We start from the raw sequence: 124,490 nt of genomic DNA on the forward strand, positions 1-124,490 counted from the left end.
TGCCAGCAAGTGGTGACGAAGGCACTGTTATGAATCAGTAAAGCTATGTGGTGAACTTACATGACTGCAAACATATTTCAAATTGTGCTGGAAGTGAATTTGCTCCTGTACAGAACAACGGAAGATGTACAATTACTTTCACACACAAAAAACAAGGAAATATCATATAAACTCTTAACCGGATGGTAGTGTTGTTGGTTATGTTGCTGGGCTAGCAATTTTTTTTCTCTCAAAAAAAAAGAATGATTTGGGGACATGAGTTCAAATCCCAGCAGAGCAGCTGGGGAAACTGAATTCAGTTTCATTAAAATAAATCTGGAATTAAAAAGATTGTAGCATTAATGGGAACCATGAAACCACCAGACTGTCATAAAAATCCATATGGTTCAGTAATGCCCTTTAGGGAAGGGAAATCTGCTGTCCTTACTCGGGCTTGGGCCTATGTGTGACTCCAGGCCCAAACACAGGAATGTGGTTGACTCTAAACTGCCCTTTGAAATGGTCCAGCAAGCCATTCAGTTGCATTTGAGGTGGCAGCTCAACATTGTGTTGCCTACATCCTTTGAATGAGTAACAAAAACCCAATTAAATAAGTTCTTGATTCTGATCCCAAGACCCATTAAAATAAACAAATTTCTCGTGAATATTTTGACTACATCGTAACTGTTTTGTTAACTGTGTAACAGGAATTGCACGTTAAGCAAAGTTTCTAGGCTAGTCTCATGACATGGTGGCACTAGAACAGATTTATTATTTATAATTCTCCTTATTTTTTCTTATAACTCTTCCCCACATGGTTTTCCAGGTCTCGTTAATGTTGTTCTGTGATTAAGCGTTAAGACAGTAGGTGAACAACTCTGCCTTAACTTAAGACACCTCAGATTCACTGATGTGCAGCTGTATAGTATCAGGAACCAACTGTGTGAAGAAGTAGGTTTAAACCAAAGTCCTATCCCGACATGGTACAACGTCAGCACACTTACCCACTACATGTCTGGAAAGTCTTGCATTCACCAGTTCATTAAAACCTTAAATGAAAACTCATTAAATGCACTGAGGTAGCAGAATGCCATTTGCCAAATAATTCAATTTATTTTTCCATTAGAGAATAACTTAGTTCCAAAAATTCATTTCCCAGTTGTGAAATAATTGCCCCTTCGAGCTGTGGCCATTAATAAAAACTAGAATTATCTGTCGGTGGAAAACCATCCTTGCCTTAAAACTGGGACATGATTTTTAATGCTATACTGGTGCCATTCAATATATTATCTGGGTAGGGTAGTGTTATGATTCCAGCTGAGGTTACCACTAGACAAACCTGATCCCAGGATGGAACTCAGCTTGATAGATCCTAAACTTTTACTTTGTTTAGATATGTGGAGAGTGACTGTTGAACAGAGTCACAGAAGTCAGCTGATGAACTTTTAACAAAAGAATAAAACATTTATTAAACAAGAAAAGGTGAACTATATTACAATACTTCTTCACCCACAACTATACCTTTACAGATATACACACATTCGTAAGGATAACACAAGTTACAAAAACTATCTTATACTCTAATGTTCACAGTAAGTACACAGTCCACGTAAACCAATAGGTGACCTGTGGTCAGATACACTGCATTCTGAAACTGAGTGACAGATGCCACCCCAGGCAGATGCTATGCATCTCCCCCAGATGCTTGTTACACCATGCGCCAACCAGTCTCACTGAACTCCATCTTTCGCACGAGGGTTTCCAATCTCCACTCACCAAGAACTCGCTCCGGAATCTTCTCCCAAACTGATACTTTCTCTCTGATGCCTTCCGCAAAGGTCCACCTCCAGGGTTTTGACCTCTCCTTCCGATGTTCCTCTTCCCTGGGTCACCACATGCATTCAAGCTTTCTTCCACACACACTCTCTCACTGGGTCAGCTGTCAACAGTTCACCATTGCTTCACATGCCCATGGCAAAGAGTTACAGACCTTCAATTGTCCCTTCGGACCTTTTGACTTCTCACAAGCCTTTATATTACTAACTCTGCTCCTTGCAACTTGAAGTTTTAAGCTTGGAGCCTTTCTCTGCCCCTCACTCTTAACTTCACTTAACAGGACCTTTTCCAGGTTCCTGTCCTTCCTTTGACCTTAGGGTCTTCTTGGGACTTTCTCCTGTTCCACTCCCCTGGATTTGGGGACTTTCTATTTTAGCTTGGGGCTGGCTATCTGAGCTTTCTAGGCTGTTTCTGCCTGGCAGCTGTCTTCAAAACTGAACTCAAAAACCGCTGTGTGTGTGTGTGTGTGTGTGTGTGTCTGGGTGGAGTGGGGTGCCTATCTGGACCCCTGATGCTAGTACATCATCTTGACTGGTAACTGTGAAAACACACTACATTATCTTTATGAAGCAAGGTGGAAATTTATTTTTTAATATGGATCTTGCTCGTAAGATTACTCTTTTACTGAAAAGGCTGTGAACATAAGAAATAGGAGGAATAGACTGTACGGCTCGTTAAACCACCTCCTCTATTCAATACAATCAATACACTTTCCTGTCTGCTCCCCATATCCCTTGATTTCTTGAAAGGTCAAAAATCTGTGCTCCTGGACCAGTGGTTTTCAATTCCTGGTGTCCATACGCAGCTAGACCAGGACAATATTTAGGCTTGGACTGGTAAGTGGCAAGTAACATTCACGGCACACAAGTGCTGGGCAATGACCATCTCCAACAAGAGAGAGTCTAACCATCTCCCCTTGGCATTCAATGGCATTACCATCGCTGAATCCCACACTATCAGCATCCTGAAACTGAACTGAACTAGCCATATAAATACTGTGGCTACAAGAGCAGGTCAGAGGCCGGGAATTCTGTGGAGAGTAACTCACCTCCTGACTCCCCAGTGCCTGTCCATTATCTACAAGGCACAAGTCAGAAGTGTGATGGAATACTCCCCACTTGCCTGGATGAGTGCAGCTCCAACAACACTCAAGCAGCTCGACACCATCCAGGACAAAGCAGCCACTTGATTGGCACCCCAGCCATCACCTTCAACATTCACTCATGCCACCACCAATGCACAGTAGCAGCAGTGTACAAGATGCACTGCAGCAACTTATCAAGGCTCCTTCAACAGCACCTTCCAAACCTGCAACCTCTAGAACCTAGAAGAACAATGGCAGCAGACACATGTGAACACCACCTGCTGCAAGTTCCCCTCCAAGCCACACACCATCCTGACTTGGAATGGCAATATAGTTCCTGGGTTAAAATCCTGGAACTTGCTTCCGAACAGCTTTGAGAGTTACCGACAACACGTGGACTGCATCAGTTCAAGGCAATGGCTCACCACCGTCTTCTCAAGGGCAATTAGGGGTGGGCAATAAATGCTGGCTTAGCCAGTGGCACCTGTGTCCCATGAAAGTATAATTGACACTCTCAAAACCCCATTTCCTTACTTCCAAAAGACAGTTAGGTGACTCAGGAACAATTGCTCTCATGATCATTCAGCAGCAGAAATAACAACTGGTATGTCAGAGACAGGAATCTACCTTGCAGATATCTAGTGTCCCCCCCCACCATGAACCTCTAGAGCTCAGAGCCCAGTATGAAAATTGCTGCTCTCAATGTAATGACTATCTAACAACGCAAAAAGCAGTTGCCCGATTCCCTCGCACATTCTGAAGAGAACAATCAATGTGTTTTTAATCAACCCCCTTGCACATGCCAATGATTCATAGAGTTGCATTGTGAGTCTGTCACATTTATGATTTGGGACTTTTCTGAATTTTCACATTTGGTTCTCAGTCTTCGGTTATGCAATGTCTCATGTAGCATAAATACCTTGAAAAGTTAATGCCTTCCCGAAACTTGCACCCTAATGTTGTGTTGAAATAAAATGAGTTTCAATTTATGGTTTCAACAAATAGCTTTGAGCAAAATACTTTCAGAGACTACTAAGCTATGTTGAGGCACTGTAAGAAATTGGGGTCTTGAATAAACATATCTTCTGGTGCATAATATAGAGCTTTTATAGGATTTTCTAGCCACATTGATTCTCTCTCTGGAAACAGGATTTCTAAACACTTTGACCTCTCAAAAGTCTTAATTCAGACTGCCATGCTGACATTCCTAAGCTGTTAGGATGGCATCTTGTGCACCCCCTTTATATATGCATTTGTTTAGAAAGGACCAGGATATGACCCTCAACATGATCTAAAAACTAACCTTGAGCAGGATGACAAACAGGGGAGGTTCTGACGTATTGAGTACCTGTCCTGTATCCATTGGTCAGAATAGTTTGAATAAGTAATTGACACTTGGTAAGCTACCAGCATCCCCCCAAAAAGGGTACATATAGGTATTATACTGGTGGTAGGGAGTTGCTGAGGTGCTGGTGAGGTGGCAATGCTCATTGGGCAACTGCCTTCTTCAGATGGAAGATGGACCAGATGAGGAGGAGGATCGAGAGAAGAGTTCCCTAACACTTCGACTACAATGCTGTTACCACAAGCTGTTATGGGTCATATACCTTTTTTGTCTAATTAGTTAATGTATCATATCTAAACTTTTGCCTCTTAATCAACTTAATAAACCATCTTAAAATTACTTATGACTAGTTGACTGTCTATTTAGGTATCTGTGACCACGAATCCAAAAATCTTACAGCACGAAAGCTTTTGAACCTTAAGTCTTAGACATTCCACGTGCAACTGAAATTAAAGATCGTAACCAATTTAGACTGGAAGGGGTTACATGATAGTTGCAGGATTTGTTAGAACTGCAAAATGGGAAATGCAACTTGAATAATAATCTGGAAAATTAAAGAATAAGTATTCGTTAAAAATATTTAGTGGTTCTCCTGTGGCATTGCTTAGTGTATTAGGGGATACGGTAAACATTTGTACATGCTCTGACAATGAAAAGGATAATGGAAAAAACTTTAAAAGTTGATTTTAATTTCATTGCAAAGATCAGCCGCGATCATATCGAATGGAAGAGTAGGCTTGACGAGCTGTATGGTCTATTCCTCCAATTTCTTTTGTCCACATCATTTTCAGTAAAAAGGAAATGGTAAAACAGGGGTTTGATTGTTCTACAAATACATTTAAAGGGTGATGCTTGTTGTTCTCAAGACTTTTCCTAATTACCTGAAGGTCTCCCCATCCAGCGGTTTCTCTCAGTAATTTGGGGGATACATGAGTGTATAACAAGAGTGCTACTGATATTGCAAGAAATATTATTCTAGTACTATTATTTTTAAATCAGCTTACTCTTTAAAACAACATAATCTGATTTTGAAAATAAATACATGCAGAGATCAATTACAGGGAAATTGCTGTTACCAATGATCTCTACCAGATTATCAGTTGTCTGCACATCTCTAGTTCCTCTCTTTGGGAAGAGGGGAGAACATATTAAAAAAAATCTGGAAAAAAAATAAGTGGTTCTTTCTTTTTAAAAAAAGTTCACATGCTTATTCATTATCGATCAGTTGTTTTTTTTATTCATTCACAGGATGTGGGCTTCATTGGCTGGGCCAGCATTTATTGCCCATCCCTAGTGCCCTTGAGAAGGTGGTGGTGAGCTGCCTTCTTGAACCACTGCAGTCCGTGTGGTGTAGGTACACCCACAGTGCTGTTAGGGAGGGAGTTCCAGGATCTAGGCCCAGCGACAGTGAAGGAACGGCGATATATTTCCAAGTCAGGATGGTGAGTGACTTGGAGGGGAACTTCCAGGTGGTGGTGTTCCCATGCATCTGCTGCCCTTGTCCTTCTAGATGGTAGTGACTGTGGGTTTGGAAGGTGCTGTCGAAGGAGCCTCGGTTAAATACTGCAGTGCATCTTATAGATGTACACACTGCTGCCACTGTGTATCGGTGGTGGAGAGAGTGAATGTTTGTGGATGTGGTGCCAATCAAGTGGACTGCTCTGTCCTGGATGGTGTCAAGCTTCTTGAATGTTGTGAGAGCTGCACTCATCCAGCCAAGTGGGGAGTGTTCCATCACACTCCTGACTTGTGCCTTGTAGATGTTGGACAGGCTTTGCGGAGTCAGGAGGTGAGTTACTCATCACAGGATTCCTAGCCTCTGCCCTGCTCTTGTAGCCACAGTATTTATATGGCTATAAAACAAAAAACTACTGCGGATGCTGGAAATCCAAAACAAAAACAGAATTACCTGGAAAAACAGAGAAGTTGGGGGGTGGGGTGGTTGTAGGGACAAGCAAGCAGTGATAGGAGCAGATAATCAAAAGATGTCACAGACAAAGGAACAAAGAGGTGTTAAAGGTGGTGATATTATCTAAGAAAATGTGCTAATTAAGAATGGATGGCAGGACACTCAAGGTACAGCTCTAGTGGGGATGGGGTGGAAAGACTGACGACAGGGTATTACAGTTATAGATTTAAAAATAATGGAAATAGGTGGGAAAAGAAAAATCAATATAAATTATTGGAAAAAACAAAAGGGAGGGGGAAGAAACGGGAAGGGGGTGGGGATGGGGGAGGGAGTTTAAGATCTAAAGTTGTTGAATTCAATATTCAGCCCGGAAGGCTGTAAAGTGCCTAGTCGGAAGATGAGGTGCTGTTCCTCCAGTTTGCGTTGGGCTTCACTGGAACAATGCAGCAAGCCAAGGACAGACATGTGGGCAAGAGAGCAGGGTGGCGTGTTAAAATGGCAAGCGACAGGGAGGTTTGGGTCTTTCTTGCGGGCAGACTGCAGGTGTTCTGCAAAGCGGTCGCCCAGTTTGCGTTTGGTCTCTCCAATGTAGAGGAGACCGCATTGGGAGCAACGAATGCAGTAGACTAAGTTAGGGGAAATGCAAGTGAAATGCTGTTTATATGGCTAGTCCAGTTAAGTTTCTGGTCAATGGTAACCCCCAGGATGTCGATAGTGGGCGATTCAGTGATGGTAATGCCATTGAATGTCAAGGGGTAACGGTTAGATTCTCTCTTGTTGGAGATGGTCATTGCCTGGCACTTGTGTAGTCCGAATGTTACTGGCCACTTGTCAGTCCAAGCCTGGATATTGTCCAGGTCTTGCTGCATTTGGACATGGATTGCTTCAGTATCTGAGGAGTCACAAATGATGCTAAACATTGTGCAATCATCAGCAAACATCCCCACTTCTGACCTTATGATGGAAGGAAGGTCATTGATGAAGCAGCTGAAGATGGCGGGGCCAAGGACACTACCCTGAGGAACTCCTGCAGTGATGGCCTGGAACTGAGATGCCTGACCTCCAACAACCACAAACATCTTTCTTTGTGCTAGGTATGACTCCAGCCAGCGAGTGTTTTCCCCTTATTCTCATTGACCCCAGTTTTGTTCAGACTCCTTGATGCCAAACTCGGGTCTAACAAGGCCCTGATGTCAAAGGAAATCACTCTCACCTCACCTCGGGAGTTCAGCTCTTTTGTCCATGTTTGAACCAAGGCTGTAATGAGGTCAGGAGCTGAGTGGCCCTGGCGGAGCCCAAACTGCGCGTCAGTGAGCAGGTTATTGCTAAGCAAGTGCCGCTTGATAGCACTGTTGATGACCCCTTCCATTGTTTTACTGATGATCAAGAGTAGACTTTTGGGGCAGTAATTGGCCGGGTTGGATTTGTCCTGCTTTTTGTGTACAGGGCATACCTGAGCAATTTTCCACATAGCTTGGTAGATGCTAGTGTTGTAGCTGTACTGGAGCAGCTTGGCTAGGGGCACAGCAAGTTTTGGAGCACAAGTCTTCAGGACTATTGCCGGAATATTGTCAGGGCCCATATCCTTTGTACTATCCAGTGCCTTCAGCTGTTTCTTGACATCATGTGGAGTGTATCGAATTAGCTGAAGACTGGCAACTGTGATGCTGGGGACCTCTGGAGGAGGCCGAGATGGTTCATCCACTCGCCACTTCTGGCGGAAGATTGTAGCAAATGCTTCAGCTTTATCTTTTGCACTGATGTGCTGGGCTCCCCCACCATCAAGGATGGGGATATTTGTGGAGTCTCCTCCTCCAGTGCATTGTTTAATTGTCCATCACCATTCACGACTGGATGTGGCAGGACTGCAGAGCTTAGACCTGATCCATTGGTTATGGGATCGCTTAGCCCTGTCTATCACTTGCTGCTTATGCTGTTTGGCACGCAAGTAGTTCTGTGTTAAAGCTTTGCCAAGGTGAGACCTCATTTTTAGCTATGCCTGGTGCTGCTTCTGGCATGCTCTCCTGCACTCTTCATTGAAGCAGGGTTGATCCCCTGGCTTTATGGTAATGGTAGAGTGGGGGATATGCCAGGCCATGAGGTTACAGATTGTGCTAGAGTACAATTCTGCTGCTGCTGATGGTCCACAGTGCCTCATGGATGCCCAGTCTGGAGTTGCTAGATCTGTTCAAAATCTATCCCATTTAGCACAGTAGAAGTGAGTGCCACACAATACGATGCAGGGTATCCTCAATGTGAAGTTGGGACTTCATCTCCACAAGGACTGTGAGATGGTCACTCCTACCGATACTGTCATGGACAGATGCATCTGTGGCAGGCAGGCTGGTGAGGATGAGGTCAAATATGTTTTTCCCTGTTGTTGGTTCCCTCACCATTTGCCACAGACCCAGTCTAGCAGCTATGTCCTTTAGGGCTCGGCCAGCTCTCAGTGGTGCTGCCAGGCCATTCTTGGGTGATGGACATTGAAATCCCCCACCCAGAGTACAATCTGCACCCTTACCACCTTCAGTGCTTCCTCCAAATGGTGCACACCATGGAGGAGTACTGATTCATCAGCTGAGGGAGGGCAGTATGTGGTTACTCAGCAAGAGGTTTCCTTGCCGATATTTGACCTGATGCCATGAGACTCCATGGGGTCTGGAGTCAATGTTGAGGACTCCCAGAGCAACTCCCTCCTGACTGTATACCAGTGCCACCACCTTTGCTGGGCCGATCCAGTTGATGGGACAGGACATACCCAGGGTTGATGGTGGTGTTTGGGACATTATCTTTAAGGTATGATTCTGAGAGGATGGCTATGTCAGTCTGTTGCTTGACTAGTCTGAGAGACAGCTCTCCCAATTTTGGCACTAGTCCCCAACTGTAAGGGGGGTCGACAGGACTGAGTTTGCTGTTGCCGTTTCTGATGCCTAGGTTGATGCCGGGTGGTCCATCCAGTTTCATTCTGGATGTGATTCATTCCAGTTGCGATGTTTTGCTATTTTATGAATTATACTTGAAGCAGATACAAATGTGACACTGACTTTGTGGGTGTGACACTTTTAGGTTTAACAGGCCAGGCATAGTTATATGGATACATCTTTTGACATTTGTGTTGGAGTTCAATCATATTTCCTGTGAATGCACAAGCACAGTGCAAGTTAAGTGCCAGGCAATGGTATTCAAGGAACCATTATAAAGTTTCCATTCCACACCAGACATTGTTACGACACAGTGTTAATTAGCACCGAATTATGGACAGCTTTGCATTGTGAACTTACGCCCACTGGGAATTGGGTCAAGCCTATCCAAACAATCTTGACAGCTGCTAGAAACCTTACTTTTATTCATTCAAGGGATGTGGGCTTTGCTGGTTAGGCCAGAGTTTATTGCCCATCTCTAATTGCCCTTAAGATGGGCCATAAATGTTGGCCTAGCCAGCGAAGACTGCATCCTTTGAATGAATAAAAAAAATGTTTTCTAGCAGCTGTCAAGGTCATTTAGATAGGCTCGGCCCAATACCCATGGGGATTGTCAGCCCAGCAATCGCAGTTGATTTTGAGCAAGGATGTAGCGGTGAAAGAAGAGTGTTCTTAAATATCCACTGAATGGAAGAATCCTATTGCAATGTTTAAGCTTATTCATTTTTCTAGATCTGGACATTTCTGATATTACTCAGCATAACATCTATAATCGTTACACCAAGCTAAAAGGTACTAGAGAGAGATTATATTGAAACAGTTAAAAAAAAACTCGTAATTCAACATAAATTTTATCAGCACCACTCCAAATTTTCATTTCTCTCAGTGTGTAATACAAGAAGGAGCTTTAAACGAGCCCTATAGCTGTCCAATTGCAAATAAATGTTTGCACCAAAGAAGCAGCAGGTTTCAGCTTTTTCAAATTTCACTTGCTCACACAGCATGGTCAGTCTGTAATGTGTGTCTGCAGTAATATCTCCGACATGGTATATTAATATTTTACTGTCCAATTTTGCTTGCCTGTTGGAACTTCACAGTGTGGTCCAGAGTGTTTCCCAACAAAATCGAGTCTTAACTTTACTTGAGGCACTGGGCAATTGCAGTAGATTTATTTTTATGTAGAAGGCTCCAATTTAATTTTACCCAATTAAAATCTCTAATTCCAGCTATTGCAGTCAACATCACTTGGGTACAGTAAAATTGAAAGTATATAGAATTTATGAAACAAATACTGAAAAATTACAATCGTCAGCAAACCATGGGCACTTGGGGAAAAAACAGGAGCTAACTGTAACCTTTCATTAGCAAGTAACAGGAGATATTTGCTTACTCAAACACAAAAGTACAATTACTCAAAGGGCAATTTTAATGAAATATTGGTCCTGTTTCAGGAAAATGCTCCATTTGAGCACTTTGAGTGTTGATGATCCATATCTGTTCATTTGCCTAAATTCTCACCTACTTTGTAACAGGAAATTTGATTCATTCCTGATTGCTACAAGCCACAACCACACACACAAAAAGAGAATGCAAGATCAAATAGGGAAAGGTACATGCAGAGCTACATACACTGTTTTATATCCAGATGGTGTGAGCATGATGATATTAACAGTGTTGTATAGAATGCCAAAGGTTTTGTGCAACAAGAATCGAATTATGTTCGTATTTCAATTTTACATTTATTCTTACAGTAACACAACATTTAGCTTTAAAAAGACCATAATTTGGTTATCAACACATTTAAACCCTATTGCATGAAGACAGAAAATGCTGGAAACAATCAGCAGGTGAGGCAGCATCTATGGTGAAAGAAACAATGGATTTGTATCATTGCATATACCTAATGGGGATGGTTATTTAATTTTCAAATTGCTCTCTGCTAAGTTTGGCTGCGGCAAGCGAGGATGAGGAAAAGGATCTTGTTTAAAATCTACCTGGGGCTTCTCCAATGATTCAGCGAATTTATGCATCGAGCTGTACGGACAGGAAGGTTCTGGTTTTGACTTTGGCTCAGCTTTAACCCAAGTTCCCTGACTCAGAGGTCTGAGCACCTAATCTAATCTGACATTTCAGTGTACTACTGAGGGAGTGCTGCACTGTCAGAGGCTTCGTGCCTCTTATTTAACCAGCAATTTAAGTTTATTTCGGCTCTCAGTAAACCCGCTGGCTAAGGGAAATGAGAACTGCTGGATCAAGGAATCAAGTGCCTTTCCACTTATCCTGGTGGAACCCATTTACCTATTTCGCACACATCCTTAACCTTTCTGATTTCATCTAAAAGGCCTCCAATCTCCCCCTAATTTTTCCAATCTCTCCACTCAACCCTTCTGATTCCCCCCCCCCCCCACCCCCTCCCCCACCACTGAATACCCCAACCCCTCCCTCCCTCCGCCATGCTCTGCTTCCCAACTCCAGCCTGGTGCCAAAGGCATACCCACCCGACAGCTAGTCAGCCTCCAGTCCTAATTGGGTCCTGCCATCAGATTTGCCGGGTCTCGGGGATTCACGTTTTCAGAGTTCTGCAACCTCAAAGCAACTGCTCTGCTCCCAAATTCATATCCATTCCAGTATTTTACAGAAATACCATGAATCAATATTAATACATCTGTTTTAATGCAAAACCTGAGCACTGATAGATGCCAAAAAACAGTGAAGAAAGTAATAGGTGCTATTATTTTGCACAGGCAAATTAAGCATTCCTATTAAGAGTGCAAAAACTAATTTCAATGTATCAGAAATCCTGGGAAAACCTTATTTGTGATGGATAATACAACTGTAAATTATACTCCAAAGCCACTGGCTACCATTTAAAATTAGTAGCCATACTAAGATAGAATGACATTTGTTTTTCCTGTATCTCATGTTATTTGTTCATTTCCATAACCATCTCATACTCTACTTCATGTAATTCTCGTGTTCATTTGTAGCGTGAAATCCCCTCCTCTCCAAAAGGAGACCTTGAGAAAATTGGCTGGGGGAAAATTTGAGTGACCTACAGTGATGTCACTCTAGGTTCCAGTTCCAATTTGAAATGCCTTTTCTGTAGATTAGTCGATGGTAGCATCTTCACTCTCAGTTACTGTGGGCTCAAGGTGGTCATCAGGTTTCTTCTTTCCTTTTCCTGTGGTGAGCGCTCTCTTCTCTTTTTGCTCTGCATTATTGCAAGCAAGGTCATTACATTTCTCTGTGATGAAGTTTAGCTGGAAATGCAAGATATCAATCATTTAAACACTGAGTAATAATGAATAATAAAAAAAAAGACGACCAACTAAATAACTTAAAGCTGAATTGATTTAAAGAGCTGCACAAGTGTCTGGTTAAGAATAGAAGCGAAAGTTCATCAGTGATAGTGGCTTAAACACAGCTGTTCAAGAAAGCAGCTCACCACCACCACCACAAAGGCAATTAGCGATGGGCAACAAATGCTGGCCTAGCCAGCGCCACCAACATCCTGTGAAAGAATAAATTAGAAAGAAACAAGGTGCGTTACTCTACTATTCAGAAAGATATCCCAGCTATTTGATCCCTGTGCTGAATTAAGCCAATCTCAGTAATAGCTTGGGACGTTTCATTTGGTTTTGATCCCCGCTCGAGGAAAAAGCTGATGGTTCTATTCCTCATTCCTGCTAGCAAATACATGTCAGATTCATGGGGATGTCAGATCAGGACATTACCTGGTTGAACTGGGGCTCTTTTCACAGTTGAATAGCACGCTGACACCTCCTATGTTTACACAAAGAGTAATTAGTTGGGTGAGCTAATGGGGAGCTGCCAGCCAGAATCAATTCCTTTAAAAAAGAGGCACCAGTCAGAAAAGTAGCAGGTGGCAAAATAAATGAAGGTGAAGTCTGATTGAAACTGGTCTGTTTGTTTCTGCACTCTGCCACTTGGCTATGAATTACACAGAAAAAATTGGGTGTGAATCATGGTCGCACTATATATAAGTATCCGTTCAACATTGATGATACAACATTCTATGTAACACTAAGATTGCTGTTCTGTTGAGGGCCACTGAAATAGCACATTAACCAGAGGTGCCTCATGTAAATTGCAATGTTAAATGAGTTAACTAAATCACCATTGCGTGTATCACATTTCATCCTCTTGGAATTTTTAACTCAAGAAATTAAACAAACTGGATGAGTCCATGAGAGTACAACTTTTTCAAGATCTGTTACGAAAGGTTTTGATTGTCTGAATGCTCTTCCCTCATTTAATGAGCATTCCATTAAGAATACTGCTAAGTTTCAGAGTATTTTAAAATCGGGAAGGCAAAACTGGAACGCAATTATAATATTATGACCAATGTAAAAAAAAAGTGCAACCTCACCAGTGCTTTGCTCCTCCTTGCCAGCAGTTTCACATCATCTGTGTTGACAGTGGTCCGTTTACCATGTCTGCAGAAAGATATTAAAAGTGAACTATCACAAACTTTAAGAAATAAAACAAGTACTAAAATGCATTTAAACTTCAGGAAAAATTTGATGTTCAAAAAATTTGGAAGCAGGAAAGTCAGCTTGAGTCATCGGCCATGCTGCACATCACACCTTGAGCACAGGTTCCAGTGCAGTGCTGATTGCTGTGTTGTTGACAGTTCTCTCTTGCAGAAGAGATGTTACATTGAGGATCTGTGTTGTTCCAGTGGTTCAAATGAACATGGCGTTATACAAAGCTGACCAAGAAGCTCTCACTCCGTTGAGCAGCATTCCTGTGGTAGTAGCGGCAATAAGGCACTAGTGAAACTCCCATGGCACTTTACAAGATCAAAATGAAGCTACAGGTCAGTTTTATTTAAAACAAAGTTAATGAATTCCTTGATGATGAATTCACTATATATGGATGCTCTGCAACAAGTCTCAGGCAATTTAATTAAATCCACAGAAAAAGGAGACACATTTGTTTCCATTCTCTCAAACACTTGTGCATTATTTTTGGAATTTAAAATAAGACAACCAGAACCCAAGTTTTGGCCATAGGTGTCACAAATAGACATAACCCACGAGCAAGCCATACCCATAGATAGCGTTTTAAAAATAAAAAGATTAAATGCAATTTTGCTCAAAAAAAATTCTAGTGTGCCTCACCCTCTGCTAGATCAGTTGCACATGAAGTTAAGAAAACTCACTTTGACTTCAACTGGTTCAGGGTATTTTGTCACTTTGCCCAGGTCTTTTAAAATCTGTGTCTTACTGTTGCTTTAACAAAACTGTAACTGGGAGTTAGATTAATTAGGGGCTTTAAAAGTTATTATAGTAGTCATTGGTAGACATATGTATGTGCTTAAAATCATTTCTCTTATTAATAAATGTTTAATCTAGTTTTGTAAAAACCCTATAAGGCTCGGTTGTCTTATTACTACTGAATTCAAAGCCCGCATTTCAAAACATACAAATTGAAAAATAGCTGTGGCAGTTTTCTCAAGTTTCCCTCTGGGATTTGAACAACTCAGCATCTACCATCAGCTGTGCCATAACATCACCTGTAACTTCACATAGAATAAGCTAAAATGTTAAACAATGGAAACTTGAGGGGTTTGAAGATGTTTTAAACGTAGCTGAAACTTATTCCAAACTACTATAACTTCCACAATTGGGCAGCACTTGCTAAACAATCCTGACTATGCCAATAATTACACTAACAATCAGTTTAGAATTTTCAGTCAGTCTGTGTGACTCACTAAAACGTGCTAGAAGTTTACATATATTCATACACAGAGCCCTGACCTTTGCAGACAAAAGAAGCATGTCCACACATTGCACCATTTTCAACTGAACAAAAGCTTTTGGCTGGGGGTGGGGGGGTAGCCATTCCCTGATTCATTCCCCATGGCAATGCCTTGACCAATCCGAGTTGACCTGCCTGGTTTGAATTTAAACAAAAGCTTGGCAGTTAAAACTGTTCCCTGCTACATTCTCGATGGCGACACTTCTATCAGAGTCCACTTGCACCTGCTTCTCATGCGGTAAAAATTGTTGTTCCCTTTACAATTGCATCTGCTCCGATGAATGCAAGGTGAAAGGCTTCGGCAGCATGTCTCTTTTCTCTTTGAGTTCTGTACTATCAAATGACGATTTGTGTACACAACCAAACTCAGGATATCAACTACATAGTTTGACACAAAGATAAGAACAGGTAAGCGATCAAATTTCTCCGAGAATGCATTAGGCACAAGGTTGTGCCCGTGCACATTTCCAAGAGTACTGATAAGACTAAAGTGAGACACAGGTCTCATGATCGAGAGCGCGTTTATGCAAGATGAGATTGAACAGATTGGTAGTACAGTTACTAATTTACGCCGTGCCCTACACTGTGTGTGGTTGGAGGTGCACAAATTCATTTATTGATTTGGCCCGTTTGTGCCACTATATTACCTCAGTAGATGACCGCACCATAAACAATACCTGCCTGAAACAAGTCTGCACTGTAAACTCACTTATGTGGAAGTAGTTTGGCAGCACAATGAGTGATGCCACCAAACGTGTAGCAAATTTCTCTGGCCATGTACTCCCTGACAGAGAGGAGTTTGTTCCTGCACATGGCTTTAATTTTGGTGTGCCTTTGTCCCACATCAAATGGGAAAAGGTATTTGCTGAGTTTGAACTCCTCCACTCCCAGCTATCCCCACCACAAACCAGCATCCATTGAAGATACTGAATCCTTGAAAGCACACCTAGCTGATCTAGCGCACGCTTATTGCAGGGTTCTGATTGTATCAACAAAGTGCACACCATTCTTAACGATAAGTCCAATTTCGCATCCATTGGACCTGCTGCTAAGCCTGACCAGACCGCCCTTCTTGAAAGCAAATTACAAAAACTCTTGTTGGATTGGTGGAAGAATAATGAGCTGCCAGGCGGTATACATGGTTGGAATCGTCCTCACATCTCACCACGATGTGTGGGCTGTCAAAAGCACACGGCCCTATCTTACTTATGACTGGTTCTGCGCAACATGAATTGGCCAAATGGTTCGGCGAGATGCTACAACCAGCTCTGACCAAGTTTTCCACATATATGGTGAAAGATTCAATCGCCTTTGCAAAAAACATAGGATTCGCATATCAATTGCAATGCCGTGTCCATGTGTTTGTTTGACATTGCTTGCCTATTCACCAAAGTATCGCTCTAGGAAGCCATAGACATTTGCACTGCGTCACTATATCATGGCGATCTCAACGCACTGAGCTTATGAACGCAGCAACTTGTGCTGTTGAGATCAGTTTCAACAATAACACATATGGCCAAAGAGATGGTGCTACCATTGGATTGCCTCTAGGCCCAGCTCACGCAAACGTTTTTGTCGGTTTCCACGAGAAATGCTTTTTTATTGAAATGAGGCTCAACCTCCTACCCCTTGCATGTTTCTGATATGTGGATGATATAAATCTGCAGCTTCATGTAGGAATTTCCTTACACACCTAATGGGCTCCATCCTGCGCTCAAATTCACCTTGGAAATGGAACAGTCAAATGAGCTCCCTCTCCTCGACATGCTAGCTGAGAAATCTGCCAATGGGTTCTCTACTACTGTCTATCATAAGCCTATCTTCACTGGTCAATATACACGTTAGGGTTCCTACACTTCAATGTGCTATAAAATTGGCCTTATCGACTTCTTAAATAGGGCCCAAGCCATTTACTCACTGTGCAAGCTTGATGCTGAAATAAGGTGTATCAAAGCCATCCTGCAAGATATTGACTACCCTGATCTGGTCATTGCTCACTGTTTATCATGCAGACTCATGAATGGGCCTAAGGCAGCCACTTTCAGTCCTGAAAAGTGCCCAGTTTACCTCAGATTAGCTTGGAAGGGTAAGAGGTCTCAAAAATTTGAGCAATAGGCGAAGCTAGCTGTTGCACACTGTTATTGTGCAGTAGCAACATGAGTGGTATTCTCCACTAGCAGGAAGCTGCCTATCACACAAATGAGTAATGTGGTTATCGAACTTCAGCGCTACTGTGATGTCAGGTAGTTAGGTCGTATGTCCCAATGACTGGCAGATCGTACCCAACAGCACGTCTCTTCAGCTGTTCACAGCAGGCAAAGTACTGACTGTACCCAACCAACCTGTGGTTGCAAAACTCAAAAAGTGTCCAATATTAGATGTGGTTCTGCAATTGGACAGCACTTGCTTAACAATCCTGATTGCGCTAAGAATTATACTGACAACCAATTTAGGATTATCAATCGGGCTCACAGTGTGGCTCACTTATGCTTGCTAGAAGCTACATATATTCACACACAGAGACCTGTCCTTTGCAGACAGAAAGAACATATCCACACATTAAACCTTCATCAGCTAAAGAAAAGCTTGGGGGACAGCCATTCCCTGGTGCATTCTCCATGGCAATGCCTTGGCCAATCAGCACTCTCTTCTCATGCAATGTAAATTGTTGTTCCCTTTACTACTGATGTACTTGCATTTCTGTCCTTAATGAGTGCAAATAAAAACTTTCAACAACACGTCCCTTTTTTCTGCAATATTATTACTTCATTTGGTGAACAAAGGTTTCCCTGCCTCTGACCATCAGCAAAGCTCCATTATAACAGTGTTTGTAGAGGAACCCATCTTACCAGAGGGTTTAACCACACAAAGGGTTCCCTCTTGTTGTCCCCTACCCCTGAGATATCAGTTAAGATTTAAATGTACATTCGCTGGAACAGTATTACTTACTTTGCAAAAAGCTCCAGGTCTGTGGCAAAATTCTCTGCAAAACAAAAAAAAAACCCAAAAGGTATTTAAAAATAATACCTAAAACTTTTTTAGGTGAAGGGTTACAAATCATAGCTTAACACAAGTGTACATTTGTCATCTATCAACAGGTTCAAACAGTTTACATGAAGGAGCTAAAGATTTGACAGCAAAACATCCCCAACAAAATAGATTGCATCAGAAATGGTTCCAAGGATATTTAGAGATTTATTGTGCAAATATATTACTTTAGGCTACACTCCAGTGTCAAGACTGGAAATGGACTTCAAAAGTCATTTCACAATTAACACTATTAAAGAACTAGGACAAACTTGCAAAATCTTATTAACTATACTGGAAAAGTTACCCTGCTTGTCTCATTCAGAACTCATTTATTATATTGTCCAGATATATGGTTCCTCATACATGGAGGTGTTTGCACACTACATATAGACACTACAACCCTGATCTTAAAAAGACAGGAGGTGGGGGAGCGGGTCAGGTGCAGGTGATGGAGGTGTTTGGGGTTAAAAGACAAGGGCCACCAAAGCAGAGCTGATAGTTCTGAAGAAAATGAGACCCAGCTGATTTTAACTGAAGGGCCACGTTTAAAGGGTCTTGGCATAAAACAGATGCTGGTGTGGGGAGGGCGAGGGAGGGCCGGGGCAAGAAAGACCAAAGAATTTCTTCCTGCTCCTCCAACGAATATAAAATAAAAATCTACTTTGCTTGGCCTCTTCTGGCCATTGCTAAATCCACCCAGATTTCTCCGGTGGGTTTGGCACACTTGAGTTGATGCAAAAATCACATCGCGGTGCCGATGACATTGTCAGGCCACGGCCACTAAATTGAGATTCGGCCCTTGCTCACCTGCAACGAGAGCCTCAGTAAACTTCAGAGTTAGTGAAGAGAAGATGTCACTAGGCAGGAACAGAGTTGAGCTCAGGATAGTAAATGGGGGGGGGGGGGGGGGTGCTTAAAATTGATCTACAAATTCTAGGTGAGACTTGAACAAGACAAAACTTTCAGCTGCAAATGGTACAATTTCAATAATTTAAACATTTTCCAATTCCAAAGGCAATTCGAGACTGCTAAGATCAGGCTGTCAGCAGGTTTCATTGTCCCTGCGACTCTAGGAGAACTTGCAATTATTTAGCTCGCTTCACATCTCAAATTGCTTCACAGTTAATGAAGTATCTTTGAAGCATGTTCACTACCAAATACACAGCTGTAAATGTGAACACAGCCACAGTCTGATAAACTACAGTGAGAAAAATGACAGGATCATCTATTTTTTTTGGTGGTGTAAAGATAAATGTTGGCCAGGACATCAAGAGAAGTCTCCTGCTGCTTTTTGAATAGTTCCAGGGGTCTGTTACATCTACCTGAGGCAGCAGACAGGGTCTTAATTCAACATTTCATTTGATAGACAACACCTCTGACACTAAAGCTCTGAAGAGCCTCAAGGACAAACACTAAATGCAAATTTCTAGTTACACTCAGTTATTAAACAGAAGTCTACATTCCAACTGCTTCTAAGCTTTCCACTCCAATTGATATGCAACGGCTAAACCTGAATATCTGAACTACAAAAGAAAGCTAGCACAATTAATCAAAACAATCTGTTGTACAATATTTTAAAATAGCCAATTACATACAGCAAGACCGCTGACTTTGATGTTTTACATTAATACTCATTTATTTTTCTTTAAAAGTTCACACCACCACATGAATTGTGCACAAAATCTAACACTTCACTGCAGTACTGAGGGAATGTGCAATGTCAGAGACATCATCTTTCAGATCTCTCATTAAACTGATGCTCCATCTGCTTATTCAGTTAGTGAATAGTTCTAAGGATCTTTTACAAAGAACAGCAAAGATTTCTCCCAGGATCCTGACCTATATAACCTGTTCAGCCAGCAGAAAACAGATTAATTTGTTATTCATTCATTCACTATTTTTGACACTTTGACGGAGAATATTACAATGCAAACCAACTGCTGATGAGTTTATGAAAATGTAAAACCTGAAAGCATTATAAAAAAACTAGTTTCAAAACAAAATAAATGAAATCATTGGCTTTCAAAAGGAAACCTATAGCACATCCATGAGCTGGATTACAAAAGGACACATCCCAAATCAGAAAACATGCACTGAATGGTAATATAACACTCCTTAATTTGCTCACAATGACTTTCAATCTCAGGCAGGGAAGAACAATTAACTGGCTGAGTGTCATGAAGCTATGAATGTATATAATATTATTGGAGAATATTTTTCTTTTAAAATAGAGGTTTAGTCTGTGGGTGTCTTAACTGGATAAAGCCAGCTGGTCTGGGTGCTTTGATGTGTACTAGTTTTGATATGTACGAGAGGTAGAGTGTATTTGCATTTTTTTTTGAATAGACCATTCAAAAAGGCAAGTGAAATTTGGCACCTAATGAGCAGAGACCAAATGATATGTTTATATTGTTAATAAAATTGGTGCTATGAAAGGGGTTTTATTGTTAGAAGAGGTGAGTTCAAAGAGGCTGGTGATACAATGAGAATTTACATTCAATGAGCTGTGCTAGGTATAACTTTGCCTCTGCTCTGCGCACACGAAAACTGCTCAATGTAAGATGAAAGCAGTTGTAAGCCTCCAACTGACTCCACAGGAACCAAAGTGAAAGGAACTACATTTTGAATTCGTAGGTGTAAATGCTTTGTCTGGTATCTGCTTAAAATTCTATGGGCTGCTGTTCCCTTAATGGAGATTAGTCTGGGAATTTGTTAAAAGTTATGATAGTAGTAATTTGTAGCCATGTGTACGTGTTTAATGTGTTGTAATTTACTAAAATGTTTCATTTAGTTTAACATAAAAACCTCTCGAGAACCGATGGTCTGATTCCTGAATTTAGAGTTGCATCTCAAACATGCCACTTAAAATACAGATTATGACAGTTGTTTAAAAAGTTTCCCTCTGGGATTTTTAAATAACTCAGCTTTACCAAAAGGCTGCCTCATAACACTGAGCCAATCAAAGTCACTGTCCCACGCACCCAACTGCTGGTTACATAATGGCATGGGTACAGGTTTAGAAGGAGAGCACTATTTATTGCTAACGTAAAAGTAAAACAGAATGGGTGGCTTTTTTTTCTTATCTCTGACTCAGGAACTGTGAAATGATGAACTTGAAGATCCAGATAAGTATTGCAGGATGCACACCTCCGAGATGTTCTCACACCAAAATTACGTAATGCCACATCCTTTAGAAATATAGCAACCTTAGTAATAGATGCAAAGCAGGAAATTCATAAGCATTTGCAAGGCACTGTATAACAGAACATTTTCTATTAGGAGGGGGAAGCAAGATATTGCTAAGTAAGCAGTGCTCTTTCCAGTTTGTGTTATACTTGATTTTGGAGTAATGAGCCCATGAATGACGAGGTAATCTGCAGTTAGAGCCTTTGATTTTGTTAATTCTAGACACACTCTATATATAGGAGTTAAATGTTAGAAAAATAGATTCATAAAATTATCCTTCTGTTGACCTTTAAATTTTAATAATGTTTAGCTGTTAAATCTACACATTATCGTACATCTCACCCATATCAGATCAAAATTTTTTTTTTTTTTTTTTTTACATACACGTTTCAAAGTACTGACCCAAATTCAACGTAAAGCTAGTTTAAAAATTGATTCTTGCAGAAAGAAAAAAAACCCCGTAAACTATTATCAGTCAAACGGTTAATCATTAATAACATCACTGTGAAAAGCACTGGAGTTTGTAACATTTTCTGATTTCAAACCTAGTCAATAAATCTAAATAATAAGCAAGAAAATGACAGGCTATGAAACAAAAGATGACTGAGAAAAACAACAATCAGGCATTTCTAGGAATCTAGCACTTTAACAACATATACTTTTTGAAATCCCACACAATCCCATAACCTGGATCCAGTGTAGGTCAGTGAGCATGAGAGTGATGGGTGAACCAGGACTTTATGAAAGTAAGGACATGGGCAGCAGATTTTGGATGACCTCAAGTTTAAAAAGGAAGAATGTGGGAGGCCAACCAGAAGCACGTTGGAATAGTCAAGTCTAGAGGTAATACAAAACGTGAATGAGGGTTTTGACAGGAAATGAACTATGGCAGGGGTGAAGTCAGGTGATGTTATGGATGTGGAAATAGGCAGTCTTAGTGATGGCATAGATATGTTCAAATTTTGATAAAATAGTGCTGCCAACAATATAAACACAGAAAAATGCTAGAAAACTCAGCAGGTCTGGCAGCAGCTGTGGAGAGAGAAACAGTTATTGCTGAGTCTGTATAATTCTTTAGAGCTAGAGTAGAAATGTGGTGGATATTGTACCGTTTAAGACGGGGTGGAGCAAAATAGAAGGTCAAGGGTAGGTGGGAGCTCAGGAGAGATTGTCTTGGTGTCCATGACATCTTTGTCAACGGGAGTGTTAATGGTAGTGTTAAAGGTTAAAGTAGATGCTGATAATGGCATAAAGGTAAGATAGGAGAACAAGGGTCAGTGCTCTGTGAAAGCACAGCACAACATAGAAACAAGTGACAGATCGCCGTGTGTGGGGTGGGGTGGTGGGGGTGATTGGGGAAAAAGGATAAAAAAACTTTAAAAGTATAAAATATATCAAAAAGTTAAATAGAAAACAAATTAAAAATACACAAAAAAATTGGATTAAAAAAAAGGGGTAAAAAGATAGAGGAGAGAGTTCATGGTTTGAAGTTGTTGAGCTTTATGCTAAGTCCAGAAGGCTATAAAGTGCCTAATTGGAAGATGAGGTGCTGTTCCTCCAGTTTGCGTTGGGCTTCGCTGGAACATTGCAGCAGGCCAAGGACGGACATGTGGGCATGAAAGCAAGATGGACTGTTGAAATGGCAAGTGACAGGAAGGTCTGGGTCATGCTTGCGAACTGAGCGAAGGTGCTCTGCCAAGCAGTCACCCAGTCTGAGTTTAGTCTCCCCAATGTAGAGCAAACCACATTGGGAGTAGCGGAAACAGTACATCAAATTGAAGGAGGTGCAAGTGAAGCGCTGCTTCACCTGAAAGGAGTGCTTGGGGCCTTGGACGTCACTTGATTCTATGCTGTGCTTTCACAGAACGCTGTTCCTAGTTCGGTCATTAACACATTCTATCTTACCTTTATGCCACTATCAGCACCTTCTTTAGTCTTTAACACTACCGTTAACACTCCCTTTGTCTTGTGTCCATGACATCTTTGTCAATCTCTCCTGAACTCTCATCTATCCTTAACCTTTTATGTTGCTCCACCTGCTCCACTCCCTTAAACAGTGTAAAATCCATCACATTTCTACTTCTCTTTAGCTCTGAAGTGTCATACAAACTCGAAACATTAACTCGGTTTCTCTCTCCACAGATGCTGCCAGATTTGCTAAGTTTTTCCAGCATTTTCTGCTTTTATTTCAGATTTCCAGCATCGGCAGTAAGATAAAAGCAAAATACTGAAAAGATTACCTTTATTCTCATTATTTCTAAATGATTCTACATTAGACATCAGTAATGACACAGTCATACGGAGTAGTATTTCTTCAGGCATGTGGGCATAATTTGTTCTCATCATGAGATCATGATTTCAGCCATGCCGTGAGTCAGGGGGAAAATCCTTCCTCCTTCTCCAACTTCAGTCTAAATAAAGCCTTTCCCACAGAAGGCAAACAGAGTTAAGGCACATTTTGAAGTGACTGGCAGAAATGGCAGAATCAGGAATAGGTTATCTACTTGCCTCTTATCAGGGAAGTGGGTATGGCACACATGGAGATGGGAGGCTGGGGTGCAGGGGTGAAGATAGCCAAATCCTTGCAAGCTAATAGGATAGTTCTGATTTTAAATTGCGAACATATAGAATCATACAGGGCAGGAAGGGTGCTTTGAAACATTTGCCATCTTTCTCTTTGTATTCTCAACATCTTTTACTTTTCTTCCCCTATGCAAGGGATTTTGTTTTATGGAGGAATACAAATAAATGGAATGTATTTTGCTGGAGGCAAGAAGCAGGTCCAGGCATGAAGCCAAAACATTAAATGAGTCGTACACAAGACTTCAAGCCAATCAGTAATGTTGGATGATAATGAATACTCTAACAATCCAAACCTGAAATCCATCAACAAACAATGCACTACTACAAGCACTGAAGAGTTGAAAATGTGTCAATATCATTTTCATTCTACTGCTTCTCTTCTTACTCCCACCCTGTCACCTCTGGAATCCTCCAACGATCTATCCTTGGTCTTCTCCTATTTTACATCTACATGTTGCCTTCATTGACATCATTCGAAACGATGTCAAGATTTCACACGTACATGACGACAGCCAGCCCCATCCTTCTCATTCTATTTGTCAAGCTGCTTGGTCAATTTCCAGTACTGGAGGAGTAGGAATTTCTTCCAATATTGTGAAGACTGAAGCCATTGTCTTCAGTTCTCACTATAAACCCTGTTCCCTAGCCGCCAATTCCACCCCCTCCCTGGCCACTGTCTGAGGTTGAACCAGGCAGTTTGCAAACTCGGTGCCTTATTTAACTCTGAGCTGAGTTTCCAACTCTATATAGTTTCCCTTACCATAACTGCCCGCTTCCACCTCCGTAATACTGACCATCTTCACCCTTATCTGCTGTGGAAATCCTCATCCATGCTACTCTTTGCCTCTAGTCTCCAGTGACTATTCCAATGCCCTCCAGGTTGGTCACCCATTTTCCAAACTCCGTAACCTTCAGTTCACCCAAAACTCTGCTCTCATATCAACAAGTCCTGCGCTTGCTGACCTACATGGGCTCTCAGTACAGCATGCTGAATTTAAAATTCTCATCGTTGTGTAAAAACATCTCCATGGCATTGCCCATCTCTGTAACCACCTCCCATAAATTCTGCATTCCTCCAATTGTTTAGTTCCTAAGCTCTGGAATTCTCTCCTTAAACCTCTCTCTCTCTGTTTCCTTCTTTAAGACGCTCCTTAGAACCTACCTCTTTGACCAAGCATTTCATCATTTGGTCTTATATCTCCTTAAGTGGCTCAATATCAAATTTTGTCTGATAATGCTTCTATGAAGTGCCTTTGGACATTTTACTACATTGAAGGTGGTATATAATTACAAGTTATTGCAACAAAAACAGAATTTGACTTATACACCAGTGGCTACAATAATACACTGCATTGCAAAGCTTAATGGCTATTGAAAAACAGCCAGCACATTATGAGCATCATCACAAAAGATTTACTTTTATTATAAAAACGCAGCATGTCTAACATGCATTTTTCATCTATCACTTTTCAACTTAAAGCTCAAAACCATATTTAAAAGAAACAGAGATATAGGAGTCATTTAGAAAGTACAGAAACTCTTCAAGAGCAGAAAGATCAAAGCAGTGGCATCATCATAAAACTCCTCATCAAGAACTTGAAGAATAAATAGCTAAGCTCTGAGGATGGCAATGAATATAAACATTCCTAGAGTGTGCGGAAAGGCCCGAGAGAGCAGAAAAGGAAGTGATGGACATATTGATGTCTGGGACACCTGGTGGTAAATACAGTAGATCTAATGGAAGAGGGAATGCTACAAAATGAACTCCTATGGTTGGACATCTGTAATGCATAACAATCCAAACTGAAACTAGGACAATACAATTTATTCCATGAAGAGGTATGCGTGAACAGGAAAATTATTTTAATGGAAGACTTTAATTTGCCAAGTATGAACTGGGAAAACCCAAGTGGTTTAGAGTTGGCATGGTAAATGTAATGCATGTGTTTTCATGACCCAGCGTCAGAAAAGCATATTAGGTCATGGTCATTTCAACCTGGTATTAGTGACCCAGGGCATCCATGGGACAAAAATTGACCAAGGTTCACATGAGCTGTATTCACATGTTCCAAAGAAGACCAGGAGCGAGGTATATCACACACTATCACAAATATACAATTTTGTTCTTTCTCCCCTCTCCCTGCCTCCGCATTTGCTTAAAACCTGTTACATTATTTTTCTTCCAGTTCTGATGAAAGGTTACTGAATATGAACTCTATTTCTCTCTCCACAGATGGGTATTTCCAACATTTTCTATTTTTATAACAAGGTATCAGAAGATTTCTTAAAGACATTTGACAAAGTTCCATATAAAAAGCTACTAAGTTTAAAGCTTCAATATTCAAGGTAAACATTGGGATAGATAAGAAATTGGCTGAAAGGTAAAAAGAAAATAGGTGCTTGGCAGCAATGAGTGGGAACCCCAGGGTTGGATACAATATCATTCCAAATTTACTCCAATTACTTCACATTTGCATTGAGTTCAAATCCTAATTTTCTTGATATAAAACTAGGGGGGACAGTGGAATCAAAGGTGTATCTCAGTATAAGAGAATAAATTAGAAAATATGTGCAAGCAGCAGAAAAATAACCAATGAAAATTTAATCCAGGGCATTTAGGCAGGAAAAGTGAGCAGCAGAAGAACTCCATGAATGGTGTGGAAATAGCCACCCATGAAGTTGAAAGAAACCTACAATCCTTAGTGGACTCAATGTTCAATATGTCCAACCAGTACAGCGTGGCAGTTAACAAAGCTAACAGAATGTTGAACTACACAACCAAAACAGTGGACTATAAGTCCACTGAAAAAGTTGAGATAAAAACCTCAGTGATTTGGTCAGACCTCAACTTAAATGCAATGTGCAGTTTTGACTGTCAAGGCACAATGGCGATTGTTCACACACTAGAGCGAAAGACACAAGTGACATTAAGTGTCAACGGTCTAAGTTATGAGGAAAGACAAGAAAACCTTTTGGGTTTTCAAGCTTGAAAAGCAGTTGAGAGGTGATTTTAGAGTAACACAAGATAGTCGAAGAAATTTTTAACATTGAATTTATATAGTGCTTTTCATGAACACAGATCACCCAAAGTGCTTTATTGCCAATGAAGTACTTTTGCTGGAAGTGCATTCATTGTTGGGATGTAGGAAACCCGGCAGCCAATTTGCATACATTGAGCTCGCACAAACAGGAATGTGATAATGGAAAGAATCTGGTTTTGTGCTGTTGATTGAGGGACAAATATTGGCCAGAACACTGGGGATAATGCCCCTGCTCTTCTTCATAAATAGTGCCATGGAATCTTTTTACATCTACCCGAAAGGGCAGACTTGGCTTAATGTCTCATCTGAAAGGGGGCATACTTACAGTGTAGTACTCCCTCAATATTGCACTGGAATGTCAGCCTTGATTTTGGTGCTCAAGTCCTGGAGTGGAACTTGAACCCACAACCTTCTGACACATGGGCAAGAATGCTACCAACTGAGCCAGCTGACAGTGTAAGTGGAAAAGATAAGCCCGGAATATTACTCCGAATTAAATTGTGGAGGAGATGGGGGTGGAGAAAGGCACATTTAAGACTGATATTAGGAAGTTGTTCTTCATACAAAGTGAATGATCAACACATAGAATGGACCTCCAAATAGAGAAATGAAAATACTGGTGTCATTTAAGAATCAATTAGATTCGACAATGGAGGAGGGGTTAGGGGGAAATGCTGGTCTTCCTCATCTGCATCTGTTATGATACCATTACTTTTGTCTGACACAAAAAGCTTATAATGAGATGTCTAGTTTGGTTATCCATTCAATGGCTTCCTCAGATGCCAAGTGGGGAAATGAGGTTTCTCCTGCAAAAGATCTTAGCAGGCAGGTTGATGGGTTGGGTTCCATGACCTGGGACTCATGGCCACAACAGGACTTGGGGTCATCCCTCATCTTGCACATACGGAGCAGATGGCCATGCTGCTCGTGCATTTGGTTGAACGCTGTTCACTATCTTCAAGGAGGTTGAAGCTTCTGCTATTGGATTTCTGTCCATCTGGATAGTGGGTTGATAACAGCTGTGTGAATATTAGCTGCTGTTTCCAGAATGGTCAGCACGATTTTAAGCATTTTCTTGATGGGTTTTTCAGGTCTTGATGAATGGGAATACTGGTGTTGCTCATTACTTTTTCCATCTCTGGGCACACAATGCCGTCATGGCAAACAACAGCTGGGGCAATGCAGGACAGCACTGGGAACCACTCAGTTGGAGTGGACTTGAGTATCCCTGATACTCTCCTCATGGCAGCGTTTAGTTGTACGTCCATGGTCTTTGTGAGATAGCTGCAAGACAATAAGAAAAAGCAGCATTCTGTAGCAGAGACGACTAGGGGCACTGTTGTGGTATTGAAAACATTATGGTAATAATTCAACCAGAAGAGAAAGTAAACTCAATTAATTCATTCTACATATTTAACAGCAGTCAGATTTTGCAGCCTTAAAGGGATACAACTTTACCTCAGCAGTAAAATAATGCATTCTGCTCCTATCCCCAAAAAGCAGAGTAGTCTCACTATGGAGTAAAAACATTAATTTGAGCCAAAGGCAAACAACTGGAAAGAGGCCAAGCTCCGAATTAAGTCAACAAAATGGGTGAGATCACCATTTTGAGATAAATCTGGTTTCCTAAACTGCTGCACCATTTGAGAATGTCCATATACAAGGAATATCTGTTGCCAAGACAAAGAACTAAATTTTGATAAATTTTCAACCTTACACAGTAAAATTAGATCTTGTTCTGAAAAGTGTCAAAGTGTTTTCTTTACCAGATTAATTTTTAAACCACATTATGATCAAGCATTTGACAGTGTCTCAATAATGCAAAAGATTTTATCACTTCCTGGAATGCTATAGGTAGTCAGCTTGCATGCTCCACTTTGAGAATTAAATCTTTACTTGATGTTATTGCATTCAATGAACCATTTTCAAAGCAAAAAAAATCCACATAACTGATTAATCTTTGAAACTGAATTGACTATAAAAATATCAAATAGAAACTACCAGGACAATTTCCTCAGCTTACATGAGTACATTAATCTAACCAAGTAATAGTTCATAGAGATGTCACAACAGTTTCTCCCCCCCAGGATCTGCAGCGTAAAAAAAATACACTAAAGTTTGGTGCGAGGTACAAACAACTTCAAGGATAACCACTACAGTAAAAAAAAATTGTTGTTTCCTCCACCCCTACAGAGCATTATGCAAAGGTGCATTGCCATTCATTCAATTCATTCTATTAATTGGACTTGCACAGCTTGCAATCATCTTGCACAAACATCTCAAACAAAATAGTTTAGATCAAAACAACTAGGCCTATGGTGTGCAGTTAACTCAGTCTTAACACAGGAAGGAGAGTTGAAAATTTGGGCAAAAGACTAAAAACATTAGACTTAGAAAACACACAAAGGAATCACAAATTGATGAGGCAAAACAGTCAGACTCCAGGGATGAATGAATTATGTTGTTCTAGTTCATTTTTTTGAAAACTGAGTTAACCATCATGTTTTGTGAGCATGAGGACTAAACCAACAGTTCAAGTAATGCTTGTTCCTCCCATTATCATTTACCAATATGGAAGCAATGAACGAGTTAGGAACATAAAGCACATTAACAAGAAAATACTATAGAGATCACTAAACCGTTTTCTTCCACAGACTATGGACAATCTACCCAATCTATTAATCATCTGAGAAAATATTCTACAAAGGTTCTCTGTGCCCCCCTCCCTCAATGCATAACAAGACAAAACTTCAGAATACCTCTCCAATATCTTACTTTCTATAGCTCTGGCCATTTTTTAACTAGATAAAGGTCAATATGCTTCAAAGACAATTGTGAAGCACTGAGATATTTCAATGAAATGATAATGTGCAATATAAATTCAAGATTTTTATTGGACCAGCAGCGATGCTTGCACATAACTTCCATGCTCCCAACAGATCAAGAAAATGATAATCCATAAGGTTTTTGCTCATCTGCATCTATAATTACTTCTATAACTCTCAAGTCCATACCTGTCAACACTTTCTTAAAGACAGCACACAATCCTAAAAAAGTGACCCCTAATTTTAAAACAGTGCCCTCTGGTTCTGGACTCACCCACCAGGGGAAATATCGTTTCTATGTTCACCTTGGCGAGACTGTTCAGGATCTTATATACTTCAATCCAGTCACCCCTCACTCTCCTAAACTCCAGTGGAAACAAGCCCAGTCTGTCCAACCTTTCCTCATAAGACAACCTGCTCATTCCAGGTATCAATCTAGTAAACCTCCCCTGAACCGCCTCCAACGCATTTACATCCTTTCTTAAATAAGGAGACCAAAACTGCACACAGTATTCAAGGTGTGATCTCACCAATGCCTGGTATAATTGAAGCATAACATCCTTACTTTTATGTTCAATTCCTCGCGAAATAAAAAGATAGCATTCCATTATTCTTCTTACTTACTTGCTGGACCTGCATACTAACTTTTTGTGACTCATGCCTCTGTGAACACCTCGATCCCTCTGCACCTCGGAATTCTGCAGCCGTTCTCCATTTAAGTAATACTCTGCTTTTTTATTCTTCCTGCCAAAGTGAACAACTTCACATTTTCCCACATTATACTCCATCTGCCAGATTTTTGCCCACTCACTCAACCTATCTATATCCAGTTGCAACCTCATTTCTTTTTCACAACACGGTTTCCTACCTGTCTTTGTGTTATCTGCAAATTTAACAGCCATGCCTTCGCTCCCCTCATCTAAGTCATTGATATCAATTGTAAAAAGTTGAGGCCTCAGTGTAGACCCCTGCAGGACTCCACTTGTCACATCCTGCCAATCAGACAAAGGCCCATTTATGCATACTCTGTTTTCTGCCAGCCAGCCAACTCTCTATCCATGCTAATATGTCACCACCAACACCATGAGCTTTTATTTTCCACAATAACCTTTGATGTGGCACCTTATCAAATGCTTTCTGGAAATCCAAGTACAGTACATCCACCAGTTCCCCCTTGAGCACAGCACATGTTACTTCTTCAAAGAACTCCAATAAATTGGGTAAATATGATTTCCCTTCACAAAACCATGTTGACTCTGCCTAATTACCCTGAAGAATTCCCAAATGCCATGCTATAAAGTCCTTAACAAAGTGCTTCAACATTTTCCCTAAGACAGGTGTTAGGCTAACTGACCTGTATTTCCTGCTTTCTGTCTCCCTTATTGGATAAAGGAGTTACATTCACTATTTTCCAATCTAATGGAACATTCCCCGAATCCAGGATATTTTGGAAAATTAAAATCCCATGCATCAACTATATCACTAGCTACTTCTTTTAAGACCCTAGGATGAAGTCCATTAGGATCCAGGGGTTTGTCAGCCCACAGCTCCAGCAATTTTCTAAGTGCCACTTTCCTGGTGATTGTAATTTTCTTGAATTCCTCCCTTCCTTCCATTTCCCAATTTACAACTATTTCTGGGATGTTGCTTGTATCCTCTTTCGTGAAGACTCATGCAAAATACCTGGTTAAATTCATCTGCCATCTCCTTATTTACCCTTATTAATTGCCAAAACTCACTTTCTCTAGGGCCAACACTCACTTTGTTAATTATTTTCTTTTTAAAATATTTGTAGAAACTCTTGCTATCTGTTTTTATATTTCTAGCTAGCTTTCTCTCATACTCTGATTTCTCCCTCCTTTCTTTTAGTCATTCATTGCTGTTTTTTTATATTCTATCCAATCTTCTGTCCTGCCACCCATCCTTACACAATTATACGCGTTTTCTTTAAGTTTGATACTAAGTTTTTTTTAGTTAACCACAGATAGTGGGATGTTTTCCTTGGGTGTTTTCTTTCTTGTTGGAATGTATCTATTCCGAAATATCCTCTTGAATGTCTGCCATTGCACTTCTATTGACCTATCCCTTAAGCCAATTTGATAGTTCACTTTACCTAGCTCTGCTTTCATGCCCTCATTTAAGTTTAAAATACTAGTAATGGACCCACTCTTCTCTCCCTTAAACATATAACCACTGCTACCTAGGGGGTCCTTCACTATGAGGTCATCAATTAATCCTATCTCATTACACAATGCCAGGTCTAGCATAGCCTGCTCTCTGGTTGGCTCTAGAAAGTGCTGTTCTCAGAAACTATTCCAAAAACATTCTATTAACTCCTCATCTAAGATATCTTTGCCCATCTGATTTTTCTAGTCTATATGTAGATTAAAATCCCCCATGATTATTGCCATACCTTTCTGACAAGCTCCCTTTATCTCTTCCTTTATACTCAGTCCTACCATGCAGATACTATTAGGGGGTCTGTACACCGCTCCCACAAGAGACTTCTTGCCTTTATCATTTCTTGTCTCTACCCAAACCACTTCTACATCCTGGTTTCCTGAACTTAGGTCATCCCTCTCTATTGTGTTAATACCATCATTAATTAACAAAGCCACCCCTCCACATTTCCCTAACTTCCTGTCTTTCCTAAATGTCATGTACCCATCAATATTCAGGTCCCAATCCCCAGAGGCAATTTCAAAATTAAATTTAGGGAGAGGCGGTGGTGTAGTGGTATTGTCACTGGACTGGTAATCCAGAGACCCAGGGTCATGCTTTGGGGTCCGGGGTTCAAAACTCACTACAGGATTTGAATTCAATAAAAATCTGGAATCAAAAGTCTAATGATGACCATGTAACCATTGTCTATTGTCATAAAAACCCATCTGATTCACTAATGTCCTTTAGGGAAGGAAATCTGCCATATTTACCTGGTCTGGCCTATATGTGACTCCAGACCCACAAGCAATATGGTTGACTCTTAAATGCCCTCTGAAATGGCCTAGCAAGCCACTCAGTTCTCAAGGGCAATTAGAGAAGGGCAATAAATGCTGGCCCAGCCAGCGATGCCCACATCCCATGAACGGAAAAAAAATCACTTCCTTCACTGTTTCCTATATCCTGAGACCTGGCATGGCTTCTTACCACAAAAGGATGAACAGGCTAGGTCTCTTTTCTCTTGAGAAAAGGCAGCTGAGGGGTGACCCAATAGAGGTCTTTAAAATTATGAAAGGTTTTGATGGAGTGGATACAGAGGAGGGAATACTTCCCCTCGGGAAGAGTTGTTACAACTGCAGCCAATGTTATTCGCTGAGCATGCCAAATCCCAGAGCGAAACTTGTCTTACTGATCATAACCTTTTTTGTATTTTGAGAACGAGGGGAAAACTACTGATTCCAGAAGCATAGAATCCCAGTAACACTTTTAGGATTTTAAAATTATAAGATTTACGAACAAAAGAAAAAAAAAACTTAAGCACACAGGGTTAAAATTACACACAGTTAAAACAGTCTTACAAAATATTCCTCTTAAAAAAGGTCAGAAAACGCAAGTATACTACTTGGCGACACCTCCCTTGTAGATTTTTAGCCATAAAAATCCAGTAATATTACCCAAGGCAAAAACTACTACTACTGCTGAGACTTCTCAATCTCTTCCACTCTGCTGTGGAAATCCAAGAAAGTTTAGAAACAGACTGCATTCTGAAAACAAACTTTTCTGGCCTGAAACTGGATGACTGCTTCAAATTCACAACTTTTCTCAGCACAGAGCTGGTCTCAGGACATTTCCCCCACACAGCCACCTACAACTCAACTAAACATCTTTCCTTAAATATCTTTTTTTCCTCCTTTCATCTTAGACTCCAGTGCCCTCAGCACCTGTTTGAACTCAACTTTTCCAAAATATAAAAATCTTTTATGTCTTCCTATTTCCCCCATTTTCAGATCAAATACAATTTAATAACCTTCCCTTCTTTACCTACGAAACTTTTCTAAGTTTTAAAAGTCCCTTAAACTCCATTTGAAGTGAAGGGTAATTATATTAGGTGATTTCAACTTTCTCAACATTAATTGGGACAGACATAGTGTTAAGGGCTTGGATGGAGTGGATTTCTTGAAATATGTACAGGGGAACTTTTTAGGTCAATATGTAGAGGGTCGAACAAGGGACGGCGCATTGCTGGACCTAATTCTGGGAAATGAAGCCAGACAGGTGGCTGAGGTGGTGGTGGGGGAGCATTTTAATGATAGCGACCACAACATGGTACAATTTAAGCTTGTTATGGACAAAGAAATAGACAAGTTGAAAAAAAATGTTTTGGACTGGGGGAGAGCGGATTTTAGTAAAATAAGGCAGGATCTGGCCAAGGTAGACTAGGAACAGCCACTTGTGGGGAAATCTACAGAGGAGCAGTGAGGGACGTTCAAAAAGGAAATGAGGAGGATACAGGCTCAACATGTTCCCTCTAGGGTGATAGGAAGGAGTAACAAGCTCAGAGAACCATGGATGACCAGAGATATTCAGGATACGATGAGAAGGAAAAGAGAGGCTTTTAGCAGGTACAAGGGAAGCAAATCAGCAGAGGTATTAATGGAGTACAGAAAGTGCAGGGTGGAGCTTAAGAAAGCCATTAGGGGAGCAAAGAGGGGATATGAGAAAGCTCTGGCTGGTAAAAGTAGGGAAAATCCCAAGATATTCTATAAGTATATCAATGGGAAGAATATAACCAGAGAAAGAGTAGGGCCCATAAGGGACCCAGGGGGCAGTCTATGGGTGGACATCTGTAAAGTGTTGAATGAATACTTCACATCCATCTTCACCAAAGAAAATGAGGATGAAGGTATCGAACTCGGGGAGAGAGACTGCGAGGTTCTTGAGCAAATTGATATAGGGAGTGACAAGGTATTGGAGGTGTTGGCAGGCTTAAAAGTGGACAAATCTCCAGGTCCGGATGATGTGTGTCCCAGACTGCTGAGGGAGGTAAGGGAGAAGATCGCAGGGGCTCTGACCCAAATTTTTAATTCCTCTCTGGCAGGGGAGGCGCCAGAGGACTGGAGAACAGCTAATGTGGTTCCGCTATTTAAGAAGGGTTGTAGAGATAAGCCAGGGAACTATAGGCCAGTGAGTCTCACGTCAGTGGTAGGAAAACTGTTGGAGAAAATTCTGAAGGAGAGAATCTATCTCCACTTGGAGAGGCAAGGTTTGATCAGGGATAGTCAGCATGGCTTTGTCAGAGGGAGGTCGTGCCTAACAAATTTGATTGATTTTTTTGAGGTGACCAGGTGTGTGGATGAGGGTAGTGCAGTTGATGTAGTTTATATGGATTTCAGCAAAGCCTTTGACAAGGTCCCACATGGGAGACTTATAAAGAAGGCAAATGCACATGGGATACAGGGTAATTTGATAAGGTGGATTCAAAATTGGCTTAGTTGTAGGAGACAGAGGGTGATGACAGAAGGATGCTTTAGTGACTGGAAGCCAGTGTCCAGTGGCATACCACATGGATCTGTGCTCGGTCCCCTATTATTCGTCATTTATATAAACGACATAGATGACTATGGTGGGGGTAGGATTAGTAAGTTTGCGGATGAAACAAAGATTGGCCGGGTGGTTAACAGTGAGGTTGAGTGTCTTGGGCTACAGGAAGATATAGACGGGATGGTCAAATGGGCAGATAAGTGGCAGATGGAATTTAACCCTGAAAAGTGAGAGGTGATACACTTTGGAAGGAATAATTTGACAAGGAAGTATTCAATGAACGGCATGACACTAGGAAGTTCTGAGGAACAATGGGACCTTGGCGTGTGTGTCCATAGATCTCTGAAGGCGGAGGGGCATGTTAGTGGGATGGTGAAAAAGGCATATGGGACACTTGCCTTTAGCAATCGAGGCAAAAATCACAAAAGTAGGGAGGTCGTGTTGGAGTTGCATAGAACCTTGGTGAGGCCACAGCTGGAGTAGTGTGTGCAGTTCTGGTCGCCACATTATAGGAAGGATGTGATTGCATTGGAGGGGGTGCAGAGGAGATTCACCAGGATGTTGCCTGGGATGAAACATTTAAGTTATGAAGAGAGAATGGATAGACTTGGGTTGTCTTCGTTGGAGCAGAGAAGACTGAGGGGCGACCTGGTCGAAGTGTACAAGATTATGAGGGGCATGGACAGGGTGGATAGGGATCAGCTGTTTCCCTTAGTTAAAGGGTCAGTCACAAGGGGACACAAGGTCAAGGTGAGGGGCAGGAGGATTAGGAGGGATGTGAGGAAAAACTTTTTTACCTAGAGGGCGGCAATGGTCTGGAATGTGCTGCCTGGGAGGGTGGTGGAGGCGGGTTGCCTCACATCCTTTAAAAAGTACCTGGATGAGCACTTGGCAGATCATAACATTCAAGGCTATGGGCCAAGTGCTGGTAAATGGGATTAGGTAGGCAGGTCAGTTGTTTCTCACGTGTCAGTGCAGACACGATGTGCCGGAGGGCCTCTCCTGCACTGTGAGATACTGTGATTCTGTGAAATTTAGCAGCTGAAAAATCAAGTCAATACCTATCACCTAATGCAAATTTCAAAACCCAATCTATTTACTCATACATTCAACTTCACCATAGTCTCTCTTTACAAATGCATGCATCTAGCACCTTTACCTTTCATCTCTCAGTTCCCATAGGCAAGCTGACTCTATGAACCTTCCCCCAGTTTAACTACCCATGGACACACACACAGCTTTCTTTACAGAATACTGCCATTTTCCCAAAAATATTTTTAAAAATTAACATTCAACTTCATAAAGCCTAACTAGAGGTCATCAATACAAGATAGTCACCAAGAAATCCAATAAGGAATTCAGAAGAAATTTCTTTACCAAAAGAGTGGTGAGAATTTGAAACCTGCTTTACAAGTAGTGGATGAAGCAAATAGAATAAATGCATTTAAGGAGAGGCTAGAAAAGTATGAGGGAGAAGGGAATAGAAAGCATGGTGATAGATTTAAGTAAGGAAAGATGGGTAGAGGCTTGAGTGAAGCATAAACACTGTCATGGGCTGGTTGGGCTGAATAGGCTGTTTCTGTGCCACACATCCTATGTAAAGCCATGAAGCACTAAAAGTAATTTGCATCTCTAAATTATTGGACTACATGAACTCATTTCTGCACTAATTATCATTTCTTTTGATTGTAGACAGTTAATACATGTCTCCTCAACTATTTCTGAGGGTTGAGAATTTAGGTTACATTTAAAAAAACTTGGAAACGATCCAATGACTTTCTGACCATTATACATCATCTACGTTTATGAAAACGTGTTCTCTGTCTGCTTCAAAACCTCTTCTCTAACATTGCTGGATTTCAAGACCCGCTCTTCAGAGTTCAGATGCCTCCACCCCCACTTCAAGAATGCCAGCTCAATGCGAATATACTCCTAGACAGTATTCCTAATGCTTCTTGATCTCAGGGTCGCCCCAATGCTCCCAAAAACAAAGACTTTCCTCTCTGATGGTTCATATCCTAAAATCCCACTCCCTAGGATCCCAGGACTCACGCAACATTCCCAAAACCTCTATTCAGGAACCTTAGGATGACTCTGGAGGCATACTTACTGCTAGACTGTGATAGCGATCCAGCACTGCCAGGTCTCAGGCCTGTTTTTCATTACCTGCCAGAGTACAGTGTCTTTTTCATTCTCGGGGCACGGATTCTGCGAGCAAAACTGGCATTTTTTGCCCATCCCTGGTTTTTTGCAACTGAGTATCCAACTTTGGAAGGTGATGAAGAGTCAACCACTGGGATGGAAGCTTCATCATCACTTTTACCGATACCAGCTTCTTACTTCCAGACTTTTTAAACTGAACTCAAACTACACAGAGGAATTTGAAATTCACATTCTCTGGGTTATTAGTTCATGGATGGATTCACTTAGCACAACATCAATTTTAATAAAACCTCTGGCTCACTGTGAGCAATACCATGGTAGATCTGCTAAGTCTGTTTCAAAAATGCTGATTGAACATTACTGCTCTGTTCCTTATGAAATGACTAGGTAGCAAAGTGATTTTTATCAGCTTCTTTATAGCATGATTTCCCCTCAATGGCATTTTGATAACATCACGCCAGCTTAAGACAAACGGTTTTGTCTTTCGTATTTTTAGACAAATGTAACATTTAAAAAACAAGTATAAATAAATATTAGCTTTAAGTCAAACTGCAAGGCACTAAATGCTGCACAAATACTCCAGATAATACAGATCAAGGTACATTTCCTCAAATGAAACTAATTGCAATTTCAAACAGTGAAAACTTGAATGTTAGGAGTTATCTGATACCATCAAAAATCCTTGCCATGTGGCTGTTACCAAATGATCATTAAACTTAACAAATAAATTCACAACTTGCTCTGTCTTAATAAGATCATCTTTTCACCCAGCCAGCACCCTTTATAGATTTCCCATTTTATCCTTGCTAAATTGACATCACCCATAACAACGGCCTCTATTCCCATACACACACTAGTCTTATTTGGCTACCAAGTTCATAGTTCAATCCTCCTCCTGACACGTTGGCCTTGTAGACACCCACAGTTCATTTCCCTCCCCATACCCCTCTCATCCTTACACGCTGAATTTTCACCTTATCCAGGTGTGGTCCAGATATGTTCATTCACATTAGAAATCAAATTCTCTGCCATTATAGTCAAGTCCTCACACTGCAAGTTTACAATCTAATGAAGTCAGAGTAAAGCAGCTGGTGAAGACAAAGTGATAAGTCAGTGAAAGGTATGTAACCCCAAGCTGCTCTCTCACACTTCTTTAGTGGCTGGTTTGAGGGACAGACATCTGACAGCAAATTGTCTGCCGTTTCCCATGGCTGAAATATGATACACAACATAAGAAGGATAAAGAGAGAAAATTAAAAGCACAGAAAGACTGTATTGCCCCAGTGGATATAGAAGAGCAAACGTCTTATTGAGCATTTCAATGCATACATACCACATTGTCTGAAGGTTGTTTCTGCTATGGCAGCAATGGTTTGTTTACTGAACTCTACATCTTTATCTTCCCCGACCTCCTGACAAAGACGTCCAACTGTGTAGTGAACAGCAGCACGAAGCCTCTGTCAGAGGAAAATACTTTTAAAGTAAGATTTAACCTTCTCAAATGTTTTCAAGTCTGGCACCTCGGTAACAAGGTTACCAGCAACACAGAAACAAACAAAAAAAAATTAAGGCATGTTCATGGCCTAGAAAGCATGCAAACTGGGATGTTGAGGACAGGATTGGCACATCAAGACTGACCAGACACTGTACAGGAACTAGGACACCACAGGTGCCAGCTTGCCTGGGGTAAAATGGCATGCTGCTGCTGGTTTAGATGCAGATTTCAATGGGGCAGGCTATCTATGAGGGCTCGTGGGCATATATCAGGTGTATGCATGGTGCACTGTGCAATCTAAGGGACAGCTTGTACATAAACCTGTGGTCCAACTCCAACTGGGCACAAGGCTTGCACACAGCATGGAGACTGCCCTGGAGAGCGGAGACGGAGATGGAGACTGGGACAGGGACGAAGGGAGATGAGAGGTGCTCGGGGGGGGGGGGGGGGGGGGTGAAAGGGAGAAGAGAGGGGCGAGGGGCCAGGGGGGAGGATGGAGGGATTGAGGGGGGGGAGGATGGGGGGATTGAGGGGGGGAGGATGGGGGGATTAGGGGGGGAGGATGGGGGGGATGAGGGGGGGAGGATGGGGGGATTGAGGGGGGGAGGATGGGGGGATTGAGGGGGGGAGGATGGGGGGATTGAGGGGGGGAGGATGGGGGGATTGAGGGGGGGAGGATGGGGGGATTGAGGGGGGGAGGATGGGGGGATTGAGGGGGGAGGATGGGGGGATTGAGGGGGGGAGGATGGGGGGATTGAGGGGGGGAGGATGGGGGGATTGAGGGGGGGAGGATGGGGGGATTGAGGGGGGGAGGATGGGAGGATTGAGGGGGGGAGGATGGGGGGATTGAGGGGGGGAGGATGGGGGGATTGAGGGGGGGGAGGATGGGGGGATTGAGGGGGGGAGGATGGGGGGATTGAGGGGGGGAGGGGGCGCGGGGAAGCTGGAGGGGGGGACAGCTGGGTGGGGTGGGGGTGGGGGGGACAGCTGGGCGGGGGGAACAGCTGGGTGGGGCGGACACTCCGGGAGAACAACAGCAACATTTACAAATACCTGAGAGAGCGCGGCCTCGGCTGCCATGTGCTCCCGGCGTCAGAATGAACTCCCACCCCCCGGTCCCCCTCTCCCTGTTTCTGTCTCTTTCTCCGGGTGAAGCGCTCGAGCCTTTTCCCGCCGAGCCGCTCCTACCGGGTCCGTCTGTGGACAGCCCGCGGGCGCGTTTTCAACTCGAAACCTCCCCGAGCCCCACTCACTGCACAGACAGTGACAACATTCACCCACTGGGTAACTCTCCACAAAACCTCCCTAAACCCATGGTCACAAACACTGTTAGCGTTCATAATTTATTATATATTGTACATATATCATTTCTTCTTACATACTTTATAAATCTCTTACCTTGATATCCTCTTACTACCACTAATGTATTCCTAGAAAAACACTTTACTACCTTTTATGTTTTTAGGTCATTTTCATTCATATTCTCTCATTCTTTTTACTGGCTTCACTGTATTCTTTATACATTTTCTAGCATCCATTTTTATTATCTGCTCCAGAAGCTAATTACTTCTATTTTAACATTTTGGTAAACTTCTAATCCTCAACTATCCTCAAAACTACTCACTACTCCTCACTTCCCATAACGCACGTCACATGTAAGGACTAATTGTCAGCTAATGGCGTAAGTTCATTCTACAGGGTTAAGAATTAATGCAAGACTTGCCAGAGATATGTGCAATGTGCAGCTGGGTGAAAGATGAGTTAATTATTCATTGAAAGGACATTTTCTTACATCCCCAAATAAGTTCCTATAAAAGAAGGCCCTTTGAACCTTATCTTAACCTAATCCCAGGAACAACATGCTCTGCCTTCTTACCATTCCTCCTGCCTTAACTCATCTGCTGCTGAAACCCTCATCCATGCCTTTATTACCCCATGATTTGACTATTGCAACACATTTTTGGCAGTCTCCCATCTTCACCTTCCACAAATTTAAGCTCATCCCAAACTGCTACCTGTGTCCTAATGCACACCAAGGTTGGTTCGCTCATCACTTCTACATCGGTTCCTGGTGAAGCAGCAGCTCAATTTTAAAATTCACATCCTTGATTTCAAACCCCTCCATGGCCTTGTCCTTCCCTAACTCTGTACCCTTCTCCGAACCTACAAGACATCTGCACTCTTTCAAGTCTAGCCTCTTGCGCATTCACAATTTTAGTCACTCCATTATTGATGGCTGTACCTTCAACTGTCAAGGTCCTATGCTCCGAAATTTCCTTCCTAAACCTTTCTGCCTCTCTCTTTCATCCTTTAAAATAATCCTTAAAACCTATCGCTTTGACTAAGCTTTGGTTATCTGCGCTAATATCTCCTTATGTGGTGCAATGTCTGATTTTGTTTGATAGTACTCCTGTGAAGTGCTTTGGGATGGTTCACTACATTAAAGGTGATATATAAATGCAATTGTTGTTGTCTTTAATCCACTGTCTGCTATGTTCATGTGTTCCTTCTAAAATAGAAGGAATATAACATTTTAAATTAGATGTACAAATCTTGCCAGGCTCACTAAATCAATCCTCATATCAATAAACATGTCACGGCAATTAATCTTCATGGGAAACTGGCCTTCAGTCATTGAGTGATCAGGGCACTATACCTGACCTTTTTTGCGGCTGTGCGTTCTTTACTTTCTATAAATGTACAACAGGGTGTGACCAACTCTCAGGGAATAAAACAAGGGACACTTTGGCACCCAAGCGAGGAAGTGGGGTGGGCGGTGGGTGCTGGTTAACCTGTAAGAGCAGGAGGGGAGGTGCCGGCCGGAGACAGCAGGGTCTCCAGCTGGGTCTGTGACAGCGGTGAGGGGGTGGTAGCTCAGTGAGAATGTGACAAGGGCTTCAAATAGGGGACAGGCAAGGGAAATCCAGGACAGTTGGTCACCCTGATGTACAAATTTTAGCAAAAATCCACACTTCCATTACCAACACTGACAACCAACCTAACCATGGATGAGTTGGGAGTATTCTCACTTCTGAGTCAAAAGGTTGTGGGTTTAAGTCGCACTCCAGGGCTTGAGCACGGAAAACAAGACTGACAGAGTGCACTACTGAGGGAGTGCTGCACTGCCAGAGATGCAGTCTTTCAGATAAGACGTTAAACTGAGGCCCCGACTGCCCTCTCAGGTGTACATAGAAGATCCCAAGGCACTATTTTGAAGGAGAACAATGGAATTATACCTGGCCAATACTTAACCCTCAATCAACATCACAAAAACAGATTATTTGGTCATTGCTGTTTGTAGGAGCTTGCTTTCAGCAAATTGGTTGCCGGTTTTCCTACATTTACACCTCAAAAGTACTCAGTTGGCTACAAAGCACTTTGGGACCTCCTGAGGTCATCTAAGGAGCTGTGTAAATGCAAGTCTCTTTCTCCATTTTTGTTATTCCTTCTTCACACCTGTCACATGCTAGTATTCTGTGATTTAGCTAAACACACAATGCAAGACTGAACTGCACAAAACTGTAAAAGCAAATCTGCTTTTCTTAGCAATTGTGTTGCAAGAAAGTTCCTTTTGAGGTTTTCTTTGAAAAAAAATGTTTAAGCAAATCTGTTGTTATTTAATGGGAATCTCAATTGACAAGAACAGGAACTGCACTGTTATTTTTCAATATTTTAAACAAAGTTGCACTTAGAGTAACCATTAAAGCGTAATATAAAAAGGCAGGTTGGAATGACACATGGATGAAGAGATACTGTCAAGAGCTGTAAAGGTTAGATCTCATCAGTAGTTGGCTTTGACTTCCCTTTTCATTTGCAGTAAAACACATGGGCTGTGCTTTTATCAGCAAAGTGCAGATCTATAGCAAGCTGGTTAATCAAGATTCTGTAGCAGTTCTTACTCACAGAGATCTTCTAAATCATGCTGTGTTTCAAAAGAAAATCAACGATAACAGTTTTCTTGATCTTAATACTTGAGGACTTAATTAAGGCAACATCTGGACCATCCAAAGTCACCCTTGAATTTAAACACCAAGTAAGTACTTTCTTTCTTATCCGAGTTTTCTAGTTGATACTATTTACTGTAAGAATTTAACAATCAAGGGATTTGCTGTTAAGATGCTACCATCAGGAGAGTTTGATACATTGATTGTTTGGGCTTGCATGTTGTTTGATGTTATTTGTTCCATTATATACAGGGTGCTTATAGGGTCCTCGTACAACTTTATTGACTTTGGACATACACATGATAGGAGCAAGCTTTAAACAACAAATTAAAGCATAATTAATAACATTTTTTAATGTTAATGTTTTGTTGTTAATATTGTGTTAATGTTCATGAAACTACTCAACAGCAACAGAACAATGTTTTCAAAAAGTTGGAAAATTGGAGTGAACGATTTATCACATAAAATGATAGTTATATTGAAGCCCCGAATTTTCAATTGTATTGCGTTAAAACTTTAAGAATTATGCTTTCATATCTCATTTACAATTTGCTTCTATCAAGCATACATTCAGAGTTATTAAACACCCTGTATGTATCTTTGGATGCTGGAACTTAGGAATTACTGAACTAAAGGAGACAAAGATTGTTTTTAGTTCACCAGCCACAATCCTGGTAGTCACATAGTATAATGATATTAGAGCCCAACGATTAATTTAGTTATTAACCATAGCAATCAATCTCTATCAATTAGCCTACATCAAACCCATACACGGCACAAGAAACATTCCAATGGGAGAGCTTTGAAAACCATGAGTCCAACATTATCTATCCCTCCAACGTTTGCTGCACTAACACATGTCAAGTCTGAAATTACTCATATACTGTATGTCAATGCCTTATTTTTTGAAATAATCTTTTCTAATTTACATTTGAATAAATCAACACCAAATGGAAATTGGCACATAAGAGCAAGAACTATTGCCTCCTGTAAATCTAATCTTCAATGGTTAGGAATTCATGTATGCATTAAATTTGTCCTCTCGTCTTGCTGGGTACATCACTGCCTGTGTGATAACTGTAATGTTTAGAGACAAATGTGCCGAAATCTTTAAGCACAAACAAAGTTGCTGCAATTCAGTTATAAACTTACAGGAATGTGCTGCATGTGCATGAATGTTTTTGTGAGGTGATTGATTAAACAATTCAATAATTTCAGTTGACCACAGCTAAGGGATTCATTTCTTATCACAATTTTACTGCAGCACGATAAGTATGTTGTCAGCTGCCAACTTTTTCTTTATTTTGTAAAACTTTCTGCTAGCATAATTTGGAATGCAGCTTAGATACAAAGAGGAAAATCTGAAAATTGGAAATGAAAATAGATAATATTAGAAATTTCGAATAAAACCGAAAATTCTTCAAATGCACAACAGATTAGTCAACAACTGAAAGGGGAGAAATGCACAACAGATTAGTCAAGGGGAAGATAGGTAAAGGTTTCAAGTTTGATCCTTTCTGATGAAGGGTCATCAAACATGATCCTCACTTTCTCTTTCAGATTCCGATGAAGATCCATTGCTTTTCTAGTTATTTTCTCATTTTGATTAACATACAAGGCAGAGCTCTGGTGCTGTAGAACTGAATCATGAGGAAAGGCTGGAAATGTCAGACTCTTCATCCTAGAAAGGATGCCAGTGGGTGAGCTCTCATTGAGATCCTTGCAAACAGTATAGAAAGGGTAAATTAGAAGCTCGACTTTAAGTTCAGTGGCAAACGTTCAAAGGGATATTTCAGAATACACAGAATAGATACATTTCAATGATAAAGAAAAATTCCAAGGGGAGGGCCCACCAACCATAGTTAACTAAAAAAGTTAAAGACAGTATCAAACTTAAAGAAAAAGCGTATACACTAGCAAAGATGGGTGGCAGGTCAGAAGATTGGAAAGAATGTAAATAGCAGCAAAGAATGACAAAAAGATTAATAAGGAGGGAAAAATTAGAGTATGAGAGAAAGCTAGCTAGTAGTATAAAGATGGATAGTGAGAGTTTCTGTAGATATTTAAATATGAAAAGAGTTAACAAAGTGAGCATTGGTCCTATAGAGAGTGCGTCTGGGGAATTGATAATGGAAAGTAGGGAGATGGCAGATGAATTAAACAGGATTTTTGCTTCGGTCTTCACTATAGAGGACACAAGTAACATCCCGGAAATGGCTGTAAATCAGGAAATGGAAGGTAGGGAGGAACTCGGGGGAATTACAATCACCAGGGAAGTGGTATTGAGCAAATTGCTGGGGCTGTGAGTTGACAAATCCCTAGGTCCAGATGGACTTCACCGTAAGGTCTTGAACAAAGTAGCTAGTGAGATAGTTGACACACTGGTTTTAATTTACCAAAATTCCCTAGATTCGGGGAGGTTCCATTAGATTGGAGAATGGCAAATATAACTCCTTGATTCAAAAAGGGAGGGAGACAGAAAGCAGGAAACTATAGGCCAGTTAGCCTAACATCTGTCATAGGGAAAATGTTCAAAGCTATTATTAAAGATGTTATCACAGGACACTCAGAAAAATTCAAGGTAATCAGGCAGAGTCAAACATGGTTTTGTAAAAGGGAAATCATGTTTAACCAGTTTATTGGAGTTCTTTGAAGGAATCACACATGCTGTGAATAAGGGGGAACTGGTGGATGTACTGGACTTAGATTTCCAGAAGGCATTTGATAAAGTGCCACATCAAAGGTTATTGCAGAAAATAAAAGCTCATGGTGTAGGTGGTAACATATTGGCACGGATAGAAGGTTGGCTGGCTAACAGGAAGCAGAGAGTTGGCATATATGGGTCTTTTTCTGGTTGGCAGGATGTGATGAGTGGTGTGCCACAGGGGTCAGTGCTGGGGTCTCAACCTTTTACAATTTATATAAATGACTTGGATGAAGGGACCAAAGGAATGGTGGCTAAATATGCTGATGACACAAAGAAAGGTAGGAAAGTAAACAGTGAAGGGGACATAAGGAGGCTACAAAGTGACATAGATAGGTTAAGTGAGTGGGCAAAGAATTGGTAAATGGAGTATAATGTGGACAAATGTGAAATCATTCATTTTGGCAGGAAGAATAAAAAAGAAGCTTATTATCTAAATGGTGAGGAAAAATTTTCCCTGTCAGAGGGTTGTGAGTCTTTGGAACTCTTCCTCAAAAGGCAGTGGAAGCAGAGTCTTTGAATATTTTTAAGGCAGTGCTAGATAGATTCTTGAATAACAAGGGGGTGAAAGGTTAACAGGGAAAGGCAGGAATGTAGGGTTGAAGTTACATTCAGGTCAGCCATGATCTTATTGAATGGCAGAGCAGGCTCGAGGAGCTGAGTGGCCTACTCCTGATCCTAATTCATATGTTCGCATGTAAGTTAAACCACAACTGTGGGACAAGCAGACACAAGGTAAACTATCGATAAGTAGAAATAAAAACAGAAAATGCTGGTAAAACTCAACTCCGTATGACTCTTCTTCAGAGCTTTGAAGAGTCATAAGGACTCGAAATGTTAACTCTGTTTCTGTCCACAGATGCTGCCAGGCCTGTTGAGTTTTTCAGCATTTTCTGTTTTTATTTCAGATTTCCAGCATCGGCAGTAATTTTCTATCATCAATAGGCAGATCCTGATTAATACCAGCAAGTACCTCTTTGTGTCATTAGTATCTGGAGCGATCTTCCAGATAGGCCAGTGGAAACAGAAACATAGGGCAGAATCTTGCCATCGTTGGGTGGGGCTTGGCGGGGGGAGAGCTGGAGCGATCGGGGCCTGCCCATGATTTCATGTTGGCGGGCCAAAGAAGACCCGCCCAGCGTGAAACACACGCTGCACTGTGGGTGGGGGGAGGGGGGGGGGGTGGGGGGTGGGCGGAGGAGGGCAAGTGTGCAAGTTCATGCATGTAGCGTGGGTGCTCACAAGAAAAGCTCCCTGAGGCAGAGCTGCCTCAGGGAGATGAAGATTTTTGAAAATTAAAAAGAAAGAGTTTTAAAATGTTAGAAAAAAAACATGACCCATGAGCAGGGACATGTTATGAACGAAATGTTAACATTTTTATTTAATTTTTAATTGTTGTTGGAGTTTCCTAAAAATTCCAAAGGCCGCTTGGCCATTTTGCCTGCCCGCCAACCGTAAGTGGACCAGGGCAGTGAAGAACTGCATTCGGTTAGATCTTCAATGGCCTCAATCGGCCCTGTTAATTGTCGGCGAGCTTGCTGCTGACTCCTGAGCGCGCCCGACCGACGAGTGAAAAATACTGGCCATGGAATGCGAAAATCTCTACCCGAGTTGTTGTTGAGGCAAGGTCCATTAATTATGTGACATGTCGCTTGGATGAAATAGAACATTAAAGGGCGTGAGTAGATTGGGATTGGGATAGGCGGTTTACTCAGAGAAAGGCACTGGTGTGGAATTGATGGAGCAATTTTCTGACTTTGTGCTGAAACCATCTCTGGCTTTAAGCGAAAATATTTAAGAAGCATTTTCCTGCTGGCAACTTAAGAGGACATGAGCACCGAGTGATCCCAAAATCTAATGGCAGAACAAAGTCATCTTGAAAGTTTTTGGTGACCCTACTGAACGCTTCAGATAATGTGAAAATAGTTAAGTGCCTCAAATTCAGAGAATAGCCTTCAGTATCTGATTCTAACTGCGCCCTTCCAACCTACAAATCAAAGTTGTCAATTTAATTGTAGTAATTTATTCCTTTCAATATTGCCAACTTTGCAAGAAATGATTAACTTTATTTCTCAATGAGCCAATTTGATGCCAATTTTGCTGCTGCATCAAATTCTAGGCATTTGATCATTGGTGAGATAAAGCTGAGTAGTTCTCAGTACGTGACCATCCCCCAAGAATGGAAGAAATTGGGTCATGCTTGACAATATTGTTTGCAAGAATACCATTGTCAAGTGAAAATACAATAAAATATTGAGGGTGTAGTAATAGGTGTAGGAGCCTCTTTCCACATATGGAAAGATTGCTCGTCCTTTAAAAAAAATTAGATAAACAGTTATAAAGCATTTGTTTCAAATACAGTACTTCAAAACTCTGTGCCTCTGATGATAGTTTCAAAATCAGATCAGACTGCACAGATGGAGGTCATTCAGCCCATCATGCCTGTGTCAGCTCATTGAAAGATCCAATCAGTCCTAATCCCCTGATCTTTCCCCATAGCCCTGCAAATTTCTCCTTTTCAAGTATCTATCCAATCCCATTTTGAAAGTCACAACTGAATCTGCTTTCGTTGTGTTTTCAGACAGTGCATTCAAGATCATAAGAACTCTAGAGTGTAAAAAAAAAACCTCCTCATTTCCCCTGCCTGGATTTAGGAGATATTAATCTGCACTACCTTCTGATGCTAAAAGTAGGACAGAAACTTTACCGGGTTCACAAAGACTCTCCCAGTAAATGCAATGCAAAATGCAAAACTGGAATCAGAACAGTCTAACATGAAAACAGTTGTTATTCCCTGAGACCATAAGCACAAAGAAATTGTTGAAAGAAGATATTGGCTTCGTTCAAGTATTTCTTGGCTGAAAAATTGAGGTTTATGATCGTATATATCCATCTCCACATGAACGGCTAGAAATTATTGTTCATGATATTAATGCATGAAGGTACAAGTCAGGAGTGTGATGGAATACTCTCCACTCAACTGGATGAGTGCAGCTTCAACAACACTCAAGCAGCTCAACACCATCCAGGACAAAGCAGCCCACTTGACTGGCACCCCATTCACAAACGTTGACTCCCTCCATCACTGACACACAGTGGCAGCAGTGTGTACCATCTATAAGGTGCACAGCAGAAACTCACCAAGGCTCCTTCAAAAGCACCTTCCAAATCTACAACCGCTACCGCCTAGAAAGACAAGGGCAGCAGATGCATGGGAACACCACCAGCTGGAAATTCCCCTCCAAGCCACATGCCATCCTGACCTGGAACTATATCGCTTGTCCTTCACTGTCGCTGGGTCAAAATCCTGGAACTCCCTTCCTAACAGCACTGTGGGTGTACCTACACCACATGGACTGCAGCGGTTCAAGAAGGCAGCTCACCACCTTCTCAAGGGTCAATTAGGGATGGGTAACAACTGCTGGCCTTGCCAGTGATGCCCACATCCCGTGAAAGAATAAAAACAATGATCTAACTCACTTGAATGTCATTCCTCAGTGCACTATTTATTTGGGATGTAAAGCTGTATATTTTAAGTGACTTAAAGTCACTGTTAATACAGTGGACAGAATATAATGAGGGAACATGTTATCTTCCAAGGGCTTGTGAGAAAGTGCAAAATTGAAAGTTCTCAAACCCAACACTACCCCACCTCCAATGTGCCCATTCTTGAATTCGGGAGATCCATTAGAGGATAACTTGCTGGCGTTGATCATTATCTCGTTGGAACCAATCATTATCACATGCCAAGCGGCATATTTGAAGAGATATCATCAGAAGTTTGGATTTTCCCCCAGCACAGGTTTCCCAGGGGTCAGGAAACACAGCAGTGAAACTGAGATGAGATTGAATGGCACTTTATGGCGGTGTTCATAGTTCTGATTGCCTGATATGAATAATGGTTGTGTGCTTACAGCTGCTTTGCAGAGAGTTCTTGTGATCATAGCCAAGTTTCATAAGTTTCAAATGAACAACATCAGGATGTGGTAGAGGTTGGTTGGTGGATTGAATGGTGGAGTGGATGTTTTCTATAGGAAATGGAACAGGGAAGACATGACAGCAAAGTCATGTCTTCATATTGGTGGGATCTGCAGGTGCGCAAGAAAGTGGTACATGACAGAGAGGTGCTTAACGCACTTCTGGAGAACAGCAGAAAGCAGGACAGAGTGTAGAAGAGCAGAGAAAGGAGCAACAGAGGGGCTGAGGGCTCAGGAGGAACTATTCATGTGGAGGGGTTGAGAGAAAGGCTCAGTTTCCCTGCCCTGTGGGGAGAGTAGTGCTTCTGCAGGCTCAGATTGACACGACAAGTGGTCACAGTCATCAACAGATGGTCACAGACCTTTGCAGCCTCCTTCAGGATCTGGTGGCCAGACATTGCCCACTGGTGTGAAAGTCACCACTGCTCCCGATTTCTTTGCCCCTGGCTCCTACCAATGAGCCACCAATTCAGGAGCCTCTCAATCAGCTGCAGTGTTGTATAAGGCAGATCACAGATGAGTTGTTTGCCAGGGTGGCGACTGATGTCCATCTTCCCCTGCAATGACAATAGCCAGACTGAGTGGACAGTCGGATTTGTGTCCCTAGCTTCTCAAAGGCACACATGTGACACACGTGCCAATCTGAGGACCACCAGATGAACCAGGAGTTTTTACCAACTGCAAGGTATCTATCAATGTACAGCTGGTGTGCAACCAGAGCAAGAGGTTCATGCAGGTGTGTGCTGAATTCTCAGGAGCTGTCATGTTGCTTTTCTTTTGCAGCTGTCCAACAATGTACCAGGGAACAGATAGGGATAGCTTGTAGGGGACAAAGGAAACCCACTGCAAACATGCTTATGACACCCACCAATGAGGCCCAAAAGTGCCATAACAAGAGCTACATCACTACTAGGTTGAAGATGTGCTTCAGGTGCCTAGATCGATCTGGAGGTGCCTTTCAGTGTTCACTAGCAAGGGTATCCAGAATGAAGTGCTGTTTCCTGCATAACATGGCACAGCAGAGAGTATTAGAGGTGGAGGACGACTGAGGAGCTGATCAAGCAACATTTGATTACAAGAACATTAAAGAATGCTCAAAATAAAAGTGGAAGCTTTAACCAAATGCAGCTCCCTTCAGGCTCAGGTGATGCCAGGAGCCCGAGGTACTGAAAGTCACCTCCAGATCTATCTAAGCACCTGATGTTAACTGGATCCATGCTGGTGGATGAAGCTAAAATTAAGGCACAGCCGCTTTCTTTGCTGGAAAGATTTATTGACTTTGTTCACAGACAGCATTACTCCAACATACCAGTGTCCCAGCTATCCCCGTTTATAGGTGTACAAATACTCATCACCTGTTTAACAATGTAATTGCCATTAAACCTCAACAATGTAATTAGTAAGACATTGACACCTGAGGCATATCTTCAGCATGGTAGTCATGTTGCTCTAGAGCCCGAAGACGGTTCAGTTGCTGACTCACACTGGAAAAAGTTTAAAAATGATAGCCTGCAACCCATTTCCACCGCCCTCAGCCAACTTTGCACAAAACAGTTTTCAACCAAGCGTATATCCGTTGCACATCCCCTGATGGGTCCCCTCATGAATAGACATTCATCATGAAGTAACTGAAAGGGCAAGTTGGCACTCGGGACTCAATAATGGGCAGACGAGGGAGCGATACAAATAATTAAATTTAATGTGCTATCATAAAAAAAGAAACCTAACAACATGACATTTTATCAAATACCCATATGCATAACCTTGATGAATTACAATAGCTTTCTCTCCCTACCATTTCTACAAGGTGTATCCCATGTGGCGTCAGCAGAGGTAGAGGCCAGCTTCTCAGACCCCTGTTTTGACTGCTAAGATGCTATTGACCTATGGCCTCTGGATTTTGGAGTCCATAAGAGCTCAGCCAAAAACAGCTCCACCTGAACCTGTGCAGGGGCAGACTTGGTCACTGGGAGATAGGATAGCATGTTGAGTACTGGCTGAGGCGGAGGCAATGGGTGAGAAGCGGGAGTACTTCAGAGTTGAGTCCCCACTTCTATGTCCTCTTTCATTGTCATCCCCTTCCTGCACCACCACCACATCACTCTTACCACTATGCAGCTAACCAAATTGACGCAGTTCAGTGACACATTTTAAGGCCACAGATAAGGCACCTGTCATCCAGTTTACAACAATAACAACAATTTATATAACACCCTTAACCTATAAAACATCCCAAGGCGCTTCGCAGGAGCATTATAAAACAAAATTTGACACCCAAGCTATATAAGATGATTCTAGGTCAGATAACCAAAAGCTTGGTTAAAGAGATAGATTTTAAGGAGCATCTTAAAGGAGGAAAGTGAGTTAGAAGGCAGAGAGGTGTTGGGAGGGAATTCCAGAACTTGGGGCCAAGGCAACTGAAAACATGACACAAATGGTAGACCAAATATACTCTGAGGTGCCAAAGAGGCCAGAATTAGATAACTACAGATATTTTGGAGAGTTGTGAGGCTGGAGGAGGTTACAGAGATAGGGAGCAAGGAGGTCCAGGAGAGATATTTAAACAAGGATGAGAAAAATCAAGATGTTATTTAGCTGGGAGCAAATGTAGGTCAGGGAGCACAGGAGGATTAGGTGAACGTGACTTAAGACATGGGCAGTAGAGTTACCAATGACCTCAAGTTCATCGAGGTTAGAATGTGGACAGCAACCAGGAGTGTATTGGATTAGTCAAGTGTAGAGGTAACAAAAGGATGAATTAGGGTTTCAGCAGCAGATGAGCTTAGACAGGGTGAAGTTGGGCAATGTTATGGAGGTGGAAATAGGCAGTTTTAGTTATGGCATCAATGTGAATTCGGAAGATCATCTCGGGGTAAAATATGACACCAAGCTGTGAATGACCTGGCTTAGTCTCAGACTATTACCAGGGAGATGGATGGAGTCAGTAGTTTGGGAATGGTGTTTGGAGCAGGCAACATAAAATATGGCTTCAGTCTTCCCAATATTCAATTGGAGGTAATTTCCACTCATCCAATATTGAATGTCAGATAGGGGTAATTAGCCATAGTCCACAAAGGACCATAGGCATCGCTCCTCCATTAGAGTGATACAATTGGTTATACAGCTTGAGGAGCACCCTTCCACAAGTGTGGCAAGTTGAAGAGGCTGGCCTCCATGAACTACCACAGCCAGTACAGGGTTTGAACCTGTGCCATTGGAGTCATCCTGCATCACACTCTAGCCAACTGAACTAGTCAGTCTGATAATTTAGCAACAGTGGAGGAATCAAGGTGGTAGACATTCCCTGCATGACCGTCATCATGGCCCCCATGGAATCATTTGAGAGCTGTTCTCGAATATCCATGCAGGAAGTCACTCTCATCATAGCAAACATTCTCACAATTCCTTTGCCACTAACCCACCAGTGATCTAGTTGGATTCCTCCAACCTTCTGCGATTATGGGGAGTGCACCTGGCACATCTAGCAGTGCTTCAGCAACTTGCTTCTGTACCTGAATCATTCCCCTTCCCAATGATTGTCCCTGGGTTTGTTGTCTAAGCAGATCTTGGGGACTCTTCATAGCTTCCCCTGCCATTAGTGTCTGCTCATGCTCATTTGTGAATTGTGAATCTCCAGGTGAAAAGCCAGAGTCTAACTAGACCCATTGCTGGATGGTCCCTGGCTGCCTATCTTGTGATGGTGCACCCTCAGAAGGAATGTGGTTCTGTAAGGAATCATCATCAGGTATGTATCACAGACTGCTGTTTTAGGCCCTTAAAGGCACAAAGGAAGATGGTTGTGGTTGTTGGAGGTCAGTAACCTCAGCTCCAGGACATCACTGCAGGAGTTCCTCAGGGTTGTGTCCTCAGCCCAACCATCTTCAGCTGCTTCATCAATGACCTTCCTTCCATCATAAGGTCAGAAGTGGGGATGATCACTGATGATTTCACAATGTTCAGCACCATTTGCGACTCCTCAAACACTGAAGCAGTCCATGTCCAAATGCAGCAAGACCTGGACAATATGCAGGCTTGGGTTGACAAGTAACATTTGCACCACACAAGTGCCAGGCAATGACCATCTCCAACAAGAGAGAATCTAACCATCGCCCCTTGACATTCAATGGCATTACCATCACTGAATCCCTCACTATCAATATCCTGGGGGTTACTATTGACATAGCCAAATAAATACCATGGCTACAAGAGCAAGTCAGAGGCTAGGAGTTCTGCAGCAAGTAACTCACCTACTGATTTCCCAAAGCCTGTCCACCATCTACAAGGCACAAGTCAGGAGTGTGATGGAATACTCTCCACTTGCCTGGATTAGTACAGCTTCAACAACACTCGAGAAGCTCAACACTATCCAGGACAAAGCAGCCCACTTGATTGGCACCTCATCCACAAACATTCACTCCCTCCACCATCAATGCACAGTAGCAGTTGTGTGTACCATCTACAAGATGCACTGAAGAACTCACCAAGGCTCCTTAGATAGCACATTCCAAACCCACAACCGCTACCACCTAGAAGGACGAGGGCAGCAGATGCATGGGAACACCGCCACCTGTAAGTTCCCCTCCAAGTTACTCACCATCCTGACTTGGAAGTATATCACCATTCCTTGACTGTCGTTGGGTCAAAATCCTGGAACTCCCTCCCTAACTGCATTGTGGGTGTACCTACACCACAGGGGCTGCAGCGGTTCAAGATGGCAGCTCACCACCACCTTCTCAAGGGCAATTAGAGATGGGCAATAAATACTGGCGTAGCCAGCAACGTCCACATCCCATGAATGAATTTTAAAAAAGAGGGATGTGCATCAATCCTGATAACGTAACAATCGTAACAATCACCATATTAGGCTTTTCATAGATCAGTCCTTGATTAAATATAGGCAGCATGGGTGTCAGAGATATTTGTAACTCTGTCACCAAGAAGCTGCAGGTTCCTAGTCTCACCATCTCCAGTTGAAGACGCTGATTTGTCACTTATCTCATGTATTCACCCAATGGATGCAGTGTATTCGTTGAGAGTGATGCGTCACTTTGTATAAGGATTGGGGTGAGTGACAGTAATGAATGGATAAATGGGGAAGTGAGGGAATGCAGAGAACGTGAAGGATGGGTGCTGTTGAAGCTTAAGTGCAAATTATGAGTGATGTGATGGGGTACACTTAGCAAGGCAGAGTGGGAGGAGGGGTGTTATACAGGATGGATGTGAATCAGCAAGTGCACTGACCTTTCCTGACCTGGTTAGGTCATTAAACTTCTTTTTGCGCCACTGCATGTAAGACCAGGACACAATGCTCCCACTGCTCCTGCTCCCTGATAGCGGCAGATTTTTTTCCTCTCATTGCTGAGGAACATTAGAGAAGCTGGAGGACACTGCACCGTGAGCAGTGTTTACACTATAATAAACTGAAAGAAGTCCAAGTGAATCACTGTTTTACTCAGAAGGATGTTTGGGGCGTTGACGGTGAGAAGGAGGAGGTAAATGGGCAGGTGTTGCATCTCCTGCGCTTGCATGGAAAGGTGCTGTGGGAAGAGGAAGGGGGAGGTTATGGGAGTAATTGAGGAGTGGACCAGGGCATTGTGGAGGGAACAGTCCCTTCAGGATGCTGACAGGGGAGTGGAGGGGGAGATGCACTTGATAATGCACAAGCTGTACTGTGTTAAAGAATTTTAATTATTGCGGGTTTGCGATGATGTCATAAACCATGACAGAGCGAGGTTTAATTAATGGTTTGCATTGTACAAAACATATGAAGTAGTTTTTCCATTTCGCAGAAGTACTGTTAACAATGCCCTTTACGTTTACTTGCGTAGTAGGAAAACACGCGTTTTGTTATTTCTGGGACATCAACACGATGTCTGGCACTGCTGATTCTGAAATAGGGGAAAACCAGATCAAAGAAATTAACAACAACAACTTTCATTTATATAGCACCATCAATGCAGTAAAGCATCCCATGGTAGCTCACAAGAGAATTATCAGACAAATATTGGCACCTGCCAAAGAAGGATATATTAGGTCTGCTAACCAAATGCTCAGTCAAGGAGATAGATGTCAAGGAGCATTTCGAAGGAGAAAGGTGTGACAGAGAAGTTTGGGGATTGAATTCCAGATCTTAGGGCCTGGGCAGCTGAAGGTACAGCGGCCAATGGCGGAACAAAGGAATTTGGAAATGAATGAATGAAGTCGTCCAAATTGGAGGAATGCAGAGCTCTTGGAGAGCTGGAGGAGGTTACAGAGGCAGGGAGAGGTGAAACCATGGAGGGATTTGAACATGAGGACAAGAAATTTGAATTTTAGGTATAGATGGACCAGGAGCTAACGTAGGTCAGTGACGAAAAGAGAGGTGAGTGAACAGGACTTGGTTCGAGTTGGGAAATCCATCTCTGTCAGTGCAAATGTGCGTTGTCGTGCTTCACGGGTCAGCCAGGGACAGGGATGTCATGACATACAATGGTACTCACACATTTGTGCCAATGTTTCACTCCAGTTTCAGGATCAGTGATCCCATTTGGCCTTAATGGGCTTGCATGAAGTGGAGCCTTCAGAATATAGTTGATATTTTGACTAAATTTGATACCGGGGTTAGATTTAAGGTTAGATTTTGGTTCAAAGATTACGGTACATAAATAAATTAACTTTTTTCTCCTGATGTACTCCTATTTCACACATTGGCTTCTTGGAATTGTGTGAGCGACGTAACTTCCCCAATTCTACCTTCCTTCTTGGAGGTGTATCATTGCCCTTGGCAGCTTTATCAGACAGCTGAGCTGAGGTCAGGAACTCATTCTATAGGAAATAGAAGGGGAGAATCCAAATCCTACCCACTCAGTAATGCAGCAGCACACTGGGTCTAGTAATGCGATGGCAAATGCTCAAAGCACCAAAATATATACCTCTCCCCTGCAGCCACGCAGCATCGCAGTCAATCTTCTTCCCGGTTTTCCTACTAAGAGGTTTGGAACTCTTAAAACCCAAGCTTGATGTCACACTAGTCACCATTGTTTTACTTGTCTTCCTACTACACTCCCCAACCTTGGTGGTGCCCATTGTAAATTGGGATCTGGCCTTCACCTGCGGCTCTCAATTTGATAAGATGTGAGAATTTTGCACCGGCCCTAGTGAAAAGCTGGCTTCAGATGTAAAATTTGCTGGCCCTTAATACCAAACAGGCAAACCTGCTACCAACATCCTCTTTAAAATCGAAATGTTGTAAGAAATTGGTATCAGCTTCAACACAGATTTCACTCGCGCATAATTCTGCACATATTTGAATATTTCTGTTTAAACAGTGAGTTAAAAGTTCACCCATGTGGAGTGTTTTACCAGATCCCAAGGACGTACTAAGGCATAAAATAAATGCACAGTCCTTCCAACATTTTACAAGGTTTTCTATCGAAGAGTGAGGCTGAGTGTTTGATTGATGTGGTGAAGTGCTAGATTTTATACAGCACTGCTCGTCTATTGTTACCAAATGAAGTTAAGAAGGACCCATTAATTGCTCTCTTTTTCTGCTTATTGATGAAGTTAAAAGCTGAAAGCTTCTTATCCGTTTTAATACTAGCATACTACAGTGCCCTCTAGTGCTTAGAGGCAAATGTTTACTGAAATATTGTAAGTATCTAACAGTCAACAATTTGCGGATTGATTATTGTCAGGAAGAATGCCTAATGCAGCCATTTCTGCTGCTGGGACTAAGCTCAGCAGCACTGATCTACTGGAAGAGTTTGAGTCTTGGGCCCATGGCCTCACATGGAGAGCAGCAGACTCTTCCCATTGATGATTCACACACAAATCCAATCACTAAAGATAAGAGCAAAATACTGCAGATGCTGGAAATCTAGAACAAAAACAAAAATACCTGGAAAAACTCAGCAGGTCTGACAGCATCTGCGGAGAGGAATACAGTTGACGGACTCGAAACATCAACTATATTCCTCTCCACAGATGCTGTCAGGCCTGCTGAGTTTTTCCAGGTATTTTTGTTTTTGTTCCAATCACTAAAGGTTGTGTTAACAAGTTAACAAAGCATTAAAAATAACAAAGCAAGCACTAAGCTTTATTTTTAGAGGGGTAAAACTGAAAAGTACAGAAGTTATGCTAAACCTATATCAAACCTTGGGTAGACCATACCTAGAGCACTGTGTACAGTTCTGGTCACCATATTATAAAAAGGATATAGAGGCACTAGAGAGTGTGCAGAGAAGATTTACAAGGATGATACCAGAAACACCTGGGTATACACATCAGGAAAGGATTGAGAGGCTGGGTCTCTTTTCTCTTGAACAAACAAGGCTGAGGGGGTGACCTAGAGTTCTTTAAAATTATGAAAGGTTTTGATTGAGTGGATACAGGGAGAATGTTGTCACTTATGAGGAAGAACATAATTGGAGGCCATTAATATAAGATAAGTCACCAAGAAATCCATTAGGGGATTCAGAAGAAACTTCTATAACCAAAGAGTGGTGAGAATGTGGAACTCACTACCAAGTGATTAAAGTGAATAGTGTAGATGCATTTAAGGGGAAACTCGATAAACTCAAGAGGGAGAAGGGAATATTGGGTTACAATGATAGATTTAAATGAGGAAAGAGGGCAGGAGCCTCAAGTGAAGCATAAATGCCAGCATGGATTGGTTGGGCTAATTGGCCTTTATCTGTGCTGTATATCCGATGTAATCCTATGTAGATGGGTGAATGCTTATGTCCTTGTGTCCTGGACAAGGGAAGGCCATCAGCCCCATACACACTTGCCCCATCCTTCAGCTGATTGTCAGGAAGATATAATAATTTTCATAATGTTATTGGACTTTATTGTAGAGTAATAGTGGGGTCTGTGTACGTGCGTGAGTACGTGTGTATGTGCATGTGTGTGTGTGTGTGTGACTTAATTGAATTAAAGGCAGCTGGTCTGAAGGCTTTGATGTAACAGAAGATAAGCTAGATTTGAAATGTTAAGTAGATAAATATAAGTATCAAGGGAACATTTGCTTTTTAAATAACCATACAAGATTGATTTCAAAGAAGGGGTGAAATGTTTTACTAAGCCAGGAGGAGTTAAGAAACAGTGTGTTTATTTTTTTCCCAAAGATTACTGGTAAAATTGGTACTATGAGAGATTTTTATTACTGGAGAGGTAAAATCTTCAAAGACATAGTGAAACAATGGGAATTTGCATTCAAAGGGGAAAATATGGTTAAAGGAGAGAAGGCTGTGTGCAAGGGAAGACATTCTAAGATCTAATAAGTGTGAAAAGCCTTCAGCATCTAAGCCTCAAGCTGCTGTCTACAAAGAGCTGAAATCAAGAAAACTCACTTTGAATTCGACTGTTTCAGGGTATTGTGTGTTACTTTACCTGGGTCTTTTAAAATCTGTATGTCTTGCTGTTGCCTTAACCAAGGTGTAATTGGGAGTTAGACAAACTAGGGGATTTAGAAGTTATCATGGTAATTTGTAGATATACATGTGTGCTTAAAATAATTTCTTCTATTAATAAAGGTTTAATTTAGTTTTGTAAGAAACCTATAAGCCTCGGTGGTCTTATTACTACTGAATTCAAGGCACGCATCTCGAAATTTATACAAATTGCAAAACAGTTGAGGCAGTTCTTTCAAGTTTCCTTTTGGGGTTTGAACAGCTCAGCATTTACCATCGGCTGTGCCATAACAAAATTGGGGGCTCATCCGGGATATATTTGAAACTTCTTGATCGGGTTGGAGTTGGTGAATCTTAAGGTTACGAGTACGAGAAGCACTTTGAATTCAAGAGTTGGTGTGAGGTTTTTTTTTAAGTGGTGAGACTGCAATATGGCTTGGGCAGTTGCTAAGACTTGTCTGGGAGTTGAAGCTATAACTTTGGCTGGTTTACAAAAAGTAAATAAAGTTAAGTTAATGGAATTGGCAGATAAGTTACAATTGGGATTACCTGCAGGGGCAAAGAAATCAATCATAATTGAAGGTATAGTACAGCACTTGAAATTGGAAGGAATACCCAAGAGACTGAGTTCTCCAAGGGGTGGGTCATTGGAATGGGCTCAAATTCAGTTGCAAATGAAAAAATTGGAACTAGAGGCAGCAGAAAAAGAAAGAGCATTTCAAAGGGAACAGGCAGAAAGGCAGGAGAGAGAAAAAAAACAAGAAAGGGAATTAGAAATGGCAAGGTTAGAAAAGGAGGAAAGAGAGAGAGAGATTTCCAGCTTAAAATACAAGCAGTTAAAAAAGAGATGCCAGCAGGTGAGGAAGGATTTATTTCCAGATCAGAACCCAGTGGGGAGATGTCCAAATTTGTAAAAGCTCTTCCAAAGTTTGAGGAAAGAAATGTTGAAGCATTCTTTATTTCATCTGAGAAGATAGCTAAACAGATGAAATGGCCACAGGAAATCTGGACATTGTTGTTACAATCCAGGTTGGTGGGTAGAGCACATGAGCTTTATGCTTTACTATCAGAAGAAATGTCGTTGAACTATGAAGTGTTAAAAAAAAGGCTGTTTTGAGTGCATGTGGGTTGGTTCCTGAGGCATACAGGCAGACATTTAGGAATATGAGAAAACAGCCTGGGCAAACTTACATTGAGTTTGAGAGAGTAAAATAAAGTCATTTTGACTGGTGGATATGGGCATTAAAGATAGAGACAGCTCTCAGAGAGGTCATTCTTTTGGAAGAATTTAAAGATTCAATTCCTTCAGTAGTGAGAACTCATGTGGAGGAGTAAAGGGTTCAAAGGGTAAGACAAGCAGCAGAGATAGCTGATAATTATGAGTTAGTTCATTGAGCCAAACCTTTTTTTGTCACCCTTTTAAATCAGAGAAGGGTAGAAAGTTGTAAGGTGAAAGGAAGGTGGATAGTCAGGGAAGAGAAGGAGCAGATGAAAATTCTCAGGAAGCTTTTTCTCAGAATAAAAAGGAAAGTGCTGAGGCCAGAAGTGACATTTGAAAATTGAGGTGTCTTCATTGTAAAAAAGTTGGACACATGAAGTCAGGATGTTGGAAATTACAGGGAAAATCTGTTGGAATTATAGGGGTGCAGCAAAGTTCTGGAAGTAAAAGTACTGTGGGTTCTAAGGTTCAGGCACAGGAAAAACCAATGGTTTGTGTACAGGTTAAAACAGGAAGAATCAGTGATAGGTAAAGAAGTGGGACTGTGTTCACAATTTACCCAAGTGAATTCTGAGGAGCAGGTTACAGAAATGTTTAAAGATTTTGTTTGCAAAGAGAAAGTCTTTCCATGTGTACAGGGTGGAGTAGTAAAGATGTTAAAATTTTAAGAGATACAAGGGCTAGTCAATCCTTAATGTTGTGGGATAGTGACATTTGTTGTTTAGAGGGGGTATTTCAGGAACAGGTGATAGTAAGTGGGGTTCATGGAGATGCTAAACCTATTCCATTGTGGAAGATAAATTTAAAGAGTAAGTGGAAAACAGGTGAGGTGATTGTTGGAGTAATGGAAAAATTGCCCATTGCCGGGGTTCAATCTATTTTGGGTAATGTTATAGCTGGATCACAGATGTGGGTGATGCCTATGGTAGTTGAGCAGCCTGTAGAAGTGTTGCAGAGAGTCCATCCTGGATTGTTTCCAGATTGTGTGATAATGAGATCACAGGCTCATAGATTGAAACAAGAGGAACAGGAAGTTCAAAGGCAGAGGGAAGGTGTGGAAGTCCAATTAACTGGCACTGTGTTTGGCAACATTGTTCAGGAGGAAGGAACAGAGGACAATTCAGCTGAAGTGTTTAACTCAAGACGGTTAGTGGAGTTACAGAAAAAGGATTTGCAAATAAAACATTTATATCAGACAGCTTACCCAGAAACAGAGGCAAAGTGTATTCCAGAATGTTATTACCTTAAGGGTAATGTTTTACTGGGAAAATGGAGGCCTCATCATGCTTCAGAAAATGAAAGCTGGAGGGAGGTGCATCAGATTGTAATACCATTAGAAATAAACTTCTGAGGATAGCTCATGAAATTCCAATGGGGGGACATTTAGGAATTAGAAAGACACAGACGAAGATACAAAAATATTTTTTCCACCTGGATTGCATAGGGAAGTAATCAAATTCTGTAGAATACATCACACATGTCAGGTGATAGGGAAACCACAAGCAGTGATTAAGCCGGCACCTTTAATTCCCATTCCACCTTTTGCTAGGGTCATGATTGATTGTGTAGGACCCCTCCCTAAGACTAAAAGCGAAAATCAGTACTTACTGACAATAATGGATGTGTCTTCAGGTTCCCTTAGGCAATACCTTTGAGAAATATTACAAGAAAGAAAATTATGGAAGAATTAACTAAATTTTTTACAATATATGGTTTACCTAAAGAAATACAATCAGATCAGGGTTCAAATTTCATGTCACAGTGACTTATGGACGTAATGAACAGTTTGGGGATAAAACAATTTAAGTAAACAGCTAATCATCATGAATCACAAGGGGATTTGGCAACAAACTCTAAAATCTATGATGAGGGCATATAGTCGGGATTATCCACAGGATTGGGATGCGGAATTCCATTCTTGTTATTTGCTATTAGGGACGCTCCTAATGCATTGCCTGGTTTTAGTCCTTTTGAACTAGTTTATGGTCATGAGGTGAGAGGACCACTGAAATTGATTCATGAGAAATTGGTGGGTCAAAATTCAGAAACAACTCTCCTGGATTATGTATCAAATTTCAGGAGAGATTGGACGGAGCATGTGAGTTGGCTAGGGAATATTTAAAGTGCAAGTGATGAATGTGAAGGTAAACAGGGAAGCTACAGCTCATAGTTTTGATACTGGGGAGAAAGTGCCAGCTCTGTTACCAGTACTGGGTGACTTGTTAAAGGCAAGGTTTAGTGGGCCTTATAGGATTGAAAAGAAATTGAATGAAGTAAATTATTTAGTAAACACTCCAGATAGAAGAAAGAAGCAGAGGGTGTGTCATGTAAATGTGCTTAATAAGTACTTTTACAGGAAAGAGGACCAAAAGGAGGTGTTAGTGGTGGTAGATAATGAGAAAGAAGTAGAAATGCAGGATTCTTAAATTGATTTTCCTCTCATCAAACTGGATAATGAGGGGGGTACTTGAAAATTTAAATGCAATATTGAGTTACCTTCCAGGCAAGTGTCAAAGTGATTTGGAGAAGCTATTGCAATCACACAAAGATATTTGTGGGAATAATCTGGGAAGGACAAATTTAGCTATTGATGATGCATGTGTAGAAGTTTCATCTTCACTAAGGCCACATCCTTAGAGGTTAAATTCGGCAAAGTTATCACAAAGACAGAAAGAAATCAAATTCATGCTTCAAAATGATATCATTGAATCTAGTTGCAGTAACTGGAGGTCGCCTATTGCGCTGATACCGAAACCGGATGGGACACAAAGAGCGTGGGCGGAATTTTCTGAGCTCGCTGGCGGCGGACGTGATGGGTGGCGTGCGCGGGAAATATGGCGTGACCTGCTTCATGATGGCGTGAAGGCAGGACGTGATTGTCCGCTCAGCCCGCTGATGGCGGGTCACGTTTCCCACCATCAGTCGGCAGGGAGCTAACTGTAATGCATCACCGTATAATTAAAAGGCCATCCCGCCAGGCTCTCGGAACCACGCCGTATCGTCTGTCCACGTCGGTGGGAAAGAACGCCGATGCATTTCACAACAGCACGCAGGTGGCTTGCCTGTTGTTTACAGGCCTCAGGGGTGCTGGGGGCGGGGGGTGGGGGGGGGGGGTGGGGAAAGCGCTGGCCAGGCTCAGAGGCGACTGTTGAGGCGTGCGGGGGGGTGGGGTGATGTCGGGGGGCTGCACCCCGCACACAGGCAATCGAGGTGGAGGTCAGGGTAAGCGAGGGAAGTGGCCACGCATTAGGGACACCTGTATAAACTGACCATGCCTTTGCAACTGAGACAGATCAGGCACAGCCACAGTGATATGATTGGGGGGTCGGGCTCCTAGCCTCCCTGCCGATGCAAGCAACGCAGAGGCACCAAAGGGCCGCCAAGTGCTCCATACTCGGGACGAGACGGCGTGAAAACCCACCATTTTCGTCGGCGGGTAGGACTCCATTTTACCCGCCCACTGCAGCATTTAGTGCAATTCTGGGAAAATTCCACCCTGTGTGTGGACTATTGAAAGGTGAATGCGGTGACAAACGCAGATTCATATATATCACGGTTGGAAGATTGTATTGTGAAAGTGGGACAAGCAAAATTTATCACAAAGATAGACTTGCTAAGAGGATATGGCAAGCACGGTTATCGGAGCGAGCAAAGGAGATTGCGGCTTTTGTGACCCCAGATGGACTATATCCGTTTAAAGTCACGTCATTTGGTATGAAAAATGCACCTGCAGAGGCTGACAAGGTAATTGCAGGACTGAGCAATTGTGCTGTTTATATTGACAACTTGATCGTTTTCAGTCAGACATGGGAGGAACATTTACAATGTCTGGAAAAATTATTTACTCGGTTACAAGAAGCTAATTTCATGGAGAACTTGGCTAAAAGTGAATCTGCAAAAGCACAAGTTACATACCTGGATCATACCATTGGACATGGTAAGGTGGCTCCGAGAGATGTGAAAGTCAAAGCCATCGTGGATTTCCCCGTGTCTACAACAAAACGAGAAGTTTTGAGATTTCTGGGCATGAGTGGGTTTTATCGGAAATTTGTACCAAATTTTAGCCAAGTGGTTGCTCCATTGACTGAACTATTAAAAAAGAGCAAGAATTTCTTTGAAGAAGTTTCAATGGACACAGGAGTGTCAGACGGCATTTGACAGTTTGAAAACTGTATTAACTACAACACCAGATTTGGCCGTACTCAATTACGCCAAGCAATTTAAGTTGGTCATTGACGCAAGTGATATAGGCATTGGGGCCGTACTGTTACAGGAATATGATGCTGGAACTGAAAACTGATGGGGTATTTTTCATAGAAGTTGAATGTACAACAGAAAAGATATTCAATGAATGAAAAGGAGACTGGGGTTGGTGTTAGCATTACAACATTTTGAAATTTATGTTGCAAACAATTCATCAGAAACAATTGTTTATATAGACCATAATCCTTTAAAGTTTCTGGACAAATTTCGAGACAGAAGTGCAAGGCTATTCAGATGGAGTTTATTGCTGCAACCATTTAATCTACAGATTGTACGTGTAGCAGGACAAGAAAATCTGATTGCAGCTGCATTGTCAAGAGTTTGAAGCTTAAATTGGACATTTAAAACCTGGACACTGGACTAGAATGATTTCTGTTGATACCAAGGATTTGTATATATATTGTTATGTTAATGCATGCATCTGGAAATGTAATAGTGTAATAAGTATAGGATGTAATGTAAGATGGGTTCAAAAAATGAAGCCGTCTTTTTAAATTATGACAGTTCATTTCTTAATAAGGAGGGGAATGTCAGGAAGATAATTTTCATAATGTTATTGGAATTTATTGTAAAGTAGAGTAATAGTGGCGTCTGTGTGTGTGCGTGTGGCTTAATTGAATTAAAGGCAGCTGGTCTGAAGGCTTTGATGTAACAGAAGATAAGCTAGATTTGAAATGTTAAGTAGGTAAACATAGGTGTAAAGGCAACATTTGCATTTTTAAATAACCAGACTACATTGATTTCAAAGGAGGGGTGAAATGTTTCACTAAGCCAGGAGGAGTTAAGAAACAGTGTGTTTATTTTCCCCAAAGATTACTGGTAAAATTGGTACTATGAGAGATTTTTATTATTAGAGAGGTAAAGTCCAAAGACATAGTGAAACAATGGGAATTTGCATTCAAAGGGGGAAATATGGTTAAAGGAGCAAAAGCTGTGTGCAAGGGAGGACATTCTAAGATATAATAAGTGTGAAAAGCCTTCAGCACCTAAACCTCAAGCTGCTGTCTACAAAGAACTGAAATCAAGAAAACTCACTTTGAATTCGACTGTTTCAGGGTATTGTGTGTTACTTTGCCTGGGTCTTTTAAAATCTATGTGTCTTACTGTTGCCTTAACGAAGATGTAACTGGTAGTTAGATTAACTAGGGGATTTAGAAGTTATCGTAATAGTAATTTATAGATCTATGTGCGTACTTAAAATAATTTCTTCTATTAATAAAGGTTTAATTTAGTTTTGTAAGAAACTCATAAGCCTCGGTGGTCTTATTACTACTGAATTCAAGGCACGCATTTCGAAATTTATATAAATTGCAAAACAGTTGTGGTAGTTGTTTCAAGTTTCCCTTTGGGATTTGAGCAGCTCAGCATTTACCATCGGCTATGCCATAACATGATAAATTGCCCATGCATGAGCCGATATTCCTCCCCACCTCTGTCAGGGATTCCTCACATAAGTGATCAGGCAAACCCTCGAGGTCCAACAACCACTGCTTATTATCCAGAATGATTCGCTCTCACACGTTAGAGAGACAATATGAAATGGGGCCTTAAACACAGAATGAGCCCCACTGAAGGCAAAGCGCTCCTATAGGCTTCACTTTTGAGGGGCTGCTTAGAACGGTGACTAAAATGGCCCCAGCCTGATCCCTTAAAGCAACATGTACACCCTCAATGTTCTCAGTCACCTGAAGAATGCATTTTTTTCCTCAAAAGAAGAAAATATCGATATTTTCTCTTCCTTTTCATTCACTGTCTGAAGCCTTAATGTGTCATTTTCTTGCTATTTTTCAGGTTTCTCCGCAAAAATGTCCTCCAGGTAAAAGAACCATTTAGTTATGAAACTATTAGTTGAGTTTATATGTGTTTTGTTTTTTTTTTGCTTTGCGGTTAATGGTTGATGACATAAAAAGAGTTTCTTGCTGTGAAAACTGACAGATATCAGAAACCAGATATCAGGTGAGGGAAAGACTGTGCTGTTATAACTTGACCTCAGTCTGAGGGTGCCAGATTCACAAGATACCCTTTCAATACAATTGGCTTTGCGTAGTGGTAGCATTCCTGCTCTTGAATCAGAAAGGTTGTGGGTTCAAGCCCTGCTTCAAAAATTTGAGCCCATCATCATGGCTGCTGCTTTAGTGCAGTATTGAGGGAGTGCTGCGCTGCTGGGCCTGCTGTCTTTTGGATGGGATATCAAACCACCTCAAATATTCTATTCTTTCAAGGGGTGCGGGCATCACCGGCAAACATTTGTTGCCCATCCTTAATTACCCTTGAACTGAGTGGCTTGCTAGGCCATTTCAGAGGGGCAGTTAAGAGTCAACCACGTTGCTGTGGGTCTGGAGTCACATGTAGGCCAGACCGGGTAAGGACGGCAGATTTCCTTCCCTAAAGGACATCAGTGAACCAGATGGGTTTTTACAACAATCAATGATAGTTTCATGGTCACCATTACTGAGGCTAGCTTTGAATTCAGATTTATTAATTGAACTTAAATTACACCAGTTGCTGCAGTGGGATTTGAACCCGTGACCCCACAGCATTAGCCTGGGCCTCTGGATTACAAATCCGGTGACAGTACTGCTACACCACCGTCTAAAAGATTCCATAATGTTATTTAAAGGGCGGGGGAGTTCTTCTGGTGACCTGTCCAACGTTTATCCCTCAATCAACCTCAGAAGAACGGATCATCTGGTCATTATCACATTGCTTTTTCTGGGACTTTGCTGTGTGTAAATTGGCTGCTGCATTTCCTACATTACAACAGTGACTGCACTTCAAAAAGTACTTAATTGGCGGTGAAACACTTTGAGACGTCTGGTGGTTATGAAAAGCACTATATAAATGCAAATCTTTCTTTTGAAAGGCACTAATTATTGTCCAGGCCAAAATGCCCCCTTGTCTATGCTCATTTAATTCATTGCAGCCAGGAACAATAGTTGGGATGTTCCACTTGAGGAGGCTCATGTGGAATGTAAACATCAGCATGGACCATTCCGCTTGAATGGTTGTTCCCATTCTGTGTAATTCTGTAAACTCCTTTCCTAGCCTGTCAAACCTTTGATTCGTTTTAGTAGACATGTAAATAAACTATTTTAATTTGGCTATTTAACAGTAAACTAAGTTCCATAGTGTCTTGTGTGATGTGGGTTTAGTTTTCAGTGGTGCAACTAGCCATAACTAAATTTGTGGAAATAATTATGTTCCACTGACCTTCTAAATAACCTTTGAGTCATCATTATCTTTCTGCGCGCTAATACAATCAGTTTATTTCCGCCTGTAAGAATGTTTGGAATTACCCAATACTTGTACGTTTCTCAATTCTTAATATTTTATCAGTGCCAGTTTGTTCAGAAGGTCATAGATTCAAGTTCCACTCATAGGTCCTAAATAACCATTCCAGTGATTGCTAAAAAATCTAACAGCACTGAAAAGGGCAGGGAGTTCTCCTGGGATCTTGACCAGCATTCATTCCCAAGGCCACACCAGCCAAGATTGACTAACTGGTCACTGCTGTTTTATAGGACCTCATTGGCTGTAAACTGGTTGCAGTCAATGCACCTAAAGATTGGGTGAAATATTTCGAGGTATTTCACTGCGCATTGGTGATATATAATATTCAAAGGTTTACATACTTCTTCTCCTGGTGAAAGGTAAATACAAGGTTCAGGCACATTCAAGCAAAAATCAGATGAAGTGTGCCCCATGTGAGGAAGGAACATACACCGAGAAGGAGAATTCCCTCCAAGAATGTCGCAAATGCTATGGGCGCTGCACAGGTAAATGTTAAAACCCTCAAGTACCTGCTTAAATTCTTTAATAAGCCACTATCCTCTTGAAACTGCATGTAGTTTATTCAAATGCAAACATACTAAAGTCTCCCTGGTAAAGTTGTGTAGGCACAGAAGACCGATCTTATTTTTTATTCATTTATGGGGTGTGGGTGTCGCTGGCTAGGCCAACAATTATTACCCATCCCTAATTGCCCTTGAGAAGGTGGTGGTGAGCCACATTTTTGAGCCGCTGCAGTCCCTGTAGTGTAGGTACACCCACAGCGCTGTTAGGGAGGGAGTTCCAGGATTTTGACCCAGCGACAGTGAAGGAACGGCCGATATATTTCCAAGTCAGGATGGTGAGTGGCTTGTGGGGGGGATCTTCCAGGTGGGTGTTCCCATGTGTCTGCTGCCCTTGTCCTTCAAGGTGGTAAAGGTCACAGATTTGGACGGTGTTGGTGAAGAAGGCTTGGTGGGTTGCTGCAGTGCATTTTTCCTGCTAGCATTTTCAGATCAGTCAACAGAGGTGTCCTGGTTTGGGATCAGAGAAGTAGGGACCACCCGAGCATGTTTGCTGCTGGTGAAACAGAATAATTGAGGGGATGGGTGAAGGAATGTTGCAATCTGTGGCTGGCAGCTACAGTGAGGGACTTCTGCAGCACTAGAATTTCTGAGATAGCATCTTATCAAGGAATATGGAGCAAAGGCAGAAAAATGGAGATGACGCGCAATCAGCCATGATCTAATTGGATGATGCAACAGGCTGGAGAGGCTGAATGGCTTTATCCCGTTCCTAATGTTCCTGTCCACTAACCCCTCATGATGTTTCCTCCAAACCATCATACCTTTGACTTACACAGCCCAAACTTCCACATAGTCTTTCCTAAAGCAGCTTTTGATGGAATATTTTGGGGGTATTTGAATACAAGAACAGGCCACAGTCATAAAGTATATTATTATCTATCATTAATTTCCACCCCCCACCCCCACCCCACCCCACCCCAAGTACTATCTTACTTTTACTTTTCCTTTACAGGTAACAGTGTCCAGACTGTTCCTTGCACCAGTACAACAAACCGGAAATGTGAATGTGCTCCCCATCATTACTGTACTACTGAAGACCCAACTAAGTGTGAACAATGTAAGAAATGTGGTGATAAGAAGCGAAACTTTCCAGGTATGTCAGGCGTGCGTCCCGATGTCACGGCGCATTATTCAGACTTTCAGTTCGGCGGGCGCGCACCCGAGTCAACTGCACGCTCGCCGACCTGTCAAAGGCCTACTAAGGCCATTTAAATTTCAATTAAAGTTATTAACTGAGCTGCCTGTCCAACCTTAAGGTTGACGGGGCAGGCGAAGAGCCCAGGCAGCCTTCGCATTTTTCATGGAACCTCATCCACGGGCGGGATGAGGTTTCATGAAGAGTTTAGAAATTAAATACATTTTTTCATTAATGTTCCTTGACATGTCCCAGCTCATGTGACACTGTCACACGAGGGCACATGTCCTAAAATATTTTCTTTCCTTTATTTAAACTTTTAAACCTTAAACTAATCTCCCTGAGACACCTCTGTGCCGCAGAGAGATTTCTGCGCACGCGAAAGAGCGCAGGCCCCAACTCAGGCACTAATATCAATCAATGTACCCCAGTCTAAAATCAATCAGTGTACCCCAGTCTAAAATCAATCAGTGTACCCCAATCTAAAATCAATCAGTGTACCCCAGTCTAAAATCAATCAGTGTACCCCAGTCTAAAATCAATCAGTGTACCCCAGTCTAAAATCAATCAGTGTACCCCAATCTAAAATCAATCAGTGTACCCCAGTCTAAAATCAATCAGTGTACCCCAGTCTAAAATCAATCAGTGTACCCCAGTCAAAAATCAATCAGTGTACCCCAGTCTAAAATCAATCAGTGTACCCCAATCTAAAATCAATCAGTGTACCCCAGTCTAAAATCAATCAGTGTATCCCAGTCTAAAATCAATCAGTGTACCCCAGTCTAAAATCAATCAGTGTACCCCAGTCTAAAATCAATCAGTGTACCCCAATCTAAAATCAATCAGTGTACCCCAGTCTAAAATCAATCAGTGTATCCCAGTCTAAAATCAATCAGTGTACCCCAGTCTAAAATCAATCAGTGTACCCCAGTCTAACATCAATCAGTGTACCCCAGTCTAAAATCAATCAGTGTACCCCAGTCTAAAATCAATCAGTGTACCCCAGTCTAAAATCAATCAGTGTACCCCGGTCTAAAATCAATCAGTGTACTTCGGTCTAAAATCAATCAGTGTACCCCAATCTAAAATCAATCAGTGTACCCCAATCTAAAATCAATCAGTGTACCCCAGTCTAAAATCAATGAGTGTATCCCAGTCTAAAATCAATCAGTGTACCCCAGTCAAAAATCAATCAGTGTACCCCAGTCTAAAATCAATCAGTGTACCTCAATCTAAAATCAATCAGTGTACCCCAGTCTAAAATCAATCAGTGTACCCCAGTCTAAAATCAATCAGTGTACCCCAATCTAAAATCAATCAGTGTACCCCAGTCTAACATCAATCAGTGTACCCCAGTCTAAAATCAATCAGTGTACCCCAGTCTATAATCAATCAGTGTACCCCAGTCTAAAATCAATCAGTGTACCCCAGTCTAAAATCAATCAGTGTACCCCAGTCTAAAATCAATCAGTGTACCCCAGTCTAAAATCAATCAGTGTACCCCAGTCTAAAATCAATCAGTGTACCCCGGTCTAAAATCAATCAGTGTACTTCGGTCTAAAATCAATCAGTGTACCCCGGTCTAAAATCAATCAGTGTACCCCAGTCTAAAATCAATCAGTGTACCCCAGTCTAAAATCAATCAGTGTACCCCAGTCTAAAATCAATCGGTGTACCCCAGTCTAAAATCAATCAGTGTACCCCAGTCTAAAATCAATCAGTGTACTTCAGTCTAAAATCAATCAGTGTACCCCAGTCTAAAATCAATCAGTGCACCCCAGTCTAAAATCAATCAGTGTATCCCAGTCTAAAACTAATCAGTGTACTTCGGTCTAAAATCAATCAGTGTACCCCAGTCTAAAATCAATCAGTGTACCCCAGTCTAAAATCAATCAGTGCACCCCAGTCTAAAATCAATCAGTGTACCCCAGTTTAAAATCAATCAGTGTACCCCGGTCTAAAATCAATCAGTGTACCCCAGTCTAAAATCAATCTGTGTGCCCCAGTCTAAAATCAATCAGTGTACCCCAGTCTAAAATCAATCAGTGTACCCCAATCTAAAATCAATCAGTGTACCCCAGTCTAAAATCAATCAGTGTACCCCAGTCTAAAATCAATCTGTGTGCCCCAGTCTAAAATCAATCAGTGTACCCCAGTCTATAATCAATCAGTGTACCCCAGTCTAAAATCAATCAGTGGTGTCTGGAAGTCAGGTTCTTGGGAAACACATTACCAGGACACAGGATTGGCTGGAATGCTGCAGATATCATGCTGCACAAAGGATCAAACACAATCAAGCTCACCTTTCCTTTTGTCAGTCCAGAGAGACTGATTAAAATTTCCTCTCAAAGCATGACTCTTAGCAGATGGGGAATTCCAAATAATTCACCACAAATTGGCATTCTCACATAGGTGTGGAAGGATCCACCCTGGGTCTTGTCTCTTATGGTGGGAGGGCTGAGATGTTTTACTTGTGACGGAGCAGGAGGAGAATTTACTGTGCATTCTAGTTCAGCGAAAAGCAGGAGGGCAGAGCTGGGAGCAGAGGTTGGGCAGAAGGGGAAAGACAGTGGAGGGAGCAGGAAGTGAGTGTGGAAGAGGTGGGGAGAAGTGCCAATGTGCTATTCTTTTCAAAAGTTATAAAAGCTTTATTTAAATCCCTCAATGCTGTCTTTTTAAGATAAAGACGATTACTACAAACAAGCCTGCCGACCTTGTCCTCCAGGTACCTTCCTGAATACAACACAATCACTGGGATGTCAGCCTCACACCAAGTAAGTTATTCTCTGAGATTCCGAATTTCATGGGCATCTAGAGTTAATGGAGAATGTTTTCAGTACAGAACTCTCTTAACAAAACCTCCATAAAACTCAGCTGACCATGATCCACGTTGACCCCTAGTGTATCTGATTAACACTTTGAAGTTATTTTTTGCATTCGTGGGATGTGAGTGTCACAGGCTAGGCCAGCATTTATCGCCCATCCGTAATAGCCCTTGTTCAGAGGGTATTTTAAGAGTCAACCACATTGCTGTGGGTCTGGAGTCACATGTAGGTAAGGACAGCAGATTTCCTTGTCAATAGGGCATTAATGAACCAGATGGGCTTTTACAACAATGTGGTCATCATCAGACTTCTGATGAATTCAATTCAATGGTGAATTCAAATTTCACCGTCTGCCATGGTGGGGCTTGAACCTGGGTCTCTGGAATACTAGTCGGGTAACAATACCAATATGCCACCCCTCCGGCTGGGATTAAAATTAGATTGGGTTGTGCACACCCAAACCAAGAGGTCCAAAGATCGATATAAATTGGTCCTTGAGCCTCTTACGTGACTTAGATGAAGGAACAAAGAGACACAAATCAGGTTTGCTGAGCTAGGGGGCACAGTAAATAGTGTAAATGGGGGCAGAAAGTTACAAAGGGACATTGAAAGATTAAGTGAGTGGGCAAAACAGTGGCAGGTGACATTCAATGCGAGGGAGTGTGAGGTCATCCAACTTAGACCTAAGAAAGACAGATCAGGGTATTTCTTAAATGGTGAGAAGCTTGGAGTTGTGGGCGAAGAGAGAGATTGAGAGCTCCAGATAGAGAAATTACTAAAAGCTACTGGAAAGGCCACAAAAAATAACTTAAAAGGCTAATGGCGCATTGGCCTTTATCTCAAATGAGTTGGAAGACAAAGTGCTAGATGTTAGGTTACAGTTATATAAAATTCTGGATAGATCCAGGGCAGGATTTTCTGCGTGTCGGGTGGGCGGGCCTGACCCAATCCCTGGCGGGCGAGGAGCTGATCCCCACCGGAGAAGTGGGCCCCGCCGCCATTTTACATGGACGGGCCAATTAAGGCCCGCCCAGCGTGACCTCCGGCGGGAAGCGCTATGCACCTCCTGTGTGGGTGGAGGGGATTCCCCAAAAGCGAGAATGCGTTCTTTTGCGCATGCGCACATCTCCCTGAGGCAAAGTGCAGCCTCAGGGAGTTCACTCACAGCTTTAAAAACGTTAAAAATAGAAAAAAAAATCCTTAACACGTCCCCCTCATGTGACAATGTCACACGAGATGGGACATGTTCATAATTAACATAATAACTTAATTAAAAAATTTTAAACCCTGCATGAAACCTCATCCCACCGGTGGATGAAGTTTCATGTTTTATCTGTTTGCCGCCGGGGCTCCTGGCCTGCCCACCAGCCTTAAGGTTGGACGGGCAGGTACACTAAGTACTTTAATTGATCTTTCAATGGCCTCAATTGGCCATTGACAGGTCGGCGGGCCCGCAGCTGATTTTGCTGCGCCCCCGCCTTCCTGAAAATTTAAATGGACCAGGATGATGTCGGGGGTTCCGCCCAATGTCATCCTGCGTCATTTTACACATCGGCGAGTGGGCCCTGCCCCCTGCTCGCCGACAGCAAAATTCTGCCCCCAGTCTGGAGTACAGTGTACAGCTCTGGGCACCACATCTCAGGAAGGATATATTGGCCTTAGAAAAGATGCAGCACAGATTCACCAGAATCACCAGGGTTAAAGGGGTTAAATTATGAGGACAAGTTGTACAGTCTAGGCTTGTATTTCCCTGAATATCAAAGATATAAGAGGTAATCTAATTCAGGTGTTTAAGATAATAAAGAATTTGATAGGGTAAATAAAGCGAATTTTTTTTTTGGTGGGGCAATTGAAGAACAAGGGGCAAAATCTTAAAATTAAATCTAGGTGATATCAGAAAGCACTTCCTCACATAAAGGAAATCTGGAGCTTCTGAGGATGTAACTAGTAGGGTAGATAAAGGGGAACCAGTAGATGTAGTATACCTGGATTTCCAAAAGGCATTCGATAAGATGCCACACAAAAGGTTAGTTGGCAAAATAAGGGCTCATGGAATTGGTGATGATATATTAGCATGGGTAGAGGATTGGTTAATGGATAGAAAGCAGAGAGTGGTCATAAACGGGGCTTTTTCAAGTTGACAGGCAGTGAATAGTGGAGTGCCACAAGGATCAGTGCTGTTCAGCTATTTGCAACCTATATTAATGACTCAGATGAAGGTTCAGAGATTAATGTATCTAAGTTTGCTGGTGATACCTAACTAGGTGGAATGGTAAGCTGTGGGGAGGATACAGAGAGGCTGCAAAGACATTTAGACAGGTTAGGTGTATGGGCAACACGATGGCCGATGGACTGTAATGCTGGGAAGCATGAAGTTATTCACTTTGATCATAAGAATAAAAAAGCAGAATATTTTTTAAAAGGTGAGAAACTTGTAAATGTTGATGTTCAAAAAGACCTGGGTGTTTTACAAGGGATGCAAAAAGTTAGGATGCTGCAAGCAATTGGGAAGGCAAATGGCCTGTTCACTTTAATTGCAAAGGGATTGGAGTACAAGAATAAAGAACGCTTGCTACAGTTATACAGGGTTTTGGTGAGACCACATCTGGGATACTGTGAGCAGTTTTGGTCTCCACATTTAAGAAAGGATATACTTGCATTGGAGGTGGTACAGCGAAGGTTCACTAAATTTGTCCCTGGGGTGAGGGGATTGTCTTATGATGAGAGGCTGAGTAAATTGAGCTTATATTCTCTGGAGTTTAGAAGAATGAGAAGCGATCTCATTGAAATGTACAAAATTCTGAAGGGGTTTGATAGGGTAGATGAGGGTCTTGGGCTGCATTTGAGTGCTTCATTCAGAGTTTGGTGAGCAAGTGAGAGAGTTTGAAGGGTTAATTTAATTTAAAAGTTAATTTCTAACTACAACCTAGTCTTTCTTTAATTAAGCAATTAACTAAAAGTTGCTCTTTGGGTTGGGAGAAGGTGAGTTTTAGTCCAGCTTTAAAACAGGGCTCATTCAGGCTTTACTTGTAGCTAGTTAATTGGATAACTAGCTTAAACAGGTTTTAAGAAGCTAGATTCAGGGAGCATAAAAGCAGGCCATCTACAGTGCTGCCTTGGGCTGCATTTGAGTGCTTCAGTCGGAGTTTGGTGAGTGAGGGAGTTTGGTGAAGAGGGAAGGAGGTGATCCTTTCATTTTCTACCTTTCCTCAGAAAGGAGAGCAGTGGCCTTGGTAAGTAGGGCTTGGTGAGCATTTCTACTGTCCTTAATATTCTCTAAACTAGAGGAAGTAAAAGTAAAGGGAGTAATTTAAGGGTAAGGGTATGGCAGGGCAGCTTGGTCAAATGGAATGCTCCCCCTGTGCGATATGAGAAGTCAGGGATACTTCCAGTGTCCATGGTGACCACGAGTGCGGGAAGTGTCTGCAGCTGCAGCTACTTGAAATCTGCGTTTCGGAGCTGCAGCAGCAGCTGGAGTCACTGTGGAGCATCCACAGGGCTGAGATCTTCTTGGATAGCATGCATCGTGAAGTGGTCACACCGCAGGTAAAGAGTGCACAGGCAGAAAGGGAATGGGTGACTGCCAGACAGAGTAAAAGCACTAGGCAGGTAGAGCAGATAGGCCCCTGGGCCCATCTCCCTCTCCAACAGATTTTCTGTTCTGGGTATGGCTAGAGGGTGATGGTTTCTCAGGGGAATTCAGCAAGAACCAAGTCCATAGCATCACGAGTGGCTCAGCTACACGGGGTTGGGGTGGGGTGGGGCAGAGAAAAAAAGAGTGGGCGAGCAATAGCGATAGGGGATTCTATTGTAAGGGGAACCAGATAGACGTTTCTGCAGCCGCAGACTTGACTCCAGGATGGTATGTTGCCTCCCTGGTGCCAGGGTCAAGGATGTCACTGAACAGTTGCAGGACATTCTGAAGGGGGAGGGTGAACAGCCAGAGGTCGTGATCCATATCAGTAGCAACGACATAGGTCAAAAGAGGGGTGAGGTCCTGCAAGCAGAATATAGGGAGCTAGGAAATAAATTCAAAAACAGGACTTCAAAGGTAGTAATCTCAGGATTACTCCCAGGGCCACGTGCTAGCAAGATCAGGAATAGGAGAACAGGCCGGAAGGATGTGTGGCTGGAGAAATGGTGTTGGAGGGAGGGATTTAGATTCCTGAGGCATTGGGACTGATTCTGGCAGAGACGGGACCTGTACAAGCTGGACGGGTTGCACCCCAGCAGAACTGGGACCAATATTCTCGCGGGGGCATTCGCTAGTACTATGGGGGCTGGTTTAAACTAGCGTGGCAAGGGGGATGGTAACCTGAGTGGGGAGGCACAAGAGAGGGAAACAAAGATAGGAATGAAAGACTGATAAGTAAAAAGTACAAGTGGAAGGCAGAGGAAACAAGGGCCAGCAGCAAATGGGGCCATAGTTCAAAGAAAGATGCGTAAAAAGATAAGTCAAAAGGCACTGTATCAGAATGCAAGGAGCATTCGCAATAAGGTAGATGAATTAACAGTGCAAATAGATGTAAACGGGTATGATATGATTGTGATTACAGAGTCATGGCTGCAGGGTGACCAAGGCTGGAACTGAATATCCAAGGGTATTCGGGTAAAAAGGAAAAAGAAGTGGTGTGGCATTGTGAGTTACGGATGAAATTAGTGCAATAGTGAGAGAGGATATTGGCTCAGGAAATCTAAATATAGAATCAGTCTGGGTGGAGCTAAGAAGCAACAAGGGACAGAAAACATTAGTGGGAGTTATCTATAGGCCTGCAAACAGTAGTGATAAGGTAGCGGATGGTATTAAACAGGAAGTTAGAGGTGCATGTAACAAGGGTGCTACAGTAATCATGGGTGACTTCAATCTACATATAGACTGGGCAAGCCAAATTAGCAATAATCCTGCAGTGTGTACGAGATGGTTTTATTTTAGGCCAGTACGTCAAGGAACCAACTAGGGCACAGGCTATCCTAGATTTGGTTTTGTGCAATGAGAAGGTATAATTAATAATCTTGTTGTGCAGGTCCCTTAGGGAACAGTAAGCATAACATGATAAAATTTTTCCTTAGGTTGGAAAGTGAAGTAGGGTCCTAAATCTAAACGAAATAAACTACAAACGCATGAGGTGTGAGTTGGCTAAGATAGATTGGGGAACTTCATTAGAAGGCATGACAGTGGATGGTCAATGGCTAATATTTAAGGAATTAATGTATGCATTGCAACAGGTGTATATTCATTTCTGGCACAAAAACACAACTGGAAAAGTGGCCCAACCATAGCTAACAAAATAAATTAAGGATAGTATTAGATCTGAAGAAGAGTCATATAAAGTTGCTGGACAAAGTAGCAAGCCTGAGGATTCAGATCAGCTTAGAATTCAGCAAAGGAGGAGCAAGAGATTGATTAAGAGGTGAAAAATAGAGTATGAGAGTAAACTTGCAAGGAGCATAAAACAGGACTGTAAAAGCTTCTATAAGTAAGTAAAAAGAAAAAGATTAGTGAAGCCCTTGCAGTCCAAAATGGGAGAATTTATAATAGAGAACAAGGAAATGGCAGAGCAATTATGCAATTTCTTTAGTTCTGTCTTCATGGAGGGAGACACAAATAACTCCCCAGAAATTCTATGGAATTGAGGGTCTAGTGAGAAAGAGAAATTGGAGGAAATAGTATTACTGAAAAAACAGTGCTGGAGAAATTAATGGGACTGAAAGCTGATAAATCCCCAGGGCCGGATAATCTACGTCCCGGGGTACTAGAGGAGACGGCCAAGGAAATAATGGGCACGTTGGTTGTCATCTTCCAAAGTTTGTCTGTAGATTCTGGAGCAGTCCCAGCAAATTGGAAAGTGGTAAATGTAACCCCACTATTTAAAAAGGAGGGAGGGGAAAAACAGGGAATTACAGACCAGTTAGCCTAACATCAGTGATAGGGAAAATCCTAGAGTCTATTATAAAGGATGTGATAACAGGACACTTAGAAAATATCAACGGGATTAGACAAAGTCAAAAACAAAAAACTACTGCAGATGCTGGAAATCCAAAACAAAAACAGAATTACCTGGAAAAACTCAGCAGGTCTGGCAGCATCGGCGGAGAAGAAAAGAGTTGACGTTTCGAGTCCTCATGACCCTTCAACAGAACTGAGTAATATTAGGAGAGGGGTGAAATATAAGCTGGTTTAAGGTGGGGTGGGGGGTGGGGGGAGAGAAGTTGGGGTGGGGGGGGTGGTGGTTGTAGGGACCTACAACCACCCCCCCACCCCCCCCCACCTTAAACCAGCTTATATTTCACCCCTCTCCTAATATTACTCAGTTCTGTTGAAGGGTCATGAGGACTCAAAACGTCAACTCTTTTCTTCTCCGTCGATGCTGGCAGACCTGCTGAGTTTTTCCAGGTAATTCTGTTTTAGACAAAGTCAACATGGATTTATGAAAGGGAAATCATGTTTGACAAACCTACTGGAGTATTTTGAGGACATAACTAGCAGAATAGACAAGGGAGAACCAATGGATGTGGTGTATTTGGATTTTCAGAAAACTTTTGATAAAGTTCCACATAAGGGGTTAGTGTGTAAAATTAAAGCACATGGGATTGGGGTAATATATTGGCATGGATTGAGAATTGGTTAGCAGACAGGAAACAGAGAGTAGGAATAAATGGGTCCTTTTCGGAGTGGCAGGCAGTGACTAGTGGGGTACTGCAGGGATCAGTGCTTGGGCTCCAGCTATTCACAATATATATCAATGATTTGGATGAGGGAATCAAATGTAATATTTTCAAGTTTGCTGATGACACAAAACTTGATGGGAATGTGAGCGATGAGGAGGGTGTTAAGAGGCTTCAAGGAAATTTAGACAGGTTGAGTGAGTGGGCAACTACATGGCAGATGTAGTATAATGTGGATAAGTGTGAAGTTATCCACTTTGGTAGGAAAAACAGAATGGCAGAGTTTTATTTAAATGGTGATGGATTGGGAAATATTGATGTACAGAGGGACCTGGGTGTCCTTGTACACCAATCACTGAAAGCAAGCATGCAGGTGCAGCAAGCAGCTAGGAAGGTAAATGGTATGTTGGCCTTCATTGCGAGAGTACAGGAGCAAGGGATGTCTTACTGCAGCTGTACAGGGCCTTGGTGAGACCGCACCTGGAGTATTGTGTGCAGTTTTGGTCTCCTTACCTAAGGAAGGATATACTTGCCATAGAGGGAGTCAGCGAAAGTTGACCAGACTGATTCCTGGGATGGCAGGATTGTTGTATGAGGAGAGATTGGGCCGACTAGGCCTATATTCACTGGGGTTTAGAAGAATGAGAGGAGATCTCACTGAAACATATAAAATTCTGGCAGGGCTGGACAGACTGGATGCAGGGATGATGTTTCCTCTGGCTGGGGGGGTCTAGAACAAGGGGTCACAATCTCAGGATATGGTATAGACTATTTAGGAGTGAGATGAGGAGAAATTTCTTCACTCAGAGGGTGGCAAACCTGTGGGATTCGCTACCACAGAAGGCTGTGGACGCCAAGTCACTGAGTATATTTTAGAAGGAAATAGATAGATTTCTAGTGTCTAATGGCATCAAGAGGTATGGGGAGAGAACGGGACTATGGCGTTGAGACAGAGGATCAGCCATGATCATATTGAATGGCGGAGCAGGCTCGAATGACCTACTCCTGCTTCTATTTCTATGTTTCTAGATGCTGAGAGATTATTTCTATCCATCGGGGAACCTAAAACACGGGGGCACAGTCTCAGGTTAAGGGGCTGATCATTTAGGACTGAGATGAGGAGAAATTACTTCACTCAAAAGATTGTGAATCTTTAGAATTCTCTACCCCAGAGGGTTGTGAATGCTCCATCACTGAATCCATTTAAGGCTGGGAGAGACAAATTTTTGATCTCTCAGGGGATTAAGGGATATAGGGAGCCAGCAGGAAAATGGAGTTGAAGCCCAAGATGATGGAGCAGGCTTGATGGGCCGTGTGGACTGCTCCAGCTCCTGTTTCTTATTTTCTTATGTTCTCTTCCCACAGAAGCTCTTGACGCTGAGGGTCAGTTGAAAATTTCAAGACCGAGATTGATAGATTTTGGTTAGGCAAGGGAATTAAGGGTTATGGAACCAAAGTGGGTAGATGGAGTTAAGATACAGGTGAGCCACGACCTAATTTAATGGCAGATCAGGCTTGAGGGATTGACTGATCTACTGCTAATCCAATGTTCAGCTGCACAGACAGGATGAGCTGCTTGCATTGGTCTTTGAAGCTACCCCTTGCATCATAGACCAAAATATGGGTATAAATTACTCTTATAATTATTACCAGGTCTCTATTATTCTACATGTGCTGAACTCCTAGGATTGATATAAATAGAATGTCTTTAGATCTGTTGTTCACCTTTTCATAACTAACGACTCATTGAATTTTCAATATCCTGGAAGAATTAGCTAACTGATAAATATTTTACATAGTTGTACAGACAAGGGAAAGATCCTTCACACTAAAGGCAACAGCACAGCTGACAACCACTGTATTGATTCACCATCCTCAAAAAGTGTGGGTAAGTCTCAAATGTCTAGTCTGTGTCAATTAGATTTTAACTTAAGTTTGTCCTCAATCATTTATATATTCACTTCACCTTTCCAAGGTGGACAGGATGATATGGTAAAAATTCTGGAAGTTTTTGAGAAGTGATGGTTATTTTTTTTTTTATTCATTCATGGGATGGGGGCTTCGCTGGCTGGGCCAGCATTTTTTGCCCATCCCTAATTGCCCTTGAGAAGGTGGTGGTGAGCTGCCTTCTTGAACTGCTGCAGTCCATGTGGTGTGGGTGCACCCACAGTGCTGTTAGTGGGGGGAGTTCCAGAGTTTTGACCCAGCGACAGTGAAGGAACAGCAATATATTTCCAAGTCAGGATGGTGAGTGACTTAGAGGGGAACTTCCAGGTGGTGGTGTTCCCATCTATCTGCTGCCCTGGTCCTTCTAGATGGTAGTGGTCGTGAATTTGGAAGGTGCTGTCGAAGAAGCCTTGGTGAATTCCTGCAGTGCATCTTGTAGATGGTACACACTGCTGCTACTGTGCGTCGGTGGTGGATGGAGTGAATGTTTGTGGATGTGGTGCCAATCAAGCGGGCTGCTTTGTCCTGGATGGTGTCAAGCTTCTTGAGTATTGTGGGAGCTGCACTCATTCAGGCAAGTGGAGAGTATTCCATCACACTCCTGACTTTTGCCTTATAGATGATGGACAGGCTTTAGGGCCTAGCCTCTGACCTGCTTTTGTAGCCACAGTATTTATATGGCTATTCCAGTTCTGTTTCTGGTCAATGGTAATCCCCAAGATGTTGATAGTGAGGGATTCAGTGATGGTAATGCCATTGAATATCAAGGGGCGATGGTTGGATTCTCTCTTGTTGGAGATGGTAATTGCCTGGCACTTGTGTGGCACGAATGTTACTTGCCATTTGTCAGCCCAAGCCTGGATATTGTCCAGGTCTTGCTGAATTTGGACATGGACTGCTTCAGTATCGGAGGAGTTGTGAATGGTGCTGAAAATTGTGCAATCGTCAGTGAACAGCCCCACTTCTGACCTTAAGATGGAAGGAAGGTCATTGATGAAGCAGCTGAAAATGGTTGGGCCGAGGACACTACCCTGAGGACCTCCTGCAGTGATGTCCTGGAGCTGAGATGACTGAACTCCAACAACCACAACCATCTTCCATTGTGCTGGGTATGACTCCAACCAGCGGAGTTTTCCAACGATTCCCATTGACTCCAGTTTTGCTAGGGCTCCTTGATGTCACACTGTCAAATGTTGCCTTGATGTCAAGGGCAGTCACTCTCACCTCACCTCAGGAGTTCAGCTCTTTTGTCCATGTTTGAACTAAGGCTGTAATGAGGTCAGGAGCCATGTGGCCCTGGCAGAACCAAACTGGGCATCAGTGAGGAGGTTATTGCTAAGCAAGTGCCGCTTGTTAGCACATTGATGACTCATTCCATTACTTTACTGATGATCAAGAGTAGACTGATGGGGTGGTAATTGGCCGGGTTGGATTTGTCCTGCATTTTGTGTGCAGGACATACCTGGGCAAGTTTCCACATAGCCGGGTAGATGCCAGTGTTGTAGCTGTACTGGAACAGCTTGGCTAGGGGCACAGCAAGTTCTGGAGCACAAGCCTTCAGTACTATTGCTGGAATATTGTCAGGGCTAATATTGGCAATCTCAGTTTTACATTTTTTATATATATATATGGTGATCTGAGGTGCAATGCACCTTTGAGAGATTGTGAGCAGATTGACCACGTGACTGTACGATCCAGTAGCTGTGTAGCGTGGGCTACAATGTTCATGTTAGTCTAGAGTAGGGTCTGGTTGGAGAAGCACACATCACGTTAGTGCTCTGTTGTCTGTGTAAATAAATAGTGTGTGCTTCATTTCATATTGGTCTCTGCGTCTGCAGTATATTATTATCGACTCACCCGCCGAAAGATAAGCCTGCAACCCGTTCACGAGCAGAGCCGTAGAACATAGCAATTGGCGACGAAGCAAAACACGACCAGTCAACGACACCAAGGAAAGCAGCGAAAACTCAACTGAAGTGAATCAGCTATGCCTTACGGACCGATTGTAAGTATAGCCCTCACCACAGACGTCGGAGTTACCTCCCTCCGGTATGCCACAATTTGGCCACATTGCACCGTTTGCTCAGACCACCAGATGGGCCACATTATGTTGAACACCTCAACATATCGGGGGAGGAGAAGAGGTGGGTGATCCTCTTATCAACATATGGCCATAAGACATACAACCTAATTCGTAGTCTAATGGCACCCAGCGCCCCAGATTCCAGGAACTTTGACGATTTGGTGAATCTTGTGAAAAGCCGAAACCCTCGGTAACAACGCAGCGTTTTAAATTCAATTCGAGGTGTCGCGTCCCCTGGAGAGACGGCCGCTTGCTGCGTGGCAGCCTTAAAACAACTGACAGAGCGTTGAGAGTTCGGAACGTTGATTAACGACAAGCTAAGAGACCGATGAGTGTGTGGGATTAACAAAGACGCCATTCAAAAAATGTTGTTGTCAGAAACGAATTCAGAATTCAGCAAGGCAATGGAGTTGGCGCTCGCAATGGGAAGGGCAGTCAGGGATTCGGAAGCCATTAAGGGAGCACAAAATGGGGCCATCTTACACGTTGGGAGGGGAGCACCGGTTAGACATGGCGCGGATACGCAGGGCTCCGTGGAAAGGCGGGAAACAGCCACCATTAACAGACCAGCAAAAAGCAATAGTCTAATGGATAAAAACCACCTTACTAACGGCAGCAATGGAACCAGACAGCCTGCAAACAAACGACAATTTTAAAAACTGGAGTGTTTCTACTGCCATCGCAATGGGCACATTATGCGATATTGCAAAGACCAGATTGAGACAAAATTTCACACACAAAGGCAGAAGCCGTGAAATTCATATTGTGGACAAACCAGAAGAAACAGAGTCAGATATTTACTCGCTACACGACTTAAAAATGGGTAAAACAGCCAATCTACGTGACAGTGGAAATCAACGGGAAACCCATCCAAACAGAGGTGGATACAGGGGGCATCCAAAGCATTTAATTGAACGTAAAGTGCTTTGGGATGTCTTGAGGTTATGGAAGGCGCTATATAAATGCAGATCTTTCTAAAAATAACTACTTTAAGCTTGGCTTAAAATACAAGAAAAATGGGATAGCATAAGGTTCAGTATTGTCTGTTAAACTATATATTTTTAAAATTTTCTTGGCACAGGGAACGTTTCCTGCATCCCTACAACAGACAAAAAATGTCAATGTCCTCTGGGCCATTACTGCGCCATCTGTGGAGATGGGAAAAAGATTCCTTCAGGTATTGTCCGCCTCACTAAAATATCTATATGTTTTTCCTAACCTTAATTTTTCCTGTGCAGCCCTATGGAAGTTAATTGTTTTATCATTGCTAGCCAGGGTCCAGGCAGTGAATGGTGATGGGGATCTTGGCAGGAAGCCATTCAAATCAGAGTGTTCCCAGGTCGGATTCTGTGGCTGGTTTAGCCAGTTCTTTACTCTATGGCATTTTCTCCATCTAAAATTAAATTTCCAACTCCGCACACCCATTTCCTATTCTCCCAAGTTAGTATTACAGTTCTTAAACAAAAACAAAAATAGCTGGAAAAACGCAACAGGTCTGACAGCACCTGAGGAGAGGAACACAGTTAACGTTTCGAGTCCGTATGACTCCTCAACAGAACTAAGGAAAAATAGAAATGAGGTGAAATATAAGCTGTTAGAGGGGGGGTGGGACAGGTGGAGCTGGATAGAAGGCTAGTGATAGATGGAGGCAAAGAAGAGATTGTCAAAGATGCCATGAACAAAAGGACAAAGAGGTGTTGACGGTGATGATATTAGCTAAGGAATATGCTAATAGTGACATTAAGGGTAGAAAGCAGGACGAGCAAGTGACAGGTAGCCCTAGTTGGGGTGGGGTGGGGGGGAAGGGATCGAAATAGGCTAAAAAAAGGTGGAGATAAAACAATGGTTCTTAAGTTCTGCTTCTCTATCTTGCCATTTTCTTACCCTCTTTAATTTTTGCCCTTTTCTCTTATTTCCCCACAAAGAAGCTCTTGCCTTTGTGACTGAGGGATTTCCCCTCACTATCACGGCGTACCATGTATAAAAGTGAGTGAACTATACTTTGCAACAGGCTGGTGTGATATTGTCCTGCGAGTGCCTGATATATTGGCATGGGGGCGCGGGGCACGTGCCTTATTAAAATGATGGAAGTTCTTGCTTACCATTTGGTTCTGTCTTTTTTAAGATAAAGGAAGCTACCAGAGCCAAGTTTGCGAGTCTTGTCCTCCAGGAACCTTTCTGACTATCGCACAGAAATGTCAGCCTTACGCCAAGTAAGTCATTCCCTTGGAATCACTGATACGCTTACAGTTTATAAGGAGAATATTTTCTAAGCAGTTTCATTAAATCACTCTAGCTGTGATTCACAACAATCCTTGGTGTGTTTTTACCTTTGAAGTTGTATTCCTTAGATAGGCCTATTAAAATGGAATGGCATGTGACCTGATTGGGTACGGTAGCATGGTGGTTCTGTCATTGGACTAGCAACTCAGGGGCCTGGACTAATCATTTTGCGATATGAGTTCAAATCACACCACAGCAGTTGGGGAATTTAAATGCAGCTAACTCAATAAAACCTGGAATAAAAAGCTAATCACAATAATGATGGCCATGATTGTCGTAAAAACCCATCTGGTTCACTGATGCCCTTTAGGGAAGGAAATCTGCCGTCCTTACCCGGTCTGGCCTACATGTGACTCCAGACCCACAGCGATGCGGTTGACTCTCAAACGCCCTCTGAAATGGTCTAACAAGGCACTCAGCTGCATCAAAATCAGTTTGATGGACTCCAGTGGTTCAAAAAGGCAGCTCACCCTCCCCCACCTTCACAAGGGCAATTAGCAGCGGACAATAAATGCCGGCCTTGCCGGTGATGCCCACATCCCATGAATAAAAAAAATTGAATTCATGTACATACATTTTTTTCTAGAGTGTTTTCATTTAACATGCTATTTTTTGCTTGTGACTGATGCCTCACTGATTAGAAAGGCACTGCAAGGTCTAACATTAAGCTATGGAGATCAGAAGGCCTTGGGTCCAATTTTAGTGTTGCAAAATTAGACAAGATTTCTGCCACAGTTGAAGAGTGAGTTTATGTGGACATTGGGTGAGGACAGAATTGGACTCCCTGTGTCTGAGCAGACTGTCAACATTTTGTAAAGACCCAGCAGGTCTGGCAGCATCACTGGAGAGAGAAACGGAGCTAGTGTCTCGAGTCCCTTTGACTCTTCTTCAGAGCTCTGCCTCTCTCGCCACAGACGCTGCCAGACCTGCTGAGCCTTTCCAGCATTTTCTGGTTTTATTTCAGATTTCCAGCATCTGCAGTATTTTGCTTCTATGTCCACGTTCTGTGCTCACGCGGGAAATATACCTGATTGGATGAGATACGGGAGGACTGTGAGTGCCCATGGAAACATAAACCAGCTGGGAATTACACATTCATTCATGGGAGGAGGGGAGAAAATTTGGAAGGGGTGACAGATATCATGCTCCTTCTTCTTAGATAGCAGTTATTGATTTGTGTATTTGACTGGCTTCAGTCAGTTTTTACAAATGACCCAACATCTGCGAGCGGATGATCACTGGTGTGTTGTGTTGATGCACAGCTTTAATACACAGTTAACACGCAGCCTTGGAAACTGGTTTTGACCCCAACATTCTACACATGGTCAGCACCTGATCTAATCTAGATATAGAATATTTTATATTCCAGGAATGATGAACAGATTTTGTGTCCACTGTACAACCAGACAGAAGCCAGTACAATACATGATCGTGGAATAGTACAATAAAGACATGAGGCCCAACGAGTCACGAAATCACGGAATCACACAGTGCAGAAGAGGCCCTTCGGCCCATCAAGTCTGCACCGACACGTGAGAAACACCTGACCTACCTACCTAATCCCATTTACCAGCACTTGGCCCATAGCCTTGAATGTTATGACGTGCCAAGTGCTCATCAAGGAACTTTTTAAAGGATGTGAGGCAACCCGCCTCCACCACCCTCCCAGGCTGTGCATTCCAGACCGTCATCACCCTCTGGGTAAAAACGTTTCTCCTCACATCCCCCCTAAATCTCCTGCCCCTCACCTTGAACTTGTGTCCCCTCGTGACTGACCCTTCAACTAAGGGGAACAGCTGCTCCCTATCCACCCTGTCCATGCCCCTCATAATCTTATACACCTCGATCAGGTCGCCCCTCAGTCTTCTCTGCTCCAACGAAAACAACCCAAGTCTTTCCAACCTCTCTTCATAACTTAAATGTTTCATCCCATCTATGAGTCTCCGACAGCTCTTTTGACGAGCAGTGCAGTTAATCCTATTGCCCTGCTCTTCCCCTTCTCCTGCAATTTTTTCTTCTTCAAATATTTATCCAATTCCAATGGGTTATCCAATGATCTTTATTTTCTTTAGTCCATGCACCTCTGAGCTTTCCTCCATAGTTCCTCCTAATTTGCATTGCACTCTCTTCCCCCTGGCCACGACACCCCTTAATTTCTTATTATATCATAGAATTATAGACTGTTGACAGCACAGAAAGAGGCCATTCGCCCCTTCATGTCCGTGCTGGCTCTCTGCAAGGGTAATTCACCTGGTGTCACTCCCCCACCTTTTCCCTGTAGCCCTGCAATTTTTTTTATTTTCAGATAATGAACCAATTCCCTTTTGAATGCCATAATTGAACATGCGTCCACCACACTCTCAGACAGTGTGTTCCAGACCCTGACCACTCACTGTGAAAAAAGCATTTCCTTACATCACCATTGCTTCTTTTGCCAATTACCTGAAATCTGTGCCCTCTGGATCGCGATTCTTCCACCAATAGGAACAAATACTCCCTCTGTACTCTGTCCAGACCCTTCACGATTTTGAACAAATCTCCTCTGAACTTTCTCTTCTCCAAGGAGAACAGTCCCAGCTTCTCCAATCTATCTATGTAACTGAAGTTCCTCAACCCTGGAGCCATTCTTGTGGATCTTTTCCGCACCTCTCTAATGCCTTCACATCCTTCCTAAAGAGTGGTGCCCAGAACTAGACACAACACTCCAGTTGAGGCCGAACCAATATTTTCATACAGGTTTATCATAACTTCCTTGCTTTTGTACTGTATGCCCCTATTTATAAGCTCAGGATCCTGTATGCTTTATTCACCACTCTCTCAACCTGTCCTGCCACCTTCAATATCCCTGTTGTACATTTTATCTCATATTTATGCAGAGATGACATAAGTTTCTGTGTGTATCAAGTTTTGTTCAGTGCTTTAAAATGTCTTCTCCATGCGTTAGCTCTAGCTTCGAGTTCTTTCTACAGTTTGCTTACTTTTCCCTGAGTCCATACCTAGGCTTAAACAATCAAGCACAGTGAGCATCAATAGTAAACAGACCCACATAATCAAACACAGAACAATTGAACACTACAATACTCCCTCTGCTCCTGTACCCCCTTTAGCACTGTACCCTTTATTTTGTATTGTCTCTCCATGTTCTTCCTCTTTAAAAGTTTCAGCCTGGCATCACTCAAACAGTATTTCCCAATTTTTCCTCATTTCTTTCCAACCTTGTTGGTTTGTCGGAGCAGAAACTGGCTGTTGGTGATTGGGGAAAGGAGGGAAAGTCAGGGGTATGTGGACAGGCGATGTGCATCTTTCCACTTGTAGAGACCAGGAGCTTACGGAAGCTTCCTGACCCAGGGAGTGGCAAGTGGAAACCAAGAGTGATGGGGATAAAAAATCAATTACAGGATAAAATAAATTAAACAGAAACTTTAAATTTGTACCAATATTGTAAGATTTATTTCCCCTGAATGACATAAAATAAAAATGTTGCAGAGTCAATTCCATCGCTCTCAGTGCGCTGTATGAAAGAAGGTTTATTATCAAAAAGATAGTTGTTAGATAGTACGGAATTTGGGCATTGCTGATGAAGAGACATGCTGTAGAAGCTTTTCATCTTGCACTCATCAGGATAGATTCACAACAATACCAAATCTCAAAGGGAACAAAAATGTGTACTGCATGAGAAGAGGGTGCTGATTAAAAATTGTATAAATGGTAAAGGAGTATAAATTGTTGTTCCCTTTGAGATTTGGTATTCTTGTGAATCTGTCCTGTTGAGTGCAAGACAAAAAGCTTTCTCAGCATGTCTCTTTTTTCAGCCATTGTCTAAAAGAGTGAGACTGAATATAACCTTCCTGTTAGACAAAGGGGAGGGAATTTTCCCCTCGGCAACAGTTTTAGCATTATTATGAATACGATTATGAATAGGTTTGTGGTTTTGCTTTACTTAAGTCGCTTATAGGTTTACTTTCAAGCATAAGAAACATCAAATCAAGTTACAGTTTTTAAACCAGAAGTATCGCATCTCATTCCAAATGAGTGAGTCTTCACGCAACTGTATTTACATCAGGGTTTGATTGAAGGTAAGGGCTGTGCAGAGATGTAAACTTGAAAGAGTGCTAGTAGCAGATTCAAAAGTAACTTTCAAAGAGAATTGGATCTATGCTGAAAGAGGAATAATTTGCAGGGCGGTGGGAAAAGAGCAAGTGGGAAGTTGGACTAATCGGATAGCATTTTCAAAGGGCCAGCAAAGGGACGATGGGCCAACTGGCCTCCTTCTGTGCTGTATGATTCTCTGAAATGGTGAGGTCGAGTGAATGGAGCTGTGTTAATTCACCCAAATTTGAAGAATGAGTTGGAAGCTCAGCAAGGACCGTGATATCACTGGCACCAGGAACAGACAGGCACTCATTCACCATGCCAAATGTGGCTTTCATTTACTGGGAAAGCCGTGGCATGAGGCTGAGTTGCCTGAACGTAGATTGTACAGAAGCGATTTAGTAACACACCACTGACTGGTGTCATCATTGGCGAGCAAGGCTGAACTTAATTTAAGACAAAAACTGAGCCAGTTTAAATCCATCGCTGGCACAAATCATCTGAAATGCTTGAATAAAAACACCATTAAATTCACAAACTTCAATTTCCAGTGGAACAGCAGAAGGTTGCTTACAGGGTGCTGCTCTCTGCAGAAGCAACTGAGACTGCAGCTTTTAAGGCAGTTGTGAAGCCTCAGGGACTCGTGGCAGAGTAAGTTGAAAAGGTTGAATACGCCGGGCTTTGTTGGAAAGAGTTACATCACCAAACATGGATGGTATGAAAGCAGGTTGTACACAAAGTGAGGGCCTGTTTGAGAATTGGGTCACTCCTCTTATCAGACTATATCTCACTTATCAATCCATTATTGAAATCTTTGCAGCTGGTGGGTAACAGTTCAGGACATGAGAGTGTGTAGTGATGAAGAGATGGGAGATAAGGTGCACTCTTTAATTGCAATAAGGCTGCAACCTGTGGTTTAAAGTGCAATGTAAAAATAATATCAAGTGGAAATATACAGAAGAATCTTCTGAAGGAACTCGAATTCATAGGCGTAATGGTCCAACCTCATGCTTTTGCTGGGGAGTGAACCTCAGACAATGTGTACGATATTTTGACCGGAAGGTTTAGGCCCAAAATGTTAACTCTATTCATTCCAAAAGCACTGCCTGAAGCTTTCCAGCAATTTCTTTTTCTTTTAGCAACAGGGTTCCAGCTTCTGCAAATTTTTGTTTTACTTTTCTGACTCAAGTGCCACATAGATCAAATTCATTTCAAGACTGTTGAGGACATCCCTGAAACTTGTCATGAGAGCATAATCATTTTCATAATATTTTTCTGGTTTAATGTAAAGTGGGTTAATGGGGGTAAGTGGTTGGGTCTGTCTTTGTGTGATTTAATCACATTTGGGGTCAAGTAGACCGCAAGGTTTAACCCATCAAAAGAAGCTAGGTGCTTGATATACTAACGGGTAAACATGGATGCTGGCTTAGTATGTAAGGTGTGAAGGGAATTTGCATTTTTAGATAGATGAAGGGAGATTTGGATTTCAAAGGCATTTTAGTCTATTTACAAATAGCCAGATAAGCAAGGCTAAGGAATGTGTTTATTTTTCCCAAAGGTTACTGACAATAAATAGTAGCAACATGAAAGTTTTTATATTGTGAGGAAGATAATGTTTCAAAGACATTTGAAACAATAGAATTTACACATTATAAAAGAAACAAGCATATATATATAAAGGAAAATGAGGTTGTGTGTCAGGAGAACCATTGTGAGGTCTAAAAAAGTATGTGAAATAGCCTTAATGAAGCCTTCAGTATTTGTACATAAGCCTGCTGTCCACTGAAACTGAAGCTGGAGAAAATTATTTGGAATCCCACTGTCCAGGGTATTGTGTTAATTTGCTGGATCTGTTTAGAATCTAAAATCTATTTTGGACCATTGCCTTAAAGTGGGTGTAACGTGGAGTCAGGTTCATTTGGAATTTTAGGAGTTACTATAGTAGTAATTTGTAGTCCTATGTATGTGCTTGAAATCTTTTCTTTTGTTAATAATGTTTTAATTTAGTTTTTAAAAAACCTTTAAAAGTCTCGGTGGGCTTATTACTTCTAAATTCAGCGTACACATCTCGAAATAAATACAAATTGCAAAAACGTTGTGATGGCGTGATCAAGCTTCCCTTGTGGATTTGATCTGCCTGGTACACATCATCTGTTCTGTCATAATAAGCTCCCATTCCTACTAAAAATCACCTGGTAATGTGGCATCGCACCGCACTCTCCTATTGCAGGTGTTGCAGTCAGCTGGGGTACAACCTTCAGTCTACCTTTGCTGAAATGGCCATTTATTCACTGGTGATTCTGAGCAGTGGATACCAGTGATTCTTTCAGCAATGGGGGAGGGTATCATCTTGTGAGCCCAATCCTGACGCACCCAACCATCCACTTTCCAGCATCGTCATCAAGAGCAACATGCTGACTCACTTGCCCCTCACGGTTGCACCAAATTCCATTGGCAGTCCAATAGCATTCAGCTAACCAAGTAAAGATGGGAATTGGCACTGGAGCCCTCAGAGTGTATGGCTCAGCATTAAGCTGCCAGTTCAAATTAAGCCACAAGAGCCAATACCATTTTATTGCCAGTTATTGAGAATAACTGACTGGACTGTGTGGACACCTTAGACCCTAAGATGGTAGACAGGAAGCACATGCACACTTCAGGTTGGAGCTGCCACCATATTGGATGAGGACAAACAAGAGGTGCCCTTAGTCCACACGGCTGAAACAGGCCTTTGCAAATGCAAATAATGGGCTTAACACTTGCTTGAGGTCCGCACTCTGCCATTGGTTTTCTCGGAAATCATGGAAAGCTGCATTCAGAGAAACTGGCCCTAGGAGTTCTCTGCAATGCGAAAAAAGACGAAAAAACCTTTCCATTGTGGAGTCAGGATGGGAGAATGGTGCTTCCATTCCAAATTAAAGGGCCCACCTGGTTGCTGCCATTCCTGGCTTCAAGATCCACAACCCCCAGCCTCCCTGCGACTACAGGCGCCCCCTACTCAATCTTGTGACTTCAGGCCTCTGACCCCTGACCCCTACTTGCATCCCAGCTTTGGCTTGCACCCACCTCACCCAGTCCAACCCAGGCTGGATCCACTTAGCTGAAGGTGGCCAATAGCTAGCAGTAGCTTGATCTCTTCCCCACCATCTCTACTCTTTGGTTGGTGGGGCAGTAGTGCCCATTGGTTCTAGTACAATGAGATCCAAGACCCAATATCAGAGAGGCCTTGGATCTCACCGTTCTGTACAAAAGGCCTGGTGCTTCCCTCATCCACCGTCTCCCCAGCACCCAGAAATGGGCACTCCCAAATTTCAAGGCCCTTTTCTTTTATTCTTTCATGGGATGAGGGTGTTGCTGGCAAGGCCAGAATTTGTTGTCCATCCCTATTCACCCCTTGAACTGAGTGGCTTGCTCGGCATTTCAGAGGGCGGTTGAAGAGACATTGCTGTGGGTCTGGAGTCATATGTAGGCAAAACAGGTAAGGACAGCAGATTTCCTTCCCAAGAGGGTTTTTTATGACAATCAATAATGGTCACAATTATTGAGACGAGCTTTTAATTCCAGATTTATTGATTGAATTGCAATCCCACCAGCTGCTGTGGCGGGATTTGAACCCTCTGTCCCAGAGCATTAGCCTGGGCCAACTGGATTACTAGTCCAGTGATGTTACCACTATGCCACCATCTCCTCCAAATTGGTTATTCTATCAATGCAAATTGCACTCATGGGCCGAGTGCAATGCGGAGAGCATCACACATGCACACGAGATCCATGGACATACCTTTAATCCCCCTCACAACATTGTTTAAAATACACTGACATGGCAGTACTTGTAGCATAACTCCTACCTCGAATTATTCCTAGGCATCCATTATCAATATGTAATGAAGATTTATATAAATGGTGTCTTTAGATGAATTGATCACAAAATTAATTGACGGAAGCTCCTTGTTTAATAATAGACTCACTGAATGTACAGTAACTAAGAGAATACACTGACTGACCAATATGTTTTACAGTTGCACACAGTTGGGGATGACTCTTCAAGCAGAAGGTAACAGCACAGTTGACAACGATTGTGTTGGTCCACCTAACTTGCTGAATCAAAAAGGTAGGTTTTAAATGTAATTTTTACAAAAGCAAAACAATGCTTGAATTTCTAGTCTGTGTAGTTGAGGATTTCATTTTGAATTTGTTGTAAGGGTTTGTTCAGTAGGTCTCATGAAGAGGTTCAGGGGCTTGTAAGGTTGAATAGCTGTGTTCATTGGTAACACATAACTATTTGCATATGTACAAAGTATAGCCCAGATGGGGAGCTAACTCCACGCTTCTACACAGGTCTCTGCATACTCTAGGCTGACCCAAGTCCCTTGTCATGTGACCCTTTACATCACACTGTGGGTGTTACTGTTCTCCAGTCCCACATTCACCCTTGCTACGCCAAACACCCTTATACTGCAACTCTCAAGTCTTTACCCAACATATTTACAGTATAATCTTTCTTTACCTGCTACCCCTTCCCCCCTCCCCCTCAAATCTCTGACCTTATAAGTTCAACTGGCCTGGAGGCTTAACTACTCTTCCGGATCTCGTTCTTGTCGCATTTGGAGGAGTGGTAGGCTCAGTTGCTTTGGGCAAGCTTTGTTGGCTTGGAATTGAAATCGTTGTATTCTGTTTCTGGTACTTGGTTGCCTTCATCTGGCTTGCTTTTTGCGCTCTTTGGAGTTGAACTTTTCTTTATCAATCACTTATCTGCTTTGTTCAGGCGCCACAGGCTTGTCCTTTCCTTCTGGAGGGAGTGTTCACTCCGTTCATTCCTAGAGTGGACTTGGATGTTCTTTTTCTGTGGGGTCCACCATGATCGTTTTGGAAGTTGACATTTCAAAAATGGAACCTTCATTTCCACAGTTTCACAATGTCACCAAGCATTTGTTCACTCTCTTACTTTCCAATTCTTTTTCAAGCTTATTAACCTTTTCATTCAGCTCACCAACTACTCTGAGTTCAGTTGTCTTTGTTTCAGAGTTATCTGCAGAACACTTATACAAGTTTAACAATTTCTCCTGGACATTCAGTCCTTCTTGAAATCTTTCTTTCCTGGTCACTGACTGCTCCTTAGACTCTTTCAATTCACTCTTTAGATCCTCAGTCTAGTTCTTAGAATTTTCCTTACCTGCTTTTAAAGCTTTCATTTGCTCTTCCAAACTGTGCAAGTCATTTTTCATATTCGTCAGATTGGATCGAAGTTCGAGAATTTCATTATTCTTTTCACAATGAAGTTCCAATATTTCATCAGTTTTGGTTGTTAATTCTTTGTTCAACCAACTGTTCTGATTCATCAACAATTCTTTCAAGCTCACATTCTGTAATCTTACGTCTGCTCATCGTTTCTGAGACTCTTCGCACTCCTTTGAGAGAAATTTTACTTTCTCGTGCAACTGTTCAACTTTTTCCTGACATTCTAGGTTCTTGATTTCCGCTTCAGCTATTTCATCTTTCAACAACTTAATGGTTCTCAGTAAGTTTGAGGCACCCAGTGCTTTGCCTTCCAGTTCCTTGATCTTCAGCTTCAGATTTACATTTATCGATTTTATTTCTGTTTTTTCTTTCCCTGCCTGCGGGAGAGTTTTGGCCTTATCTTCGTTTTGGTTTCAGTTAGGCAGGTCTGTCTTTGGTGAAACCTTAACTTGTTTCAGTTCTGTAATGGTGCTACTTGTGCATTCATTATCCACTTGCAGCTTGGTGCACTCTATGAATTTCCCTTCATAGAAAAGTCAGCCAGCTCAGCCCTGCTACCTGCTGTTACAGTTTTGGTAATGTGTCGGCCTTTTCAAAAATACCTATGTTTAAGTCTTCTGGGCTGGTTCTCAGCCTCCTCCTTCCTCTGCACTAAGCTTTTTGGCTCATGCAGTTCATTGTGCTGACACCATTCAATGGTCTGCCACCATAGTGTGGTTTGCTTGGGAATTGTCTTTTGCCCTTTCATTGCTTTATTGGGGTGTTTTATTATTCTCTTCAAGCTTTGCATGCTCCACCACTTCAAGATTGAAGCACATGTCAAAGGCTTTTAATATCTTGCCAAAGCTGGCTGAGGATTCATCAATGCATTGCATCAGCAAGTTCACCAGATAGGTATAAAAGCATATTAACTTGGATTTCCTCGTTTCTCACGTGTCGGTGCAGACTCGATGGGCCAAAGGGCCCCTTCTGCACTGTGAGAGTCTGTGATTCTGTGATTCCTTTGACTTCCTGCTTAATTCTGATGTACTTTGGTAACATAAAAATTTTCTTCACCATGATGCCCAATTTTGCATCTGGTTTGGCCCCTGTATCAGCCCAAATCGATCTGGTAGATTGATTTATTATCCATGGCTGATTTTCAGCTCAGGGGAGGACAGTTTTAAATCTTGCTTCTCTTTTAAAGATGTCACTGCACTAATCAGTTTTTCAATGCTTCTTCCTGCGCCTGTCAGGTTTTGGCACTGTCCCTGTGGCAATCGCGACCTCAAAGGGATTGATTTCTTGCAGCGAATTTTTTAATCAAAGATTCGGGCACTTTAGAACATTTTTGGAGTATGTTAGGATGACTAAAAGGCGACCCCTGGCTTTGGCTGCGTTTTTAAACTACTTCGAATATATGTTTCTTATTAAATGGAGCTCGGTTGCCAGGTGATATAGCGCCATCTCTGATCCTTGGCTGGCTGCGGTGATTAACGAAATGGACTGCTCTGACTGATCAATGGCCCAAAGACTTTTAAAAGCTAGTTCAGCCTTAGAACTAAATTTTTGCTCACCCTTGCTGGGTCCTTTGACTCTGCAATCGATGGGGATTCACAATGGACCTCCACGTGCTCTGGTGGAGTCTCCCAGTTGCATAGGGTATTTCTTCTACCCACTCAGCCTCCACGTTTGCAATGGTGTTTCTTTTTAGGTGATCTCTGGCTATGTTTCTTCGGTTCAGGTGCACTTCAGTCAGGTCAGGATGTTGTTCCTTTAGTTTTTCAGATTCCGGGTCCTTCACCAGCTTCTTTGGTCCTGGGCTAATTCATGAGCTGCCACCATGTTGTAGGGGTTTGTTCAGTAGGTCTCACAGAGAGCTTCAGAGTCTTGTAAGGTTGAACAGTGGTGTTTATTGGTAACACATAACTACATACATAGTGTATAAAGTACAGCCCAGACAATGAGCTAACTCCATGCTGACTTCTACACAGGTCTCTGCATACTCTTAGACTGACCCACTTGTCATGTGACCCTTTACATCACACTGCGTTCTCAGTCGCACATTAACCCTTGCTATGCCAAACACCTTTAAAGTACAGAATTAACCTGTGCTCTGCTGTGTATAACATAATTCTTTCTTTCTGTACAAAGTAGAAAAGCCTGAATAAGAGTGGAGAATCAAATTCTGAGACAGTTTTGGATGAAACGTTAAACTGAGGCTCTGTCTGCCTCTTAATTGGATGTAACAGATCCCATGGTACTATTTTGAAGAAGAGCAGGAGGGTGGGGGAGTTATCCATGGAGTCCTTGGTGTTATTTATCCTTCAACCAACAGCAGATCAACTGGCCATATGTTTGTGGGAGCTTGCTGTGCACAATTGGCTGTCGCATTTCCTACATTACGGCAGTGACAGCATGTCAAGCGCATTTCATTGGCTGTGAAGGGCTTTGAGATATCCTGAGGACAGGAAAGGCGCTATATAAATGCAAGTTCATTCTTTCCGTTTGATAAATAATCTCACATTTTAATCCAATCTTTTGAGGCTCTTCTGGGTTTTCCTGCTTCAACTTTAAAGAAAAATGAAAAGTCCGCATCTTGTTCCCGTAGATGTAGAACAGAATGTGAGGGCCTCAGAATCAATTTGTTTAATTTCCTGTTAAAACAATGGATTGAATGGTTTGGAAAGGTACACCTCAGTGCATTTCATTTCGGTGTATGTTAGAGTGAAGCCTGTCAGGTGTTGGCAGCTCTTCCTCGTGGATTACTCTCCTTATGTTGAGAAACCAACGGAAATGTGTCAAATTTCCTAAAACTGGGCTTAACCCTGGGTGCAGAGAACGAAAGAATTGCATTTCTCCTGTATATTTTATCACTCAGGACATCCTAGGGCACTTTACAGACTATTAAATACTCTTGAAATGTAGTCACTGTTTCAATGTAGGAAACACAGGAGACAACTTGTACACAACAATATCCCACAGCTGCAATGTGATAATGACCAGATAACCTGCTTTTGTGATGATGGTAGCGAGATAGAGATGAACCAGGACACTGGGGTGGACTCCACTGTTCTTCTTCAAGATGCCATGGGGTCCTTTACGCCCACCTAAGAGGGCAGTCAGGGCCTTGGTTCATTGATTCATTTGAAAGGCGGCATTTCTGACAGTGCAGTAGTCCCTCAGTGCCGCACTGGAATGTCAACTGAGATTATGTGTCAAGTTGCTGGTGTGGGACTTGAACCCACAACCTTATGACTTGGAGGCAGAACAATGACAGTGAACCCCAGCTGACACTTTAACATGGGAGTGTCTGAGATGCTGTAACTAGTGAAACTATTCCATGAATTCTTCAGCAAATCCTATTCAACCATCATCCCTGTGCTTGCTGACTTACATTGGCTCCCAGTTAAGCTTTGATTTGGAAATTTACATCCTTGTTTTCAAATGGCTCCATGTCCTCGCCCCTCCCTATCTCTGTAACCTCCTTCAGTCCCACAGATTTCCGTAATGTCTGCACTCCTTCTTGTGCATGTCTGATTTTAATCGCTCCACCATTGGCGCCCATGCCTTCAACTGCCGATGGCCTAAAGTTTAGAATTCCCTCCCTAAATCTCTCTGCTTCTCTATCTCTTTCACCCTTCAAGATGCTTCTTAAAAGAAGTGTGAGGTCATGCACTTTGGTAGGAAGAATAGAGGCATAGACTATTTTCTAAATGGAGAGAGAATTCAGAAACCTGGAGTGCAAAGGGACTTGGGAGTCCTATCCAGGATTGTCTTAAGGTTAACTTGCAGGTTGAGTCGGTAGTTAGGAAGGCAAATGCAATGTTGGCATTTATTTCGAGAGGACTAGAATATAAAAGCAGGGATGTGCTGATGAGGCTTTATAAGGCTCTGGTCAGACCACATTTAGAATATTGTGAGCAATTTTGGGCCCCGTATATCAGGAAGGATGTGCTGGCCCTGGAGAGGGTCCAGAGGAGGTTCACGAGAACGATCCCAGGAATGAAAGGCTTAACATATGAGGAACGTTTGAGGACTCTGGGTCTATATTCGATGGAGTTTAGAAGGATGAGGTGGGATCTGATTGAAACTTACAGAATACTGAAAGGCCTGGATAGAGTGGACGTGGGGAAGATGTTTCCATTAGTAGGAGAGACTAGGACCCGAGGGCACAGCCTCAGAGTAAAGGAAGACCTTTTAGACCAGAGATGAGGAGAAACTTCTTTAGCCAGAGAGTGGTGAATCTATGGAATTCATTGCCACAGAAGGCTGTGGAGGCCAGATCATTGAGTGTATTTAAGACCGAGATAGATAGGTTCTTGAATGGTAAGGGGATCAAAGGTTACGGGGAGAAGGCGGGAGAATGGGGTTGAGAAACTTATCAGCCATGATTGAATGGTGGAGCAGACTTGATGGGCCGAATGGCCTAATTTCTGCTCCTATGTCTTATGGTCTTATTATCCAACTGTCTAAGAATATTTTCACATACCGAAATCTGATTTTATTTCAGGAAATTCTTCTACTTTATCTATGATATGGATAGTGTTTCCCTTGTCCATTCTTTGTGTCATCATAATAGTGAGATCGTCATTGTGCAGGATATCGAACAAGCAAGGTAAGGATAAGGGCTGATTGCCTTTCTGCTTGCTATGTGCTCTGGTTAGTAGTTTGAGGGTCAGCCCATTAAGTACAGTCCAAATACGGAAGAATGTGGCAGCAGCTCCTCGTGACCAGGGATACATTGTAGCACCTCAGCAAAAAGAGCTAACGGCCGGGATTTTCCGGCCCTGTCACGGGCGGGATCCCAGCCAGGAGTCCATTGACTTCCAGAAGATCCTGGCGGCAGGCGGGTGTGGCAAATCCCCGCCCAACAATTGTAACCATGTTACTTGAGTTAGTGGTGTGATACCACAAGCACGAAGTGTAGATTGGCACCAGTTGCTATATAAAAATCATTCGGTTTGGGCATTGGAATTGTAAGCAGCAAAGAGCTGGGATTTGATCAGTTCTCTATGTATCGTTTTAACAAGAAACTTATCCCAAATGTTAGAATGTGATGTCATATCAAGAGGACTTCAGTGTAAACCTTTGTTTTGAAATTAAAAGAACATGTAAATGGCATACAGCTACCTACTTAGAATATATGGCACATTCAGCCCAACCAGTCTCTGCTGGTGTTTATGCTCCACCCAAGCCTCCTCCCATCTTTCCTCTAAATTTCTTGGTGTAATCCTCTATTCCCTTCTCCCTCAAATGCTTGGCCAGCCTCTCCTTAAATACATCTATACGATTCACTACAATCACTCCCCATGGGAACAAGCTCCATATTCTCACCACGCTCAAGGACTGGAGGTTAGCATCCAACTGTTGAGTTGCTAGCATCTTTCACAGGCAAGAACTGAATATCCGAGCCATTTCAGGACCAAGCAGCCCACTTAAATCAGCACCCCACCCACCACCTTAAACATTCACTCCCTCCACCACCAACACACAGTGTGTACCATCTACACAAATCACTATAGCAACTCACCAAGGCTCTTTTAACAGCGCCTTCCAAACTCGCGACCTCTACCACCTCGAAAAACAAAGGCAGCAGGTGCATGGAAACACCACCATCTGCAAGTTCCCCACCAAGTCAGACACACCATCCCGACTAGGAACTATACTGTCTTTCCTAAATCTTGGAACTCCCTCCCTGACAGCACTCTGGATGTACCAAAGCCACATGGACAGCAGCGGTTCAAGAAGGCGGCTCACCAACGCTTTCTCAAGGGCAATTAGAGATGGGCAATAAATGCTGGCCCAGCCAGCAATGCTGACATCCCACAAATGAATTAAAAAACTCCACATAAAATCATAATTTTGCTAAATCATGGATTCTGAAATTAATAATTCATATGCACTAGAATTAAGTTCTTGAACTGAATGTTGTGAGTAAATGTACTTGATTAAACTTAGCTTCAAAGTGAATCATTCTTTTCTCTATTTTTTTATTTGAAGGAGCCTTAAAACTGCTTTGTCACAAGTACATCAGAATCATAGGGTGACATATTCAGACAAGACAGGAGAAATCGAGACAGGAGGCAAATAGAAGCAACAGTGGGGAGAGGGGTGGGAGTGATATCAGTTAGGGATGAGGGGGAAAGGATAGTGAAGTAACAGTAAAGACAGACCAAATGCTTTTTGACCAATCAGAAGCTTTTCTCAAATTTTAGTCCGGTCCAATTGCCAAAAATTTAATCAGTGGGATCTTCATACTGGGAGTCTTGTGTCCCATTGCGGACACTGCAAAGATTAGCAAGCCAGTGATATAAAAGCTCAGTTGAATTTTTCTAACAGTTTTCAATTAACACCAAATGGCCCTTTTTACTCACAGTTGGCTACATGTTTGTAAATTGGTGAATTTAGTGCAGCAGATTGGTGCACGTCCTTTTGAATGTGAAGTCTGATGTAAAAAAAATATAAACTTGGAATGTTTGCAAACATTGCAACACGACAGTTTGTTAAATACAAATTGCAAGGTCATCGCTGCCTCTTTAACCTGACTCTGTTATTTCTCTGTCTGTATCCCTTTTAGGAATTGGAATGCTGGTGAAACTGAAGGTAAATGTGTTACACAAATGAATCTAAGTTGACTTGTTCTCTGAATTGCTGTTTCATTTCTTGATTGTTCATTGATCAAAGGTGAATAGGGGCACTGTGGCTCAGTTCATAGCACCCTCGCCTTTGAATCAGAAGGTTGTGGGTTCATGTCCCACTCCCGGAAACCAAGAACTGTGAATGTACTCGAAAGAGTTACAATCTGTGACTGCTGATAACTCGAAAGAGTTACAAATTCAAAAACACTTTTAATTTTAAAAAAATGTCTTCATTGGGGAAAGCCTGATACAGAACAAAAACAAAAATGCTTGAACTTATTTGTCCAGATATTCCGCCATCATGGTATTGGGTTGCATCTCCTGCTGGACTTCCACAAACACGCGCTCCAGCCCCACCTACACGGTTTGAATGTGGAGCCAGGAGAAACACCTCCTGCTCTCCCAGGCTCCACATTCAGGTAAACCGTTTTAACAAACTTGCCTTTTTGTTAGTGGCCTGCCCCAGTCTCTGTAAGGGACCATAGTCATAGAGTCATAGTCATAGAGTTTTACAGCATGAAAAGAGGCCATTCGGCCCATCGTGTCTGCGCCGGTCATCAAGCCCCTATCTACTCTAATCCCATTTTCCAGCACTTGGCCCGTAGCCCTGTATGTTGTGGCATTTCAAGTGCTCATCTAAATACTTCTTAAATGTTGTGAAGGTTCCGGCCTCTACCATCCTTTCAGGCAGTGAATTATAGATACCCCCCACCCTATGGGTGAAAGGATTTTTCCTCAAATCCCCTCTAAACCTCCTATCTACGCCCCTCATAATTTTGTACACCTCAATTAGGTCCCCCCCCAGCCTTCTCTGCTCTGAGGAAAACAACCCCCACCGATCTAGTCTCTCTTCATAGCTGAAACACTCCAGTCCAGGCAACATCCTGGTGAATCTCCTCTGCAACCTCTCCAGTGCAATCACATCTTCCCTATAGTGTGGCGGCCAGAGCTGCACACAGTACTCCAGCTGTGGCCTAACTAACGTTTTATATAGCTCCATCATAACCTCCCTGTTCTTTTATTCAATGCCTCGACTAATAAAGGCAAGTATCCCATTTGCCTTCTTAACCACCTTACCTACCTGTCCTGCTGCCTTCAAGGATCTATGGACATGCACACCAAGGTCCCTCTGATCCTCTGTACCTCCTAGGGTCCTACCATTCATCGTGTATTTCCTTGCCTTGTTAGTTCCTCCCAAAATGCATCACCTCACATTTTTCAGGATTAAATTCCATTTGCCATTGTTCTGCCCATCTGACCAGCCCGCCTATATCATCCTGTAGTCTAAGGCTTTCCTTCTCAGTATTTACCACACCACCAATTTTCGTGTCATCTGTGAACTTATTGATCATATCTCCTACATTCATGTCTAAACCATTAATGTACACTACAAACAGCGAGGGTCCCAGCACCGAACCCTGTGGTATGCCATTGGACACGGGCTTCCAGTCACAAAAACAACCTTCAACCATCATCCTCTGCCTCCTGCCACTAAGTCAATTTTGGATTCAATTTGCCAAATTGCCTTGGATCCCATGAACTCGTACATTCTTGACCATTCTCCCAAGTGAGGCCTTGTCAAAAGCCTTACTGAAATCCATGTAGACTCACTGGCCTATAGCTACCTGGTTTATCCGTATGACCCTTCTTGAATAACGGTACCACATTCTCTGTCCTCCAGTCCTCTGGCACCCTCCTGTGGCCAGAGAGGATTGGAAAATTAATGCCATAGCCCCTGCAATCTCTTCCCTTGCCTCCTACAGCAGCCTGGGATCATCGCATCTGGGCCTAGAGATCTATCCACTTTTAAGCCCGCTAAAATTGCTAATACCTCCTCCCTTTCAATGCTAATTTGTTCAAGTATATCACAGTTCCCCTCCCTGATTTCTACACCTACATTGTCCTTTTCTATGGTGAATACAAATGCAAAACACTCATTTAAAACCTCATCTACGTCTTCCAGCTCCACCCACAGATTGCCACTTTGGTCCCTAATGGGCCCTACTCTTTCCCTGGTTATCCTCTTGCCCCTAATATATTTATAAAATGCCTTTGGATTTTCCTTTATTTCACCCACCAGTGTTTTTTCATGCCCCCTCTTCACTCTGCTAATTCCTTTTTTAAGTAACCCCCTGCACTTTCTATACTCCTCTAGGGCTTCTGCTGTTTCCCTTTTTTTCCTTATCCAATCCTGTGCATCCCTTGACATTGAGGGTTCTCTGGGCTTGTTGGTCCCACCCTTCACCTTTACAGGAACATGTTGGCCCTGCGCTCTCCCTATTTCCTTTTTGAGTGATTCCCGCTACCCTGATGTAGGCTTTCCTACAAGTAGCTGCTCCCAGTCCACTTTGGCCAGAATTTGTCTTATCATATTAAAATCGGCCTTCCCCCAGTTCAGAACCTTTACTTCGTCCATCTTTGTCCTTTTCCATGACTACCTTAAATTTTACTGAGTTATGGTCACTATCACCAAAATTGCTCCCCCACTGACACTTGCCTGGCTTCGTTCCCTAAAATTAGGTCCAGCATCGCCCCCTGTCTTGTAGGACTTTCTATGTGCTGCCTTAAAAAGTTCTCCTGGATACATTTTAAAAATTCCACCCCCTCAAAGCCTTTCACACTTTGTCTATCCCAGTTAGCATTGGGGGGGTAGAAATCCCCTATTATTATTACCCTATTATTTTTACACTTCTCTGATATTTGCCTTCTGTCCTTCTATCTCTCCCTGACTGGGGGTCTATAGTACACTCCCAGCAATGTGATTGCCCCCCTTTTGTTTTTAAGTACTACCCATATAGCCTCATTTGAGGAACCTTCTAAGATATCACCCCTCCTTACTGCAGTAATTGACTCCTTGATCAATATCGCAACACCACTTCCTCTTTTACACCCCCCACCCCCTCCCCACCCCCCACATTATCTCTCCTGAAGATTCTATACCCCGGAATATTGAACTGCCAGACCAATCAGAAGTTTTTCTCAAATTTTAGTCTGGTCCAATTGCCGAAAATTTAATCAGTGGGAACTTCAAACCGAGAGTCAATCCTTGTGTCCCATTGTGCAAAGATTAGCAAGCCAGTGATGTAAAAGCCCAGTTGAATTTTTCTAACAGTTTTAAATTCACATCAAATGGCCCCTTTACTGGCTGTTGCCTATGATTGGTCAAGCCATTGAGGCTGCAGGTTGACCTGTGGTTTTCAAATGCAGGTGGAGAGGCTATCTCAGCTCCCCACGAGATTGCAGATGGAGTTTCAAACTGGCCTCAGGCATTTTTTATATGCAAAAGGACTAAACGTTATTTCAAGTGGCACCTATTTTTCTGCATCTACTAATATGCCAGCTTGGAACAAGCAGGCGTTTGAGTGTTGCTGAACAAAGAGAGATGTCGAAGATTTTCATCATGCACTCATCAGGACACGCACAGGAATACCCATATAAGGCACTTCTTGCTTCTGACATTAGCACTTAAAAACATTTTCCCAGGCCACCGTGGCTACTTTTGTAAAGCTTAATTATCTTTGTCTATTTTCAGCTTTAGGATTAATATTACAAAAATAACCTTAGGTGTGAGGAGATTTATTGCCACAGGCTGATAGGGTCATGGGCTGTGAGGTTACTTGCTTGGAATTAGTATCAAGTTTAGAGCATTGTAAAACTCCAAGTTATACTGCGGCCTCTGCACATTCTCGCCTTGGGCAATGTATCATCTGCATATGTATGTTTAAACACAGGTAGAAAGTGTCGTTCACTGGTGCTGGAATGGCAGTGATGAAGTTAGTACAGAGCTGACTACCTTCTGATTGAAGTTATACTGCAGCCATGAAACCCAGAACTGGGGGAGACTACCATTTTTGAGATGGTCTTATAATGTTGGTGAAAACTCATCCTTAGACTTCCCCTCCAAGTCACTCACCATCCTGACTTGGAAGTATATCACCGTTCCTTCATTGTCACTGGGTGAAAATCCTGGAACTCCCTCCCTAACAGCACTGTGGGTGTACCTACACCACAGGGACTGCAGCGGTTCAAGAAGGCAGCTCAACACCACCTTCTCAAGGGCAATTAGGGGTGGGCAATAAATGCTGGCCTAGCCAGTGACGCTCACATCACACGAAAGAATTTTAAAAAATCTTCAAACAACAATATAACTGGCAGGCCCAGAACGCTGAAGCAATATTATATTTGGACCTTCTCAAAAAGGGCAAAGAGTTAAAAAGGCAAGCGACTTTTTCATGAAATACGCTTAATTAAATGCTTATCTGTAGAATGAACTTCATGTTCTTTTTTTAATGCAGTTTATTTGCATCTGTGGCATCAAAAGTGATCTTTATAAAGGTGGTGATAATGAACCAGAAATCAATGCAGCAACTGTGCCAGAGATTGGGGAGCTGTGTGCGGACGGCATCATCCTTGAATCGAAACCTAGCGCAGTAATGGTGCCACTGATAAGCATCAAAAAGACTGAAGCTCCTACATTGGAATACAAACCTGAAATCCTGGACATTGAGACTGTGTCAGCTGTTGGTGAGTGTAATGTTTTTTTTCCCATGTTCTTTCTAATCCTGTCAGCTGTAGCTCAGTAGGTGACAGAGGAGAAGGCTTGCTAAGACATAAATAATCTGTGTCCTGCTGCCCCTTGTTGTCGGTTGAGGCTCAGGGAGTAGCAGGCCTTGGCTCTGAATCTAAAGCTTTTGGTTTAAGTCCCATCCGGAGACTGGATCACAAAAGTCTACACTGACACTCAAGTGAACAGTACTGAAAGAGTGCTTCAAGGTCAGAGGTGCCATCGTTTGAACGAAATGTTAAACCAAGGCCTCGTCTTTCCTCTCACTTGAATATGTACACTCCATAGCTCTACTTCAAAGAAGATCACCAGTGTCTGAGCCAATGTTTATTTCCCAATCAAAACAGATTAGAAATTACCTGGTCATGATCACAATGTTGTTTGTGGGAGCTTGCTGTGCACAAATTGGCTGCCGCATTTCTGACATTACAACAGTAATTACAATTTAAAAGTGCTTTGCTGCCTGTGTGAAAGATGCTACATAAATGCAAGGCTTCCTTTTCTTTCAATGCATTGCACCCCTGTTCATTCACGATGATGTTTATATAAGGGAGGAATGTAATAATGATCTACTGAGGCTTTAACTGTATTTTACAGCTCTGTAATCTAAATGTTAAAAACACTCTTTTTGCAATTACAGACAATGAGCCTAATTGTAACATTCATTTGTTTCTATTCAGTTCACCCTAAAGACAATGCAGAGGACAACATACCATTTCCTGTACAAGAAAATGGAAGAAACTCAAAAACCTATTATCCTATAGAGGAGCAGTGTCGAAAGCAGTATAACCAGTCAGTAATGATGGAGGCCAAAGATGGGATACCAACAAGCCTATATTTAGACAGCAATAAATATCAACTGCATTGCATTTCCGTCTAGATTCAGCTCCCTGCTGAATAAACCACCAATACAGTTTGATATTGTCTATAGGAGGCAGTTTACAGGTGAAGCTTCCCATTGAGTTAGTGGCCTGCTTGACATCTTTACCATTAGAAATCTATTCAGACGAAACTAGGAGATGAGTCTGAGGAGTGTTCAAGACTGTAGCTTTTTTCTTGGAATTTGATTGTATGATAACAACTAAATCAATGAAAATACTCGTCACACATACCTTTTAACTCACCAGGAATCCGTACTTAGTCCTTTGGTCAATCAGCGGCTCAAAATGTGGCCCGATGGCGTGATCAGAGGTGGAAAGGCCAAAAACTCCTTTTATTGTGGGTTTACAGATTAAACCAGGTTTAAAATTAAACCTCCAAGGATTTGCTGGTTTCAAGTTTTATTAACAAAAATATCTGTTAGGCTTCCTAGAGATTAGCAGTAAGAATTTATATTAAACTATTTGAAAATTCCTTTTTATGGAAATGAAAAGCATATACTCATCAATGAAACCAGATAAACCTCTCCCCTGATGAGCATTAGCAGCCCATTATTATAGTTTTTGTGTTGACTAACCTTGGCTTCCTTGCCTTCAAATATCTGCACATCCCTACATCTCCCTACCACTGCTACATTGTCAGAGATACTATCCTTTTGACCAATTGTTAAAGTGAGAATTATTTCTGGTGGTTCAGGCAATTGCTCAAGAGCTTATTGTAAGAATGTTATGAGACAGCCTCTCGTAAAGGCTGAGTTATTTAAAAATCCCGGAGGGAAACTTTAAACAACTGTCATAACCTATATTTTTAAGTGGTTATGTTTGAGATGCAACTCTAAATTCGGGAATCAGACCACCAGTTCTCAAGAGGTTTTATATCAAAATACATGAGACATTTATTAATTTACACAAGTTAAATATATACACATGACTACAAATTAGTACTATCATAACTTTTAACAAATTCCTAAACCAACCTCCATTAAGGCAACAGCAACCCGTAGACTTAACCAGACATCAGGCAAAGCATTTTCACCTTAATTATTCAAAATGAGGTTCCTCTCGCTTTGGTTCCTGTGGGAACAGTTGTAGGCTTACAGACACTTCGATCTTACATTGTCTCTGCGCTCCACACACAAAACTGCTGAAGTTATATCCAGCACATCTCATTGAATGTAAATTTTCATTGTATCACCAGCCTCTTTGAGCTCCACCTGTTCTAACAATAAAACCCCTTTCATAGTACCAATTTTATTAGTAATATAAACATATTGCTTGGTCTCTGCTCGCTGGGTGCCAGATTTCACTTACCTTCTTGAATGCTCTATTCAAAAAAATGCAAATGCGCTCTACCTCTCTTACATCTCAAAACTAGTACACATCAAAGCACCCAGACTAGCTGGCTTTAATTCAATTAAAACTCACCCACAGACTAAACCTCTATTTTAAAAGAAAAATATTTTGCAATACTATTATATATATTAATAGCTTCATGACAAAGAGGAACAGGAAGTTGTCCTGGCGTCATCAGCACAAAATATAAGCCGATACTTCCAAAGGAGTGCTGAGGGAGTGCTCCATTGTCAGAGGTGCCTCTTTTGGATGAGACCTTAAAACAAGGCCCTGCCTGCCCTCTTAGGTGGGTGTTAAAGACTCCATGGCACTATTTCAAAGAAATGGGGAGTTATATCCAGTGTCCTGATCACTATTTATCCTTCGACTATCATCTTCAAATCAGATCATCTGGTCATTATCATATCACTGTCTGTGCGATCTTGCTGTCCGCAAATTAGTTGGCGCATTTAATAAGTTACAATTGGTTATTTATTTACTTTGCTGCGGGTAGAATCTGTTGCATAAAATGTCTGTTGCAGTTGCATGCTTCGCAATAGCGGCTCCTTCCAAATAAATCATTGTAACAGAAGCCCACTCAGGCTTTTGAGAAATATAATGAGATGCTATATAAATACACATTCATATCTTCTCCTTAAAGCTATGTGCGCATGGGTCACGTATGGAAAAGTGGGTTATAGTGAGACGTTTAGCAGAGGCTATGATCCTTGAAGAAACTCCGGAATTTTATCCTTTGGGTTTTGTGCAACTTAAAATCTGTTTGCATCCAGTTATTCTGACAACTGGACCTTTGCTATAGAGAATGAGCAATATTTTAAAAATACTAACACACTTCAGATGCTTGTCTTTTTAAGATACTGATCGTTTAGTATAATGTATTCTGAAACATTACTCCTATACGTTGAATATAAATAAAATCGATTGCATGCTTTACCTATTTCTGCGCAATATTATCCACCATCTGACTGACAGAAAATAAAGAAGTAATCCTGCCTAATTACTGCAGAGTTAACCAGGATACCTGGGGAAGTGTAGGCTGTTTCCCTTGGAACTGGGGAGATTAGTGAGGTGATTTGAAATGATGAAGGGATGAGACAGCAACTCCTACCAGTATTTGTGGGGTTTAAAACAAGGGGGCATGGATACAAGATTTAATGAAAGAGATTTTGGATAGACAGCAGGAACAGTTTTTTCTTTGAGATGAAGGGTTATGGGAGTGTAGAATTCATTAGTAGAAAGTTATTGAGGCAGTGACCATGTCAGCATCTAAGCATATATCGGATAGGTGCTTGAAGGAAAAGAAATGGACACTGAGTGGGCACACTGGATTAGGATTATTGAATTTAGGAAGGGTTAACATCGACTGGAAAAACTCAGCAGGTCTGGCAGCATCGGTGGAGAAGAAAAGAGTCGACGTTTCGAGTCCTCACGACCCTTCAACAGAACTACTCGAAACGTCGACTCTTTTCTTCTCCACCGATGCTGCCAGACCTGCTGAGTTTTTCCAGGTAATTCTGTTTTTGTTTTGGATTTCCAGCATCCGCAGTAGTTTTTTTGTTTTTAACATCAACTGGGCCTGGTTAACTCAATCAATCCATTTCCTATTTTGTAATTTCTATGTAATTGCATACGTTTTGATCTATCACCATGGTTGGTGTGCTATCATGTCTTGATGAGGTTTTGCTTATTCTATGAGACTTAAGAGGGTCAACATAAATAGTTTCAAGAAAAACTAAATAGATTAACTATTCACAAAGACCTCACGATGTGTACATGGTTTTCTGGACACAGACTGCTCTGCCTCTTGGTCATCTGACTCTTGATGTCATGCTAACATCACCATCAACCTCATTGTCTCATTATCATAACCATTAACCCTTTACTCTACAGTATATGTGAATAAGAATCTTACATTAATGCCACGATGCAACTACAGCAATCTGGGTCAACTATTAGATTGCAAATTGGGTGGGAGCTTTTGGAATGGAGTTTCATCCTAAATTCCTGCCAACCGACAGACAATCCGAGTTGCACACAACCCACCCCCAGGAATTTTGGCTTCTTTTTAGGACAGGTGACAGACAGCATAGTTAAAGAGGTAAAGCTCTAAGGAGCACCTTAAAGGTGTAGAGAGGCAGAGAGGTTTGGGGAGAGAATTCCAGAGCTTGAGACCTTGACAGCTCAAGAGACAGCACCAATGATGAGATGAAGGGAGTGAGAGATGTACAAAAGGGTTGTCGGACTGGAGGGAGTCACGGGTAGGGAAGGGTGAGACTATGGAGGGATTTGAACACTGGGATCAGAACTTTAAAAATGGATGCTTTGATGGACTGGGAGCCAATGCAAGAGCAGCTAGAGCAGGAGTGATAAATGAACAGGACTTGGTCTTAGCTTGGATTCATTTGTCAGTCAACAGGGAAGCACCAAGCAGAGACCAAGGATTTTCCCAAAATGAGGGAGAGAGAATCAAGAAGACTCTCTTTACTAGGTTTGCTCTGAATTCACCTTCTAGTGCCATTGGCGGATGACCAGGATTGACATACTTTCCCCTTAAAGAGACAATTGCTGTCAAAGAGTTGTTGCTAGATCCTCCCTATTCAGGCACTGAACAACTGTGTTGGAGATTAAATTTCCTCATATTTTTCAGGGCCTTGTCCACTTGCCACTTGGGACCTGTCATCAGGCCCTGGGTGCCCCTGGTGTCAAGTCATTTATATAACAGTGGGTGGTGCCTGCCTCATGATATTAGAGGAGGCATCTGTCTGTCACTTGGGAGGGGAGGGGGGGCATTAGTGTATTATCTCAAACAAAATAGCCCATAAAAATAAGCCTCGTTTGCTATTGGTTGCTTGCAACATGTCATAAATTGCAGTGAGAAAACTGTGTCATCCAGCCTCTCACATCCTTAGCAACACTGGTTGCAAGGGACAAGAAGACATCTTGAATCACAGAACAGTACAGTGCAGGAGGCCATTCAGCCCATTGAGTCTGCACCAGCTTGTTCAAAGGGCAACCCAGTTGGTCCCACTCCTTGCCTTTACCTTTCAACTTTTTCTCCTCCTTCAAGTATTTATCCAATTCCCTTTTGAAACCCACTATTGAATCAGTACCCAGCACTATCAGTACATTTCAAACCCTGACCACTCTATCTAAAAACACTGCAGCTTTTCCTCATATCACCTCCAGCTCTATAGCCAATCAACTTAAATCTATGCCACCAACTGTTGCTAAAGGCGTAAATAAGGAATTGCTATATCACAATATCTTTACAGTGCAGAAGGCAGCCATTCAGCCCATCGAGTCTGCACTATTATAGTATACAATTACGCCTGCACATTTGCAGCCAGGTATATGATGCAGCCACCCAAAAATAGGGCAAAAATTTTCATGAATAGCAAAATGGGTCATGGGCCATAATCGAGTCCTGCCCAAGTGTAACACACTAGCTCCCCCACCCCGTCCTGCCCCAAACACAGAATTCTTATGTCTGAAAAGCCCAGGAAATTCAGTCCCTTATTTTCTGTAATAACTTCACCAAATCTTTAGTCGAAAGGTTAAGAATATTTTATTATGTTTCACTATCCAGAAACACTCCAGCGTCAATAGTCCTTAAAAAGATAACGGAATCTCAATACTTTATTTTATATATTTTTTAATATTCATGGGCCAGCATTTATTGCCCATTCCTATTTGCCCTTGAGAAGGTGGTGGTGAGCTGCCTTCTTGAACCGCTGCAGTCCATGTGGTGTAGGTACACCCACAGTGCTGTTAGGGAGGGAATTCCAGGATTTTGACCCAGCGACAGTGAAGGAACAGTGATATATTTCCAAGTCAGGATGTTGAGTGGCTTGGAGGGGAACTTCCAGGTGGTGGTGTTCCCAGTTATCTGCTGCCCTTGTCCTTCTAGATGGTCGTGGTCGTGGGTCTGGAAGGTGCTGTTGAAGGAGTCCTTCAGTGCATCTTGTAAACGGTACACACAAATGTAGCACAGATTTACCAGACCAAGTGCTGATGGAACAAGTTTCCTGGGGATTCAGGGGCTGATCTAGGTCTCAAAATCTTTCAAATCTACCAAACTCTCAATTGCTATTTGATACAAAACAGGTCTACAAACTAAAAATACATTGAAAGAGACATACAGATGCTAAACAAAGTGTTTTCAAGAAGTTGGAAGATCTTGTTGATAACAAGCTTAACTAAACCCTTCCAACAAACACGGGTGGAATACTGGAGAGTAATTAATGTGCAGACTCAGTCTGCAGCTCTGAAAGGAGCCCGTATGAAGTGTGTTCCTGAATGTTTGCTGCATCCATCGCCTGCTTCCACAGGAAGTTAAGGGGAAACAGGCTGTGAACAGTCAGACGGTCAAGGATTTTTTTCCCTGATTAAAGCCTGAGGGAGAAACAGCCTCAAGATCATTGGGTCTCCTAGACTCACTTAAATCAGCCTTTGATGCAAAGAATGTAGCTCCTAATTTCCGCAAAACTGCCAATCATTGGATTTGGTACACTTAAGGTATTTTGGGGAAGTAATTGCAGGTTTTCTATTGGACACTCAAGGTGATGGAACATAGTAATAATTGTTCAAAATGGCTGGCAGAACACAATCGCATTGGCTGGAAGGAAGTAACTGATTCAGTCCCTTCCACCTTCAGCCACTAGGCAGCAGTGCTGAGCTACGTGCAGGACTGCAGGGACACCAGTCTAGCTTCAAGGGGCCTTTTCCAATCAGAGATCCAGGGCGTCACCCCAGCCACTGTCCATCCTTCAGGTTTAATCAGTGGTGACCTGGCAAGAGTCTCCGGAAACCAATTCCAAGGCAGAGAGCATAGTGGGAATAATAGACTTCTTGACTTCAAGTTCCTTTTGAGAAATTAGCTCCTGGATCACAGTTGGGTCACCTCACAGTCACAGTAAAGAAGATTTCCTCTGAAGTTTTTGTGTACACTCCCAGGAGAACACATCGACTTTTTTTCCCCCTCATTTTTCTCCCAAAGGCAGATTCTGTCTCAGCCTTTGCATCCAATTCAGGAGTATTAGTGAGCTTAAAAGAGATGCTTGGGGGGGTGAGGGGTGGAAGTGTGGAGGCTGGAGATACATTTAGTATGTACAAGTCCCTCCTTTTTAAGTCATCAGAAAGACCCATATCATTTCATTGGAGTCAATTGCTGGCAGGGTCCATTGTCAGCATCAGATAGACGTGAATATTTGGGTCTTCATTCAGATACTAGTGACAGATATGGAGAGGAAGGTGCGGAACAGTATATCCCTGGCACTGAAACCTCCCCTCACCTCAAGAAGGGATCTCGCACCCCTTTAACTTCCAACTTTTACAAGAATTGCTGAAAGGGCAATAATGCTCTCCTCACTTACTTGAAGGCAGCTGACTGTCATTTCAAACATGTCAAGTTAAGTATCCTGCAGTTCCAATCACTGGACCCACTCATCCCGTACAGAAATTATTTTTAAACTGAAGCTGTAAGTTCCTCCGCACTCAACAACGTGGGGCAGTAGTGGTCCTAATCTTTGCTCCTTTAGTGCACATTATAATCCGGGAACTCCACCCCGACACTGCGCAGTGGGTGCATCTTCACCACAGGTTGCAGTCTTTCAGGGCAGCAGCTCATCACTACCTACTCGGTGGGGGGGCATTAGGCTTTGGCAATAAATAGTGGCTTTGCCAGCGATGTTCGCATCTCATGAATGAATAAAGTAAAAAATTCTCCAAGCCTCACGAAAGTTATTTATTAGATCACTAAAAGTTGTAGAAAAAGCAATTTTAAATCTATGAAAAAGGAATACCCCCTCCACCGATGCAGTGGCAGCAGTGAGCAACATCTACAAACTGCAGTGAAGCAGGCAGCTCACTAAAACTCACTGGCAAGGCCAACGTTTATTGCTCGTCCCTAATCACCCTCGAGAATCTATCGCCATTCCTTCACTGTCGCTGGGTCAAAACCCTGAAACTTCCTTCCTAAACAGCGCTGTGGGTGCACCTACACCAAGAAGGCAGCTCACCACCACCTTCAAAGAGCAACTAAGGATAGGAAACAAATGCTGGTCCAGCCAGCGACACCTCTGTCCTGTGAATGAATATAACAAAATATTTTCTTTGCACTGCGATTGCAGAGGAGCAATAATTATGTTTTAAATAAAAGTCATCAGACGTCATGGTCATAGTTTAGACAATTTATTATTCATGAAAACTTTTCAATTAGTCCCAAAGGCCTTATTGAAAATCCACAGTAAATCTATTTCTCTGGTTCTAAATTGGATACCAGCACAACATAATAGGGAATGCCTTAAATTAGAATATTCAAAATTACAGTTTCTGTTTGCTTAAAATATCTACTCTCCCGGAATGTTATTTTAACCAAAGTGTTTTAGCGTTAACTGTTTATAGCTCATGCGTTGTACGAAGATGAGGAGACATTTCCACCATGACCTGTCCAGTTTGTGTGGATGAAAGCCCCTGGATTGCACAGCAGCTCATATGTGTGGGCACCAAAGTAATCCCTTTGCGCCTGTGGGCAAAAGAAAGATTAGATTAGCAGGTACTGGGGAGCCAAGACGTTCCATCCTCAACCACTCCCAAACAGGTTAAATTAAACTCCAAATCAACCCCCAGCCCCTGCAAAATGCAAGGGTCATAATCTTAACTGTCCACTGGATGAGCTTGTGTTGCTAAGGCACTGGTTTAAGATTGCCTGAACTCAGCTTCCTCCTAATGGCCCTAGCGGGTCATGAGTACAGGCGGAGTTTGGTGATACCACAAGTGTTTCTTTATGTTTCTTGCACATACAGCTGCACTGTCTTCGATGTCAAAGCCAGCAATACCCTGGCAGTCCGCCACTTCCAAGCACAGATCCGGGGAAAAACCAAGCCCTTTCTTTCAGGGAAGTGCACTAGTACCTTGTAGCCTCAATGTACCTGATGCGCTGAAATATCAGATGCCAAGAAGTGTTAGAAGACTAAGCAATTTAACTAGTGAATGTGTCGCTTGAACAGGGATTATTAAACCCCAAAGAAAAACAGAAAATGCTGGAAAAACTCAGGTCTGACAACATCTGTGGAGAGAAAAAGAGTCAACATTGAGTCCGTTTGACTCTCTTTCACAGCTCTGAAGGGACTCGAAACGTTAACTCTTTCTCTCTCCACAGATGCTGTCAGACCTGCTGGATTTTTCCAGCATTTGCTGGTTTTCTTTCAGATTTCCAGCATCCGCAGTATTTTGCTTTTATTATAAGTATTAAACCCAGCGTGCTACTGAGGATAGACTTTTACTGCACAGCACCCCCCTTCCTGGTTTGCAACAGGAGAGGAGGGAAAGAGCACGTCTGCCAGTTTAAAGAGCGGACTGCTGCATCTCAGGAGCATGGAGCAGAGTCTGGATAGACCACGGCTTTGCGACAGCCGGAGACTGGAGCTGTGGTGTGGCCAGGGCTGTGGGGGTGGCAGAGGGAGCGGGCCAGGGGCGGGTCAGACAGCTCCCTTAGCTGAGGCAGCAAGAGGTGGAAGGAGGGTGACTGGCACAATGTTACCCAGAGTGGGAGAGCGCAGCTGAGCAAGTAACACGCAGGCACAAACGCAGTACTGGCACTGACTGCTGGGAGGCACTATGACATAAATGGTGGGAGAAGCTGAGCAGGAGCCAGCGGACACAGTGCGATTGGAAATTCTTTCGAGTTATCAACAGTCACAGATTGCAACTTCTTTCGAGTACAATCACAGTTCTTGGTTTCCCGGAGTGGGACATGAACCCACAACCCTCTGATTCAAAGGTGAGGGTGCTATGAACTGAGCCACAGCTGACAGGCGGACGCACAACTGTTTCTGTGGCCTGGTCAGATCAGCATCAGGAGTTAATGGTTCCCAACTCCTTGAAAACTTGAATCAAATCACTCCAGAACCTTCTAAATTTGTAAGGAACACAACTCCGGTTTGCATAACCTCACCTCGTGATTTATTCCTTACACAGAAATGAGCTGCACTTGAAGATTCAGTTTACCTTTTAGTCAGTCAATCTTTTTGGAACGTGCTCGACAATTTTAAAGACGAAGGCACGGATTAAAAAAATAATAATAATCCCTTTTGTTTACAGCTGCTCTGACTGTGTAAGTCAATATAGTTCATTCAGCAAACTTAACCAATCTTCACTGGACCCTGTTAGATCAGAGTTTTGAAACTGTCTCAAATATCAATGCTCTCAGCCGAGGCATCTTCAAAAAAGGAGACAGAAATCTTAAAAATAAAAGCAAAATACTGCAGATGCTGCAGATCTGAAATAAAAAACAAAGGGCTGTAAAAACTCAGCAGGTCTGTTCCGAAGTGCAGTCATATTGGACTCAAAATGCAGCCAGGCCTGCTGAGTTTTTCTAGCACTTTCCGTTTTCATTTGAGAGAGAAATCCTGGCCGGTTTTGAAGAATAATACCGTGAGAATTTGGTTAAAGAGCAATGAGGGAGGAATCTCAGCAGGCTGTTTATCAACTAGAGCGCAGCGCAGACTTATCCAACTGAGAGGAGAAAAATGAAATAAACCTCAAGAAAGCATTGCTAAAAATCACACAAACTTGTCAATTCTTTTACCTGGATAAGGTTTGCTGGCAGCATCTGGTGCCTGTAACCGTCGTAGAAAGACAGAGCTGTACTGAAACAGGGCATAGGGATGCCCATCTGTACACCAGTGCCGACCACATGACGCCAGGATTCCTGTGGACAGAATATTCAGTGTTCATTTTTTGCTGGATTTAGTCCCTCGCAGCATGATAGGAACATACAGGACAGTCTTTATTCTCCCAAAATTACTTTCATGGGGGTTGGAGAGAGAAAGGGGGTAAGAGCATTTTTTTTTTAAACAAAAGCAGAATATTTTCAAACTCTGGAAATATTCAGATGCTCAGGCAGCAACTGTGCAGAGAGAAACACAGTTAATGTTTCAGGTCGACAACTAGTTCTGATGAAACGTTTAACTCTCTCTCTCTCTATCCACAGACGCTGCCTGACAATTTCAAGAATTTTGCTTTTAGTGTTGCTGAAAAAAAAGACATGTCGGAGCTTTTCATCTTGCACTCATCAGGACACTTCACAAGAATATCAATACAAGGGGAAAACATTAATTTATACTATTATGAGAAGAAAGAGTGCTGAATGGTTGGCCAGTGGACTGTAACTGGTAGAGGTGTTGTCATGGATAATGCACCAGTGATGGTGGCTGACAGTTAACTGCCAAGCATTGTTTGAAATTTAAACCAGGCAGCTTGACCCTGATTGGTTGACTCATTCCTCAGGGCAATGGCTTGACCAATCAGGGTCAAGCTGTCTGGTTTAAATTTCAAACAATGCTTGGCGGTTAACTGTCAGCCGTCATCTATTGGTGCATTCACCATGGCAACGTCTCTACCAATTACAGTCCACCTGCTAACCAATCAGGACTCTCATCTCATACAGTATAAATTGTTGTTTTCCCCTTATATCAATATTCTTGCGGTGTCCTGGTGAGTGCAAGACGAAAAGCTTCAACATGTCCCTTTTCTCAGCAATGCTCGAGTTCTGTACTACCAAACGACTAATTTTGTCTTTATGCTACTTTTTGTGCCACTCTTAGGGTGTCTTTACACAACAGTTACAAGTAGCTCAGCTTCACACCCACACTGCAGTTACAGTGTCAGTGGAGTCCAAATCCAGCATCAAGGTCCGGAACCAAACTGAGTCCAATGCCCTGGAGCAGCCAGTCTTACTGGAATGTTCTGGAGTCTGTTTTGAGGTGCGGCACCCTGTTTGCACTCAGTTAGTGCAAAGGGAAAACCATTTCACATTAATTCTGTGCAAAAGAAGTAGTAACATATCAGCCCGTGACTCTGAAGCGTGACAGACGAATCTCCAAATTGTACACTAATGGATCACTTAGTATTGCTCACAGTAAATGAAATGCTGCTTTATAAAAGGGGGAAAAGTTTCAAAATAAGGGGTGGCCCATTTAGGATGAGACGAGGAGGAAGTTCTCTCTCTCTCTCTCTCTCAAATCTGCGTTTAGTCTGTAGAATTCTCTTCCCCAGAGAGCAGTGGGGGCTGAGGCATTGAATATATTCAAGGCTGAGTTAGACAGATTTTTTGTTAGGCGAGGGAGTCAAGGGTTATGCAGGGGGTGGTGGGGGGGGGGACGGGGGGCAAGCAGATTGGAAAGCGGAGTTAAAGCCACAATTAGATCAGCCGTGATTTTACTGAGTGGCGGAGCAGCGCTTCCAGGGGCTGAGTGGCCTAATCCTGCTTCTATTTCTCATGTCCTTAGTGCCATAAATGCATTCATATAACTTATAGATTGATAGCCATTCTATGATTCTATAATGTTCAGTTAAGTGCGTAAATACCTGACAATCCTGAACAGCCTTCGTGAAGAATTGATCTAGGAGCAGGTTCTGCAGTTCAGGATTTGCATCAAAAGCATCTTTAATTTTCCCCAGAAAGACACTGGAGGAAGAAAAAACAACTTTTACAGATATTTTCCTGCAAGTGGGTATTTAAAAAAAATGTGCGCGCATGCGTGAAAATAGCCTCCAAATATTGTCCTGTTGCCCAGGAACTTGTGGCTCCAACTTCAAAACAGCGTTAGCTCAAAGGCAAACAGCACGATAACTGAAGAAAGACTCCACATGGGAAAAAAAATACAGGATATTGAATTGAGATCTAATGTTTAAAAATTACATGCAATAATCTACAGGATGGTTATATATGATTGCATTCCTCAAGTTTCCTGCTCCTTTAGGATGCTCCCCAAAACCAAACTTTTAAAATAAAAAGATTCACTCATGGAATGGGCTAGTCCAGCATTTATTGCCCATCCCCAGCTGAGAGAACTGAGCGGCTTGCTAGGCCAATTCAGAGGGCATTTAAGGGTCAACCACATTGCTGTGGGTCTGGAGTCACACATCTAGGCCAGACCCGGTAAGGACAGCAGATTTCCTTCCCTAAGGAGGACATCGTTGTAAAGACCCATCTAGTTCACCAACTGACTTTTAATTGCAGATTTCTTTTTATTGAGTTCAAACTTCACCATCTCCTGTGGTGGGATTTGAACCTGGGTCCCCAGAGAATTACCCTGGGTCTCTGGAATACTAGTCCAGTGACAACACCACTATGCCACAATATGCCTAACATCTTGTGCCACTCAGTGTGGAACTCAGCTTGTTAACACTCCTGCGAAGCACCTTGGGACCTGTTACCACATTAAAAGCTGCTATGTAAATGCAAGCTGTTGTTATGTACCCAGCTCACCTCCTGATGATGCAGCCGCCTCTCCACATCAGTGCGATGCCACCATAATTCAGAGACCAGTTAAACTCTTTAGCTGCTTGTCTCAAGAGCATGAATCCCTGGGCATAGGAGATGATCTTCGAAGCGTAGAGAGCCTGCAAAAGGGACAAGAGGATTCTCACCACTTTAAATATGTACACATGGGCCATTACGTTACAAAGTAGGAACTTCCCCTGTTTGTACAATGACGTATGAAGTTGGGTTATACATGGGCAACATCTACATGTACTTCGGGCTGTGAGACTGGACAACTTACAGGAGAACATCTTGAGTGCTGGCTGGGGTGGGGGGTGGAGAGAGAGGATAAGAGCCTATCCCATTTCACAATATTTGGGTTGAATTGGAGAATGCGCAGAAGCGTTAAGACAGGCAAAGGCTAGTGACTCATCTCCAGGCACCAGACAGAGACCCTGCTGAAAATGCAGCACCTTAACTGATTGAAAAGTTAGGTTGCTATGCAACTCTTAATTGGTCCCACTTCTGGATTTGAGCCCGGATGTGCTATTTTCCAACAAATGAATCCAGGGCTGTTTTTTCGCACCTTCCGCTCATAACAGCTCCGACCAGGGATTGGAATTAGCATTGCAGGGAATCAGAATAAAACTCAAATGAAAATATTTTACATAAAATAAAATCTTAAGCAGTTGGATATCATTCACTCCATAGTCTAGCACAGCCCTCAAGAGATCTGACGTCCTCTTCTCCCCCCATACGCTCGCTTGATCTCTCCTCTTAACTGTGGACTCCTTTCTGTGGCACAGTTCCAGTGTCAGTCATCCTCTGGTACTCTGCCCAATTTGTCTGGCAGGCTTTTCCACCACATGCTCAATCCTGTCCTCATTGGACATCCACTTCCAGCAGGTTACCATAGTGACTGGGAGCGGGAACCCTAGCTGATCCCATCTCCATCCAGGACACAGAAACCATAAGACCATAAGACATAGGAGCAGAAATTAGGCCATTCGGCCCATCGAGTCTGCTCCACCACTCAATCGTGGCAGATAAGTTTCTCAACCCCTTCTCCCGCCTTCTCCCCGTAACCTTTGATCCCCTTATCAGTCAAGAACCTATCTATCTCGGTCTTAAATACACTCAATGACCTGGCCTCCACAGCCTTCTGTGGCAATGAATTCCATAGATTCACCACTCTCTGGCTAAAGAGGTTTCTCCTCATCTCTGTTCTAAAAGGCCTTCCCTTTACTCTGACGCTGTGTCCTCGGGTCCTAGTCTCTCCTACTAATGGAAACGTCTTCCCCACGTCCACTCTATCCAGGCCTTTCAGTATTCTGTAAGTTTCAATCAGATCCCCCCTCATCCTTCTAAACTCCATTGAGTATAGACCCAGAGTCCTCAAACGTTCCTCATATGTTAAGTCTTTCATTCCTGGGATCATTCTCGTGAACCTCCTCTGGACCCTCTCCAGGGCCAGCACATCCTTCCTGAGATACGGGGCCCAAAATTGCTCACAATATTCTAAATATGGTCTGACCAGAGCCTTATAAAGCCTCAGCAGCACATCCCTGCTTTTATATTCTAGTCCTTTCAAAATAAATGCCAACATTGCATTTGCCTTCCTAACTACTGACTCAACCTGTAAGTTAAAGAGAATCCTGGACTAGGACTCCCAAGTCCCTTTGCACTCCAGATTTCTGAATTCTCTCCCCATTTAGAAAATAGTCTATGCCTCTATTCTTCCTACCAAACTGCATGACCTCACACTTCCCCACGTTGTATTCCATCTGCCACTTCTTTGCCCATTCTCCTAACCTGTCCAAATCCTTCTGCAGCCTCCCCGCCTCCTCAATACTACCTGACCCTCCATCTATCTTTGTATCACCTGCAAACTTAGCCAGGATGCCCTCAGTTCCTTCATCTAGACCATTAATGTATAAAGTGAAAAGTTGTGGTCCCAACACTGACCCCTGCGGAACTCCACTAGTCACTGGCCGCCATCCTGAGAAGGACCCCCTTAACCCCACTCTCTGCCTCCTGCCAGACAGCCAATCTTCTATCCATGCTAGTACCTTGCCTCTAACACCATGGGCTCTTATCTTACTGAGCAGCCTCCTGTGCGGCACCTTGTCAAAGGCCTTCTGGAAGTCCAAGTAGATAACATCCATTGGCTCTCCTTTGTCTAACCTACTCGTTACCCCCTCAAAGAATTCTAACAGATTTGTCAGGCATGACCTCTTCTTGATAAAACTATGCTGACTTTGCCCTATTTTACCATGCACTTCCAAGTATTCTGAAATCTCATCCTTAATAATGGACTCTAAAATCTTACCAACGACCGAGGTCAGGCTAATGGGTCTGTAATTTCCCATCTTTTGCCTCACTCCCTTCTTAAACAGGGGGGTTACATTAGCTATTTTCCAGTCCTCTGGGACCCTCCATGACTCCAGTGATTCCTGAAAGATCACCTCAAACGCCTCCACTATCTCTTCAGCTATCTCCTTCAGAACTCTGGGGTGTAATCCATCTGGTCCAGGTGATTTATCCACATTCAGACCTTTCAGTTTTCCTAGCACCTTCTCCTTGGTAATGGCCACCATACTCACCTCTGCCCCCGACTCTCTTGAACTTTGGGGATGTTACTCGTGTCTTCCACCGTGAAGACTGACGCAAAGTACCTATTCAGTTCCTCCGCCACTTCTTTGTTCCCCACTACTACTTCTCCAGCGTCATTTTCCAGCGGCCCAATGTCCACTTTTGCCTCTCTCTTACCCTTTATATATCTAAAAAAACTCTTGCAATCTTCTTTTATATTACTGGCTAGTTTACCCTCATTAGTTAATCTTCTCCCTCCTTATTTCTTTTTTAGTTGTCCTCTGTTGGTCTTTGTAGGCTTCCCAATCCCCTGGTTGCCCACTGCTCTTCGCCGCATTGTATGCTTTCTCTTTAGCTTTTATGCTGTCCCTGACTTCCCTTGTCAGCCATGGTTGCCTCGTCCTCCCTTTAGTATGCTTCTTCTTCCTAGGGATGAATTTTTGCTGTGTCTCCCAAATTACTCCCAGAAACTCCTGCCATTGCTGTTCCACTGTCTTTCCTGCTAGGCTCATCTCCCAGTCAATTCTGGCCAGCTCCTCCCTCATGCCTCTGTAGTTGCCTTTATTCAACTGTAATACCGTTACATCTGATTCCAGCTTTTTCCTCTCAAATTGCAGGGTAAAACCACCTGGAAAACCCTTAGCAGCACCTGAGCAAGGGCCAGTTGGTCAGAACAGAATGTGACTTAAATCTCTATACGGTCAGTGACTTGCCAAATAAACGAGGGCGAGTCTGTTTAATCCATCGCTGCCCCAAAATTACCTCTGGATTCTTACAAGCTGCGCGCGAATGAACACGCTGCACACGAATGAACACGCTGCACACAGACCCAGTTTCATGCCCAGCGTTTACAACAAGATTTCAAACCAGTGTCCACTTAAATACAACACACGCCAAAAATTTAGTTGAAGCAGCCCTTCGATAATCTCACCTTGCGGATATCTTCCAAGAACGTCTCTTTATCCCCGGAGAATTTTGTTGTTTTAGGTCCAGGTAGCTTCTTGCCAGCTATTAACCTTTCATCTTTCAGAGAGGACAGGCACCTTGCAAAGACAGCCTCACCTAAAAAAGAGATCATTCTGATTACAAATGGAGTCTGCAGCACAGAAACAGGCTGTCCGAGCCAAATAGTCTAGGCCGACATTTATACTGCCTATCAGTCTCCTCCTAAACCTCTTCAGCAAACCTCATCAGAATATCCTTCTGTTCCTTTCTCTCTCGTGTGCTTGTCAAGCTCCCCTTAAAAGCAACTCTTCGCCTTAACTACTCCCTGTGGTAGGAAGTTCCACCGTGCGCTGAGGGTGACACTGCGTTGCTGTACTGAGGGAGAGCTGCACTGTCAGAGGTGCTGTCTTCCAGATGCAAACAGAGAGCAACCAGTTCTCCTAAATGGAAGAGAAAGATCCCTTAACGATATTTTGAAGGGGAGCAGGGGAGTTATCCCCAGTGTCCTGACCAATATTTATCCCTCAATCGATGGCCGTGTGTGGGAGTTTACTGTCGCAAATTTGCTGTTGTGTTTCCAGCTTTACAACACAGCCCACACTTCAAATGCTTATCATCGGTGTGAAGCACTTTGGAGGTGAAAGGTGCTATACAAATGCAAGTCTTTAATTATTCAGCCTTACGGGGAAGTAGGGAAGGAAAAAAAAAACCCCATCAAAATCATTAATCTCACCCAAATGACCACACTCTCTATCCAGAGGTGGTCCCAGGAGAGAGATCTGGAGGGGGACATTGGTTGATTTTGTTCTCTGATCGCCCCCCTTTCACAATCCGATGGGACAAAGGCAACTGTAGCTACGCACTCCCATTCCCTTCAAGCTCAACACGGTCCAGAGATCAAACGTGAGATCTTTCTGATCCGTATGGCTGGGCAGGTTGGTGCATTTACCCACTGCAGAGACAGGTTGTTAGCATTTGGTTTCAAGGCTGCAAAGTTTGCTTTCCAAGTTGCACAAGCTTTATTCCAAACTATGGGACCCTCAACAGAAAGAAGATCTAGTTACAGGTACAAAAACTTAGTAAAGGTGGAGCATTCAAACCAACTCTTCCTTACCAATAAGTGTAACTGGAACTCCAAATTCCAGTGAAGAAATAGCAGTCCACTTCCCTGTGCCCTTCTGCCCTGCAGAGTCTCTGATCTGGGGCAGCAGAGGCTTCCCGCTGGGGTCCCGAAATTTGAGGATATTTGCCGTGATTTCAATCAGGAACGAATCAAGTTCCGTCTTGTTCCATTCCTCAAATGCCTGCAGCGGAATAAAATAATGTACCAATTTCTTTTTTCCGTTTACTGATAACCAAGTGCTCAAACGAGAACAAATCAGGATCCTTCACCACACCCACCAACTTAATTCTACAGCCGAACCCCTAAAATGCCACGTTAAAAATTAAAGATTTTACAGCCGGACTTCAGTATTCCTGAAGAGAGAGAGACATGGCAAAGCTTTTCATCTTGCACTCATATTGGCATTCTTGCAAGCGTGTTGACTGGTTGGTAAGTGGATTCTGTTTGGTGGAGGCGTTGCCATGGAGAATGCACCAGTGAGTGACAGTTAACTGCCAAACATTGTTTGAAATGTAAACTAGGCAGCTCGCCCCTGATTTGCCTTCTATTGACTGTCCTGAGGAATGAGTGTCACTTGAAGTGCCATAGCTCGTTAAATTTAAATAATGAATAGTATTATTCATAACTCTGGACACCCAAGAAGAAATGGACATTTTCTATTCGAACGAAGGTGGTGGGGTGGGGTTGGTGATGTACTGGTAATATCACTGGACTAGTAATCCAGAGGCCTAGACTGATGCTCTGGAGACATCTCACGACAGCGATTGGTGGAATTTAAATTCAATTAATAAATCTGGAATTAAAAACTAATCTCAGTAATGGCGACCAGGAAACCATCATCAAATGTCGTAAAAACCCATCTGGTTCA

The 124,490-nt window shown here is 42.5% G+C and overlaps 3 protein-coding genes across 4 annotated transcripts in view; 1 reads left to right on the forward strand and 2 right to left on the reverse strand.

Moving 5' to 3' along the window:
• Positions 1–10,788: 10,788 nt before the first annotated feature.
• cenps (centromere protein S) lies at positions 10,789–39,969 on the reverse strand. Of its 2 annotated transcripts, XM_078557791.1 has the most exons (5): positions 39,716–39,969; positions 38,501–38,624; positions 17,808–17,841; positions 13,465–13,531; positions 10,789–12,334 (listed from the first exon to the last, which is right to left on the reverse strand). In XM_078557791.1, the coding sequence occupies exons 1-5, from the start codon at positions 39,740–39,742 to the stop codon at positions 12,182–12,184; spliced, it is 405 nt and encodes a 134-aa protein (XP_078413917.1). In that variant the 5' UTR covers positions 39,743–39,969; the 3' UTR covers positions 10,789–12,181. The 2 variants fall into 2 exon arrangements, with proteins under 2 accessions (XP_078413917.1, XP_078413918.1); XM_078557792.1 differs by lacking the exons at positions 38,501–38,624; positions 39,716–39,969 and adding an exon at positions 23,315–23,457.
• A 2,492-nt stretch (positions 39,970–42,461) lies between these two features.
• Positions 42,462–108,629, forward strand: LOC144690363 (uncharacterized). The gene is made up of 13 exons (XM_078557788.1): positions 42,462–42,695; positions 65,950–65,974; positions 67,809–67,934; positions 68,965–69,105; positions 71,828–71,921; positions 80,438–80,526; positions 83,750–83,845; positions 84,794–84,881; positions 93,063–93,154; positions 98,774–98,878; positions 100,841–100,866; positions 105,197–105,425; positions 106,146–108,629. Exons 1-13 carry the CDS (start codon positions 42,582–42,584, stop codon positions 106,343–106,345), a joined length of 1,425 nt encoding a protein of 474 aa, XP_078413914.1. The 5' UTR covers positions 42,462–42,581; the 3' UTR covers positions 106,346–108,629.
• Positions 108,630–113,869: 5,240 nt separating this feature from the next.
• Positions 113,870–124,490, reverse strand: part of pgd (phosphogluconate dehydrogenase) — a 20,065-nt gene continuing 9,444 nt past the window's right edge. The window contains exons 7-12 of the mRNA XM_078557790.1: positions 123,614–123,803; positions 122,486–122,616; positions 118,969–119,102; positions 118,065–118,164; positions 116,284–116,406; positions 113,870–114,219 (exon numbers count right to left, since the gene is read on the reverse strand). Coding sequence (XP_078413916.1) covers positions 114,100–114,219; positions 116,284–116,406; positions 118,065–118,164; positions 118,969–119,102; positions 122,486–122,616; positions 123,614–123,803 — 798 coding nt within the window. The 3' untranslated portion in view covers positions 113,870–114,099. The remainder of the gene's footprint in view (positions 114,220–116,283; positions 116,407–118,064; positions 118,165–118,968; positions 119,103–122,485; positions 122,617–123,613; positions 123,804–124,490) is intronic.

Source organism: Cetorhinus maximus, chromosome 15, assembly GCF_964194155.1.
Source record: "Cetorhinus maximus chromosome 15, sCetMax3.hap1.1, whole genome shotgun sequence".
Taxonomy (NCBI): Eukaryota; Metazoa; Chordata; class Chondrichthyes; order Lamniformes; family Cetorhinidae; genus Cetorhinus; species Cetorhinus maximus.

Coding starts and splice junctions, on each gene's coding strand:
- LOC144690363 (XM_078557788.1), top strand. CDS start 42,582: ATGCTGTGTTTCAAAAGAAAATCAACGATAACAGTTTTCTTGATCTTA. Junction 69,106..71,827: donor TAAGAAGCGAAACTTTCCAG/GTATGTCAGGCG, acceptor TGTCTTTTTAAG/ATAAAGACGATTACTACAAA. Junction 100,867..105,196: donor GAATGCTGGTGAAACTGAAG/GTAAATGTGTTA, acceptor TTTTTAATGCAG/TTTATTTGCATCTGTGGCAT.
- cenps (XM_078557791.1), bottom strand. CDS start 39,742: ATGGCAGCCGAGGCCGCGCTCTCTCAG. Junction 38,625..39,715: donor CCGAGGCCGCGCTCTCTCAG/GTATTTGTAAAT, acceptor TTCCTCTGACAG/AGGCTTCGTGCTGCTGTTCA. Junction 12,335..13,464: donor CAAGGAGGAGCAAAGCACTG/GTGAGGTTGCAC, acceptor TTGCATTTCCAG/CTAAACTTCATCACAGAGAA.